Source organism: Monodelphis domestica, chromosome 8 (genome assembly GCF_027887165.1).
Source record: "Monodelphis domestica isolate mMonDom1 chromosome 8, mMonDom1.pri, whole genome shotgun sequence".
NCBI classification, from domain to species: Eukaryota; Metazoa; Chordata; class Mammalia; order Didelphimorphia; family Didelphidae; genus Monodelphis; species Monodelphis domestica.
This window is the reverse complement of record NC_077234.1, coordinates 218,586,899-218,731,077: the sequence shown is the minus strand read 5'-3', so window position 1 is coordinate 218,731,077 and position 144,179 is coordinate 218,586,899.

Sequence of the window (144,179 nt, the reverse complement as noted above, 5' to 3'; positions counted from 1 at the left end):
TAGGACAGCCCAGGTGGGCAGTTAGTTATTTCTGATTTGTCATTGACTAGCACATGCCCGTGTAGTGTGGGTGTGCACAATTTTTGGGTGCTAGACCAAGATGGAGACTTTTTAAAATTCACAGAAGATAATTAATAGGTTGTTCTACAAGTTGAAAAAAGTGGGAAATGTTGTTCAGTCATTTCTAACTCTGTTACACCATTTGGAATTTTCTTAGCAAAGATACTAGTCAAGGGGTTTCATCATTATTGTTCCTATGTGTTAGAATTAAACCATGAAAATTGGTACTCTTACCCTGGCCTACACCACCACTCTGGCCAACTATACAAGTCTTGCTCTATAAATCCCTCCCCATTTACCTATAACTCAATACTTACATATATGTTGTAGTAGCAGTAGTAAAAATAATAACAGTAGCAGTTATGCTATTCTTTAAGGTTTAAAAAGTACTTTTGGTATCATTTTGTTGATCCTCACAATAATCCTGTGATGTAGTAACTAATTGTACCCATTTTACAGGTGAAGAAACTGAGTATGAGAAGTTATGAAATTTACTAATGGTCATAAAGTTAGTTTATGAGGAAAGCTTTATACCCAGAGGTTCCTGAGACTCAATGTTGATAGTGTAGATATACCATACGATGTAGTTGCCTTTTGAACACAGAATTAATTTGTACCTAAAGTCTACCTAAAAATCCCTCAATACAGGGGATTGGAACCAAAAGGCTGGATTAGATGTCTTTCTTCATTCCCACTCAAGCACCAGGATCACCTCTGCGTCTCTCTCTTTTTCTATCTTGCTATCTCTGTTTTTCTCTGTCTATCTCTATCTTTTTCTCTCTGCATCTGATATTTTGATTTTTTTTAAACTGTTACCTTCTGTCTTAGAATTGATATTAAGTATTGCTTCCAAGGCAGAAGAGTGGTAAGGGCTAAGCAATGGGTGTCAAGTGACTTTCCCAGGGTCAAACAGGTATGAAGTGTCTGAGGCCAAATTTGAACCCATAATCTCCCATCTCTGGGCCTGACTCTCAATCAACTGAGCTACCCATCTGCCCCAATCATATTTTGCTTTTTAATAAATATTTTCCTTATTAATTTCCCCCACACTTCCACTGGATAAAATATCTTCTTAATTATCTGTACCTTGCAAAGGATAGTTATTAAAGGTGTTTTTAAGGAACTTGGCTGTCTCTGAAATAAATTTTTAAAAAAAGATAAAATTTTAGAGAGGGATTTTTGATGGAAAGTTTGGGTTAGTATTAACTTCTAAAATAACTTTGTCTTATCTTCAGTTTCTTGACTGTGCCAAGGGATGTGAAAAGGTAGCTCTTAAAGTAAGAGGTAGAGAACTGTGATTTTCTCTCTGCATATTATTTGTTTTTATACAATGGCACATTAATTAACAACAATTTTACACACAATGTTTTATGGTTCATTAAGAGTTGGTAATTGGACTTTCAGTTAAGATGGCAGCTTAGAGAAAGCTGAAGTTCAGATCTCCGGAAAACCCTTCCCGACCGATCTCAAACTATAAGCTCCTAAGGCGCCGAAATTCAAAACGATCAACAGCACAGACCCTGGGAACTCTCCTCCTGGACCTGGACCCGGATCAAAAGGTACGGCCCCACTCAAAAGCCAGAACCCGAGATCACTCGGACCTAAGGGGTAGGAGCGCAGAGTCCAAGGTACCGGGAAGCCGCAGACCCGCATGGCTCAGAGAGCAGGGTCCTCGGAACAACAACCCTCAGGGCCTTCTATCCAAGTCCCAGTGAAAGTCACTGCCCTCGGAGCTCCCTCCCCCCCCCACCCCGCAGACAGCAGGGTCGAAACAACAGCAACCCTCAGGGCTGGCAAGACAGCCTCACGGGCAGGATCCTGCTATCCAAGTCTCAGTGAAAGTCCCTGCCCTCGGAGCTCCAGGAAGCCGCAGCCCATCCCCCCGCAGGCCGACGAAACAGCCTCACGGCCAGCGATTCTGAAGGCAACTTCTGGAAAGCAACCCAACCCAGAGAGCCAGGGGAGAGTGTGGCCTCGTGGTCCGACCCTTCCATTCCATTCCAGTGAGGCATATTCAGTTTAACCCAGGGAAAGCTCATAGAACCGACAATCTGCCCAGGACTAAAGCCTCTGAACAGCAGACAGAGATAAGAAAAGCTAATCCTCCACATTCAGAGATGGCAAACTCCACAGAAGCACAGAAGCCCCAAAATACCAAGAAAAATAAGAAGAAAGGGGCGACTTTGGACACATTCTATGGAGCCAAAATACAAAATACAGAGCAGATAGAAGATGATATACAAGAAAATTCTCCAAAACTTTCCAAAGGAAATGGAAACTCTCCACAAACCTATGAAGAATTTGAATCAGAAATGACCAAAAAGATGGAAGCCTTCTGGGAGGAAAAGTTGGAAATAATGCAAAAGAAATTCACGCATTTACAAAACTGGTATGATGAAACTGAAAAGGAAAACCAGGCTTTAAAGGCCAGAATCAGGCAGCTGGAAGACAACGATCGTGTAAAAGAGCAAGAATTAATAAAGCAAAGCCAAAATACCAAGAAATTAGACGAGAACATAAAATATCTCACCAACAACATGACAGATTTGGAAAATAGAGGGAGAAGAGATAATTTAAGAATAATTGGAATCCCAGAAAAGCCAGAAATAAACACCAAACTCGACACCGTGATACAAGATATAATCAAAGAAAATTGCCCAGAGATTCTAGAACAAGGGGGCAATACAGCCACTGACAGAGCTCACAGAACACCTTCTACACTAAACCCCCAAAAGACAACTCCCAGGAATGTAATTGCCAAATTCCAAAGCTATCAAACAAAAGAAAAAATCCTACAGGAAGCCAGAAAAAGACAATTTAGATATAAAGGAATGCCAATCAGGGTCACACAAGACCTTGCAAGTTCTACTCTGAATGATCGTAAGGCATGGAACATGATCTTCAGAAAGGCAAGAGAGCTGGGTCTCCAACCAAGAATCAGCTACCCAGCAAAACTGACTATATACTTCCAAGGGAAAGTATGGGCATTCAACAAAATAGAAGACTTCCAACTTTTTGCAAAGAAAAGACCAGAGCTCTGTGGAAAGTTTGATACTGAAAATGAAACAGCAAGGAATACCTGGAAAGGTAAATATTAAGGAAAGGGGAAAAATGTTATCTTCTTCTTTTACTCAAACTCTCTTCTATAAGGACTACATTTATATCAATCTATGTATACTAATATGTGGGGAAAATGTAATGTATAAATAGGGGGTAAAGAAAGACCAAATAGAATAATCGTTCTCACACAAAGATTCACATGGGAAGGGGAGGGGAAGAAAACTCCTATAAGAAGGAGAGGAAGAGAGGGTTTTTTTTTTTACTTAAACCTCAATCTCAGGGAAATCAACTCTGAGAGGGAAAAACATCCAGATCCATTGGGATCTTGAAGTCTATCTTACCCAACAAGGGTAGGGAGAAGGGAAAACCAAGGGGGGGAGGGGGAGAGGGAGAACAAAAAGGGAGGGAAAGAGAGGGGGTAGGGGGAAGGAACAAAAAGGGAGGGTCTAAAAAGGGAAACATCAAGGGAGGGGACAAGGGGGACTGATTCAAAGTAAATCACTGGACTAAAAGGTAGAGCAGAAGAAGAAAAGGTTAGAATTAGGGAAGGCTATCAAAATGCCAGGGAGTCCACAAATGACAATCATAACTTTGAACGTGAATGGGATGAACTCACCCATAAAACGTAGACGAATAGCAGAATGGATTAGAATCCAAAACCCTATCATATGTTGTCTCCAAGAAACACACATGACGTGGGTTGATACCCACAAGGTCAGAATTAAAGGATGGAGTAAGACCTTCTGAGCCTCAAATGATAGAAAGAAGGCAGGAGTGGTAATCATGATATCTGATAAAGCCAATGCAAAAATAGACCTGATCAAAAGGGATAGGGAAGGTAATTATATTTTGTTAAAAGGGACTCTAGACAATGAGGAAATATCATTAATCAACATGTATGCACCAAATAATATAGCACCCAAATTTCTAATGGAGAAACTAGGAGAATTGAAGGAAGAAATAGATAGTAAAACCATATTAGTGGGAGACTTAAACCAACCATTATCAAATTTAGATAAATCAAATAAGAAAATAAATAAGAAAGAGGTAAAAGAAGTGAATGAAATCTTAGAAAAATTAGAATTAATAGACATATGGAGAAAAATAGAGATAAAAAGGAATACACCGTCTTCTCAGCACCACATGGCACATTCACAAAAATTGACCATACATTAGGTCACAGAAACATAGCACACAAATGCAGAAAAGCAGAAATAATGAATGCAGCCTTCTCAGATCACAAGGCAATAAAAATAATGATTAGTAATGGTACATGGAAAACCAAATCTAAAACCAATTGGAAATTAAACAATATGATACTCCAAAACCGTTTAAAGAAGAAATCATAGAAACAATTAATAATTTCATTGAGGAAAATGACAATGGCGAAACATCCTTTCAAACCTTTTGGGATGCAGCCAAAGCGGTAATCAGAGGTAAATTCATATCCCTGAATGCTTATATAAACAAACAAGGGAGAGCAGAGATCAATCAATTGGAAATGCAAATGAAAAAACTCGAAAGCGATCAAATTAAAACCCCCCAGCAGAAAAACAAACTAGAAATCCTAAAAATTAAGGGAGAAATTAATAAAATCGAAAGTGATAGAACTATTGATTTAATAAATAAGACAAGAAGCTGGTACTTTGAAAAAACAAACAAAATAGACAAAGTACTGGTCAATCTAATTAAAAAAAGGAAGGAAGAAAAGCAAATTCACAGCATTAAAGATGAAAAGGGGGACAGCACCTCCGATGAAGATGAAATTAAGGCAATCATTAGAAATTACTTTGCCCAATTATATGGCAATAAATACACCAATTTAGGAGAAATGGATGAATATATACAAAAATACAAACTGCCTAGACTAACAGAAGAGGAAATAGAATTCTTAAATAATCCCATATCAGAAATTGAAATCCAACAAGCCATCAAAGAACTTCCTAAGAAATAATCCCCAGGGCCTGATGGATTCACCTGTGAATTCTATCAAACATTCAGAGAACAGTTAATCCCAATACTATACAAACTATTTGACATAATAAGCAAAGAGGGAGTTCTATCAAACTCCTTTTATGACACAAACATGGTACTGATTCCAAAACCAGGCAGGTCAAAAACAGAGAAAGAAAAATATAGGCCAATCTCCCTAATGAATATAGATGCAAAAATCTTAAATAGGATAGTAGCAAAAAGACTCCAGCAAGTGATCATAAGGATCATTCACCATGATCAAGTAGGATTCATACCAGGGATGCAGGGCTGGTTCAACATTAGGAAAACCATCCACATAATTGACCACATCAACAAGCAAACTATCAAGAACCACATGATTATCTCAATAGATGCAGAAAAAGCCTTTGATAAAATACAACACCCATTCCTATTAAAAACACTAGAAAGCATAGGAATAGAAGGGTCATTCCTAAAAATAATAAACAGTATATATCTAAAATCAACAGCTAATATCATCTGCAATGGGGATAAACTAGATGCATTCCCAATAAGATCAGGAGTGAAACAAGGATGCCCATTATCACCTCTACTATTTGACATTGTACTAGAAACACTAGCAGTAGCAATTAGAAAAGATAAAGAAATTGAAGGCATCAAAATAGGCAAGGAGGAGACCAAGTTATCACTCTTTGCGGATGACATGATGGTCTACTTAAAGAATCCTAGAGATTCAACCAAAAAGCTAATCGAAATAATCAACAACTTTAGCAAAGTTGCAGGATACAAAATAAACCCACATAAGTCATCAGCTTTTCTATATATCTCCAACACAGCTCAGCAGCAAGAACTAGAAAGAGAAATCCCATTCAAAATCACCTTAGACAAAATAAAATACCTAGGAATCTACCTCCCAAGACAAACACAGGAACTATATGAACACAACTACAAAACACTCGCCACACAACTAAAACTAGACTTGAGCAAATGGAAAAACATTAACTGCTCATGGATAGGACGAGCCAATATAATAAAAATGACCATCCTACCCAAACTTATTTATCTATTTAGTGCCATACCCATTGAACTCCCAAAATATTTCTTCACTGATTTAGAAAAAAACCATAACAAAGTTCATTTGGAAGAACAAAAGATCAAGGATATCCATGGAAATAATGAAAAAAAAAACACATATGATGGGGGCCTTGCAGTCCCTGACCTAAAACTATATTACAAAGCAGCAGTCATCAAAACAATTTGGTACTGGCTAAAAAACAGAAAGGAAGATCAGTGGAATAGACTGGGGGAAAGCGACCTCAGCAAGACAGTATACGATAAACCCAAAGATCCCAAATTTTGGGACAAAAATCCACTATTCGATAAAAACTGTTGGGAAAATTGGAAGACAGTGTGGGAGAGACTAGGAATAGATCAACACCTCACACCCTACACCAAGATAAATTCAAAATGGGTGAGTGACTTAAACATAAAGAAGGAAACCACAAGTAAATTGGGTAAACACAGAATAGTATACATGTCAGACCTTTGGGAGGGGAAAGGCTTTAAAACCAAGCAAGATATAGAAAGAATCACAAAATGTAAAATAAATAATTTTGACTATATCAAACTAAAAAGCTTTTGTACAAACAAAACCAATGTATCTAAAATCAGAAGGGAAACAACAAATTGGGAAAAAATCTTCATAGAAACCTCTGACAAAGGTTTAATTACTCATATTTATAATGAGCTAAATCAATTGTACAAAACATCAAGCCATTCTCCAATTGATAAATGGGCAAGGGACATGGATAGGCAGTTCTCAGATAAAGAAATCAAAACTATTAACAAGCACATGAAGAAGTGTTCTAAATCTCTTATAATCAGAGAGATGCAAATCAAAACAACTCTGAGGTATCACCTCACACCTAGCAGATTGGCTAACATAACAGCTATGGAAAGTAATGAATGCTGGAGGGGATGTGGCAAAGTAGGGACATTAATTCATTGCTGGTGGAGTTGTGAACTGATCCAACCATTCTGGAGGGCAATTTGGAACTATGCCCAAAGGGCGACAAAAGAATATCTACCCTTTGATCCAGCCATAGCACTGCTGGGTCTGTACCCCAAAGAGATAATGGACAAAAAGACTTGTACAAAAATATTCAGAGCTGCGCTCTTTGTGGTGGCCAAAAACTGGAAAACGAGAGGATGCCCATCAATTGGGGAATGGCTGAGCAAATTGTGGTATATGTTGGTGATGGAATACTATTGTGCTAAAAGGAATAATAAAGTGGAGGAGTTCCATGGAGACTGGAACAACCTCCAGGAAGTGATGCAGAGTGAGAGGAGCAGAACCAGGAGAACATTGTACACAGAGACTAATACACTGTGGTATAATCGAACATAATGGACTTCTCCATTAGTGGCGGTGTAATGTCCCTGAACAACTTGCAGGGATCCAGGAGAAAAAAACACCATTCATAAGCAAAGGATAAACTATGGGAGTGGAAACACCGAGGAAAAGCAACTTCCTGAATACAGAGGTTGAGGGGACATGACAGAGGAGAGACTCTAAATGAACACTCTAATGCAAATACTATCAACAAAGCAATGGGTTCAAATCAAGAAAACATCTAATGTCCAGTGGACTTACGCGTCGGCTATGGGGGGGTGGGGGGGAGGAAAAGAAAATGATCTATGTCTTTAACGAATAATGCTTGGAAATGATCAAATAAAATATATTTTAAAAAAAAAAAGAGTTGGTAATTGTTAGTAATGCAATGCTTTAGCATCTTCCCTGTTGATTTATCTTTCTGTGCTACAGGTTTTTTTTTAATTAATAAATTTTCTTCTACCTGGAATCTTTGGAAACTCCAGCTGATTATATTTCTCTCTCATTCATTTGTTCATTCCTTCCGTTTATAGATGATTGACCTGGAGCCTGAACCTCAAAAGCTGTTTCAGTTTCCTCCAATTAGTAACAATTCACTTTCACCATGCTCAGTATTTGCTCTAAGGGAATTCTGGGGAAACTATTAGCTTCAGACAAATACTAGTCCCTAGTCCTTCAGGCCTATTGCAACCTGGCACCACACCAGCACCCTGTACAATTTTCTCTGTTATTTAAGTTTCTAAGTAATTTATGCTGGAACACTCAGCATCCAAATTGGAACACATTTCTGCTTTCATATGCTTCCATTTTCTTATGATAAAGAGTTGGCAGAATTGATTTCTGTTGCTTGTTGCCATAGAATAGTAGCAGAATTCTGAAAGTTTGTGAGGATTGAATAAAATGTTTTGCCTTACATCTTACAAGGCACATGACATCCCTGATCAGTTAAGAAAAGACTCTTTTCATATCACTCCACAAAGTCAATCATGACTTTTATTATTCATATTTGAAGTTAAATAAACTAAGGTTCTTTTATCCAACTGTAAGACAAGCCTAATATTCTGAAACAAAACATCTGAAACAACTTTCCAGGTAGATACTACGACAGACAAACTTAATATGCTGCATATCAGATTGCATATCATAGCTTGGCAATAGACTTCATGAATTTTTTTTTTTGCTTTCCTTTTTCTTCTTCCTGTACAGATTTCCTGAATAATTTTTTGGGGGGAGCTCTATGGATAAGGTTGAAAAGTTTCAATATTCTTAAGGAACTCAATGAAATCAGCTTCATGTCACGCACAAAAATATCTGGCACATCTTACCATTATCAATCTCTCTCTTTTATAAGCATTTTGCAGATTCCAGCACCAGATAAACAGGGAATTTCAAGGCATAGATATTATCTATGTCAAAGTCCTTATTTTATAAATGAGGAAACTGAAACCAGGGAAGTTATAGTATGTCATGAGCACATTGTAAGTGTCAAAAATTTTCTGTTTGAAATGAAAAATTCCCTTTAAATGCAGACAAACTGCAATTTAAGGCTTTCAGATTTTGAGCCAATTCCTGAGAATCAGATCACATTCTACTTAATACACACTTAATACAATTCCCTGATAGAAAATCTTGTAGGTGAGATGATACACTGAGTTCTTTGTCTTACATCTCACAGCACTCCCTAATATTTTCACACTGTGAAGATTTTTGAGTTTGTCTCTATAAGTGGGAGATTTTTTAAAGCTTCTGTGAAATATGTTGAATTCTTTTTGACTTAGGGGCAAATGAAAAAATAAATAGTATTTCTTGTTCCAAAACATGTCATCTACATTCAAAAAATACTTCAGAAAAAAGTGAAATAAATGGTTCAAAATCTAGCTATCATTTCTAAGCCTGGAAACAAAAAGGCAGATATGTTGTACTTCAAGAAAAAAGAAGTCCATATTGAATTGTGCCCATTATTCTAAAACTTCAAATTTACTTTACCATATGTTATCTGACATATTTCAGATTGATATAATAGTTAATTATTGATACATATAGTATAAAAATATGGTATGCAAAATATTATTTCTCATCTGATTCTCAAAATAATACTAGGAGGGAAATATTGTTATTGTTATCCATTTTACAAAATTGAAGCTGAAAGATAGATAATTTACATGCACAGCTCACACAGTCAAATGAATGCCTTAGGGTACAATTTGGGTCTTCTTGGATCTAGGTCTGAAAATCCAGTCACTATCCCTCCTATATTTCTTTTTTATGATGTTTTATATTTTACGCAACACTTTTTAAAAAATTCCATCTCTGTGAAAGAGATAGTTGAAAAATTCTTAGCCCCATCTGAGAGTAAAGAAAATCAGAGGATCCTAAACTAATTCATCTTAATCTAATGCAATCCAGTAAGCATATTTGAGGAGCCTGCTGTGTGCCAGGTGTTGTGCTAGCTGTTTGGATACAAAGACCAAACCAAAAATATATTACCCTCAATGGGTTTATGATCTAGCCCAGGGCACAACTATTTTCCTAGAGGGGCTTATTACTTAATTGAAGAGACAACAGTAGTTATATAATTTGAGAGTTCTATAAAATAGCATAATGACCAATGTTGAGTGGGCGTACTGTAAACCTCAAAATTTCTCAGACTTATGAATGTTAGGGGTTTCCCCCATTGGGGAATCTTCTACTTAAAAAAATGCCCTAGCAGATGGTGAGAACTCTACTTGAGTGTGGGGGCTCCTAGCTATGGGAGTGTCCCTGCTCCACCCTACTTAAGACTGCTTTAGGACAGAAAGCTGCTTGCTAAACAGTGAAAGTACTTTGATCCATGCTTATGGAAGGGACAGGAATTTCTTTGAGTCATGACTGTTTTAGAATTGATACAATGGGATACTAAGTACCTATAAAGGTGGGGCAACTTGTAAACTACTTAAACCTAAAAGGGTGATAACTTATTCAGAGGTTTTTTCTTAATGAAATTTGTCGACACAGCAGCATTTTTTTCTGACTTACTAAAGAGATTAAAACTACTCAGCTGTGAATTCAGAAGGGAACATCTTCTGGAAAACGTCTACTGTGATTGGTAGATGTAAGGACTTAGGGGAGGTGACATAGGAGATTTTGCCCTTAAAAATAAGAGCTCAGAGAAGAGTTGGATCTGATTTCTGAGGGAGCTCATTTTGAGAAGACTCATTCTGAGGAACTCATTCTGAAGAATCTCATTCTGAAGGAGAGTTCCTTGAGGAGCTCCTCTGAGGGGCTCTGTCCCTCTGGGGTAGGAGCTCTGGAGGCTCTTGAGAGAGGCCCTTTGAAACAATCTCTGGCTGGAAGACTCTTTGAGGAAGGACGCTGGCCTGGTGTCACTAGTATCCTTGTTTAGTCAGACCTTGTGGTGAGTGTTAAAAAACTGACTGATTTCTCTTTTAAGACTCAGGTCTAGGCCATATTGGCTTGAGGCCCTTCATACTTATTCCTTTCTTTCTCTCTTTTTCTTTGATTACTCATTGTATTGTTAATTAAAATCTCTATAAAACCCAATTGACTTGGGTATTTGAATAATTGGGAATATTTCCCTGGCGACCACCTTATATTTGATTTTAAACCCAAGACACTGTAGTGAAACATATTTCTGCAGTCAAATTTACTCACCCTCTCTTATATCTATCACAATTTATATCTTCCACTATTTTAATCACTACAGTTTAAGACCTCAACCATTTTAAATCTCACAGTACACAGTAAAAGTTTGGGAGTTAGGAGTTTGGAGGGAAAGATTGAAGATGAAGACAATCATCAGAAAAGATTTTATGGCAGAAGTGGACTTTAAGCAATTTGGAACTACACCCAAAGGGTGCTAGAAGATTGTCTTCCCTTTGATCCAGCCATAGCGCTGCTGGGTTTGTACCCCCAAAGAGATGATAAGGAAAAAGATTTGTACAAAAATATTTATAGAGGTTCTATTTATGGCAGAAAAAAAAGGAAAATGAGGGGATGCCCTTCAGTTGGTAATTGGCTGAACAAATTGTGGTACATGTTGGTGATAAAATAGTATTGTGCTCAAAGGAATAAGAATTAGAGGAATTCCATGTGAACTGGAACAACCTCCAGGAATTGATGCAGAGTGAAAGGAGCAGAACCAGGAGAACATTGTACACAGAGACTGATAAACTGTGTCACAATTGAATGCAATGGGCTCCTCCATTAGTGGCAATGCATTGATCCTGAACAACTCGGAGGAATTTATGAGAAAGGACACTATCCACATTCAGAGGAAGAACTGTGGGAGTAGAAACAAAGAAGAAAAACAACTGCTTGATCACATGGGTACATGGGGATATGATTGGGGTTATAGACTCTAAATGAACATCCTGGTGCAAACATCAATAATATGGAAATAGGTCTTAATCAATGGCACACATAAAACCCAGTGGAATTGCATGACATCTGGGGAGGGGGTTGGGAGGAGGCAAGGGAAAGAATATGAATCTCATAACCATGGAAAAAATATTATAAATTAACTAATTAAATAACACACACACACACACCCCTGCCAAAAAAAAAAAAAGAAGTAAACTTTAAGTTGTGAGCTGAACTTATAAAACTTAGTGAAGTATAGGGAAACCTTTTTCAGGAAAGATTAAAAAAGATTTCTGAAACAGTATTCATGAAAAATGGTTGGAATGTTCACAAAACCAGACTGGTTTTATTAGAATGAAAGGTGGGTTTGGGTCAGTACATACTTTGTTACTACAAGGATATGAAATTTCATTGATGTGAGTTCTTCCTGAACTGATGCAAATCTTGGCCCTTATATTATTTAGGCAAAGTTCTGTGGCTGAAAAAAACAAAGTCTCCCATGCTCATATCCCCATGAATTTAACAAGGTAAATATACAATTAATTGTTGAATTTTTGCAAAGGCTTTCCACAATTGTAAGGCCTATCTGCCTTTGTGTAGTGTGACATAGCCTTTGGTGATCTAGGCTCATCACCAGGTCATGCTTGAGCATCCGGGGAAGACTGTGGAGGTCCTTGACAGGAATAAGAAATAATAGATTATAATAATCCTGTCACAAATTAATGAGATTTTGGACCAAACTATAGAGATAGTCTCATTTAAATGACAAACATGAACTTGGACAGAACTGCCATAACTGTTGTTTGGAGGGTAAATCAAATCTCATTTCAAGCACAAAGAAAACTCATCTCATTCAGATATCAAGACCTTCCAGAATGGGACATCTTAATTAATCTGCCTTAATATTGCTGGGATACTTGCCAACTCTACCTTCTTTCTACCCCTTTTCAGGATCTAGTACACAAATCAATATTTCCATTTGTCTTGGAAAATATGTGACATATCTACTGTATGACTCCACTCAGAACCCCTCTAGTCCTGAGTGGTAAGTTCCCTAACATCAAAGCTCCTTTCCATAACCATCACCCTCTCTCCCACATAATCATCCATCTCAGCCTTATCCCATTCTGATTCTACTTTCCTGTTCCATTATGTTCTGGGCAATCCTTGATATATTTTTAAAAAACTACTTTTCATATTATATTCACAATCTTTCCATCTTCTTGTAACAGATATTTGGGTATTCTTTGAAGATATTATATCTCTGGCCATCCTTCCCAAATTGATGGTCCTTTTGATAAAATGCCTCCAGGTTCATGGGAACAAGGGGTGTAGTAGAAATATTTCTTGCTCCCTTTACTGTCCCTTTTGACTTCTTAAACTATCACTTCCACTCAGTGACCTCTTTTCCTTGAAAGTTTGCCTCTATTCAGATACATTACTCCTTTGAAATTCTGGTGGATATGTTCCATTGCCCAATAATTTATTCTCTCTTTATGGAATTAAGAATATGGCTCATTTCTCTGCCTGTGCCTGTATTCTTAGAGGTTTCAGGATGTATGCTGACACTTCTTCAAATATTCTTATTTCTCTATTCATTAACATCCTCACTTCCTATGGTATAAACTGTTTTAGTCACATATCCCTGGCTATAACATTTGTTTCATCATTTATCACCAGTATTCCAAATCCATTTTGAAATTAACAAGTTTGAAGTTCCTTTATTTTCTAAACTTTCATCTCTCTTTGTCTTTTACCTCTTACATTTATTTTCAATTCCCATATCAACATCTAATTACTCTAACTCTTTCTATTTTGTGAGACAGAAGAATATAAATTAAGAGCTCAAGGAGAAAAGAGGTTATCTAACCCAATACCTTCATTTTAAGGAAAAGATCCAGAGAGGTTAAGTTATATGATTGAAGTCATACAAATTTTAAGTATCAGTACTAAGCTTTGAATCCAGGACCTTTGATTCCAAATGCTGTTGCACTCTTTTCATTGTATGATTCTTGACTTTTTATCTCATATTAATCTTTACATGTTTATCCTTTGCTCCATTTTCTTATCATTTCTTTTTTTTTCCTTTCCAAGCCCTCTCACAACTTGGGTTACTCTTACCTTCTTCTTTCAATGTTTCTGAATAATTATCAACAAATTCCAGGGGAAGAAGTCATGCAGCTATATTTGGTGAGTCCACTAGAATTAATGTTATCATTATAAACTGTTGCATGACATTTACTTTACACTTTTCTGACTTGTTTTCTATCAAACTCGCCTCAGCAGCTATTCCAAACCTTATCTTCTCTTCTCAAATAGTAGAAATATTAGAAGTAGGAGTTGTATAAGAAGTAAACATTTTCCTGAAAATATTGAGACCATCCATTTATTTCTCCCCTCCCCAATCACACAGATAATTAACATCATCCCCATTTCTCTCCTCTTTTCTTCTAATCTCAGAGAATGAGATAGCCTTTTCCTTTGCCAATCTCCATTTTTGCCTTTCATTCAATCATCTTCCAACTCGTTCCCAATTGATCCCCTTGATTCTCCTCTATTCTTCAGTATTTCCTATATTCTTCTCTTAAAGATAACTTTCCTTCATCCTTAAAATTATCTTACTCATTTATCCCAGGGGAGCTCATCAATTTCCACTGATTTAACTGACCCAGGTCTATATAACCAATATTCATTTCTCCTCTGAACTCCAACTGCAGGTTCCCAAGTATTGCTGAATATCTCCCTCCTGATGACTCAGAAGCATCCTTAATTCACCATGTCTAATAGAGAACTGTATCTTTCCCATAAACTCATACTTCCTCCTAACTTCTATATATTGTTAATCACCACCACTCTTTTAGTAACCAAAAATCACAACCTAGATAAACAGTCTTCAAGTCTTCACTCTCACTCACATGAACTATCCAATCATTTTACAAGCATTTTCATTTAATTATCCTCTACAGCTCTGAAATCCATTCCCTCGTTTCTACTCACACCAGAAGCAATCTAGTCCAAAGCCTCATTAGTCCTACCCTAGATTATTGCTATACCCTCCTAATTGATCTCCCTTCATCTGTTTTCTCCCCAAAACAATCAATCTAACACATATCCTCCAAATTGAAATGTGATATTACTAAAATACAGAGCTGATCATGACACTCTCCTATTTGAGATTTTTTAATAGCCTTCCACTGGATTTGGCTTAAAATTCAAAATGCTTTGCTTAGTATTTAAGGTTGTTACTAAGCAAAGAATTTTGAATTTTAAGCTCCCAAGCTCACTGTATTCTTCTAGGCTGATTACGTATTACTTCTCAGAAATTAGTATGACCTAGCAAAAATGGCTAACTTGCTAATTTCTGGGCAAAGTCCATCTCCTACCCCTGTATCTTTGTCTTGGCTTTCTACCAATATAATTAAAATCTCCCTATTTACCTTTGCCTTTTAGAATCATTAGCATTTTTCAAGGGTCATTTCAAATGCCATTTCATTCAAGTCTCTCCAGCTTCTCTTAATTTTAGTAACTTGATCTCCACCTCCTCATTATTGTATTTTTAATTTGTATATATCCTTTGTTTACTTATTTATGAATGTTTTCTTCTGATAGAATACAAGATTCTTGAGAACAGGTACAATCTCCTTCTGTATTTATAATTCCAAATCCTCATAATATGCATGACCTTATACCTTCAAGAAATGCTTGCTGATTGACAGACTGATTTGTTGATTGACTGGTTTAACTGAGGGCAGAGAATGACCCCCTAATTCATTTTTATCTGTTTTATTTGCACTGAGAATATGTCAGTCCTAGGAAATGTATTGCTTGTCCTCAATTACTTGATTACTATTGATTTTAAAACAGTCAAAAAATTATAAGAACAAACCAATTTTTATAGGGGGTGGATATTGTCAATATAGCAAAACAAATGTTAAGCATTCCTTCCCTTAAGAAATATCTGGCATATAGACAATAGGATTGAATCAAAATAGAATATATATATATCACCATCCCGATATACACATTTTTCCCCTCCCAAGCAAAAATTCATCCTCAAAATCTTTCCTGTCTAACCTTCACACAATCTGAAAAAAAGTACTTGCCTTCACTAAAATGTACCCATTTTGTTCAGGTTCTCTGATCTACTTGTTTTTTGATTTGGAAGTCATCTTTTATATTCTTCTGTCCCTCTCCCTCTCTTCTCCATATTTATGAATGCCCTTCACCAAAAGTCATCCTTTTCTTCTTTTTACATCCTCTCTATTTTTCTACATTTCCACTCTTTCTCTGTCCCTAATCTGAACCCCATTTAAGGAGTAAATTCTTCAAGAGCATGAAGTGCATCTTCTTTTGTTGGTAATTCCCTCCAGCACCAAGCACAGTACCTTGTGCACTATAGGAATTCAGTAAATGTTGACTGACTGCACGTCAGGACCTGGGAGTACACAGAACAATTCTCACAGTGAAAAATGATTGACTCTGTAACTAAGGGAACACAGCCCAGAATCACTAGCCTGTCTATCAAAAGGGCAGTTCTATTGACTTAGACTCCATAAATGCAGCAGAAATAAAAGACTGGGATGACTTTGTCTTCTGCAAGTCTCCCACTAGCACAGAGAGACTAAAAAAAGAATCTTCTGTTCTTAAGGCCTATTTCCATTGCATTTTAATATGAATTATATCATGTTAAACTGATGTATTAGATCAAGAGTGATAGAGATGGGGCACCATAATTTAAAATACAGAAAGGTAGCCCAAATGTTGGACCTTTCATATAATATTTTCATCCAACTCATTCATGTTATCAATGCAACATTGAGAATGTATTTAGGGCTTTGAATCACAATAGCAGATGTTAAATCATCATCATGTTTTTCATAAACCATGGAGATACAGAATTAGCTTGTTCTTAATAAGGAAATAATAGTGGACTTGGAGTAAAGAGGACTCAGCACTGAAATAACAATATCATTTAACTTCACTGGTCTTCAATTTATCAAATTTCTTAAAATGTAAATATAATTCTTACATAATGAATTCAAAAGGTTACCATGAGGGTATTGGAAATCTTGAAATACTATTTAAAAGTGAATTATTGGGCTAATTAAATACTATACTTCCAAGTAGAATACTGAGGTATAAAGCAAGGTATTCTACCTTGTGGAAGGTAATAAGTGAAAACACCTCTGTATTCTACCCACAATATCTTTCCTGGCACATATACCTCAAATCCCATTCTGCCATCCATTAGGAGACCAGCGCTGACATTACCTATAACACCCCTGCCCATTACACCTTCAGCTTTTGTTCTTACTCTGAAATCAACAATCAAAACAATATTACAATTATCACTAGAAAGGGTCTAACAGGTTATTGCTCTGTAGCTCCATTCATAATCCCTGAAATCATCTAAACCAAAGCTCCTTTTCCAGATCACCTCTTTTGCATACAAAGGACAAATCCTTAAGGGCAGGGAGTCTTACTTTTATATTTACATCTCCAAAACCTTCCTATGCTTTTTTATCACCTTTTTATACTGGACCTGTGATTTCAGTGGCATAGAAAGTCCCAGTGAGGATTATCCCTCAACTCATGCAGATCAACATCTATTATGCAAAATATAATCTTAGAGTGTAGCAGTCCAGCCCATAGGTATTATGGAGAGACAAGGATTGTGAGTGAGCACATGGCCATCCTGCGCATGGCAATGGGCTATATTCCCAGCATGGCTGAAGTTAGGGCGCGAAACCTTGCTTCCTCCTGTCTCACTCACCTGAGGATAATAACCCCACCTTCACCTTGTCATAATTTGCAATTATCCAATGGCAATACACTATGTAACTCATCCATATGTATTGAGGCATCATGTAACTGATCAATATGTATTGAGCTCATTTGTATATCAAAGAGAATAAAAGGAACAGGACACAGCCAGCTCGGCCACTTGGAGGAGGTCGACAGGTTTGCAAAGGAGCAACTTCTCCCCTTTCTCTCTCCTCTCTATCTTTCTCCCTGAGGCCTGGCCCTTCAGTCAGGCCTTCCTGTCTCTCTCTTTTCCAATGCTAATACCTAGCGTTATCTATCTCCTTTAGTTTCTAATCTCCTTTCCTACTGAGCTAGCATTATCCTCTGACCAGTGCAGTGTTAAATTGAGATCATTGGATGGAATAGCCTGAATAGTAATGTCCAGTGGTTGGAGCAGGCTGTGGCTCCCAAATATCAATAATTGATTACTGACTCGTTTATTTACATCTCTAAAGCTGGCTCGTTCATGCCCTTCGCGGGATCCAAAACTTCTATCCTGTTTCTATTTTCCTTCCTTAAAACTTCTCACGGGCTGGGAGGTTTTATAGAGATTTGCCTGGAGATGCTGAATTGAAGCTCTCTTTTCATTGTAACTTGTCCCCTCTCTACCCAGTACATAACTCAATAAATGTTTGTTGATTGATTGATTTTTCTCAGCTCATCCCTTACCCAGACTTGAGTTAGGTCTCCTAAGTACATAAACTAAACAAAGCCCTATGGAATATTCCTTTTACCTCAAAGGGCCAAACTAAACATAATAAGTAATTTACTTTCTTCTCTACTATGCTTAAAGAATTATCCTCTGAAAAGATCTCCAATGAGACTTAAAGCACATGTGAGAATTTTCACTTTCTGGACATAAGCAAAATAGCAAGTGTGAAATTCTTGTTCCATATGTCTGAAAATGTATGATAACTTTAAAATTATCATTGTCCATTCTAACTGTTATTGGGCCAGAAACATAGGATACATTAATGAACAATATATAAGTTGGAGTCAATTTTACAGTGTAGTTTTCATAGCAATGTAGCTATAAAATGCATTAATGGAACATCTACAAAACACACATACTGTTTGTAAATAGTAGACATTTAGTTTTTATCAAGTGTTAATGGGCTACTGGTTTTATTAGAAGCTTTTATAAATTTTCTTCTTTAAGGGCACTACTTAATGTGACTACAAATGGGTTTTGCTTTAGGAACAATTCCACAGGAAAGGTGAGAGTTTTGAACAAAGGTAACAGTAATAACAAATGACAAAATAAGAAGTTTGTTGTTTGTTATCTCTTGCCCACTTCACGAATAGCAACTCATAGTAGTCAAAGATTGTTGCTTTATTTTATTTTATCTTTTCTTCTTTCTGTCCTTAAAGTGGATTTTCTAGTGTTACCTAAAGCCGTATCCCTTTGGGATAAAATAAACTCAATATTCTAGCTTGTACTATCAGATAAATTACTGATGAGGCAGAGAAATACAGCTGAGAAGACATTGATTAGAATCTGAGAACCTAGAGATATCAAATCCCACCTCTAATGATTACTTTCTGTTTAATTTTATCACTTAAACTCAGGCCTCAGTTTTCTCATCTATAAAATGGAAGATTTGAGCTAAATAATCCTATGGTCCCTTCCAACTGTACATCTTCAATCCTGACCCTTCTAGAAAAATGCTGGGCTTTTTAATAATATTATTATAATGAAATAGAATCTAGTGTAAGAATGGTTTACACCTTGGTCCTTATTTAGACTTTTTGTTATTAATATATATAATGCAATATAATAAAGCATTAGTAAGCCATTGGTATAAATCTCTGAGGAATTTTTAAAACAATGGTAAAGAATATGATATTTAAATGTTATGGAGTTTATAGTTTGTGCACTACAGGCATTCTGATTGCTCAGTGACCATCTAGGATCAATTGCCTCATTTTTTAGCTGAAGGAACTAAAACTAAAGATTGTAAGATTGGTTCCTAAAGAGGGAAACATATTTACAGAGGAAGACATGTCTTGAATTCTGTGACATTTCACACAGTTTATTGACTTATGTACAGTCTTCATGGTTTTTAATCAATATTATTTTTAGTACCAAATTTTAAAGAAACAACTAGTTATACACACTAGGAAGTAGTAATTTTTAATACTGTTTAGTATCATGAAGTATGTTTGTGACCTTCTCTCCATAGATAAACGGGTGGAAAAGTTGTTATCTTGATCAAGTGCCTGAGTAAAGATTTACTGGTCCCTCCCAGGTTTACTATGCCAGAAGATATTTCTCTTTTAACACCATAACTTGTAGACTCTCATTTTCTAAAAGAGAAGAGCAGCAAGGACTAGGCAGCAAGAGTTAAGTGATTGGCCCAAAGTCATACTTCTAGAAAATGTCTGAGGCTAAATTTGAACCCAGTTTCTTCTGACTCCAGGCCTAGAGCTCTAGCCACTGTGCAACCTAGCTGCCCCTTGTAATTTGTATACTCTTGCAGAAAATAAAGGACAAGTTGAGATAGTTTAAACTAGTCATTTATAGCTCATACCATAATAATTTTGCTTTTGAAATGTATTTTAAGATTTTTTAAGGTATCATACTTAATTGTATGGATATTTGATGATCTTCAAAGTCTAAACTTCTGATCTTCATCCAACTACTAGTGAAGTTCTTGCATATAGTAAGTGGTTAATAAAAAAAATAATAGTTTAATTCAATGAAATAATTTGAAATGTAATAGCTTCCTATGTAAACCTTGAGGCCCATGTACTTGAATTTTCATTATTTTAATAAATTATATGGTTAGTAAATAGAGTGCTGTAACTAAAGCCATGAAGACTTGGTTTCGAGCCTTTTCTGTGACAAACTATTTGTGTGATCCTAAGCAAATCTCAGCCTTTTTGTGCACCCTATGGATCACAATAAATCTAAATGCCACATTAATTGAGTGGATTTTTCTTTTTTTTTTAATTTTGCCAGAAGTTTTTATCAAATAGTGGATTTTTGTCCCAAAAGCTGGGATCTTTGGGCTTGTCATAGACAGTCTTGCTGAGGTCACTTAGCCCAAGTCTATTCCACTGATCCTCCTTTCTTTTTTTTTTTTTAATTTTATAGTATTTTATTTGATCATTTCCATGCATTTTTCATTAAAGACAAAGATCATTTTCTTTTCCTCCCTCCCACCCCCCCGTGGCCAACGTGTGATTCCACTGGTATCATATGTGTTCTTGACTTGAACCCATTGCCATGTTGTTAGTATTTGCATCAGAGTGTTCGCTCCGAGTCTTTCCTCTGTCATGTCCCCTCAGCCATTGTAGTCAGGCAGTTGCTTTTCCTTGGTGTTTCTATTCCCTCAGTTTTTCCTCTGCTTTTGGATAGTGTTTTTTTCTCCTTGATCCCTGCAGATTGTGCAGGGACATTACACCACCAATAATGGAGAAGTCCATTACGTTCGATGATACCACAGTGTGTTTGTCTCTGTGTACAATGTTCTCCTGGTTCTGCTCCTCTCGCTCTGCATCACTTCCTGGAGGTTGTTCCAGTTCACATGGAAATCCTCCACTTTATTATTCCTTTGAGCACAATAGTATTCCATCACCAACATATACCACAATTTGTTCAGCCATTCCCCAATTGATGGGCATCCCCTCATTTTCCAATTTTTGGCCACCACAAAGAGCGCAGCTATGAATATTTTTGTACAAGTCTTTTTGTCCATTATCTCTTTGGGGTACAAACCCAGCAGTGCTATGGCTGGATCAAAGGGTAGACATTCTTTTATCGCCCTTTGGGCAAAGTTCCAAATTGCCCTCCAGAATGGCTGGATCAGTTCACAACTCCACCAGCAATGAATTAATGTCCCTACTTTGCCACATCCCCTCCAGCATTCATTACTTTCCTTTGCTGTAATGTTAGCCAATCTGCTAGGTGTGAGGTGATACCTCAGCGTTGTTTTGATTTGCATCTCTCTGATTATAAGAGATGTGGAGCACTTCTTCATGTGCTTATTAATAGTTTTGATTTCTTTATCTGAAAACTGTCTATCCATGTCCCTTGCCCATTTATCAATTGGGGAATGGCTTGATTTTTTGTACAACTGATTTAGCTCTTTATAAATTTGAGTAATTAAACCTTTGTCAGAGGTTTTTATGAAGATTTTTTCCCAACTTGTTGTTTTCCTTCTGATTTTAGTTACATTGCTTTTGTTTGTACAAAAGCCTTTTAATTTGATGTAGTCGAAATTATTTCTTTTACATTTTGTGATTCTCTCTATGTCTTGCTTGGTTTTAAAGTCTTTCCCTTCCCAAAGGTCTGACATGTATACTATTCTGTGTTTACCCAATTTACTTATGGTTTCCTTCTTTATGTTTAAGTCTTTCACCCATTTTGAATTTATCTTGGTGTAGGGTGTGAGGTGTTGATCAATTCCTAATCTCTCCCACACTGTCTTCCAATTTTCCCAGCAGTTCTTATCAAATAGTGAATTTTTGTCCCAAGACCTGGGATCTTTGGGTTTATCGTATACTATCTGGCTGAGGTCGCTTGCCCCCAGTCTATTCCACTGATCCTATCTTTCTGTCTCTTAGCCAGTACCAAATTGTTTTGATGACTGCTGCTTTGTAATATAGTTTGAGGTCTGGGACTGCTAGGCCCCCCTCATTAGTGTTTTTTTTCATTATTTCCCTGGATATCCTTGATCTTTTGTTATTCCAAATGAACTTTGTTATGCTTTTTTCCAAATCAGTAAAGAAATTTTTTGGGAGTTCCATGGGTATGGCACTAAATAGATAAATAAGTTTGGGCAGGATAGTCATTTTTATTATGTTGGCTCGTCCTACCCATGAGCAGTTAATGTTTTTCCAATTGCTCAAGTCTAGTTTTAGTTGTGTGGATAGTGTTTTGTAGTTGTGTTCATATAGTTCCTGTGTTTGTCTTGGGAGGTAGATTCCTAGGTATTTTATTTTGTCTAAGGTGATTTTGAATGGGATTTCTCTTTCTAGTTTTTGCTGCTGAGCTGTGTTGGAGATATATAGAAAAGCTGATGACTTATGTGGGTTTATTTTGTATCCTGCAACTTTGCTAAAGTTGTTGATTATTTCAATTAGCTTTTTGGTTGAATCTCTAGGATTCTTTAAGTAGACCATCATGTCATCTGCAAAAAGTGATAACTTGGTCTCCTCCTTGCCTATTTTGATGCCTTCAATTTCTTTTTCTTCTCTAATTGCTACTGCTAGTGTTTCTAGTACGATGTCAAATAATAGGGGTGATAATGGGCATCTGATCCTCCTTTCTGTCTCTTAGCCAGTACCAAATTGTTTTGATTACCACTGTTCTGTAGTATAGTGTGAGATCTGGTACTGCAAGGCCCCCTTCCTTCCCATTTATTTTTTATTGTTTCTCTGGATATCCTTGATCTTTTGTTCTTCCAAATGAACTTTGTTATTTTTTTCTAATTCAATTAAAAAGTATTTTGGTAGTTCTATTGGTATGGCACTAAATATGTAAATAAGTTTGGGTAGGATGGTCATTTTTATTATGTTTGCTCATCCTACCCAGGAGCAGTTAATATTTTAATATTAATTAATTAATATTTTAATAACAATTGTTTAGATCTAGTTTTAATTGTGTGGCAAGTGTTTTGTAGATGTGTTCATATGGCTGTGTTCATATAGCTGTGTTCATATAGCTGTGTTTGTCTCTGCAGATAGATTGCCAAGTATTTTAAGTTGTCTAGGGTGATTTTAAATGACTAAATTTAAATTTCTCTTTCTAATTCTTGCTGCTAAGATGTGTTGGAGATATACAGAAATGCTGATAACTTATGCGGGTTTATTTTGTATCCTGCAACTTTGTTAAAGTTGTTGATTATTTCCACTAGCTTTTTGGTTGATTCTCTAGGATTCTTTAAGACCATCATATTATCTGCGAAAAGTGATAGCTTGGTTTCCTCATTGCCAATTTTAATACCTTCAATTTCTTTTTCTTCTCTATTTGCTACAGATAGTGTTTCTATTACAATGTCAAATAATAGAGGTGATAATGGGCATCCTTGTTTCACTCCTGATCTTATTGGGAATGCATCTAGTTTATCCCCATTGCAGATGATGTTGGCTGATGACTTTAGATATATACTGTTTACTATTTTTAGGCATGACCCTTCTATTCCTATGCTTTCTAGTGTTTTCAATAGGAATGGGTATGGATTTTGTCAAAGGCTTTTTCTGTGTCTATTAAGAAAATCATGTGATTTTGTGTTGTTTTGCTTGTTGTTATTGTCAATTATGTGGATGGTTTTCCTGATATTGAACCATCCTTATATTCCTGGTATAAATCCCTCCTGATCATAATGAATAACCCTTCTGATCACTTGCTGGAGTCTTTTTGCTGGTAACCTATTTAAGATTTTTGCATACATGTTCATTAAGGAGATTGGTCTATAGTTTTCTTTTTCTGTTTTTGACCTGCCTGGCTTTGGAATCAGTACCATATTTGTGTCATAAAGGGAATTTGGTAGAACTCCCTCTTTGCTTATAATGTCATATAATTTGTATAGCTATTTTTGAATGTTTCATAGAATTCACTTGTGAATCCATCAGGGCCTGGGGATTTTTTCTTAGGGAATTCTTTGCTGTCTTGTTCAATTTCTTTTTCTGATATGAGATTATTTAAGAATTCTATTTCTTCTTCTGTTAATCTAGGCAATATATATTTTTGTAAATATTCATCTATATCACCTGGATTGGCATATTTATTGCCATATAATTGGGCAAAATAGTTTTTAATGATTGCCTTAATTTCCTCTTAATTGGAGGTGAGCTCTCCCTTTTCAGCTATGATACTGCTAATTTGATTTTCTTCTTTCCTTTTTTTTATTACATTGACCAGGAAGTTGTTTATTTTGTTTGTTTTTTCAAAATACCAACTTCTAGTCTTATTTGTTAATTCAATAGTTGTTTCACTTTTGATTTTATTAATTTTTCCCTTAATTTTTAAGATCTCTAATTTAGTTTTCTTCTGGGGATTTTTAATTTGTTTGCTTTCGAGTTTTTTGATTTGCATGTCCTATTCATTGACCTCTGAGTTTCTTAAAATCATATTCCAAGCCTTGTAGTCCTTTAGTGTGGAAGCGGTCAGATATGTGTCATCCTGATAGGTGCTCCTTGATATCTAAATTGTGTCTTTTTGGCTTCTTGTAACATGTTCTCCTTAGCTTGGAAGATCTTGAATTTGGCAATTACTTTCCTTGGAGTTGTCTTTTGAGGATTTAGTGTAGAGGGTTCTATGAATGCTCTCAATGTCTATTTTGCATCCTTGTTCAAGGACATAAGGGCAGTTCTCTAGGATGATTTCTTGTAGTATGCTTTCAAGATTTGTGTTTATTTCTGGCTTTACAGGTTGACTAATGATTCTCAAATTGTCTCATCGTGATCTGTTTCCCTGATCTGTCATCTTGTCAGTGAAATATTTTATGTTTTCTTCTATTGTGTCAATCTTCTGATGTTGCTTTATTAATTCTTGCTGTTTTGCAAGATTATTGTCTCCAGTTGCCTGATTCTGGTCTTTAAAGACTGATTTTCCGGTTTAATATTTTGATTTTCCTTTTCAGTTTGGTCTACCCTGCTTTTTGTGGCTTCCAGCTGTTTCTCCAATTGGAATATCTTGTCCTTTACACTGTTATTGTCTGTTTGAATTATTTCCCATTTTTCTGGCCAGCAGGCTTATCTTTTTAATAAGCTCAAATTGAAATTCTTCAAGAGCTTGTGGACAATTTTCATTTTTTTGGAAGTTTTTGGATTAATTTGAATTTCGTCCTGTATTTCCTCTGTTTTTCCACAGTAAAATTTTTCCAAGGTCAACCCCTTCTTCCTGTTTTTCTTAGAGGGAGGTTGTTGTGCCTGGGCACAATTCGCCATCACTGTGGAGGTTTTCCCTTCCCTTTTTAGTCAGAAATCTGAGTGAGATGGGCAGGCTCTCTGTGTGTGGAGCTAAGAAGCAAGGATTTTGTCTGAGGCAAGCTCTGGAACCTCCACAGCTTCTACTATTTGCTGCCATTCTCTGTGCTATTTTCCTGAGAGCGCCCACGGTCTGTGCTCTTTCAGTCTGGTGGGGTTTCAGGTGTAGCTGCTCTCAGAGGTAGGTTTTTGGTGGTCTTAGTCAGCTCCCAAGGACCTAGAGGTGCCCATTACTCACTCTAGAGGTTCCCCTCTCTCACTCATTGATTCTGGCATGTGCTGGCTCTGACTCTGGATCTGTAGGTGAGATGGGGGAGGGTAGATTAGCTCATGATTTTGTTGGGAGATTTTTCACCCCCTTATAGTGTGGAAATGCCCAAATCCCATGTACCTTCAATGCTGCACCACACTGTAGAGTCCCTTCATTCTTATGAATTTGGGTTTTTTTGGTGTTTTGAAGTAGTCTATGTTGGTGGGTGCTGAGGAGAGGAAGAGTCTTGCCTCTAGACTGCTGCCATGTTAACCAGCAGCCTCTAGAGTGAATTTTTCTTAACTAGAATTGCCTAAATCAATGAACAAGGGACAAAATCCACAAAAAATCAAAGTAAATTGGTAAAAAAAATAGTAAATGTCTTCTCATCCCACTATGAATACTAAAGAAGCTAATGACACTGTATTTCCTTATCTTTTTCTCTTAATACGTTAAAGTCCTTTTTGAGCATTATCTCATTTATCCTATAAAGCACCTTGTAATTATTGGGAAGCCAATAAAAGATGATTTGGTTGGTAAATGAATTTTTAGTAATTATATGAAAGGGGAAATTATAAGGGTCAATAGATTGCAGGCATTTCTCTTAATTACATTTCCTATCCCACAAGTGTCCCACAATCAGTATATTCATAGAACACCTTGAGAGGTCAACTAATTTGTGTCCCAACTTTACATTAAAACACAACAGACATCTGAGAGCATATCCTATTTATTAAAAACTTGTTTGTATCTAATGCAATAATTTCTTTTTTTTGTTGTTTTAAATTTTTTAGACTATTTTTCCATGGTTACATGATTCATGACCCCCTCCTTCCCTAATGCCTCCCAGAGCTGACAAGCAGTTCAACTGGGTGATACATGTATCATTGTTCAAAACCAATTTCCATGTTATTCATATTTGTAGTAGAGTGATCCTTTAACATTAAAACCCTAATCATATTTCCCTATTAAACTACTTGATGCATCATATGTTTTTATTCTGGTTTCTATTCCCACAGTTCTTTCTTTTGATGTCTATAGCATTCTTTCTCATAAGTTCCTCTGGATTGTCCTGGGTCATTGCATTGCTACTAACAGATAAATCCATTACATTCAATTGTACCATAGTGCATCAATCTCTTGTACAATGTTCTCCTGGTTCTTCTCCTTTCACTCTGCATCAATTCCTGGAGGTCATTCCAGTTCACATAGAATTTCTCCATTTCATTATTCCTTTTAGCACAATAGTATTCCATCACCAACATAAACCACAATTTGTTCAGCCATTCCCCAATCAATGGACATCCCCTCATCTTCCAGTTTTGTGCCACTACAAAGAGCATGACTATGAATATTTTTGTACAAGTCTTTTCCTCATTTTCTCTTTGGGGTACAAACCAGCAGTTCTATGGCTGAATCAAAGGGCAGGCAATCTTTTAAAGCCCTTTGGGCATAAATCCAAATTGCCTTACAGAATGTTTGGATCAATTCACAACTCTACCAGCAATGCATTACTGTCCAAATTTTAATGCAATGATTTCTAGATGAGAGAGGTGATGTTAATTTTGTAAATACCCAACATTTAGAATATGAAATATTTCATTTAAACCATGGGTCCATATACTGTGATAGATCTTTGGTTTTAAAAGTATAGATACAGCCTTCTCCTAGTAATATATGACATATTATCTCAAAAAGTTTTCATCTTATGTAATTTTCAAGTGCCATTATTTAAATCCTATATGGAAAATTTGTTCAATATATTGGTCACCTTATCCTGCTTCCTTTAATGTTTTGAGTATTATCCAGTATTGTTCCATTTTCTATTTAAATGATAACAACACTCTTTTATGGTCATTATTGATTTTAACATTCCTCTTTAAAGTTACTTTTCTTTTTTTCAGGTTTTTAAACATTTAATTGCTAAATAAGATCCTCAGAAATAATGTACAAAGCTGATGGAACAGTTCTATTTTGGAGATGTTTGCCAAATTACATCCTTTGAAAAGTAAGTGAATCCAAGATGACTCCAGTTTTCTTTTCAATGAAGATACACCAAGTGCATTGTGGTGCTCCAATCTTACAAGGTCACAACAGGATTCTCACTCTAGGGCCTGGAACATAAATTCCTGAAGCTTTCACAGATAATGCATGTTTATCTGTGATAACTAATAGTTAACAATTAAACTAAATGTTTGGTTCAATCACATCCATTAGGGAATAGCACTTGATCTAATGTATATCTATGTCACATATGTATATGGATACCTATACTTGCGTGAGTTCTTCATGTACCTAGGATACAGACCCTTATTAAAAATATATGATACAAACTTTTCCCTAATTACATTTATTTCATGCAAAAGGTAACATTCTCTTCTGTAATTACCATCATCCCTTTTTGTTTCAGAACTTTCTTCCTAGTCATAGCTAAGCACCTTATCTCAGTTCTCATCTAAGTTTTTTATAATGATCTATAATATTCAAATCAATATCCATTTTGAACTTATTGGGGTATATTGGTCTAATTCATATTTCCACCAAAGTGTTTTCCCAGCTTTTCCCAGGAGTTCTTTTCAAAAAAAGCAAGTACTCTTCTAGGTAATTTGGGGGTTCTCAAGTTAATTTGTTTCTGATTCTTTCTTATTTTGCTTGGATAATTTTCTTATTGTTTTGATGATTACTGTTTTAAAGAATAATCTGAGTGTTGGAAACACTGCTATTCCCCCTTCATTCCTAATTTCCTCTTAATTTTTTTCTCTTAAGATTTAGACTTTCTGGGACTTCCAGTCAAGATGGCGGCACAGAGAAAGCTAAAGCTCAGATCTCCGGAAACCCTTCCCTACCAAACTCAAACTATATGCTCCTAAGGCACCGAAATTCAAAACAAACAACAGCATAGACCCTGGGAATCCTCCTCCTGGACCTGAACCTGGACCAAAAGGTATGGCCCCCCCAAAAGCCAGAACACGAGATCACTGGGACCTAAGGGGTAGGCAGAAGGAAGGTCCCAGGACCCATCCCCCCAACCCAGAGCGCTGAGTCTGAGGCAGCAGAGGAAACCACAGGCTGGCTATCCTGAAGGCCTCTTCCTGAAAACAACCTGACCCAGTCGAGGGTCACGCAGACAGCAGGGAAACAGAGAGAGAAGGGGAGAGCCTGTAACCCCCTGACCAGATCCTTCCATCTGAGTCTCACCGAGGGTCCTTGCCTCAGGGAATACTCAGTCCGAGGTTAATCCTATCAGGAGCCCTCAGAGCTCCAGGAAGCCATGGCCCCTCCCCCTCAGAGAGCAGGGTCGTCTGAAACAACAGTAACCCTCAGGGCTGTCAAAAGGGCCTTGGAGCTGAAGGCCACATCATGAACACAAACTGACCCAGTGGGGGGGGGGCACCCAGACAACAGGGAAACAGAGAGAGACAGGAGGAGCCTGTAGCCCCCTGACCAGATCCTTCCATCCCAGTCTCACGGAGGGTCCCTGCCTCAGGGAATATTCAGTTCAACCCAGATAAAGTTAATCTTATAAGGAGCCCTCAGAGCTCCTGGAAGCCGTGGCCCATCCCCCCTCAGAGTGCTGGCTCTCCTGCTGGCTAAGGCACATAAAACAAACACCCCGGGGAAAGGGCCAAGCCAGGCTCAAAGCATGGAAGTGAGGCAACGGAGAAGCATCAGGAAGGAACTGAGGAGGGCAGGAACACAGAAACACCAATAATTCCTGGCTTCCCCAGGAAGACAGAACAACAACTGCATAGAACAGACAATCTGCCTGGGGCAAAAACCTCTGAACACCAGAGATAAGAAAAGCTAGTCCTCCCTACTCAGATAGAGATGGCAAACTCCACAGAAGCACAAAAACCTCAACATTCCAAGAAAAACAAGAAGAAAGAGGCAACTTTGGACACATTTTATGGAGCAAAAATACAAAAAAAAAGAGGAGATAGAAGAGGAAACACAAGCAAATGCTCCAAAACCTTCCAAAGGAAATGGAAACTCTCCACAAACCAATGAAGAATTTGAATTGGAAAGGATCAAAAAGATGGAAGCCTTCTGGCAGGGAAAGTGGGAAATAATGCAAAAAAAATTGATGAATCTACAAAACCAGTGTGACCAAACTGAAAAGGAAAACCAGGTTTTAAAGGTCAGAATTAGGCAACTCGAAGACAATGAGCAAGTAAAAGAGCAAGAATCAATTAAGCAAAGCTAAAAGATCAAAAAATTAGAAGAGAACATAAAATTTCTCACTGACAAGGTGACAGACTTGGAAAATAGAGCAAGAAGAGATAATTAAGAATAATTGGACTTCCAGAAAAGCCAGAAATAAACAGCAAAGTCGACATCATAATAAAAGATATAATCAAAGAAAATTGCCCAGAGATTCTAGAACAAGGGGGTAATACAGGCATTGAAAGAGCTCACAGAACACCCTATACACTAAATACCCAAAAGACAACTCCCAGGAATGTAATTGACAAATTCCAAAGCTCTCAAACAAAAGAAAAAATCCTACAAGAAGCCAGAAAAAGACAATTGAGGTATAAAGGAATGCTAATCAGGGTCACACAAGACCTTGCAAGTTCCACTCTAAATGACCATAAGGCATGGAACATGATTTTCAGAAAGGCAAGAGAGCTGGGTCTTCAACCAAGAATCAGCTATCCATTAAAACTGACTATATACTTCCAAGGGAAAGTATGGGCATTCAACAAAATAGAAGATTTCCAACTTTTTGCAAAGAAAAGACCAGAGCTCTGTGGAAAGTTCGATATCAAAAAACAAAGAGCATGGAATACCTGAAAAGGAGAACAATGTTATCTTTTTCTTTTATTCTTTTACTCAAACTCTTCTATAAAGACTACATTTATATCAATCTATGTATACTAACATGCGGGGAAAATGTAATGTGTAAATAGGGGGAAAAGAAAGACCAAATAGAATAATCTTTCTCACACAAAGATCCACATGGGAAGGGGAGGGGAAGAAAACTCTTATAAGAAGGAGAGGAAGAGAGTTTTTACTTAAACCTTACTCTCAGGGAAATCAACACTGAGAGGGAAGAACATCCAGATCCATTGGGATCTTGAATTCTATCTTACCCAACAAGGGAAGGGAGAAGGGAAAACCAAGGGGGGAGAGGGAGGGAACACAAAATAGGGAGGGAAGAAGAGGGGGGAGGGGGAAGGAATAAAAAGGGAGGGACTAGAAAGGGAAACATATCAAGGGAGGGGACAAGGGGGACTGATTTAAAGTAAATCACTGGACTAAAAGGTAGAGCTGAAGAAGAAAGGTTAGAATTAGGGAAGGATATCAAAATGCCACAGAGTCTACAAGTATGAATCATAACTTTGAATGTGAATGGGATGAACTCCCCCATAAAACATAGACAAATAGCAGAATGGATTAGAATTCAAAACCCTGCCATATGTTGTCTTCAAGAAACACACATGACATGGGTAGACACCGACAAGGTCAGAATTAAAGGATGGAGTAATACCTTCTGGGCCTCAACTGACAGAAAGAAGGCAGGAGTGGCAATCATAATATCTGATAAAGCCAAAGCAAAAATAGACCTGATCAAAAGGGATAGGGAAGGTAATTATATTTTGTTAAAAGGGACTTTAGATAATGAGGAAATATCACTAATCAACATGTATGCACCAAATAATATAGCACCCAAATTTCTAATGTAGAAACTGGAAGAATTGAAGGAAGAAATAGACAGTAAAACCATATTAGTGGGAGACTTAAACCAACCATTATCAAATTTAGATAAATCAAATCAAAATATAAATAAGAAAGAGATAAAAGAAGTGAATGAAATCTTAGAAAAAAATAGAATTAATAGGCATATGGAGAAAAATAAATAGGAATAAAAAGGAATACACCTTCTTCTCAGCACCACATGGCACATTCACAAAGATTGACCATACATTAGGTCACAGAAACATGGTACACAAATGCAGAAAAGCAGAAATAATAAATGCAGCCTTTTCAGACCACAAGGCAATAAAAATAACTATCAGTAATGGTACAAGGAAAACCAAATCAAAAACAAATTGGAAATGAAACAATAATATGATACTCCAAAATCATTTAGTTAGAGAAGAAATCATAGAAACAATTAATAATTTCACCGACGAAAATGACAATGGCGAGACATCCTTTCAAACCTTTTGGGATGCAGCCAAAGTGGTAATCAGAGGTAAATTTATATCCTTGAGTGCATATATTAACAAAATAGGGAGAGCAGAGATAAATCAATTGGAAATGCAAATAAAAAAACTCGAAAGCGAACAAATTAAACACCCCCAGCAGAAAACCAAACTAGAGATCCTAAAAATTAAGGGAGAAATTTATAAAATAGAAAGTGATAGAACTATTGATTTAATAAATAAGACAAAAAGCTGGTACTTTGATGAAACAAACAAAATAGACAAAGTACTGGTCAATCTAATTAAAAAAAGGAAGGAAGAAAAGCAAATTAACAGCATTAAACATGAAAAGAGGGACAGCACCTCCGATGAAGAGGAAATTAAGGCAATCATTAAAAATTACTTTGCCCAATTATATGGCAATAAATACACCAATTTAGATGATATGGTTGGATATATACAAAAATACAAATTGCCTAGACTAACAGATTCTTAAATAATCCCATTTCAGAAAATGAAATCCAACAAGTCATCAAAGAACTTCCTAAGAAATAATCCCCAGGGCCTGATGGATTCACCTGTGAATTCTATCAAACATTCAGAGAACAGTTAACCCCAATACTATACAAACTTTTTGACATAATAAGCAAAGAGGGAGTTCTACCAAAACCTTTTTATGACACAAACATGGTACTGATTCCAAAACCAGGCAGGTCAAAAACAGAGAAAGAAAACTATAGGCCAATCTCCCTAATGAATATAGATGCAAAAATCTTAAATAGGATACTAGCAAAAAGACTCCAGCAAGTGATCAGAAGGGTCATCCAACATGATCAAGTAGGATTTATACCGGGGACGCAGGGCTGGTTCAATATTAGGAAAACCATCCACATAATTGACCACATCAACAAGCAAACAAGCAAGAACCACATGATTATCTCAATAGACGCAGAAAAAGCATTTGATAAAATACAACACGCATTCCTATTAAAAACACTAGAAAGCATAGGAATAGAAGGGTTGTTCCTAGAAATAATAAATAGTATATATCTAAAACCATCAGCTAATATCATCTGCAATGGGGACCTTAAACTATATTACAAAGTAGCAGTCATCAAAACAATTTGGTACTGGATAAGAGACAGAAAGGAGGATCAGTGGAATAGACTGGGGGAAAGGGACCTCAGCAAGACAGTATACGATAAACCAAAAGATCCCAGCTTTTGGGATAAAAATCCACTATTCAATAAAAACTACTGGGAAAATTGGAAGACAGTGTGGGAGAGATTAGGAATTGATCAACACCTCACACCCTACACCAAGATAAAATCAAAATGGGTGAATGACTTAAACATAAAGAAGGAAACCTTAAGTAAATTGGGTAAACACAGAATAGTATACATGTCAGACCTTTGGGAGGGGAAAGACTTTTAAACCAAGGAAAACATAGAAAGAGTCACAAAATGTAAAATAAATAATTTTGACTACATCAAATTAAAAAGCTTTTGTACAAACAAAACCAATGTAACTAAAATCAGAAGGGAAACATCAAATTGGGAAAAAATCTTCATAAAAACCTCTGACAAAGGTTTAATTACTCAAATTTATAAAGAGCTAAACCAGTTGTATAAAAAATCAAGCCATTCTCCAATTGAAAAATGGGCAAGGGACATGGATAGGCAGTTTTCAGATAAAGAAATCAAAACTATTAATAAGCACATGAAGAAGTGTTCTAAATCTCTTATAATCAGAGAGATGCAAATCAAAACAACTCTGAGGTATCATCTCATACCTAGCAGATTGGCTAACATGATAGCAAAGGAAAATAATGAATGCTGGAGGGGATGTGGCAAAGTAGGGACATTAATTCATTGATGGTGTGGTTGTGAACTGATCCAACCATTCTGGAGGGCAATTTGGAACTATGCCCAAAGGACGATAAAAGAATGTCTACCCTTTGATCCAGCCATAGCACTGCTGGGTTTGTATCCCAAAGAGATAATGGAGAAAAAGACATGTACAAGAATATTCATAATTTCACTCTTTGTGGTGGCCAAAAATTGGAAAATGAGGGAATGACCTTCAATTGGGGAATGGCTGAACAAATTGTGGTGTAAGCCAGAAAAAGACAATTTAGATATAAAGGAATGCCAATCAGGGTCACACAAGACCTTGCAAGTTCTACTCTGAATGATCATAAGGCATGGAACATGATCTTCAGAAAGGCAAGAAAGCTGGGTCTTCAACCAAGAATCAGCTATCCATCAAAACTGACTATATACTTCCAAGGGAAAGTATGGGCATTCAACAAAATAGAAGATTTCCAACTTTTTGCAAAGAAAAGACCAGAGCTCTGTGGAAAGTTCGATATCAAAAAACAAAGAGCATGGACTACCTGAAAAGGTAAATATGAAGGGAAGGGAAAAGGAGAAAAATGTTATCTTTTCTTTTATTCAAATTCTCTTCTATAAAGACTACATTTATATCAATCTATGTATACTAACACCCTACCCAAACTTATCTATCTATTTAGTGCCATACCCATTGAACTTCCAAAAAATTTTTTTTACTGATTTAGAAAAAAACTATAACAAAGTTCATTTGGAATAACAAAGAATCAAGGATATCCAGAGAAATAATGAAAAAGAGTACAAGAAAGGGGGCCTTGCAGTCCCAGATCTCAAACTATATTACAAAGCAGCAATCATCAAAACAATTTGGTACTGGCTAAGAGACAGAAAGGAGGGTCAGTGGAATAGACTTGGGGCAAGTGACCTCAGCAAGACAGTATATGATAAACCCAAAGATCCCAAATTTTCGGTCAAAAATCCACTATTCGATAAAAACTTCTGGGAAAATTAGAAGACAGTGTTGGAGCGATTAGGTTTGGATCAACACCTCACACCCTACACTAAGATAAATTCAAAATGGGTGGATGACTTGAACATAAAGAAGGAAAGTATAAGTAAATTAGGCAAACACAGAATAGTATACATGTCAGAACTTTGGGAAGAGAAAGACTTTTAAACCAAGCAAAACATAGAAAGAGTCACAAAATGTAAAATAAATAATTTTGACTACATCAAATTAAAAAGGTTTTGTACAAACAAAACCAATATAACTAAAATCAGGAGGGAAGCAACAAATTGGAAAAAAATCTTCATAAAAACCTCTGACAAAGGTTTAATTACTCAATTACAATTATTCAAATTGAGTTAATTACTCAGATTTACAAAGAGCTAAATCAATTGTACAAAAAATCAAGCCATTCTCCAATTGTTAAATGGGCAAGGGACATGGATAGGCAGTTTTCAGATAAAGAAATCAAAACTATTAATAAGCACATGAAGAAGTGTTCTAAATCTCTTATAATCAGAGAGATGCAAATCAAAACAACTCTGAGGTATTACCTCACACCTAGTAGATTGGCTAACATGACAGCAGAGGAAAGTAATGAATGCTGGAGGGGATGTGGCAAAGTAGGGACACTAATTCATTGCTGGTGGGGTTGTGAACCGATCCAACAGTTCTGAAGGGCAATTTGGAACTATCCCAAAAGGGTGATAAAAGACTGCCCTTTGATCCAACCATAGCACTGCTAGGTTTGTACCCCAAAGAGATAATAAGGAAAAAAAAACTTGTACAAGAATATTCATACCTGCACTCTTTGTGGTGGCCAAAAATTGGAAAATGAGGGGATACCCTTCAATTGGGGAATGGCTGAACAAATTGTGCATATATGTTGGTGATGGAATACTATTGTGCTAAAAGGAATAATAAGGTGGAAGAATTCCATGGAGACTGGAACAACCTCCAGGAATTGATGCAGAGGGAAAGGAGCAGAACCAGGAAAACATTGTACACAGAGACTAATACACTGTGGTATAATCGAAGGTAATGGACTTCTCCATTAGGTCAATGCAATGTCCCTGAACAATCTGCAGGGATCTAGAAAACACTATTCACAAGCAGAGGATAAACTGTGGGAGTAAAAACACCAATGAAAAGCAACTGCTTGACTACAGGGGCTGAGGGGAAATGACTGAGGAGAGACTCTAAAGGAACACTCTAGTCCAAATATCAACAACATGGAAATGGGTTCAAATCAAGAACACATGTGATACCCAGTGGAATCGTTTGTTGGCTGTGAGAGATGGGGAAAAGGGGGTCAGGGGGAGGAAAGGAAAATGATCATTGTTTCCAATGAATATTGTTTGTAAATGACCAAATAAAATAATGTTTAAAAAAAAGAATTGTGATTGATTCCAGCAAGAAGTTATATGCTCCTCTTGCATCCTAACTTATGATTAACTCATGGTTGGTTTAGAAAGGGGGTGTGTGTGTGTGTGTGTGTGTGTGTGTGTGTGTGTGTGTGTGTGTGTGCGTGTGTGTAGGATCTTGTCTATGGTCCCAAGGATTATGGGATTGTTTGAGAAGAGATAGAAACTTGAGAAGTTGTAATTGGAGAAGTAAGGAAAACTTTCTCAGCAATTTTAAGAAATGAAAGCAAAAGGAAGCAATAAACAATTAAAATGGGATAGGTAGCCAGTTAATATGGGCATATCTTCCAAAGATGTCTGCCTTTTAAAATGTGGGGACAGTTCCACAATGGCCTTGGAGGGCAAAACAAAGGTCTTTGGGTTAAGTGTATGGTTTTTCCCTTTGGGATTCACCAAAGGAAGGTTAACTCAGATTCTTACAGAGTAGAAAAGTACTTCCAATATACCAAGACCTGACCAAGGGGAGAAAAGTCTTACATTTTAAGAAAATTATATTCATGCATGCATATATTTCATAGCAAATATTCGTTCATTTACATTTCCCAGAATGAAGAATAACAGCCCTTGCAGTCACAGATACTAAAAATTAGCTAATTTGAAATGAATTGTAGCTTTCATACTTCTACAGGCCCTTCAACAGATGATGGCAAAAATTTGTAAGGAATGCTGAAAATTTGGATGGGATGTTCTTAGAATGAAGAGAATTAGTGAAAGGATGGTAGAGCCTTGGTTTGAAAGCATTCATGATAGAAACCGTGAAGTTGGAGGGCCAGTCTGGAATGAAATCCTCCCTCTGACACTTATTACCAGTGAGAATTGGGGCAAATTCCAATGATCTCCTTGGACTTTGTCATTAGACATCATTAGACTCTGCTCCAGTATAAAATAAAGGGGTTGACAGATTCTTAGGACCCTTCTAGTTCAATGGCCCTAAATGATATTAAGAAACAAAATAAGACCTCTATAGCAGAGAATGACAAGAGGGCCCCAGGTGACTTAAATGGTTTTTTCAAGGTAGAAGGAATATGTGAGAAAAAGTTCAAAATAAAGAGCCATTTGTTGATAATAGTTTGTAGTTCCTGATTAAGGTAAAAGGGATAGGGTAGGGAAAAGTAGTGGATATACACTGGTGTGGAGCTATTTCTACTACCCATGCTCTAATACAGGCCCCCAATATCAACAATTTGGATTGTGGCAATAGTTAATTAACTAGCTCTTTTTCCTCCTAGTCCTTTCTCTAGTCCAGCTATCATACTGCTGTTACAAAGTGAGGTTGATTGGTGGCATGGGCACAGATATAATCCAGAAGACCAAACTTGACCCTAGAAACTCACTATGAAACTTTCAGGAAGTCATTGAACTTATTAGTCTCAATTTCCTCATTTGCAAAATGAAGATAGTAATAGCACTTTCAGTGTTGTTATACCAAATGAGGTTAAATATACATACTTACCGGTGTGTTTGTTGTATGTACAAATATAGACACATTTACATAACTTTAAAGGCCTTAAATTGCTACATAAATATTAGCTATTGCCAGATTCATCTGGCTTATGCTTCTGATCCCTTCCTGTACTCAAAACTCTTTAGTGGCTTTCAATTACTTATCAAATAAAGTTCACACTTTTTAGTCTAGGCAATCAGAGCCCTCCCTAAATTGGCACCACCACATCTCTTCATCTCATCCTACCAATAGAATCATCACTGATTTGCTAAAAAAAAAGTATGAAGTGCTTATTAAGTGAAAAGCACTATGCTAGGTGCCAGGCATTAAAAGATGAAAGTAAAATGGCACCTTCATAGAAAGAATGAGAAGGAACTTTGTGCCAAATGTGAGATTTCATTGGTTTGAGGAAAACTTTTGAGTGTGGAAACTCCTTTCACTGATGAAGTTTGGTGAAACAACTGTAATTTTAAGCCTCAGAGTGTTGCCTGAGGGACTTGCTTGTGGTCAAACCGTCAGTATATGTCAGGGATAAGACTTGAACTCAGGTTATCCTAATTCCAAGGCTTGCCTCTTATCAATTAAACTATGTTTTCTCTGAAGGGCTATTAGACATTATCTAATTTTCATTTTACAAATGAGGAATCCCGTACTTAGGTTAATTTACTTGCCCAAAGTCACTTAGTAATAAGTTCCTGACTCCAATTTAGTCCTATCTTCTGCATGCTAATTGTTATTCATATATGCACTCTATCTTCCAGTCAAATTAGATTAAGTCCCCTTTAACTCTCCACTTTACCCTGCCTCCAGGCTGTTGACTATGGTGTTCCCCTAAGCTTATAATGTCCTTCCATTGCCATTTGTGTCTAATAAAATTCTACTTTTTCTTTATAGCACTATATAAAGTCTCTCCTCCATGAAGACTTCCCTGATCTTCATTGCCTTCATTCCTTACCAGATATTATCTTTCCCTCCTTAGAACTCACAAACTTCTTACTATTCATCTCATGTATGTCATATGTGGTTTTATTTCAGTTATTTATGTTATAATTTTCATTTTATGGACATTCTCACCAGAAATATTTATTTGATAATCTGCAAGGTACTCCTCTGAAGGTTTTCCCACACACATTATATTCAAAGGGTTTCTCTCCAGTATGAATTGTCTTATATTCAATAAGGTATACAGGTCATTTGAAAGCTATCCCACATTCATTACACTGAAAGGTTTTCTCTCCAGTATGAATTCTGTTATGTGCTTTAAGGTTTCCCTTCCAGCTAAAGGATTTCCCACATTCATTACATTCAAAAGGTTTATCTCCAGTATAAATTCTTTGATGTTGTATGAGGGATGAGCTTTTCCTGAAGCCTTTCCCACATTCATTACATTGGAAATATTTCTCTCCAGTATGATTTTTTTGATGTTGAATTAGGTATTGATTATTCCTGAAGGCTTTTCCATATCCATTACATTCAAATGGTTTCTCTCTGGTATGAATAATCTTATGTATTTTAAGGTTGCCCTTTCAGCTAAAGGCTTTCCCACATTCTTTACATTTATAGGGTTTCTCTCCAGAATGAATTTTTTGGTTTGCAGTAAGGCATGAGTTAATGTTGGAGGCCTTGCCACATTCAATACATTTACATGCTTTCCCTTGAGTATGTATTCTATGGTAATAAAATTTAAGTGATAGCTGAAGGGCTTTCCACAGTTATTATACTTAGACATTTTCTTCCCCAAGGAGATTCTATTATGTTTAAGTCTGAAAACTGTTTAAAGTTCTTTCCAAGTGTATTATATTTATAGGGACATTTTTCTATAGAAACTCTGTTGTGTATCAAGGACTGACCCTAGACTGAGCTTTCTCCACAAAGTATTACCTTCATGAACACTCAATTCCTTGGAAGTTTTTCTGTGAGTGATTGTTACTTGCCTGGACTGTCTCTTTTGGTTGCCTCTCTGTCTTTCTAAACTGAAATCATAATTCTAAGTTTCTGCCAATTTAGAATTCCAGGGACCATTCTTTGTAAGTCTCTTGCTGGATGACTCTCCCATAGAAACACATTGTTTTGCAGCTGACTGGGTAGTTTCACATCTCATCTTCTGACCAAGGGTACCCAGGTACGTGCTCAGTGAAACTTTCCCTCTGCAATCCCTGATGGTGCTTCTCTTCTCTCCAACTGGGAGATCATGTTGGGTTTTGTAACAGTTAAAATTAGTTTCTCTACTACAAGTATTATATTTTTACTTGGTTTGTTAAAGATTATTAGAATTAAGAAATAAAGAAATACAAAATAAGAAAAACACCTGCAACCTACATCTTGCCTGCCTGGTAGAGAGACGTGTGAGTCTAGAAGCGGAAGCAGAGAGACCAAGTAGGCTGTACCGTCAGTTTAAATACAATTTTTGTTCTCGGCCCAGGTGAGCACTCTCATGATATTATAGGGCATTCTGGGAAGTGCCAAGAACTTCTGGGGATTGAAGTCTAGGGTTCAAATCTCCATTTTACATCCCTCCATTTGATTCTATTGGGAAGAGTTTCCCCAAAAGGATTATGAAAACATAATCAACTTAAAGATCACAATAATTTGAGGATAAGAGGAAAAAAGAACAAACCAATAATTGCTAGATTCATTGACAAACAGCCAGTTAGGGGGCAGTCACCTTTGTCATGAAAGTATTCTCGTGCAGCTTGTGTTCTGGAGGCATCTTCATGGTATCTTCTCCAAACAGTTCAGTTTCTGGATTCAGAGAGGTAGCATGTTTCTTAACCTAAAATTCTTCTCAAAAGGAATTTAAACTTTGCAATTTAAAATAATATTTTTACATTCCCCCGTGAAGCAGGTGATTGAAAAACACCTGATCACTTAGGGATGCATGGCTGAGTTATGAGGTATATGAATCAATTGGCAAGGGAAATTAAAAAGACATCAGAAAAATCCAAATAAAAAAATAATTTCTGGATGAAAATATAGACTATCAAAATCTTATGTGTAAAAATTCTAAGTAAAGGAAAAATGAATCTATAACAGGTCCTTGAATCAGGGACCAATTAAAATGATATAAACAAGTAAGCATTTACCCAGTCAGTAGCCAGGACTACAGAAAGTTTGCCACACTATGAAAGACAGAAAAGGGGCTAGATTATAGGAGCAAGGTTAGAAGCCAAGTTTGGATACTCGTCTGTAAGTATTTTCAGAGTAAGTGTGGATACAAGGAAGGCCTATGTCTTAACGAATGTTAAGCTTTGCAACCTTGAGTCTTCACACTAGGTTCATGTCCTTTGTATTGGCTTAGAAGTACACCAATCCATCCTGAATTGGTTTATCTTTGGTCCTGTGCAATGGCTCTTTTGTATATCTTGTCCTGGAATCAGACAGAATCATTAAGCAGAGTCCCATAATTTTTGTTTAAACAATTAGTGGCATCATTTTTATAGTCTCAAGCTTTTGGGTCATGCATTGATATTATAGCAAATGTATTTTAAACTTATATTACTGCTAAATCAAAAAAGTTAAACCAAGGGAGAGGAAGTTCTCATAGTTTTCCAGCATCACATCCCTGTACATGTCCTTCTGAGCTAGCTCCAACAGCCCCCATTCCTCCTTGGAGAAGTCCACGGCCACACCTGGAATGTAAGCAATACCTGGGACCAGGCCATCAGGAACCTGGAAACTATTCATTCTTCCTCTGAAATTGTATTTTCTTGGAGAAGGTGCAGAGTATTGAGAAGACAGAACTCTCTCCAGAAGACTGAGGTCAGAGTCCTCCATTGAGTTTCTCTCCAGGATGAGTTTTCCCAAGTCACCCTTTTGAGCTAGAATTTCTGAACTACTTGGGGCATCAGGGGCTCCTTCTCATCCGTCTCTGCACAGAAGGTCTGGGGAAAGGTCTTGGGGCAGGTAGACTTCCTCCTAGAATGGATTCTTGCATCCCCAAGCTTGTCCTCTGGCACCTTCAGCTTTCTCCACAGGCAAGGATCAGGGGCTGCTCACCAGGCATGTGGACTCCATCAAGGGCCACCTGCTCACCCTCCCTTTAAAGTTACTTTTCAAGAGGCAGCTGGGTAAATCAATGGTTTAAAAACCTCAGACACTTCCTATCTGTGTGGCCCTGGGAAAGTCCCTTAACTCCCATTGCCTAGCTCTTACCACCCTTCTGTCTTAGAACCAATACATATAAGATGAAAGGGAAGGGTTTGAAAAAATAAAATAAAGTTGCTTTTCAAGAAGCCTGAACATTGAAAATAGATTACAAACTACTTGCTTTTCCATTATTCTTCAGTTTGTTTGGAATTTTCATTTTGATAGTTTGTTGTTCTGTGATGGATTTATAAGACATAGCTAGAAAAATATTGGGGGTGAAAATGAATTGTTATATATATATTTTAAATGGCTTAAAATAAGAGAAAGCACAGTGCAATTTTTTCATGTAATCCAGTCCTCTTATTGTATAGTTTATGTTTAATAACTATTAAAGATATATTGACATATAACATTCAGAAACAAATTGAATATTTGCAAGGCATCTCAAAATTCTTAAATCAAGCATAATATTTTGTAGGAAGAAAATAGGAGACTTCACCATATCATATCTCAAACTTTACTGTAAATTAAAAAATCATCAAAAAGATCTGGTACTAAGAAACAGAGAAATAGATTGGTGGAATAGGTTAAAAACTCAATACTCAGTAGTAAATGACCACAGTAACCAAGTATTTAATAAACTCAAAGATCCAAGCTATTGAGGAAAAAACTCATTATTTGACAAAATCTGATGGGGAAACTAGAAAACATTATGGCTGTAATTAGATATAAACCACTATCTTACACCATACATAAAGATAAGGTCAAAATAAATATTTTATCTAGAAATAATGGATACTACCATAAACAAATTATTGGAATATGGAAAAGTTTACCTGTCAGACTTAAATAAAGGAGTAGAAACTATGACCAAAAAGATAGAGAGAATATTACCAAAAAAAATAATAAAATGCATAGCTTTGATTACATTAAATTAAAAAGTTTCAGATTAGAAGGAAAAAAATCAGGGGAAAAAGTATGTGTTAAATGTCTTTGATAAAAGCTTCATTTCTCAGATATATAAAGATATAAAGTCAAATTTGAAAGAATACAAAGCATTTCAGAATTGGTAAATGGTCAAAGGAATAATCAGGATGTACAGAGATGAAGAAATTAAAACTCTCCACAGCCATGTGAGAAAATTCTCCAAATCATTATTGATCAGAAAAATTTAATTAAAATAATCCTGAGATACTACCTCATATATATCTGAATGACGAAAATGACATAAAATGAAAAATGTTCATGGAGATGTGAGAAAATTGGAACACTAAAGCACTGTTAGTGGAACTGGTAACTGACACAACCATTCTGGAGAGCAATATGGAACCATGTCCAAAAGATCATAAAACACCCTTTTATCCAGCAATACTACTACTGAGAATATATCTCAAAGTGATAAGAGATGGGATCAGGGGGAAGCCCTATTTGTACAAATATATATTTAGTAGCTCATTATGTAATGGCAACAAATTGGAAACTATTGGCTAAACAAGCTGTGGCAAATGATTATATTGGAAAATTAGAAAAATCTGGAAAAACTTATATGAACTTCAACTTCAAGGTGAAATGAGCAGAACCAGGAGAACAGTGTACACAATAACAGAAACATTGTATGATAATCAACTCTGAAGGAATAAAGTACTGTCAGCAAAACAAGGTTCCAAGATAACCCCAAGGGACTCAAGATTTTAAAAAATGTTACCACAGCCAAAGAAGGAACTATAGAATAAAGAATGCCATCCTTTGATTTATTTCCTTCATTAGTTATTTTTTCATTATTTTATGTGTGATATGTGTCTTCACTTACTTCAGTCATGAAATGGGGTATATGGAAATATATATTGCTTGAAATCACTTTTATAACCTTTATCAGACTATTTACAACTTCAGAAAGGGGGAAAAGAGGGAAGGAGAGAATTTGAGTTCCAAAATGTCAGAAAATAATCATCAAAAATGGTTGCTTCATGTAATAGGAAAAATAAAATTTAATAAAAAAAGAAAAAAGTCAATAGGAGACAGGCAGCGGTAGAATTGAGGTCTGTCATTTGCTGCCACAGATAATAGGATGGTAACAAAGGTTTGCATTGATAGAATCTACAGAAGCAAATGAGAAATTTCTGAATGGATCTCAAAGTATAAATGAGTTGGTCAGATTATGATGCCCTGCTAAAAATGGGAGCTAATTTGGGTAAGGAGTTCTGAATATGTTCCTAGTATCTTAGCCCATGAAAACTGTTATAAATACTTTATTTTATCTGCATAATTTTTATTTGGCAGGATTTTTTAAATTTCTAAGAACTGGGAAAATGTCTCATCCACCATATTATTGGTCATATGGCCTAAAGGGCCCCATTTTTGTTTGGTATAAGTTTGCAAAGAGGAGATATACAGAATCTTCTAAATATTTTTATGAATAAAACATTCATGTTATGTAGTAGAATCTTTTTAGTAAAATTCATATCTTTGGTTTTTCTCATTTTTAGATTCTTAATATTATTTTATTGAGACTTTTCATAGTCCTCCATGTGCACTTTTCTATCAAAGTGTCATCTTCATTTGTTTTAGTATAAAAAATGAACACATGTCCAATGAAACTATATTTTTGTTAACTTTGGGCAAATGATGCATTTTCTCAGGACATCTTATAAAATGATCTTCAATTTAACTAAAAGTTATTAATCTTCTGGTTCATTTACAGTAAGAATGTAAGTGTGCTGGTATTTCAGTTTTTCCAGTGAACATATGAACAAGATCACATGATAAAATGACAAACACCTAAAAGGAAGCATTTCTCTCTACCATTAATCATAACTTCAAAAATGTTCTGCTTATAAAATCAGGCAAGCAATTCATCAACATTTATAAAGCATCTGCTATATGCCAAGCACCTTGCTCCTAGGTACTGTGATGAGGTCCCCAGATTTGCTGGATCAGAGCAATTTCCATTAATCTGGAAATGCTAACTTGATCTGTTGCTTAGTAAGTTCTATCCTGAGGTGACACAGAAATTTCTGTTTAGTCCCCCTGAGTTGCTGTTTGCATATGAGATGACTGACCTTTGAATTTTCTTGTGGAAGAACCAAACCTCACTGGAATGTTATGAAAATCTTTATTTCAGGCACATAATTTTTCTCACTTCAAAAGTGTTCAGGACTATTTCTCCTGCTTCCGTTGGTAGTATTTATTGTCATCACAAGGCAGAAAATACACAAAATTCACTATAAGACTTTGAGTCCTCTTTGTCTTAAATACAAAATAGTTGGAGCACTTGGCTTAGATTTAAAAAAAAAAAAAGAAAACCTGAGTTCATATCCAGCCTCAAACACTAGCTATGTATATGACTCTTGGCAAATCACTTACCTTCTGTTTTCCTAAATTTCTTCACCTGTAATATGAGATAATATAGCCTCTACCTCCAAGGGTTGCTGTGACTTACCAATGAGATAATATTTGTAAGAAGCTTGGGCTAGTTCTGGCACATAGTAGGTGCTAAATTTTGTTGTTGTTTTTTAGTCATTTTCATCATTCCCAACTCTTCGCGACTCCAATTGGTGTTTTCTTGGCAAATAATTCTGGAATGGTTTGCCATATCCTTCTCCAACTCATTTTGCAGATGTGTAAATTGAGGCAAACAGGCTTAATTTACTTGCCTGTGGGCATATATGTTTCTGAGGTGGGATCTGAATTCAGTTTTCCCTTGATCTAGGTCAATTGCTCTATCCTCTATGCTATCTAGCTGCCCTAAATATTATATAAAAACCTGGTATTGGGGACAGGGACAAATGTGTTGCCTGTGCTCTCATTTAATTAGGCAAGAGTGTAGTAAAAATTTAGAGTTTCTACTCTCCTCACCTGGAACTATAATTTTCTCTTTCTGGAACTTCCCAGTTGAGGATCATAAAATTCAAGCCCCAGGGCAATCTACCCCAATCACAACAGGAACATCTATGGCTTACAAATAGGAAATAGAGCACCTGTTAGGGCCTAGCTGAGGCTCTTTTCATACTGCTTTTGTTTTTTTCCTTCAATGTAGGAAGGCAGAGTCAGGCCCCATGTCAGGCCTCAAGAAATCTACTACATAGAACAGTCAACAGTCTATCATAACGGAGGTCAGGTCCCATTGATGGCAGCACAGCAGTACTCAGACCCACAGAAACACTGTATTTCAGGCTAGGGGAGAAGTATTCAGGACCTAGCAGGGGTCGTTGTCCTGTCCCAGCATTGGGGGTAACAAATAGCCTTGGCAAAAGCAGTCAGAAGGCAGAGACACAGGCTCCATTTTTGTTTGTTTGATGGGTGGGATGCATAGCAGTGGACAGAGATGCTGATCAGGGGACAAAGGACAGAGAGATTAAACCCAGTGACCCCTAGTAGCAATATGGTAAGTCGTAGCAAAAAGAGGAAACCCTGAAATATACAGTGGCAAAAGACAACTCTGCTTTAAACCATTGTTTGCTGTAATGTAAACCAACTGGCTCCTTCACTGTGCTGCATTCACAATTCACAGTTCCCCCAGGGACCATTATGCAGCCTCTCCTTAGAAGAAGCTTACAGGAGTAAAGTGAGAGATTTGGGGAGCAGATTTACTCTATGGCATTAAAGTGGGCCCCAGGATCAGACTTTTCTGTAGTAGTGAAGTTCTGGGGCTGTGCTTGTGTATATGCATCATTTTTTCCTTGGGAGACCCACTTGGAAATGAGAAGATCCAGTATCATTCATTACATGAACATTATTATTTAGACCCCAGACTCGGCCCTCTCTGAGACTCTACAGGTATGGGCATTCCTTCAGGGAACAGTCACATTATTTCTTTTGTTTTGTTTTTCTAATATTACTGTTTTAATTATTCTCTTCCTCCCTTAATACTGTCTATATCAGACTTATTAAATAGTATAAAAATAAAATTGTTGAGTTATAAAAATTATGTATTTAGATGGAAAAACTGTTCCAATATAGGTTCAAAACTTTTCAAAATTGTTTAACTCACCAATCAGGTTCAAACTGTTTGGACACTTTTGGATACTTTTGATAGAAGTAATCAAAAGAATCCTCAAGGATGAAGTGAAGCTCAAATGTGAACTTCCCTTCAGGGCCAGGAGCAAGGATGCTAAAGAGATTCTTGTTATAAACATAAAATATTTGTTGAAATTTATAAGGATAAAGAAGGATTTGTAATTCTAAGGGATTCTAAATCCACCCAAATAAACCCTCAGGTTCTGCAAAGAACTTCTCCTGTGTTTCACAGGCTACAAGACTCCTCCCTAATCTAACTAACCCAAATTTATACTATCTAAATGTTAAGCTGAATCATCTTGAGATATACTCGGTGTTTATCTTTTGTAAAATATCCTTTACCTTTTAAGGGGAAGTCAATTATTTTTGTTAGCTGTTAAATGACTTGTCTCTTCTTGTGCCAGTATCCAACCTACACTATCAGGGAACTCATCTGAGTTAGGCTTATTTACCAGTAATTTTTCTAGACTTTGGCTTGATCCTCTTAAAAACGAAGGTGACTCATAAGACTCCTTGTTATTCTAACATTCTATGATACGATATATTTTTGAATTGTTTAATTATTTCTATATATTTAGACATTCATATTCTCCTTCTTTATATTCATCTATCTCATTTCTGCAATTAAATTCTAAAGCAATTTTAGAAGGAAAGATCATCAGCTAATTCATTCATATGAATAGCAAATAATTAAATCAATTTAATATTTTCAAAGTATACCATATATTTTCACTTAATACTCACAATAGCTAGATGATGTAGGTACCATAGGAATCCCCATTTTATAGAAGATAAAGCCAAGACTTAGCAAATCTAATCATGGTAACACAATTCAAATCTATGTCTCTCCTGACTACAAGTCTAGCAATTTTTTTCCCCCTGAACTGTAGTTCATTTCTCTATACATTATATTTGGGGCAACAATCATTTCTTTTTTTTATTTTTTAATTTAATTTAAATTTTTTGGTTACAATACTCACTTTATTTCCCTCCCTCCCCTCCACCCACACTTCTCACAGCTTATGCACAATTTCATTAGGTATTACTTGTGTCCTTGATCAGAACCTATTTCAATGATGTTGTTTGCATGCACTAGGATATTCATTTAGAGTCTACATCCCCAAGCATATCCCTTTGATGCATGTATTCAAGCAGTTGTTTTTCTTCAGTGTTTTTACTCCCACAGTGCTTCCTCCAAATGTGGATAATGGTTTTACTCATAGATTCCTCCTAGTTGTTCAGGATCACTGCATTGCCACTAATGGAGAAGTCCATTACATTTGGTTGAACCACAGTGTATCAGTATCGGTGTACAATGTTTTCCTGGTTCTGCTTCTCTCACTCTGCATCAATTTCTGGAGGTTGTTCCAGATCCCAAGGAATTCCTCCACTTTATTATTCTTTTGAGCACAATAGTATTCCATCACCAACATATACCATAATTTGTTCAGCCATTTCCCAATTTAAGTGCATCCCCTCATTTTCTAATTTTTTGCCACCACAAAGAGTGCAGATATGAATATTTTTATATGTCTTTTTCCTTATTATCAGTTTGGGGTACAAATCCAGCAGTGCTATGGCTGGATCAAAGGGCAGACAGTCTTTTAGCACCCTTTGGACATAGTTCCAAATTGCCCTCCAGAATGGTTGGATCAATTCACAACTCCACCACCAATGCATTAATGTTCCAACTTTGCTACATTCTCTCCAGCATTCATTGCTTTCCTTTGCTGTCATATTAGCCAATCTGTTGGTGTGACATGATACCTCAGAGTTGTTTTGATTTGAATTTCTCTGATTATAAGATATTTAGAACACTTTTTCATGTGCTTATTAATAGTTTTGATTTGCTTTGAAATAAGGGTCTAACTAAGCATAAAAGGCTATGCTTTTAACAGCTGAACAGGCTGCTCTTTCAGGCATGTCTCAGAGCAGAGAATGTATTATTCAATGAATAATCTAATTTGCATAGGCAGGATAAATAACCTCATTTAAGAACACCAGTTAAGGAAATAGCCTGCTTTCAAACAGGGGAGATCTTACTAAAAGAAAAAAAGAATCATAGAGTCTTGGAATTAGAAGTAGCCATCTACCCATAGGGAAATTCTCTCTCCACTATTCAGTCCACCTCTTTTGCTCTATTATTATTTTGTGTTGTGGTGGTGATGGTGATGGTCACAATATTTACATTTTTGTTTTCCCAGAGATTATTATCAATTTCAAGCCAAAATACCAACATGTCCTGAGGGAAAGAACAGGGTTCACATATGTCAGGTAGACAAAACTAACATCCAGGGTGAGACATACCAAAGTCTTATTTCCAAAAGCCCAAGGGATAATAGAATTCCCTCATATATTATGCCCTCCTACTCATTATCCTAGGGGAAAAACTACTTTGGATGAGGACCAAACCATCTTGGCCATAACCAAGATTGCTCCCAACAAGCAAGAAAGCCAAAGATCCCAGGGAAGATCACCATCCCTGCTTTCAGCATGTCCCCCCACAGCTCTTTTCCAGAGGAGAGATACTTGTGAAGATAAAACCCTGCAACTGCCTCTACACAGTCCAGGCCTTCTCAATAGTTGAAAATTTCCTACAACAGAGGTCTTAGAACCAAAGCCTTTGGCGTTACCAGCAGGTTCAGCAACTATGATTTTATCAATGGAAATGACACCAAAGATGATGCACTACAACCTGCTTTACTGATTCATCCTATGGACCACTGGGCTTTTCCATCAGACCCTACCACCTAGAATAGTTCATGGTGAGGAGTAGGTATTTAATAAATTCTTGTTGATCTGTGAGGTATAAGTTTTGAGAGGATGTAACAGTGTAGGATGAGAATTTATAAGGTAGATGAAAATGCCAACTCATAAACACTAACAAGCACGTATGAGGGATAAAGAGACAGAAGATCTGGAATAGAATGGGCACGGTGACTTAGCTGAAAGGTAATGTTTGAATGGGCAATCTGAGATTGTGTCAGCTCAGGAAAGAATGAAATTTAAGGCTCCATAACCTCTATTATCTACTCATTAAATTAAGGATAAGGAAGAGATGGAGAATTTATCACGGCAGATTAGGCTTCTCTAATACTTAGGCCTTGACCTAAGGCTGTAGATCTATGGCTGAGTGACAGAGGAAATGCAGTTGCAGTAAAAACCCCAATACATGACTAGATATAAAAGTTAGATGTTGGCATTCTAAATGTTGTATTTCATAAAGTTCCTGTCCCTGGTTACCACATTCTGTCAAAGCTGTGACCCTATTTTAGCATCACCAAAATTGCCTTCTTCACACATTTAAGCCAGTAAGGATGAGGAATAAGGCAGGAAAGATCAAAAGACTAAAAAATTAATAAGTAACTTCCAAAATTAGTCATTCAAAAAGTCATTCATAAATGTGAACAACTTTGGTAATCCAAGAGCAAAATACAGAAACATATCATTATGCTTGTTCAAGCACTGAACATTTTTTACATTTATTTATTTCTCAACCTACTGAATGTATTCATTCCCTAACATGATAGATAGCTGAAGTTTTGCCTCAGTTAATATTCATAGATAGGATTATAGATGTTGGGCTGCAAGAGGCCATCTAGTCTAATCCCTTCAATTTACAGATGATAATACTAAAGCCCAGAGAAGTTAAGTGACTTAGCCAAGGTTATAAAATAGACTATAAGAGAGCCAAGAATAAAGCCCATATGTTCTGATTCCAAAGCTGAAGGTTTTTATTATGCATGATTTTCCATGAAAGTGTTTCCTAGAGACTCCCTGTTATAATAAATTTATGACAATGCTGTTATGCTTTGTAATAATAGAAAAAAATCCACTTGGGGTTTCATGAACAACAAAGGATTGTTTCTATAATATTTCTAGGTATTCTAAATGTTTTCTTGTTTGTCATATTTTCAATTATACATACAGATTGAGGAAAGGGACCATTAAATCTCTACTCCTTTAAGACGTTTTGTTACTTTCAACTTTCTTCCATTGTTATATAATTTTTCTCATCTTTATTAAAGAGCAAAAGTTGAATCTAATCATAAGCAGAGTGTGAATCCAAACAAATATTCAACTGTAAAGAAGAAACTACTAAAAAACTTTTAAAAACAGCCCAAAATAAACAATCTACATGTATTTTGGAGGAGGAATCTGACAAATGTTTCATTTCTTTAAAAACCATTCCTTACCTGATTCTATTCAGGGCATGTACATTTTCAAAAATTTAAGAACAAATCAATTTTCAGGAAAATCCAAATTAAAATATATTTTCTACCTTCAGGAACTAGAATATAAACTCTTCTTATTCCAAATATGCTATTAATGATTACTCTCTTGATCAAAAAAGATTTCAGATGATAACCACCAGAGCTAAAAAGTCCAAACCTAAACTTTTTATTTGTTTGACTATAAATATAATCAACAACTTGGGATTTTGTCTGGAAACATGATAACATACTGAATAATTATCACTGCAGTTTGGATCTTGATACTGGCAGACAACACCATAGCATTATTGAAACCATGATATATGAATATAACAAAATATTATTGCACCATTAAGAAAAGATTAATGTGAAGAATTCAGAGAAAATTAAGAATACTTGTACAGTGAGGGTAGACAGGCAAATAGGAAGCCAATCCTTGAAGAAAAAATTTATTTTATCTGTTTAGTTTCAGTTCAGTACATGAAACTTAAGAGGATCTGGTTTCTGTCCATGCATGAATGAACTTGTACTATATGATGATGAAAAGTCTCCCAATTGGCTTCAGATCCAAAAGAACTGATGACTCAGGGTTGATGAGCCAGAAATGAGAAGTTGTACAAAAAAGGTCAACTCACCTCATCACTATTCTTTTTCATCATTGTTTTGAAGGATGAAGAATTGCTTTGAGCTGGTGGTGAGAGTGAGATAAAGAAAAAAATGTCATCCTTGTTACCTACCGACATAATGACTTTGAATACATAGACTCCTCTATTTCTGTTGGTGCTTTTTAAATTTTAATTAAATGTGTTTTCCAAGATTAAAGTTCCCAGGAGACATCTGGAATTGAGGAAATTCAAAGGTCCCATTAGAAGTCCCATCAGAGCTTCCACCAGGTGGTGGAAGCAGTTGCCATAGGAAGTAGATGGTCACAGAAAAGAGGGTTTCAGGGAAAAGGCCCTCTCATGAAATTATTAGCTATGCATTTGACAGAAGTATGAACCCTTGGAACAGAATAGGTTACCCCACCTAATCGAGGAGCAAGAAGACACACCTAATGGTGAGTTAGTAAGGGCGAAAAGTATTCCCAGAGCCAACAACCACAAAGTACCCATCACCCAACATGTTTGTCTTAGTAATTTTTAAAAAATGTGTTTGTTACATTAAAACAAACAGTTAACCTGAAAAACAGATGGGTTCAGGTGACAAGATTAAATGTGGAAAGAAACATGGAGAAACAAGTCTAATATTATACTGCTAGAGCAGCTGTAAAATGTGTGTGTGTGTGTGTGTTTTAAAACAAGATGAAAATATATATTAAGAGCTGTAAAACTATCTGTGCTCATTGCTCTAGGGATCCCATTACTTGAATTAGGCACTATATAAGGCCATTATTGAGAGTGTAACAAGCTGTGAGTGTATGAAAATATTCATGGAAACAATGTTCATAATAACAAAATAACTGAAAATAACACAAATGCAATGACTGGCAGGAATGGCTGAATAGACTGTGATACCTGAATTTGATTAATTGTATTATGTTATTATAAAAATAAGGGAAATATATGAAGAGATGGAAAGAATAAGAATAATACATTCTATTAATATATTAAAAGTCACAGAATCAAGAAAAATTTATCAAAATAAAGCAAATTCAAATGGAACTCAAAAGCAAAGAACATTTATATTAGCACACATATATTTTAGGTATTTTAAAGAAATTTTAAAGAATATGGAATTTTTAGTTTCGCAGATAATTTTGTGCATTTGTCTATATGAATGTCTTTTGGTAGTAGGGGTTACTCAGTATATAATAAAAAATTGGGGAACAAAAACCACCAAGTTAACTCTCTTCCTCTTTCTCCCTATAAGAAAAGGCATCATTTGATAAGATAATATATTTATATGTAAAACTATGTCTTACTTATTTGTATTTATCAATTCTTTCTCTGGAGATAGACATACACATAATTCTCCACACAATATTTCTTTTGCTGTATAAATTTTTTTAAATTCTGTTCATTTTTTCTGAAATTAGCTGATTCATTATTTCATAGAACAGAGTAGTATTCCATCAAAATCATATGCAACATTTCGTTCAGCCATTGATGGACTTCGCCTCAATTTCGAGTTCTTTGCCATCACAAAGAGCACTGCTATAAATATTTTAGAATATATACCTTCGTTTCCTTTTTCCCTTAAGTCGGATCATTTTCCTCAGAAATCTTGGGGGTAAAGGGGTGAGGGAAACAACTAGAACCAATTGTTCTTTCTATATACTCTTTCTTTTATTTATTTTTTATTTAGTCAATTTAGAACATTATTCCTTAGTTACAAGAATCATATTCTTTCCCTCCCTCCCCTCACCTCACCTTCCCATAGCCAACACGTAATTCCATTGGGTTTTACATGTGTCCTTGACATCGACTTTTACACTTAAATCTTCATGCACACGTGTCTTTGTGCACAAAAACACACAAAGACAATAGTCATCCTTGGTTACCAAGAGACTACTACTACTATCTGACCAGAACCCATTTCCATGTTGTTAATGTTAGCCCTGGATGTTCATTTAGAGTCTACATCCCCATTGACCATTGTAATCATGCAGTTGATTTTCTTATGTGTTCCTACTCCCACATTTTTTCCTCTGAATGCAGATAGCGTTCTTTCTCATAGGTCCCTCCAAGTTGTTCAGGATCACTGCATTGCCACTAAGGTAGAAGTCCATTACATTCAATTGTACCACAGTGTATCAATCTCTGTGTATAATGATTTCCTGGTTATGTTCCTTTCACTCTGCATCAATTCCTGGAGATCATTCCAGTTCCCATGAAATTCCTCCACATAATAAAGTGGAGCACAATAGTATTCCTCACCAATATATACCACAATTTGATCCGTCATTCCCCAAATGAAGGGCATCCCCTCATTTTTCAATTTTTTGCCACCACAAAGAGCACAGCTATGAATATTCTTGTACATGCCTTTTTCCTCATTATGCCTTTGGGGTACAAACCCAGCAGTGCTATGGCTGGATCAAAGAGCAGACAGCCTTTTAGCGCTATTGGGCATAGTTCCAAATTGCCCTCCAGAATGGTTAGATCAATTCACAACTCCACCATTAATGACCCAACTTTACTACATCCCTTCTAGCATTCAACATTTTCCATTGCTGTCATGTTAGCCAAACTAATAGGTATGAAGTGATACCTCAGAGTTGTTTTGATTTTCATCTCTCTAATTATAAGAGATTTAGAACACTTTTTCATGTGCTTATTAATACTTTTGATTTCTTTAACTGAAAATTGCCTATTCATGTCCTTTGCCCATTTATCAATTGGACAATGGCTTTATTTTTTGTACAATTGGTTTAGCTTTTTATAAATTTGAGAAATTAGACCTCTGTCAGAGGTTTTTGTTATGAAGATTGTTCCCCAATTTCCTTCTAATTTGGGTTGCATTGGTTTTTTGTACAAAACCTTTTTAATTTGATGTAATCAAAATTATTGATTTTATATTTTGTGATTTTTTTCTAACTTTTGCATGGTCTTAAAGTCTTTACTTTCCCAAAGACCTAACATGTATATTATTCCCTGTTCACCTAATTTACTTATAGTTTCCTACTTTATTTTCAAGTCATTTACCCATTCTGTGTTTATCATGGTGTAGGATGTGAGATATTGATCCAACCTAATCTCTCCCATACTGTCTTCCACATTTCCCAACACATTTTGTCAATTAGCGGGTTTTTCTCCTTAAAGCTGGGATCTTTGGGCTTATCATGGACTGTCTTGCTGAGGTCTTACACCACATCTGTTCTACTGATCCTCTTTTCTGTCTCTTAGAACCATCTTGTTTTGATGACCACTGCTTTATAGTATAGTTTGAGATCTGATACTGCAAGGCCCCCTTCCTTTGCTTTTTTTTTTCATTATTTCCCTGGATATCCTAGATCTTTTGTTCTTCAAAATGAACTTTGTTGAGTTTTTTTCTAATTCAATGAAAAAGGTTTCTGGTAGTTCAATGGGTATGGCATTAAATAAGTAAATAAGTTTCGGTAGGATGGTCATTTTTATTATGTTAGCTTGTCCTATCCATGAGCAATTAATGTTTTTACAATTGTTTAGAACTAGTTTTAAATGTGTGGAGAGTGTTTTGTAGTTGTGTTCATATAGTTCCTGTGTTTGTCTCGGCAGATAGATTCATAAGTATTTTATATTGTCTAGGGTGATTTTAAATGGAATTTCTCTTTGTAATTCTTGCTGCTGAGATGTGTTGGAGATATATAGAAATGCTGATGACTTATGTGGGTTTATTTTGTATCCTGTAACTTTGCTAAAGTTGTTGATTATTTCCACTAGCTTTTTGGTTGATTCTCTAGGATTCTTTAAGTAAACCATCATATCATCCACAAAGAGTGAAAGCTTGTTCTCCTCAATGACAATTTTAATACCTTCAGTTTTTTTCTCTTCTCTATTTGCTACTTCTAGTGTTTCTAGTACAATGTTAAATAATAGCGGTGATAATGGGCATCCTTGTTTCACTCCTGATCTTATTTTGATCTTATTATAAATCCCACCTGATGATAGTGAATAACCTCCTGATCAATTTCTGTAGTCTTTTTGCTAGTATTCTACTTAAAATTTTTTCATCTATATTCATTAAGCAGATTGGTCTTAAAATAGAAAATATAATCTGTGCGACTATTTCTTGTTGTTTCTAACTAGAATGTATTCTGGCTTGACTAGGGGCTGCTCCTAGTAGGGAAAGCATCTGAAGGTACCTAGTTACAGTGAGAGAGAAATACTACTGAGATAGAGAGATGTTGCCACAGGAGGATATTCTGGTGTTTGCCCACTGATGGCTGATCTATCAATCTACTTCCTAACCTCCTCCTCCTCCCTCTTCCTCCCTCACTCCCTCCCTTAACTACCCACTTCTGGAAGCCTTCCTCCCTCCCCCCTGAGGGGACTGTAAAGATATTCTTTGTCCTCTCTCAGGTAAGGGGTTTATTAGAAACAAAAAGGTTGGGGATTGAGGAAGGAGGGATGAGGATGTCCCTAATCTAAAAATAAGAACTTGAGTGATTGAGAAATCAGTCCAGTCACAAACTGTGACAGAGAGACATTTAGAGAGATGGAGAACAACTGTTTAAAATCTTCCTTTTTCTTCACAAAACCATCAAAGTCTCTCAGCCTAATTTCAGAAGCCCCCCTTAAGGGTCCTTCAGACTATGATAGAAACTAACAAGATCAGTTCAGCTTCTTCACCCTCAACCAGCCACCAAGAAAAAAAAAGGTCTCCTTCAGCCTGGCTTTCCTCCAACTCCTGGTCAGTAAAATCTCAGAGAAAGAGAGACAGAAAACAAATCCCCCTGGCCAGCTTCAACAGAAGTTCCAGTTTCTCCCCTAGTCAGAGCCAAAAAGCCAAGCCTCCTTAGTTCAATAAACCCCCAGAGAGAGAGTGAGCCCCAAGGTGCCAATTCCTCTCCTCTGGTCATTCTCCCCCAACTGCTTCTCCTGGGAATATTCCATTTAGAATCTTCTTCTTGATTGACAGGCAGGTCAAGTCCCTGGCTTGTTTCTTGCATCCTGGCTTGTCCTGCAAAACCTCTCTCTCTTCAAGTCTCTAACACAGTCTATACTTCTCTTTCTCTGTTTTTTTTTTATCTACCTGGCTTTGGAATGAGTACCATATTTGTGTAGTAAAAAAGGAATTTGGTAGAACTACTTCTTTGTTTCTTATGTCAAATAGTTGTATAATATTAGGGTTACTTGTTCTTTGAATATTTGATAGAATTCACTTCTGAATTAATCAGGCCCTGGGGACTTTTTCTTAACGAGTTCTTTGATGGCTTGTTCAATTTTTTTTCTGATATGGGATTATTTCTGATATGGGATATATTAAGAATTATATTTCTTGGGGACTTCCAGGTAAGGATGGTGGCAGTCTAGACAGGGGATGCTTCCTCTCCTCAGACCCACCGATATTGACTACTTCAAAAGACCCAAGTAGGGCACAGCAATGAAGGTACATGGGATTTGGGCATTTCCACATTAAAAGGGGGTGAAAAAACTCCCACCCAAATGTGAGCTGATCTACACCCCCCCACTCCACCTATGGAGAAAGAGTCAAAGCCAGCACCCACCAGAATCAGTGAGTGAGTGAGGGGCACCTCTGGAGTGAATGAGGGGTAGCACTAGGTATTGGGAGCTTAATAAGACCATCAAGGACCTACCCCTGAGAGCAGTTACACACAAAACCCTGGAGGGTTGGAGAGCCCAGACTGTGGGTGCCCCCAGGAAAGTAGTGCAGCTGAAAAGATTTGAGAGCTTACCTCAGGCAAAATCCTTGCTCCTTAACTCCATAGACAGAGAACCTACCCAGCTCACTCAGATTTCTGAAAAAAAAAGAAGGTAAACTTCCTACATGATGGCTAATTGCACAAAGGAACACCAAACTACTTCCAAAAAAAAAAAGGCAGTGAAACCCGAAAATTTTTACAGAGGAAAAACTCAAGTTACAGAGGATATACAGGAGGGAATTCAAACAAACAAAAAATAAAACCTTCTAAAAAATAAAATTGTCCACAAGCACTGGAAGAATTTAAATTGGAGCTTATGAAAAAGATGGAAGCCTTCTGGCAAGATAAGTGGGAAATGGTTCAAAAAGAAAATAAAAAAAAAATTATAGCACAAAACCAAAAATTTATAGCAGAAAACAAAAAAAAATTATGGCTGAAAATCAAAAGGTTAAAGCAGAAAACCAGGCCTTAAGGACCAGAATTGAGCAACTGGAAACCAATGATTTTGCAAAACAACAAGAAATAATACAACAAAGCAAAAGACTGACAAAATAGAAGAAACAGAAAATATCTCACTGACAAGGAATTTCTCTTTCAAATACTCCCTGCTGATATATGTTGGAGATATATAGCAATTATGATGACTGCAGAACAATAATCCAATCAAAAGCCTCCAGAGGACAGTGAAGGGCAAACTCCAACACTCCCCCAGAGACTGCATTGAGAGATCTGACAAAGCTCCAAGAGGGGAGACTGACAGAAAGCCCCAAAACCAAAAAAATGAGAAGAGCAAGAGCACAGACAAATACGGGGAGCAGAGAAGGGGTAAATATGAATAAACAACAGAAAAAGAAGAAAAAAATTACAATTGACAGCTTCTGCACAGGCAATGAACCAAGAACAAACAATACAATGCAAGTAATAAAACAGAAATCCCAGCAAATTGGACAAAGGCTTTGGAAGAACCCAAAATGCCATACAAAACACAATTAAGAGAGGCTGAAGACAATTGGGACAAGAATTTAAAAATTAAGATAAGTCATCTGGAAACAGAAAATAGTGTATTGAAAGCCAAAATCACCCAGCTGGAAAATGAAGCAAAGGAGATGAAAGATGAGGTAAAGAAGATGAAACATGAGGCAAAGGAGATGAGAGATGAGGTAAGGAGAATGAAAGATGACCTCCAAAGAAAATCATACCAGAAGGAGAAGGATGACCAAAAACCCAGGAATGAAATCCAGTCTTTCAGAACCAGAATACAACAACTAGAATCAAATGACCTCACAAGGCAGCAGGACACTGTAAAAAAAAAAAGAATGAAAAAATTGAGGAAAATATGAAGATCCCATTCAAAAAACAGAGAATTTAGAAAATTGTTCGAGGAGAGAAAATTTAAGAATCATTGGTCTACCAGAAGACCATGACGAAAGAAAAAGCCTGGACAGCATACTACAGGAAATTATTCAAGAAAACTTCCCTGATATTCTGGAACAAGAGGGAAAAGTGGAGATTGAAAGAATTCGCAGATTACCTCCAATTCTTAATCCCCCAACTGAAAACACCCAGAAAATTAATAGGCAAACTGAAGAACTATCAGACCAAAGAAAAAATATTATAGCTTCCAAGAAGCAGTCACTCAGATACCATGGAACCACAGTGCGAATAACACAGGATCTGGCTGCAAACACATGTGATACCCAGACGAACTGCGCGTCAGCTAGGGGAAAGGTGTCGGTGGGGTGAGGGGGGAAGAAAATAATCTGTTTCCAATGAATAATGTATGAAAACGACCAAATAAAATGATGTTTTAAAAACAAAAAGAAAAAGAAAATAAACTCCGTCATGAATAGGAAAAAAAATAAATGTTGACTGAGTTTTCAACAAAAAAAAGACTTAGAAAGAGTCACAAAACATAAAATAAATAATTTTGACTACATCAAATTAAAAAGTTTTTGTACAAACAAAACCAATGTAACTAAAATTACAAGGGAAGCAACAAATTGGGAAACAATCTTCATAAAAACCTCTGACAAAGGTTTAATTACTCAAATTTATAAAGAGCTAAATCAATTGTACAAAAAATCAAGACATTCTCCAACTGATAAATGGGCAAGGGGCACGAACAGGCAGTTTTCAGATAAAGAAATCAAAAATATTAATAAGAACATGAAAAAGTGTTCTAAATCTCTGATCATCAGAGAGATGCAAATCAAAACAACTCTGAGGTATCACCTCGCATCTAGCAGATTGGCGAACATGACAGCAAAGTAAAGTAATGAATGCTGAAGGGGATGTGGCAAAGTAGGGACATTAATTCATTGCTGGTGGAGTTGTGACTTGATCTAACCATTCTGGAAGGGCAATTTGGAACTATGCCCAAAGGGCAATAAAAGACTATCTGCCCTTCAATCCAGCCATAGCACTGCTGGGCTTGTACCCCAAAGAGATAATAAGGAAAAAGACTTGTACAAGAATATTCATAACTGCACTCTTTGTGGTGGCCAAAAATTGGAAAATGAGGGGATGCCCTTCAATTGGAGAATGGCTGAGCAAATTGTGGTATATGTTGGTGATGGAATACTATTGTGCTAAAAGGAATAATAAAGTGGAGGAATTCCATGAGGACTGGAACCTCCAGGAAGTGACGCAGAGTGAGAGGAGAAGAACCAGGAAAACATTGTACACAAAAACTGATACACTGTGGTACAATTTAACATAATGGACTTCTCCATTAGTGTCAATGCAATGTCCCTGAACAATCTTCAGGGATCTAGGAGAAAAAAACACTATCCACAAGCTGAGGACAAACTGGGAGTAAAAACACTGAGGAAAAGCAACTGCTTGACTACAGGGAAGGAGGGAATATGACTAAGGAGAGACTCTAAATGAACACTCTAATGCAAATACCAACAACATGGAAACTCATATTGCCTTCTTTTTTTCCTGAATTCTTGAAAAAATAGGTTAGAAAACCTACCTGGCTTGCCAAAAACTTTAATATTTATTGGGAAAGGAAATGGTGAATTGGAAAACAGGGGGATTTTGGGAGGTTTGTATGGGGGTATGGAGGAGAGAGGGGAGAGAGGGAATATTGCAAAGCAGGGACATGCCCCCTGCTGAGAGGAAACAGCAGGGGTCCGATAAAGACTGTTTGTCCTGGAATGATTGAACTGAAGTTCGGCTCCCTCTATGACCAGAAAAGATAGTCCACTTATCTGACTGTGACTTCAAATAATTAAAGTTTAATAATCAGTTGGAGTTGGAGTTCTTTCCTCAGCTTCAGAGTTGATGCCAGGCCCCAAGGCTGGCAGAGGGTTCTCCTAATCCTGTCTACTCTATATAAGTCCTGCTTTGTCTAATTCAGAATCTTAGCAGTAGACAGAAAGCAATCAAAAACAGTTCTGACCTTCAGAAGCCAAGGTCTTCGGGCTAAACCAAGAAGAGGCACACCACACCAGACTGGGCTGACAAGCTCCTTCCTCCTCCAACCCCAGGAAGCAAGTTCCACCAGGCAGGCAGGAAGTGTTAGTCACAAGACTCCTACCACTCCCAGTTGCACCTTCCTCTACCAGCTGTTAGTCTAATTTCCTTTCCACAATTAGAATCAAGAGCACATGTGATACCCAGTGGAATCGTGCATTCGCTATGAGAGAGGTGGAGGGAAGGAGGGGGGGGAAAGAAAATGATCTTTATCTCCAATGAATAATGTTTGGAAATGACCAAATAAAATAATGTTCAAAAAGAAAACCGCTGTGAAAATTGGAAGAGAGTATGGGAGAAATTAGGTTTGGATCAACATCTCACACGCTACACCAAACAAAATCTCAAAATGGGTGAATGACCTGAACATAAAGAAGGAAACTACAAGAAAATTAGGTGAACACAGAATAGTATACATGTCAGACCTTTGGGAAGGGAAAGATTTTAAAACCAAGCAAGACGTAGAAAGCATCAAGAAATATAAAGTAAATAATTGTTACTACTTCAAATTAAAAAAATTTTTGTACAAACAAAGTTAATGTAACCAAAATCAGAATGAAAATAACAAACTGGAAAACAATCTTCATAACAAAAACCTCTGACAAAGGTTTAATTACTCAAGTTTATAAAGAACTAAATCAATTGTACAAAAAAAAATAGGTCATTCTCCAATTGATAAATGGGCATGGGACATGAATAGGCCATTCTTTTTTTTTTACTTTATTTTATTTGGTCATTTTCATACATTGTTCATTGGAAACAGATCATTTTCTTTTTCTCCCCCCCAAACCCCCCCCACCCCTTCCCTAGTCGACGCTCGATTCGTCTGGGTATCACATGTGTCCTTGCTCTGAACCCATTTCCTTGTTGTTGGTATTTGCATTAGGGCGCTCATTTAGAGTCTCTCCTCCATCATGTCCCCTCAACCTCTGTAGTCAAGCAGTTGCTTTTCCTCGGTGTTTTTACTCCCTCAGTTTGTCCTCTGCTTGAGGATAGTTTCATTTTGTTTTTGTTTTTTTTTCCTCGTAGATCGCTGCAGGTTGTTCAGGGACATTGTAAAGCCATTACTGGAGAAGTCCATTATGTTCTCTTGTACCACAATGTGTCAGTCTCTGTGTATAATGTTCTCCTGGTTCTGCTCCTCTCACTCTGCATCACTTCCTGGAGGTTGTTCCAGTCTCCATGCAATTCCTCCACTTTATGATTCCTTTTAGCACAATAGTATTCCATCACCAACATATACCACAATTTGTTCAGCCATTCTCCAATTGAAGGGCATCCCCTCATTTTCCAATTTTTGGCTACCACAAAGAGCGCAGCTATGAATATTCTTGCACAAGTCTTTTTCCTTATTATCTCTTTGGGGTACAAACCCAGCAGTGCTATGGCTGGATCAAAGGGCAGACAGTCTTTTATCGCCCTTTGGGCATAGTTCCAAATTGCCATCCAGAATGGTTGAATCATGAATAGGCCATTCTTAGTCAAAGAAATCAAAACAATTAATAAGCACATGAAAAAAGTGCTCTAAATCTCTTATAATCAGAGAGATGCAAATCAAAACAACTCCAAGGTATCACCTCACACCTAGCAGATTGGCTATCATGACAGCACCAGAAAGTAATGAACGCTGGAGGGGATGTGGCAAAGTGAGGACATTAATTCATTGCTGGTGGAGTTGTGAATTGATCCAACCATTCTGAAGGGCTATTCAAACTATGACCAAAGGGCATTAACTGTCTGCCCTTTGATCCAGTCATATCATTGCTGGGTTTGTACCCCAAAGAGATAATAATGAAAAAGACATGTACAAGAATATTCATAGCTACATTCTTTGTGGTGGTAAAAAATTGGAAAATGAGGGGATACCCTTCAAGTGGGGAATGGCTGGACAAATTGTGGTATATGTTGGTGATGGAGTACTATTGCACTCAAAGGAATAATAAAGTAGAGGAACTCCATGGGAACTGGAAGAATCTCCAGGAAGTGATGCAGAGTGATAGGAGCAGAACCTGGAGAACATTGTACACAGAGACTGATACAATGTGATACAATTGAATGTAATGGACTTCTCCATTAGTGGCAATGCAGTGATCCTGAAAAACTGAGAGGTATGTATGAGAAGGAACACTATCCACATTCCGAGGAAAAACTATGGGAGTACAAAAACAAAAACAAAAAAAACTGCTTGATTACATTATTTGAGGGGGATCCTATTGGAGATGTAAACTCTGAATGAACACCCTAGTGCAAATACCAACCATATGGAAATGGATTTTGATCAAAGACACATGTAATACCCAGTGGAATTGCGCATTGGATAAGGGAGAGGAGGGTTTGGGGGAGGGGAGGGAGGAATAGAAAATTATTTTTGTAACCAGGGAATTAATGTTCAAAATTGACCAAATAAAAATATGTAAATAAATAAAAATAAATAAATAAATAAGATTTATATTTCTTAAATCAACAACTTTAGCAAAGTTGCAGGATAGAAAATAAACCCATATAAGTCATCAGCATTTCTATATATCTCCAACACATCTCAGCAACAAGAATTAGAAAGAGAAATTCCATTTAAAATCATGCTAGACAACATAAAATACTTAGGAATCTATCTGCCAAGACAAAACAGGAACTATATGAACACAACTTCAAAACACTCTCCCCACAATTAAAACTAGATCTAAACAATTGGAGAAACATTGACTACTCATGGGTAGGATGAGCTAACATAATAAAAATGATAATCCTGCCCAAATTAATTTACTTATTTAGTGCCATACCCATTGAACTACCAAAAAATTTTATTACTGAATTTGAAATAAAGATAATAAAGTTCATTTGGAAGAACAAAAGACCAAGGATATCCAATGAAATCGTGAAAAAAAAAATGTGAAGGAAGGAGGCCTTGCAGTCCTAGATCTCAAGCTATACTATAAAGCAGTGGTCATCAAAACAATTTGGTACTGACTACAAAACCGAAAAGAGCATTAGTGGAACAGACTTGGTGTTAGTGAACTCAGCAAGACAGTCTATGATAATCCCAAAGATCCCAGATTTTGGGACAAAAATTCTATATCAATTGTACAAAAAATCAAGCCATTCTCCAATTGATAAATGGGCATGGGACATGAATAGGCAATTTTCTTTTAAAGAAATCAAAACTATTAATAAGCACATGAAAAAGTGTTCTAAATCTCTTATAGTCAGTGCGATGCAAAACAAAATAACTCTGAGATATCACCTCACACTTGGCAGATTGGCTAACATGACAGCAACAGAAAGTAATGAATGCTGGTGGGGATACAGCAAAATTAGGACATTAATGCATTGCTGATGTAGTTTTGAATTGATTTAACCAATCTGGTGGGCAATTTGGAACTATGCCCAAAGGGCACTTAAAGACTGTCTGTCTTTTGATTCAGACATAGCACTGCTTGGTTTGAACCCCATAGGGATAATATGGAAATAGACATGTACAAAAATATTCATACCTATTTGTGTGTGTGTGTGTGTGTGGTGGCAAAAAATTGGAAAATGAATGGATGCCCTTCAATTGGGAAATGGCTGAACAAATTGTGGTATATGTTGGTTATATAATACTATTGTGCTCAAAGGAACAATGAACTGAAGGAATTCCATGGGAACCAGAATGACCTCCTGGAAGTGATGCAGAGAAAAGGATCAGAACCAGGAGAATATTAAACACATAGACTAGTACACTGTGGTTCAATTGGATGTAATGGACTTCTCCATTAGTGGCAATGCAGTGATCCTGAACAACTTGGAAGATTCTACGGGAAAAAAAAAAATTATCCACAATCAGAGGAAAATCTGTAGAAGTAGAAACCCAGAAGAAAAACAACTGCTTGAATACATGAGTCAAAGGGATATGGTTGGGGGCATAGACTCTAAATGAGCATCCTAATGCAAACACCAACAACATGGAAATAGGTTCTGATCAAGGACATATGTAAATCCCAATGAAATTGTGCATCAGCTGTGGGAAGTGTAGGGACTGGAGAGGGAGGGAAATATTGTGATTCTTGTAACCAAGGAATAATGTTCTAAATTGACTAAATTACTTTTTAAAAGTGAATTCTATTTCTTCCTCTGTTAATCTAGGCAATTTATATTTTTTTAAATATTCATCCATATCACCTAGATTGCCCTATTTGTTGCCTTAAAATTGGACAAAGTTGTTTTTAATGATTGCCTTAATTTCCTCTTCATTAGAGGTAAGGTCTCCCTTTTTATCTATGATGCTATTAATTTAGTTTTCTTCTTTCCTTTTTTAATTAGATTGACCAGTACTTTGTCTATTTTCTTTTTTTTATCAAAATAATAACTTCTAGTCTTATTTATTAATTCAATACTTCATTCAGTTTATTAATTTCTCCATTAATTTTTAGGATCTCTAATTTAGTTTTCATCTGGGGTTTTTTAACTTGTTTGCCTTCAAGTTTTTTCTTTGCATGTCCAATTCATTTACCTTTGACCTCCTAATTTTTTAATATATGAACTGAACGATATAAATTTCCCCCTAAGTCCTGCTTTAACTGTATCCCATCAATTTTGAAAGGAAGTCTCATCTTTGTCATTCTCTTCAAAGAGATTATTAATTGTTTCTATGATTTGTTCTTTAACTGATTTTGTAGAATCATATTATTTAATTTCCAATTAATTTTTGAATTCACTCTCCATGTACCCTTACTGATTGTTATTTTTATTGCCTTGTGATCTGAAAAGGTTGTATTTATTATTTCTGCTTTTCTGCATTTGTTTGCCATGTGTTTACACCCTAGAACTTGGTCCATCTTTGTGAATGTACCACATGTTGCTGAAAAGAAGGTATATTCCTTCTTGTCCCTATTTATTTTTCTCCATATATCTATTAACTCTAATTTTTCTAAGAGTTAATTCACATCTCTTACCTCTTCCTTATTTATTTTTGATTTGATTTATCCAGATTTGATAGTGGTAAGTTCAGGTCTCCCACTAGTATAGTTTTACTATCTATTTCCTCCTTTAACTCTACTAATTTCTACTTTAAAATTTGGATGTTATACCATTTGGTGAATAAATGTTGATGACTGATATTTCTTCATTGTGTATACTGTCTTTTATCAGGATGTAGTTATCTTCCCTATCCCTTTTAATCAGATCTATTTTTACTTTGGCTTTGTCAGATATCATGATTGAAACTCATGACTTCTTTCTTTCAGTTGAAGTCCACTAGATTTTGCTCCAACCTTTAATTCTAATCTTGTGAGTGTCTACCTGCCTCATGTGTATTTTTGTAGACAACACATGGTAGGATTTTGGTTTCTAATCTGCTCTGCTATTTGTTTCATTTTATTGGTGAGTTCTTCCCATTCATGTTCAAAGTTATGATTGTCACTTGTGTACTCCCAAGCATTTTGATATCCTCTCCTAGTTCTGTCCTTTCTTCTTTTGTTATATCCTTTTAAACGTGTGATGTGCTTTTAATCAGTCCCCCTAATCCCCACCCTTAATATCCTTCCCTTTCTTCCCCCTCCCTTTTCGTTCCCTTCTTATTTTTTTAGAGTCTGTTAAGTTCCCTCACCCCTCTCTTTCCCTCCCTTTTTGTACTCCCTTCCCCTCCCCACTCCCCCTTTGTTTTCCCTTCTAACTTTCTCTGTAGGGTAAGATAGAAATTGATACCCCAATGGGTCTATATTCTCTTCCCTCTCAGAATTGATTTCACTGAGAGTAAGGTTTAAGTATTACCTACTTTCACTCTCTTCCTTCCCTTCTTATAATATATTCTTCCCCTCTCCTTCCCATATGCCTCTTTGTGTGATATAGATTTTCCTATTTATCTCATTTCTTCAAGTTTCTCTTGTTGCCATCCTCAATTCCCCCCTCCATTTTTCTTTTTTTTTTGCTTATCACCTTATACCACTTATTATCCCAATCTCTTCCTGTGAATTATTCTTCTAATTACTATAATAGTGAATATAATTTTTGAGTTACAAATAACATTTTTCTGATATATTAGTATAAAAATTAATCTTATTGAAGCCCTCAAAGAAGAAAGTTTGAATAAAAATACATTTTCCCCTTTCCCCTCTCTTTCTCATTTACCTTTTCATGTTTCTCTTGATTTTTTTGTTTGGATATCAAACTTTCCACTTAGTTCTGGTCTTTTCTTTACAAATACTTGGAAATCTTCTATTTTATTGAATGTCCATACTTTCCCCTGGAAGTATATAGTCAGTTTTGATGGGTAAGTGATCCTTGGATGAAGACCCAATTCTCTTGCCTTTCTGAATATCATATTCCAATTCTTGTGGTCCTTTAATTTGGAAACTGCCAGATCTTGTGCAATCCTGATTGTTGCTCCTTGATATCTGAATTGTTTCTTTTTGGCTTCTTGTAAAATTTTCTCCTTAGCTTGGTGGCTCTTGAATTGTACAATTACATTCCTGGGAGTTGTCTTTTGAGGATTTTGTGTAGAGGATATTCTATGAACTCTTTCAATGTCTATTTTTCTCCCTTGTTCAAGAATATCAGAGCTGTTTTCTTGGACAATTTCTTGTAGTATGATGTCAAGATTTATGTTTTTTCTGTCTTTCCATGTAGACCAATGATTTTCAAATTGTCTCTTCATGATCAGTTTTCCTGATCCAACATCATTTCAGTGAATTATTTTATGTTTCTTCTATTTTGTCATTCTTTTGACTTTGTTTTATTAATTCTTGCTGTTTTGCAAGATCATTGGTTTCCAATTGCCCAATTCTGGTCTTTAAGGCCAGGTTTTATGCTATAATCTTTTTATTTTCTGCTATAATCTTTTGATTTTCCTTAATGGTTTGGTCTATCCTGCTTTTTGTGGCTTCCAGCTGTTTCTCCATTTGGGAGTTCTTGTCCTTTAAATTGTGATTTTCTTTTTGAACTATTTCCCACTTTTCTTGCCAGGTGCCTTCCATATTTTTGGTAAGCTCCAAATTAAATTCCTCAAGAGCTTGCGGCCAATTTTCATTTTTTGAGGAAGGTTTTGGCACATTTATTTGTATTTCCTCTTCTGCTATCATTTTTTAGTTCAATTTATTTAGTTCAGATAGGGGAAGTTTAAGGTCCTCCACTAGTATGGTTTCCATGCTGAGCCTTTCAGCATCTTGGAGTGGCGGCAGTTATTGTCCGGTTTAGTGGTGAGTTTTCCTTGATACTGTACTGAAGGAAGCCAGTAACCTAGTTCATCTGGGGCTCTTCTCTGAGCTCTCTTGGAGTTTAGGCTGATTTTTCCTTCTTTACCTTCCAAACACTATCCACTTAAAAGTTTCTAATCTTCTTCAGAAACCTTGTGGCAGAGGACTTGTACTCCCCCTGGCACAGGCCAGGTGGGAGAAATCCTATACCATTTCCCTCTCTCTTCTCCTTGATTTCTTCCCTCTATATTGATTAAACCACCATAGATTTCCAAACTGATTTGGGTTTTTTATTTGGGATATCCCCAAAAATATAATCAAAAATTAAATATATATTAGGTCACAACCCTAAATTATCCTTACAGTCAGGACTCAGCAGAAATAGTACTAAAATCAAGACCGTTAATGTTCTAATTGCTGTCTTTGGTTTCTTCTACTTCACAACTTAATGGATATTTCCTAAAACCTATTCTTTCCATGTCCTATCATTCTCATACAAAGATACTCTTCTGTATTTATTTTAATTTTTGTATTATAATTATTTGGATATGTAGATGCAGAGGCAGATAGATGGCTCAGTGGATATAGCACTTGATCTAAAATCAGGAAGACCTGAGTTCAGACCTGGCCTCAGACATTTATTAGTTATATATACCTTGGACAAGTCATTCAATCTCTGTTTGTCTAATAACTAGGTGGCTCAGTGGAGAGAGTGCTGCGCCTGTAGTCAGAAAGACCTAACTTCAAAATCTGGGCTTAGATATTTACTATGTTATCCTGGCCTTTTTAGTTTCTGTTTTCCTTAATCCACTGGAGAAAGAATAAATCATTCTGGTATCCATGCCAACAAAATCCCATAGACAATATAGTGCATGAAATCACAAAGAATTGGACATAATTAAACAACAACATACATAATTTCAGAATGATATATCCATAATGGATTATAAATTCCATGAGTGTAGAGACATTTATTTAATGTTAATGTTTTTCACTCACATTAATTCCTTTCACTCCTTTCCTTCACATTCTGTTTCAGTTCATACTAGCCTGCTATTACTTTTGCATGTCATTCCATCTTGAAATTATTTAATATTTGCATAACTGTGCATATCTTATGCCCTCTCCCCTCATTCTCAAGTTCTCTGAGGGATAGAGCCTATTTTGTACTTTGACTCGTATTCCCAGTATATAGCATAGGTTCTGGTACTTTATGACTATCTAGATCTGTGATTTTATTTCTGTAGAAGAAACTTTCTACTAAAAATGACTGACATGTTATCTATCCATCATTTGAATTGTCTGTTACACTGAGATGCATGGGGAATTCAAATGAATTTAAATTTCAAAAATATTGATTAAGTGCCTATTCTAGGGCCTATGTTATGCTCTGGTATTGAAAGAAGAAAATACAAAAAAAAAGACAAAGAAAAGAAAAAAACAAGAAAAAAGAAATCCTTGCCATCAAGAAGTCTTCATTTTAATACGGAAGACAACACATAAAAGAAAGGCAAAAAAAAAAGTGGAGGGGAACTGGGTATTGTGGACTAGGAAATGTTTTGTGTACTTGATAGAAAATGGAGTTACCTGGAACATTGTTGAGGTGTCTATTAAGGAGAGTTTTGAGTGGAATTTAGTGTTCCCAACAGAGTTGAGAAGACTTAACACCTCAGAAACTGAGACATTCTCCATGATATTAAATTCAGATCAAGTTATCCTAGTGGTGAAGATAGATTGTTCTGTGCAGCTGAAACCAAGCAAACTGCAATTAGACAATGGAGTTGCCCTCAGACTCTGTTAGAACACGGGTAAGATCTGAACCCAGGTCATCCTGGCCTTGTTATATACACCTCACTGACTCTTGCAATGGACATACTTAATAAATATTTGCTTACAGACTTAATAAATGTTTGCACAGTCAAATTTACTTGCTTAGCACAATGCATAGCAACATTTCATAAATATTTATTGGAATTTAGGTTACCATGACATTTCATTGAATTTTAAGAGTATAAAAGGCTTGAGTAGTTTCATGAAACATGACATTTAACCCCAAACAAAACATTTGCAGTGAAGATACATGAAAAGGAAAATGTGAATGACAAGATGATACAGAAAAAATGTGAAATGGGAATCAGGGAACCTATCCTCACTCTGCCACTAACTCAGGCAATATGGGCAAGTTAGGTAACATCTCTGGATCTCCATTTTTTCATCTACAAATTTGAGGAGTTGAGATAAAATTATTTCTAAGGTCCATCATAGTTCTCAATCTTGAGACAATAGAGGAAATGTATAAGGTATAGCTAGCTACATAAAATAGAACAAATTTTTAATAAACATGAATACTTATATCCACAAGAATTTTGTGCTTCAAATAAATAAACTTAGGTGGCTGCACAGGCAGTCCCACAACTTACAGACAGATTATATTCGAATAATATATTTGTAAATCAGCTGGGTGAACAATACAGAAGACATGTTTCTATAGAAACAATCATGTATAAATAGTGGGTTTCTGGTGAGTCTATAAAATTCTGATTAACCTATAATGTTGCTAAACTGTGATATAAATAATGCTAGAGTACTTAATTACAATTATTAATATTGTTTCCAAGGGGTTTGATTGACAATCTGATGTACCAACCACATAAAGTCAAAGAATCTTAGTTTTGGAAGGGTCCTTAGAGACTGACTTTAACTGACAAAATTTTCCTTCAACATTGTCAAAAAGAAGTTGAAATTTTTCAGGGAGAGCCCAGGGAAAAACAGAAAAAGTCTAAATTATTTCTATATGAAATACTAAAATACATTTATCATGTATGCCTTAATTCCTATCTTCTGTAGGCTAAGGATCTTCAATTCTTTAACTGCTTCTTGTTAGAGTCCCTTTACTATCATGATTTCCCTTCTTGGGACCTTTTCCAAATCATCATTTTTTTTTCACACATCTGTGATTTCACTAATGTAGGGAGGACTGAGGGAGAAATTTCCCCTCCTAAAGCAGAATGCTACATTTTCTGGGACTTTTAAGATTTCCTTGAATCACTGGAATTGAATGATTTGTCCCAGGATCACACACCCATATATAAGAAACAGAATTTTAACTAAAGACTTCTAATTTCCAATACAGGTATCTATGCCACAATATTTTCCAACTTAAATGTTTCTCATAAAATATGATTCCCAAGTTTTAATAACTGCAAACTAGATTTGACCTGACCAGAGAACAGCACAGAAGGATGATAATTTACCTTGTTCTGGGCACTGTGTACCCTCATTAAGATATTAACATTTTTGACTGCCAAGTTTTACTGTTGAGTAAGCTTGAGGTTGAAGTCCAATAAGAACCACAGCTAAATTGCATAATAGACAGAAAGAGCTTTCTTTAAATGCTACCTCAGGTATTATTTACTAGCTCTGTGACCCTGGAAAAGTAACAACCACTCTCAATATCAATTCCCTTACCTGTAAAATGGAAGTAGCAATAGCACTAAACTCATAAATTTGTAATAATCAAATGGCGAAAATTTTGTAAAGCATTTTAAAAACCTGAAATCGCGATAAATGTTATTTCTTCTCCTCGTCCTCTTCTCCTCGTCCTATTATCATCACTATTTTTATGCAGGTAAGTAGTTGTTTAACCATGCATCCTCTATCTATCCTTTTAAAATTAAGCTTCTGACCCCACATAGAACAATACTTATGCCCTTTTAAATCCTTTCTCAGCATAAGGCCATAATCTTAATCTATCAAGTTATTTTGGATCTTGACTTTGTCATGCAACTTATTAGCCATTGCTCCCAACATTGTACCATCTGCAAACTGAATTAGAGTTTCATCTATTTATTCATCCAAGGTTGTGATCATCTTTTTTTTTTTTAATCCTTACCTTCTGTCTTGGAGTCAATACTGTGTTCCAAGGCTCCAAGGCAGAAGAGTGGTATAGGCTAGGCAATGGGAGTCAAATGACTTGCTGAGGGTCACACAGCTGGGAAGTGTCTGATGCCAGATTTGAACCTAGGACTTCCCATTTCTAGGCCTGTCTCTCAGTCCACTAAGCTACCCAGCTGCCTCCAAGTTTTGATCATCATGAACAGTGTTATTACTGACTTTCCTCCAAATTGAATCTTTCTGTTAATGCCTACTCTGTCATTGCACAATTCCTTTTAACTCAAAATCTTTAGCTTTAGGGGACAAGGCTCAGGGAAGAACTTTGATTGTCCCTACCATACTCTACCATAAGAATCTGCAATTCTCAAATTAATGACTTACTTTATGCTTAGAAAGTCTTACCACATCTGAATTCTTTGTTTCTGTTCTAGATATTTCTGATACCTAAAAGATATATTTGTCAATGTGGACCCTAGTATTGTTAATATTTTTACAGATCCATTTGTAAGTTTGTAACTCATAATTTAGGAACTTCCCATACGCTGATTGCAGTGGTTATGTTATTTCACAAAGCTCCTCTTTTGAAATTGACTTCAGAGTAATTTTTGATCACAAAAGAAATCACTTGCATTTATAGTCACAACTTTTTACCAAAAAAAGAAAATTATTGTCCTCTTAAGTGAATAAATTGATTAATTGAATAATTGATTGTCTAATAAAAAATAAAATTCACTTTAAATATATGAAAATTTGCAAATTTCAAAAATATTTGAAAGACTACACAGTACTAGATAACTGAAAAAGACTTGATACAAAAATGTTTTGAATAATAGTAGCATTTTTTTGTTTAAGTAGGTAGGTTCCCAGGTGATTTATTAGAATATAACATTAATTTTTTGTTGTGATGACTAAGTTCTAATATCTTTGAAAAAATGTTAGTTACATTTTTCTTACATCTTATATGCTACTGATTTGCCTATATATCAGTTCATAAAATCTCAGGTTTCAAAGATGGAAAGAACCACAGCTACCTATTTCAAAACATACAAAGAATATCATTTATAGTGCAACTGACATGTGATCATCAAATCATTTACATGATGAACTCCAGTAAGAGATTAGCCACCAATTCCTAAGGCAATTTACCCCTTCTGATGATTTCAAATTATTAGCATATTGTTAATTTCTTTGTTTGTTGCATCAATTATTTGTTTTTCCTGACAACTAGTCTTAAAATTGTCCCTGCAGATTCTTCAATGTTCCTAAATTTTCCCTCTGAGGTCAAGCAGAACAAGTATAATATATGCACATATAGTAGAGCAAGTCCAAATATTTCAACACAGCAAAAGTACATACCTCACATTTTCCTACACACACACACACACACACACACACACACACACACACACACACAATCTTCTCTTTTCCAGACTAAATATTCCTAATCCTTTCAAATAATCTTCATATAACATGAACCTGAAAAGAATTGGTTCTCTTGTGGATGGAGATACATGTGGTGAATTACCTTTCTTATTAAAATACTCTAAACCCTCCTTTTACTAAATAGCACTCAATAATGCCAGCTAAATAATATGATGGTATCAAGTAACGATAATGTCCCCAGGTATTGGTAACTAATATTAGAAGATGTTATTTAGCTTTCAACATTTTAAATGTCACTACATTAAAGCTATACCAACTATTACTTTGGGAAAAATAGGACAGAGGTAAGGTCCATTATTTATAAATAACGTAACATGAACATTTGAAAACGATCTATTCACACTGTTCATTGGAGACTTACTTTTAATCTTATAAATTTGAAAACCTTACTTCTATATCTTGGATAAGATAACTGTATTAAAGAAACCTGTTACAGATAGTTCTATCTTACCTATTTCCTTTTTAATTTTAGTTGGAATAGATTCGTTTGTACAGAAACTTTTCAACTTTAACAAAAATTGCCCATTTCATCACCTGAGAACATTTTTATTTTTTGTTTAGTCACAACCTCTCCCTCTATTAATGTAACTAAAAGGTTACTTTGATCTTGAAATTTGTCAAAAATTTCACCTTTTATTTTTTTCAATTATATGAATATGCACACATATATATTCATTTTAATTTAATATCCAGTGCAAGAAGTTAATTTGCATGTTTTTTTTCTAAACAAACCCTTACTAGAGGAACATCTGTCTTTTTGTTTATCAAACACTAACCTATTGGGTTTTTTTATATACTGCACACTAAATCTTGGAATTGGAATTGGAATTGGAATCAATATCAATGTCATTGGAATCAATGACTGATTTATTATTATTATTTTAAGCTAATAATAAATCATTTTAATGTTAAAATTATAGTATTATTTGAGATGTGACACTGATAGACCCTCTACCTTCATATTTTATTTCATTATTACCCTTTAAATTTTTTACTTTCTCCATATAAATTTATTATTTTTCCTAAATCCATAACTTTTTTGGATTTCCTAAATCCATAAATCCATTTTTCAGTAGTTTGATTGTTATGACATTGAATAGGTAAATTAATTTATGTATTACTGTCATCTTTATTACATTGGCTCACCCTAGCTGTAATCCATTGATATTTTTCAAATTACCCAAGTTTACTTCTATTTCTGCAAATAGTTTGGTTTGTATAGTTCCTTGAGGTATATTGTTGGATGTACTACCATATATTTTACATCTATTATAGTTATTTTGAGAGGAAGTTCTCTTTCTGGATTTTTCTGGTGGGTATTGTTGATCATACACAGGAATGCTAATTATGTGCATTTACATTATATCTAGAAACTTTTTGCAATTCATCTCAATTATTTTGATTAACTGTTCAGGTATTAATGAATAATCTGTTATATCATCCACACACAAAAAAATGGAATTCAGTTTTTGTTTCATTTGCCTATGCTTGTTCCCTCTATATCTAACATTATTGCTATAACTAACATTTCTAGGAATAGATAAAATACTAGTGGACATGCTAGGTATTCCTTCCTAACCCCTGATATTTGGAAAGGTCATTATGTATGATATTTCTTCCTAATTTTGTAAAGATATTATTTTTCATATTAAGGAAAGTTCTATTTGTTTACTATGCTTTCCAAACAATTTAAAGGAAAATTTAGATGTCAAAAACTTTTCATCACCTATTGATATATTTTTTCTCATTCTTACTCTAATTTGTTATATATTCTTCCTTTATTGAACCACCAAAATGCTAAAATAAATTCAACCTGCTCTTAGAACTTAATCTTTCTAAATTATTATGCCCATTCCAAGTGCTGAAGAAACGTGATTAAAATGTAATTGCAAAGTGTATAGGAAAATAAACCAAAACATAATGACATAAATAATGCTAATTTGTGACTTTCTAAGTCAAAATGTGGCAAGTGAGGATCCATTTCTATTTGAGTATGATATCATTGGCTATATTTGCTTATACTATTTAAATATGGGATCAAAATTCCTTAAGGATATTTGCATAAAGTTTTCATTTGGTTTTGTCTTTATCATATTTTGATTTCAAGACTCCATTGGTAACAGAAACATAATAAAATCATGACTTTAAATCCCATCATTGGAAACAATTTATGTAATACTTGAATTATTTTTTTGAAAGTTTGATTAAATTAACTAACAAATTCATTTGATTTTGAAAGTTTATGTTTATTTTTCACCTTTGGAAATTCATTTTTGTTTCTTAGATTTCTTATACTCATTATGGTTGATTTAAATAGTTTATTTCTTCTGTTTATCTGGTCATTTTGTATTCTATAATTCATATATTTTCCTTCTGTCAAATTTTAGCATATAATTGGGCAAATATATTTTTAATATTCCACTTTATTTTCACTTCAGTGTATATGACTCCTTTTTTGAAAATATTCAATAGTTTAGTTTTCTTATCTTTTTAAGAAATCATTCTTCAAGTGTTCTTAATTGAATGTAATTTTTTGTTGGTGGGCAGTCAATGGGTTTAGTATTTCTCCTTTTCTGTCTTTTTGATGAGATATTTGAATCCTAGTACATGGTCAATTTTAAAGGCTTTGTGGCTTTTCTATTCCCATTCAGAAGTCAAAGGAAGTTTTTCAATTTCAATTTTTCTAACATTGTAGTCTGTTTCTAAATCTCTGCCTTGTTTAATTTTTAATTACTTAGGTCTATGTCTGAAGAGGACTCAAACTACCAGTTTGGAATAAATAGATATTATTGTCTTTATATCTGTCCAATGAAAAGACTGCTTTTTATATTAGATTCTTGGTAATTTACTTTTTTTTTATTTTAAGACTGATATTCACTTGCTATCTCTTGTGCATTTAGTATAATGTGGTATAATGTGGTTTCACTCCTCATCCCCTTTTTGCTCTCTATTTATTGAAGACTTATTTGAAATCATTATTCTTAACTCTGGGTTTTTTTTTTGTTTAAGTGGTGCATAAAATTCACTGATTCCTAAATTTTATGTCTATGAATCTTCCTATTTGATATGTGTTTCTTACAAATGAGATATTATTGGATTCATTTTCTAATTTATTCTTTTGTCTTGGTGTGTAATATTTCCAATTACATCCATGGTTAAGACTCTTAATTGGGTATTTTCATCTATCCTGTTCTATTTCCCCACTTTTTCCTCTTATCCCCTCTTAATAAATAGTAAGATGGTATAAAGAAAGGGAAGGGAATATAGAGGGCACAATGAATAGAGTATCTGGCCTGGAGTGAGAAAGACCTAAATTCAAATCCAGCTTCAGACACTTAGTAGCTGTGTGACCCTGGGCTAATTGCTTGATCCTGTTTCCATCAGTTTCATTATCTTTTAAATGAGCTGAAGAAGAAAATGGCAAAAATATTTCTAAGTACAAAAAGGGGTCACAAAGAATCATGTGTGATTGAAATGACAAGAAAGAAAGAAAGAAAGAAAGAAAGAAAGAAAGAAAGAAAGAAAGAAAGAAAGAAAGAAAGAAAGAAAGAAAGAAAGAAAGAAAGAAAGAAAGAAAGAAAGAAAGAAAGAAAGAAAGAAAGAAAGAAAGAAAGAAAGAAAGAAAGAAAGAAAGAAAGAAAGGAGTAGATAAGGGAGGTCCCAGGTTCATATCTGGCCTTAGAATCTTTCTATCTGTATGCCCCTGGGCAAGTAATTTGACCCTCCATTATCTGGCTCTTACTGCTCTTCTGCCTTGGAACCATAATATGTATTGTTTCTAAGACAGAAGGTAAGGGTTCAAGAAGAAAAGGGGGAAAAAGTATATTCCTAACATTTGTGTCTATAAATTAAAATGTGTTTCTACTTTTTGTAGCTTTTCTTCCAATTAACCCATCTCTGATTCCAGGTTTTACTCTTTCTTACTCTCTTTTTGATGGCTCATTTATATTTTCTCTCTAGTTTTTGAATATCAGGCACATTAGTATTCTGGACCCTGTCCTATACTCCCTCTTAAATCCTTCATTCTTCCTCCCTTTTCCTTGTGTGAGATTTAAAATGGTTGAGGTCTTAAACTGTAGTGATTAAAATAGTGGAAGATATAAATTGTGATAGATATAAGAGAGGGTGAGTAAATTTGACTGCAGAAATATGTTTCACTACAGTGTCTTGGGTTTAAAATCAAATATAAGGTGGTCGCCAGGGAAATATTCCCAATTATTCAAATACCCAAGTCAATTGGGTTTTATAGAGATTTTTTTTACTATTTTACTTGATCATTTCCAAGCATTATTCATTAAAGACATAGATCATTTTCTTTTCCTCCACCCCCCCCTCCCAATAGCCGACACGTAAATCCACTGGGCATTACATGTTTTCTTGATTTGAACATATTGCTATGTTGATAATATTGGCATTAGAGTGTTCATTTAGAGTCTCTCCTCTGTCATGTCCCCTCAACTGCTGTATTCAGGCAGTTGCTTTTCCTCGGTGTTTCTACTCCCACAGTTTATCCTCTGCTTATTAATGGTGTTTTTTTCTCCGAGATCCCTGCAAATTGTTCAGGGATATTACACTTCCACTAATGGAGAAGTCCATTACGTTCAATTATACCACAGTGTATTAGTCTCTGTGTACAATGTTCTCCTGGTTCTGCCTCTTTTGCTCTGCATCACTTCCTGGAGGTTGTTCCAGTCTCCATGGAATTCCTCCACTTTATTATTCCTTTTAGCACAATAGTATTCCATCACCAACATATACCACAATTTGCTCAGCCATTCCCCAATTGATGGGCATCCCCTCGTTTTCCAGTATTTGGCCACCACAAAGAGCGCAGCTATGAATATTTTTGTACAAGTCTTTTTGTCCATTATCTGTTTGGGGTACAAACCCAGCAATGCTATGGCTGGGTCAAAGGGTAGATATTCTTTTGTCGCCCTTTGGGCATAGTTCCAAATTGCTCTCCAGAATGGTTGGATCAGTTCACAACTCCACCAGCAATGAATTAATGTCCCTACTTTGCCACATACCCTCCAGCATTCATTACTTTCCATAGCTGTTATGTTAGCCAATCTGCTAGGTGTGAGGTGATACCTTGGAGTTGTTTTGATTTGCATCTCTCTGATTATAAGAGATTTAGAACACTTCTTCATGTGCTTATTAATAGTTTTGATTTCTTTCTCTGAGAACTGCCTATCCATATCCCTTGCCCATTTATCAATTGGAGAGTGGCTTGATTTTTTGTACAGTTGATTTAGCTCTTTATAAATTTGAGTAATTAAACCTTTGTCAGAGGTTTCTATGAAGATTTTTTCCCAGTTTGTTGTTTCCCTTCTGATTTTAGTTACATTGGTTTTGTTTGTGCAAAAGCTTTTTAATTTGATGTAGTCAAAATTATTTATTTTACATTTGGTGATTCTTTCTAGGTCTTGCTTGGTTTAAAAGTCTTTCCCCTCCCAAAGGTCTGACATGTATACTATTCTGTGTTTACCCAATTTACTTATGGTTTCCTTCTTTATGTTTAAGTCACTCACCCATTTTGAATTTATCTTGGTGTAGGGTGTGAGGTGTTGATCTAAATCTAATCTTTCCCACACAGTCCTCCAATTTTCCCAGCAGTTTTTATGAAATAGTGGATTTTTATCCCAAAAGCTGGGATCTTTGGGTTTATCGTATAATGTCTTGCTGAGGTCACTTTCCCCCAGTCTATTCCACTGATCTTCCTTTCTGTTTCTTAGCCAGTACCAAATTGTTTTGATGACTGCTGCTTTGTAATATAGTTTTAGGTCAGGGACTGCAAGGCCCCATCATATGTGTTTTTTTTTCATTATTTCCCTGGATATCCTTGATCTTTTGTTGTTCCAAATGAACTTTGTTATGTTTTTTTCTAAATCAGTGAAGAAGTATTTTGGTAGTTCAATGGGTATGGCACTAAATAGATAAATAAGTTTGGGTAGGATGGTCATTTTTATTATATTGGCTTGTCCTATCCATGAGCAGTTAATGTTTTTCCAATTGCTCAAGTCTAGTTTTAGTTGTGTGGAGAGTGTTTTGTAGTTGTGTTCATATAGTTCCTGTGTTTGTCTTGGGAGGTAGATTCCTAGGTATTTTATTTTGTCTAAGGTGATTTTGAATGGGATTTCTCTGTCTAGTTTTTGCTGCTGAGCTGTGTTGGAGATATATAGAAAAGCTGATGACTTATGTGGGTTTATTTTGTATCCTGCAACTTTGCTAAAGTTGTTGATTATTTCGATTAGCTTTTTGGTTGAATCTCTAGGATTCTTTAAGAAGACCATCATGTCATCTGCAAAGAGTGATAACTTGGTCTCCTCCTTACCTATTTTGATGCCTTCAATTTCTTTTTCTTCTCTAATTCCTACTGCTAGTGTTTCTAGTACAATGTCAAATAATAGAGGTGATAATGGGCATCCTTGTTTCACTCCTGATCTTATTGGGAATGTGTCTAGTTTATCCCCATTGCAGATGATATTAGCTGATGGTTTTAGATATATACTGTTTATTATTTTTAGGAATGACCCTTCTATTCCTATGCTTTCTAGTGTTTTTAATAGGAATGGGTGTTGTATTTTATCAAAGGCTTTTTCTGCGTCTATTGAAATAATCATGTGATTCTTGTTGGTTTGCTTGTTGATGTGGATGGTTTTCCTTGAACCAGCCCTGCATCCCTGGTATAAATCCTACTTGATCATGGTGGATGATCCTTCTGATCACTTGCTGAAGTCTTTTTGCTAGTATCCTATTTAAGATTTTTGCATCTATATTCATTAGGGAGATTGGTCTATAGTTTTCTTTCTCTGTTTTTGACCTGCCTGGTTTTGGAATCAGTACCATGTTTGTGTCGTAAAAGGAGTTTGGTAGAACTCCCTCTTTGGTTATTATGTCAAATAGTTTGTATACTATAGGGATTAACTGTTCTCTGAGTGTTTGATAGAATTTACTGGTGAATCCATCAGGAGCTGGGGATTTTTTCTTAGGAAGTTCTTTGATGGCTTGTTGGATTTCATTTTCTGATATGGGATTATTTAAGAATTCTATTTCTTCTTCTGTTAGTCTAGGCAGTTTGTATTTTTGTATATATTCATCCATGTCACATAAATTGGTGTATTTATTGCCATATAATTGGGCAAAGTAATTTTTAATGATTGCCTTAATTTCCTCTTCATTGGAGGTGATGCCCCCCTTTTCATCTTTGATGCTGTGAATTTGCTTTTCTTCCTTCCTTTTTTTAATTAGATTGACCAGTACTTTGTCTATTTTGTTTGTTTTTTCAAAGTACCAGCTTCTTGTCTTATTTATTAAATCAATAGTCCTATCAATTTTGATTTTATTAATTTCTCCCTTAATTTTTAGGATTTCTAGTTTGGTTTTCTGCTGGGGTTTTTTAATTTGATCGCTTTTGAGTTTTTTCATTTGCATTTCCAATTGATTGATCTCTGCTCTCCCTAGTTTGTTAATATAAGCATTCAGGGATATGAATTTACCTCTGATTACCACTTTGGCTGCATCCCAAAAGGTTTGAAAGGATGTCTCGCCATTGTCATTTTCCTCAATGAAATTATTAATTGTTTCTATGATTTCTTCTTTAACTAAACGATTTTTGAGTATCATACTGTTTAATTTCCAATTAGTTTTTGATTTGGTTTTCCATGTACCATTACTAATCATTATTTTTATTGCCTTGTGATCTGAGAAGGCTGCATTCATTATTTCTGCTTTTCTGCATTTGTGTGCTATGTTTCTGTGACCTAATGTATGGTCAATTTTTGTGAATGTGCCATGTGGTGCTGAGAAGAAGGTGTATTCCTTTTTATCCCTATTTATTTTTCTCCCTATGTCTATTAATTCTAATTTTTCTAACCTTTCATTCACTTCTTTTACCTCTTTCTTATTTATTTTCTTATTTGATTTATCTAAATTTGATAATGGTTGGTTTAAGTCTCCCACTAATATGGTTTTACTATCTATTTCTTCCTTCAATTCTCCTAGTTTCTCCATTAGAAATTTGGGTGCTATATTATTTGGTCCATACATGTTGATTAATGATATTTCCTCATTGTCTAAAGTCCCTTTTAACAAAATATAATTACCTTCCCTGTCCCTTTTGATCAGGTCTATTTTTGCTTTGGCTTTATCAGATATCATGATTACCACTCCTGCCTTCTTTCTGTTAGTTGAGGCCCAGAAGGTCTTACTCCATCCTTTAATTCTGACCTTGTGGGTGTCAACCCGCCTCATGTGTGTTTCTTAAAGACAACATATGGTAGGGTTTTGGATTCTAATTCATTCTGCTATTTGTCTACGTTTTATTGGTGAGTTCATCCCATTCACATTCAAAGTTATGATTGTCATTTGTGGACTCCTTGGCATTTTGATAGCCTTCCCTAATTCTAACCTTTTCTTCTTCGGCTCTACCTTTTAGTCCAGTGATTTACTTTGAATCAGTCCCCCTTGTCCCCTCCCTTGATATGTTTCCCTTTTTTAGTCCCTCCCTTTTTGTTCCCTCCCCCTCCCCTCTCTCTTTCCCTCCTTTTTTGTTTTCCCTCTCCTCTTCCCCCCCTTGGTTTTCCCTTCTCCCTACCCTTATTGGGTAAGATAGAATTCAAGATCCCAATGGATCTGGATGTTTTTCCCTCTCAGAGTTGATTTCCCTGAGATTAAAGTTTAAGTAAAAAACCCTCTCTTCCTTTCCTTCTTATAGGTGTTTTCTTCCCCTCCCCTTCCCATGTGAATCTTTGTGTGAGAAAGATTATTCTATTTGGTCTTTCTTTACCCCCTATTTATACATTACATTTTCCCCACATGTTAGTATACATAGATTGATAGAAATGTAGTCCTTAAAGAAGAGAGTTTGAATAAAAGAAGAAGATAACCTTTTTCTCCATTCCCCTTTCCTTCATATTTACCTTTTCAGGTATTCCTTGCTCTTTGTTTTTCGGTATCAAACTTTCCACAGAGCTCTGGTCTTTTCTTTGCAAAAACTTGGAAATCTTCTATTTTGTTGAATGCCCATACTTTCCCTTGGAAGTATATAGTCAGTGTTGCTGGGTAGCTGATTCTTGGTTGAAGACCCAGCTCTCTTGCCTTTCTGAAGATCATGTTCCATGCCTTACGATCATTCAGAGTAGAACTTGCAAGGTCTTGTGTGACCCTGATTGGCATTCCTTTATACCTAAATTGTCTTTTTCTGGCTTCCTGTAGGATTTTTTCTTTTGTTTGAGAGCTTTGGAATTTGGCAATTACATTCCTGGGAGTTGTCTTTTGGGGGTTTAGTGTAGAAGGTGTTCTGTGAGCTCTGTCAGTGGCTGCATTACCCCCTTATTCTAGAATCTCTGGGCAATTTTCTTTGATTATATCTTGTATCACGATGTCGAGTTTGGTGTTTATTTCTGGCTTTTCTGGAAGTCCAATTAGTCTTAAATTATCTCTTCTCCCTCTATTTTCCAGATCTGTCACCTTGTTGGTGAGATATTTTATGTTCTAATTCTTCTAATTTCTTGGTATTTTGGCTTTGCTTTATTAATTCTTGCTCTTTTACTCAATTGTCTTCCAGTTGCCTGATTCTGGCCTTTAAATCCTGGTTTTCCTTTTCAGTTTGGTCACACAGGTTTTGTAGATGCGTGAATTTCTTTTGCATTATTTCCCACTTTTCCTCCCAGAAGGCTTCCATCTTTTTGGTCATTTCTGATTCAAATTTTTCATGGGTTTGTGGAGAGTTTCCATTTCCTTTGGAAGGTTTCAGAGCATTTTCTTGTGTACCGTCTTCTATCTCCTCTGTATTTTGTATTTTGGCTCCATAGAATGTGTCCAAAGTCACCCCTTTCTTCTTATTTTTCTTGGGATTTTGGGGCTTCTGTGCTTTTGTGGAGTTTGCCATCTCTGAATGGGGAGGATTAGCTTTTCTTATTTCTGTCTGGTGTTCAGAGGCTTTAGTCCTGGGCAGATTGTCCGTTCTATGAGCTTTCCCTGAGTTGAACTGAGTATGCCTTCAGGCAGTGACTTTCACTGGAACTGGAATGGAAGGATCTGGCCAGGGGGTTACACTCACCCCTGGCTCTCTCTGTTTCCCTGCTGTTTGGGTGCCCCCTGGACTGGGTCGGGTTGCTTTCCAGAAGTTGCCTTCAGAATAGCTGGCCCTGAGGCTGTCTTGCCGGCCCTGAGGGTTGCTGTTGTTTCAGATGACCCTGCTCTCTGAGGGGGAGGGGCCGCAGCTTCCCGGAGTTCCAAGGGCAGTGACTTTCACTGAGACTCGGATGGAAGGCCTTGAGGGTTACTGTTGTTTCAGATGACCCTGCTCTCTGAGTGGGGAGGAGCCACGGCTTCCCGGAGCCTTAGACTCTGAGCTCCTACCCCTTAGGTCCGAGTGATCTCGGGTTCTGGCTTTTGAGGGGGGCCGTACCTTTTGATCCAGGTCCAGGTCCAGGAGGAGGATTCCCAGGGTATGCTGTTGATTGTTTTGAATTTCGGCAGCCTAGGAGCCTATAGTTTGAAATTGGTAGGGAAGGGTTTCCGGAGATCTGAACTTTAGCTTTCTCTAAGCCGCCATCTTGACCGGAAGTCTAGAGATTTTAATTAATAATACAATGAGTAATCAAAGAAAGAGAGAGTAAAAAAGCAATAAGTATGAAGGACCTCAAGCCAATATGGCCTAGACCTGAGTCTTAAAAGAGAAATCAGTCAGTTTTTTATAACTCACCATAAGATCTGTCTAAATAAGGATTTCTAATGACACCAGGCCAGCAGCATCTCAGCTGCTTTCACCAGCTCCCTCCTCCATCTGAATGTTTCAGAATCAGTCTCCTCAGAATGAGTCTCTCCAATCTGAATGTTTCAGAATGACTTTTCAGCTCTTCCCTGAGCTCTTATTTTTAAGAGCAAAATCTCCTCTGTCACCTCCCCTAAGTCCTTACATCTACCAATCACTGTAGATGTTTCTAAAGGACCTCCCATTCTTAGTCAACACCTAAGAAGGTGTGGATTTTTGAGTAATTCACACCAGGAAAGCTCTGAGTAAGTTTTCCAGTTCTTTGTTCCTTGTAAATTCACAAGTTGCTTGACCCTTATAGGTACTTAGCTTAAGAAAAGTATATGGGTTTAAGTACTTTTCATTATTCAGAAAAGAGTTTACAACTTTATCTTCCCCTAGGGCAGATCCAAGTAGGTATATATGAGATCTATGACTACAATCCTATCATCATCGTATGGTCCCATATTGTCTGATTGTTTGTATCCAACCTCTGTCTCTTTTTCTTTCTCTGTCTATATCTGTCTCTCTGTCTATCTCTCTGTCAGTCTCTCTATCTCTCTCCTGTGGTATGTGTTACAAGTTGTGGTGTCTTATTACTTCAATGGGGTGATAAAACCCTATTTTATCCTGACCTAATTTCTTCCTCTTATAATCAATGCTTTGTAAACTTCATTGTTCTTGGTCAGAGTTATGTCATTATTCTTGACCTTAACTTTCATTCATGCTTGCATCCACACCCCTGAATGCTTCTAATTGTTTATTTTAGTTTGTGCTGGCACATATTAGGCATACTTTCCTCACAGGAAAACACTCTCACTTATACCTCCTGGCTTTTTGTGAGGTCTTGGGGAAACAGGAACATACTTGCTAATATTTTGGTATAGATTTCTTTGATATTATTCAATATGGGACTTTTTTAGATCATTGATTCTTTTTTTACTTTCCATGACACCATTTTAACTAGAACTTCATATAACTAAGTGTTAAAAATATGTGGAGGCTTTTTATTTTTGTTTGTTTTATAACAAAATGTAACTAAAAATCAAGCACTTGAGATAGATTATCCACATCTTGAGTTATTCACAGTGGATGGCATAATAAATATTTAATGCTGCTAATGGCTGGGTGAACTTATGACAAAACTATAAATTAATACAAAATTCAACATGCTCAGTTATAATTTTTAAATTAGATTAAATCAAGACTGATTTTAAAGATAACTGAATTATGTTGAAATTAATTCCATTAGGAAGTTCTGAGGACTATGCAATTACTTGAACTTTCTTCTTATATTCTTGTTTATAATGTCACTTCTTTATAGAATCATGAAAACAAAATGTAATTTTTGTTTTCATTCATCTTAAATCTTGCATGTAAATCAGTTACATGTATATAATTTATCACAATTATTTCTACAGAATATGGGCTATATAAGTAGCATAGTATAATTAGCCTCTTGCCAGTTTTTTTTTTGTTGCTATATGAGCATTTCAATCTTAAATTGGTTAAAAAATCACAACACCCTCACTCTATTAGCCTTCTAAAAATATAATGTTGTGGATACTAGTTTGGATTTTCAAAATAGGTTCTATATTTGGAAGAATTACAAGATAAAATAACAAAGACATAAAAAATAATGCAGCATTTTGTAAAATCTGGCAGGTTAAAATTATTTAATTTTTCTCTATTAAGCTTCACAGATTTATTTTTAAAATTGGTTACATAAAGCTATTTGGCAATGATATTACAGGAGATCAGGGAAGTGACATAAGACTTGGGATTCTATGTCTCCACTACCATAATAACCTAATGAATTTTAAAATAATACTTAATATAAACTATTTCTATATCTAGGCTGAGGTATTTAAGAAAAATTTATTTCTGAGTATTTAACATTTTTCAAGCACTGTGGGTCTTGTTTCTAGTGAAGTTTTTCCTTCAAATCTTCTAATACCACTTTTTGTGGATGCCTTCTTCACTTTTTTCACATTCTACTTTCTAAAATATTTATAAACATTCAAAATACTCCATAAATACTCTCCTCTGCCATTAGCTCTGGGCTCCTTTTTAGGCAGTAGCTATGTTTTTTATATCTTTGTATTCCTATCACCTTTCTTATAATAAGTATTTGATAAATGTTGCTAAAATTAAGTTAATTGGCAGAATGGAAATAGCATTGAATTTGAAGTTAAAGGAATACCAGCTTTGCTATCTAATAACTATATCTTTGTGTGTATATATAAGAATTGCATTAACATAGATACTTTTTATGAGTAATATGTGATTAATGATTCCCTCCTGATTAGATTCAATATTGTCCTATATAATTAAAAAAATTTGTGTGACATTTTCTTTGAATTCAAAAATTTTATAATGGATGTCAAAGATATTTGATAAAAATGCTACTAATAATACCCCCCCAAATATACATGAATAAGTAATGGGGTTTCAAAATTTGCACTGGCTTCTACATCATAACCATTGCTACTAGTCCAGTTCACAGGACAGGGACTTAAGTAGGAGAAAGCTAGGGAGACAAATTTTCTATTGATTTACACTAGAAAGAGGTAGTCTTTCCTTGACATGCATTTATTTCACTAAAAGGTGATTCTTTTGGGAACATCTCAAATTAGATCATAGTTATCTCAAACCCAACTTGTCCAGAATATAACTCATTATTTCTTACCTTTTCCATAAAAAAATTAACACATACTCTAAAATTCCATATTAGTAACTAGTACAATATGAAACTCATGAGTCACTTAGGCTCATAACCCTGATGTGATCCTTAACTCTTTACTCTGAACATGCATGCCAAATTCAATGTCAAATCTTATCCTTACTACAATCACATCTCTAATGCGTGTAACCTTCTGACCTCTCACACAACAATCACCTAGATTCCAGACTTCACATCTCACCTGAATTATTTTAATAATATTCAAATGATTCTCCCTGTCTCATATTTCTCCAACTCCTATCCATCTTCCATTCAGCTGTATGAAAAATAAAAACTAGCTTGTACCTTTTTCATTGGCAACCTAAGATTAACTCTGAATTTTAAAGAGAATATTAATATTGTTTGAAATATTCCATTCTCTGATGTAATTAAGTTACTACTTTCCCCACCCTATGAGTGAATCAATATAGTGGATAGAAGAAAGGCAGTGGGGGAAGAGAGAAGTCAGAAAGCTTACTCTGAAGCCAAACTAAAGATCTTGTGACTCATGAAGTCTGAAAGACCCTTGTCTCTTGCTTCTCATGACTCCCTGTAATGTAGAAGATATACCCCTTGCCCATAGTGAGATCTGAGTCCTCCAATCATAGGGGCTTTGGAAAGAACTTGGTAAGAGCATAACTTTGTTTCCCTAGATTTTAGGGAATAAGAGGAATCTTTCTTGCTGGAAATCAAGAGCATGAAGATGTGCCTGGGCCTAGCTCCTAGGTTCTTAAAGGATGCTTTCTAAGGGAACTCCCAGCTACAGGTCATTAGATGAAGGAAGGCTTCAGTTCAAATGCTGCTTTAAACATTTACCAGTTATGTGACTCTGAAGTAGCCACTTCACCTCTCTCTGCCTTAATTTCCTCAAATGTAAAATGTTGATAATAACATCACCTACCTCTCAGAGTTGTTATTAATATTAAATCAAATAATAAATATAAGGTGCTTAACATGTCCTATTACAGTGTATTAATTATTAAAAAGTTAGTAAAAAAAGATAGAATTAGCTATTATGATTATATTGCCATATGCATCATATACGTTTATGAGGAGCCAGGACCAGTGCTTAGGATACTAGACTGGCCAGTTATTTCCACTGAACAAATCTCTTTATCAGGACCACTAGAGAATGATCTTTATTTTCATTAATAGAAGGCTAAACCAATAAATGTGACAGAGATGGGATATTACATTGTCCTTCTGAACAACTAGTATTATGAATGTCTTAATTCTAGGAAAGACGTTTACATTTATAAGGAATGCAAAATAAATACCTTCTACTTTATAGCAAATCCAAAGCATGGGACACATTAACTGACTCCCTAAGAATCACAAATTTATCTGTGTTCTTAAATTATTATTAATCAGATTGAAGTGGTTTCAATACCTTAGTAAAAACCACATACCAAGATTCTAAAGGAACTTTTGGAACCTTTATTGATCCACTGTTGTTATCTTTTTAATATATATTTTTCTATTTTTTAATATCAATTACTTCACTTCCTACTTTTTTATGACTCTCTTGCTACAGGTCAGGGTTTTTTTTTTCTGTTTGAATTCTCCAGATATTCTTTCTTCTCATCCCTCATACAGAAATTTAAAATGTCAATTTTTTCTTAAAAATAGAGTATTTGCCTAAACCCTTTCAAAGTATCTTTAATGTAAGACAAAACTATTTTAAATATAGAGAGGAGTTATGTGACCCTTGAAGAAGTATAAATATCAGTCTTTCTTCCTCTTTCCTCCATTCTTGCATGTAATGTGGTACTCAGTCCTTGTTTTTCAAAATGCTATTTGATGATTATGTCATGCTATTAACCTCTTCTCATAATCAGAATAACTTTCTACCACACCTTAACAATCTGACAGCTACACAAACTTCTTTTCTTTTCTTTCTTGTTGACTCTTTTCTTATATAATTTCTATGCCAATGATCTTCTTCTCCTTAATTATTTTTCCTCTTCTTCAATTTTTTCTCCTTCCTTCATTATCCCTTCACAATGAGTTATCTTTATGATTGAGGCCTTGGACTTCTTCTTAGATCAAGACCTTCTCCTTCAAATTTTTCAGAAGTTCTCCCCAGTATCTCTACCCCAAAGTCAATCTCTGGATTGCTCCACAATTCCAAAGCCTTCTATATTAGCACAATTAATCAATTTCTGATCCACTGTCAGAAGTCCTTTGTATAAATAATAATGTGCTATAGAAGCCAAGAAAATCAAATGTGATCATAGTTTCCATTCAGAAAATCAAAATTCCCTTATCAAAATATGTGGCTTTTCCATTACACTTTGTGCTAGCATATATGGAGTGTTATGGTCAGTAGGTGTGAAGGACATTGATGAACTAAAGATCATAAAAATGGTGAATACTGTGGTTAAAAGCCTTGAGATCATGAAAGCATAAAGGACAATTGAAGAAACTGGAGCTATTTGACACATAGAAGATAAAATATGAATGGAAAGAAGATAAGGACATTCTAGCAGTCTTATAGTTTTTGAAAGACTGTTACATATGAAAATTATTATATTTGGTCTGCTTAGAAGGAAAGCAAAACTGGGAGCAATGAGAAGTTATGAGACAGAATACAGCTTTATAAATAGTGAAAAACTTAATAATTATATCTATACTAATATTGAATGATCTGCATTAGGAGCCAGTGGTATTCTTCCTCATTGGAGGACTTCAAGGAAAGGCTGGATGAAAATTTACCTCATTTTTCACAAAATGTATTCTTTTTCAATTATAGATTGGGCTAGAAAGTTTGAAAACCTTTGTGCCTCTGAAATTCTGTGATTTTTATAAAGGATTTGAAGAAACAGTAAAGTATTATATAAAGCTGAAATGACATCAAAGTGTACCTATACTCTGAAAAATTTCTCCACAAAAGCATATTGTATGTTAAAAATTTGATAACATGATAAATATGAAAATATGTATTACATGATACTAAAGGTGTAACGTATAAAATTGCTTACTATCTTATGAAGTGTAGAAAGGAAACTAGACTGACAGTTTGTGGGGGAAGGGGCCAACTGGGAGTGGCAGTGGGGTTTTGTGACTAGCACTTCCTTCCTGCCAGGAGTGGCAGTTGGGTCTTGTGACTAGCACTTCCTTCCTGCCGGGTTGGGACTTATTTCCAGGTGTTGGAGGAGAGAGGAGCTTGTTCAGCCCAGTCTGGAGTGCCATGCTCTTTCTTGGTTCAGCCTGAAGATTTAAGGCCAATCTCTTCAGAAGGTTAGACCTGTTCTTGTTTGCTTTCTGTCTACTGCTAAGATTCTAAAAAAGACAAAACTGGACTGATATAGAGTGGACGGGAGTGGGAGAACCCTCCGCCAGCCTCTGGGGCCTGGCCTCAGGTCTGAAGCTGAAAAAAAAAACTCCAATCCCAACTAGTTATTAAACTTTATATCATTTGAATATGCATTCAGATATGTGGACTATCATTTCTGATCATAGAGGGAGCTGAACTTCAGTTTCAGTAATTCAAAGACAAACAGACCTCATTGGACCCCTGCTGTTTCCTCTCAGCAGGGGGCATCTCCCTCCCTTGCTTCACCAAGCAATATTCCATCTCTCCCCTCTCTCCTCCATACCCTGCTACAAACCTCCCATTATTCCCCATTTTTCCTATCCAATTTCCTTTCCCAATAAATATTACAGAAGGATGAAGGGAAGGGAAGGAAGAATTTGGAATTCAGAAAATGAGAAAGTGAACATTAAAATTTTCTACTATATGTAATTGGGGGAAAATAAAATATTACTGGAAAAATAAAATAATTATAACCTTTCCTTTTATATCACCTTCATTTCCTAATATAATTTTCTATTCCTACCCCATCAGGACTATTCCTTATGACAAGAAAATAATGGAAAAAAAACAGTTGAAGAAAACTAGCCAGCTCAGCAAAATGTCTAATCATTACATTATCTATAGTGTACACATATTCCCTATACATACTTCTGCAAAACAATATGAGGAAAGGCATTCTCATATGTGTTCTTCATTATATAACTTTATCACAGCATCCAGTTTCCATTTTAATTGTTATTCGTTTTTCCATTAATATCACCATTGTGCAAAATATTTCTTGTTTCTGTTTATTTTACTTTCCATCATCTGATATGTCTTTCCATGGTTATTCCACACCTCCTTACATCTACTGTTCTGTCCAGTTTCAACTCCATGGAACAAGATGTCCCTATGCCAGGTAACCACTGGTGTCCTGTAATGCCTTTTCCTGTGCTGTGTGTGTACATGTATGTGTGTGTGTGTGTGTGTGTATTGTCTTCACGTTTTGATTATAAGCTTGTTGAAGGGAGGGATTGTCTTTCTTTTTATTGTGTCCCCAGAACTTAGCTCAGTGCCTGGCAAATTGCAGGTGCTTAATATCTAACATCTATGTTTATTGGATTGGATTTATATTCTTCATATCTATTATTTCTTACATTGCATTATTTTTAGCTATCTTCAAACAAGACACACTATTTTCTGACTCCAGGAACTTTCACTTTTCTCCCTTCCTGGAATGTTGTTTTTTCTCATCTTTACCTTCTAGCTTCCCTGCATGCCTTCAAAAGTCCTACCTAAAATTCTACTTTCCTCATGAGGCCTTCCCTGATACCCCTTAATTTTAGTATCTAATCTTTTTTGATTATTTTGAATTTATTTTACTTATATGATGTTTCCATGCTGTTGCTTCCTTTAGATTGTGACATCCTTGAAAGCAAAAACTATCTTTCTTTGGCTTATGTCCCTAGTACTTAATAAAATTACAGGTACATTTCAATTACTTAATGAAGTTTTTTCACCAACTGCCTAATATATTTGGCCAGTCCTAATAAACATTCTCCTTTTTTGCTTCTACTCCTTTACCACTACAAAAAATACAACAAAATATATTGTCTTAAATGTGACTTTTCCTTTCATCACTGAACTCCTTTAGATATATTCTGAGTAGTGAAATTTCTGAGTCAAGATACCACCTCATACCTTTTAGAAATGGCAAATTTTGGAAGGAATGAGGGAAAATATTAGATTAATGAACTGGGGGTAGAGTTATGAACTGATCTAGCCATTCTATAGTACTACTTGAAAGTACACCCAGTCTACAAAACTGGGCATACCCTTTACCCAGCAATAACACTACTACATATGTCCAAAGAGATCAAAGGGAAAAAGATCAAGACATATGAAAATGTTTATATCATCTCTTTTTGGGGTAGCAAACAATTAGAAATTGAGGGGATGCTCATCAGTTGCAAAAAGGATAAAAACATAGTATCATGTGATTGAGGAGTGAAATTATGCTAAAAGAAATTGTGAAGAGTTCAGAAAAAACTCAGAAGACATATATGAACTGATGCAAAGTGAAGTAAGTAGAATAAGATCTTTGCTCAAATAAAAATCAATTGTGAAAAATTAAGCTACTTTGATTAATCCAATGTTTAAGGCAATTCTAAAAGACCCATGATGTAATAATTCCCATGTCCAGAGAGAGAATTGATGAACTGAGTGGAAATTGAAGTATTATTTTCTCACTTTATTTTTTCTTGTGGGTTATTTTTGGTGTGATATGGCCAATATAAAATATATTTGGATGATTTCAAAAGTATAATTAATTGACATCATTTTACTTGCCTTCTCATGAGAAAAGTGAGGTTTGAGAGGGAGAGAAAGAATTTAGAACTCAGGTATTTAGGATATCAAAATTTTTAGGTTATTTCATAGCCATTTGCCAAATGTGAAAACTTGGCTTCAGAATTTCTCTTTTTCTACATGAGAATTTGTATAAATGTACCAACTTTTAATCAATTGCCTAAAATTAATATTAGAATGCCATTATTTCATTATAATGAAAGGGGGGGAAATTCTTCACTCCTAAAAATAGAATTAATACTAAGTAATTGAATCAGTGCTATGATGGAATGAAAAGAATTCTGTGTGTAGAGTTAGAGGACTTGGGTTTGAAAGAAAACATGCCCTATCGCTTTCCTTATGAATGAAATGGACAAATTATTAAATGTCTCTGAGCCTCAGTTTTCCTTAGCTGTAAATTGAGGAATTTTGAATAGATGGCCTCAAGCTCTAAATTAGCTGGTAGTTCTAAATCAAGGATCCCAAGACTCACTTTATTTTAAAATTTAATAGATTCCTTAAGCTTTGGCTTCATTAACAATTCTTTTTAATTCCAGTATTTGTAAAAATCACTATTTAGCTTAGATCTCACAACATAAAAATAACTAACTGAATATATTCTGGATCTTCTTCAAAGTTAACCCCATATAGGCTTATCTATGATGTATGCATGTTCATATTTGATAAATGTAGTTTAAACTACAAAAAATGTAGACTGCAAGAAATTGCTACTTTTGTGACACAGAGGAGAAAGACTATAAAGGCAGTTTTCACATCCTTATCTGTAAAAGGAAAGAGATGATTGCCTTAACCTTTGTTATCTCTATGAGACCTGCTTTAATGCCCATAAAGCTCAAATAGACTTAGAAAGTGTTGAAAGGCAGGGTGAAATAGCCTGAAAATTTCCAACTTGATGTAGACAAGAGCACTAAGGCTTCAGGAACTAAATGCATATTTATAGTGAAACAGTGCCTCTCACAGGTCAAATTTCCTGTGGATTTCTTTCCCCCTACACAATAGCTTTAAGGTCAGGCTTAACATGTTTTCCCAAAGTTACCTATAAATGAGTTATCTGACAAAAAAGACTCTTTTTTTTCATTTTTATAGGACATGAATCTCATTGTCTAATTCCTTTGAAATTATCGTGTTATTTCAAAATGAATCAGTTGCAAGCAAATGATTTGGTATAGTTATGCCACGAAATTCTGTAAAAACCAGAATGCTTCCTCCCACCAAAGAATAAAGGGTAGAAACTCTGATATGTAAGGTATCTCATTATCCATGCGTAAAAAGGGAAAGATATTTTGCTAAATCTATGGCAAGGATTATCCCATATCCTTAATGATAGGAAATTTACTGTTGTAATACAACTCATTCCATTTTGGGATGACTAATTAGTCAGTCAGTTTTGTTTTTCGTTTTGGTTTTGGTTTTGGTTTTGTTTTTTTCTCATGTGGAGCCCAAGTCGGCCTCTCCACAACTTTTACCCTTCTGATTGTAGTTCTCCTCTCTGGGATCAGTGAAAACAATCTGATCCTTCTTCCAAAGGGCAGCAAATCATTTCTTTTTTTACCTAATAAAGAAAATATATTTCAAAGCAAACCAATGAGTGGATTAACAGTGGTTCAAACAATTTAAATAGAACCATGTTAGAAAATGTTTAAGTGTATCAGTTTAACCTCTTACAAATCCTATTTTGACTACGACTGTATTAGCATGAAGGTATTATATTCATGTTTGACATTCACTTTAACAGAGTAATGTTCATTAGCTTATATAAGATGCCAAAGACATATAGTTAAAACAACACCAAAAAAAAAAAACCAACAACAGCAAATGTAGAAGGGAGTCAAGCAAAACAAAGGGAACATTATGATATTCTTTAATGTCCTTTTTGATTCTAAAATTAGATAACAGTTTCTACTATAAGTAGTACTATAAATAGGGGAAAGCAATTAGCACTGTAATTTCACTGAAATAAGAAACTTCCAGGTGGGAAAAAAATATCCTACCAATGCTGGTAAACAGCTTCTCTGCAATTTAAACTCTTAGAAAATTGCCTAGGGCAGTGATAGTTTAATTTACTTTCCCAGGGGCAGATTTCTAGTTAATGTAAAAGTGGGTCTTGAATACAGCTCTTTCTGGCTTCAAAGAAACTATTCTATGCTGTGCTACCTCTGTTAACATGATTCTGACACTTCATTGGCAACTAGGTGGTACAGTGGATAAAGTATCTAGCCTGTAGTCAGGAAAATTTAAGCTTAAACCAGCCTCAGACACCTTCTACTAAGTGCCTTGGGCAAGCCACTGAATGTCTGTTTGCCTCAGTTCCCTTAACTGGAAAATAGGAATAATAAGAATATCTATTTGCCAAGGTTGTTATGAGAATTAAATGGGATATTTTCAAGTTCCTAAATGCTAGTTATCATTAATATTAGTTGATATGGGGAAATAAAGGACTATATATAATAAATACATATGTTTTACATGACTTTTAAAGTTTCTATCAGAGTATGATTATGGCTTCATCAGAACAGCCCCAGTGTTATTGCTTCCAAGTCTTATGTTGTTGTGGGGTTTTTTTGTACTTTTCCTTTAGAAGCATTTGGATCTCAGGTAATCCAGATGTGTGCTTAAACATGAGAGTGCATGTTAATACTTTTTAAAATATATTTTGGTGTGGGAATTGAGAGAAGCAAGATGAGAGAATATAGGCAGCAACATAGCTGAACTCTCCCACATTTCCTTCCCACCAACTTAAAAATTAGTCTTCAAATCAAATTTTAGAGTGGCAGGGCCAACAAATACTAGTGGTGGGCCTTGGAAGTATTAAAAGCATTAACAGTAGGATCAAAACAGTAGCAATTTCAGGAGCTCTCAGGGCATTGATAATAAGTGAGCTGGACACATAACAGTCAGAAATAACAAGGGACCCATTGCTGACACTAGGTATACCTGGTGCTTATTGGCACCTCTGTGGTCCATATTCAATTTGAAATCACTGTTCCAAGGTAGAGAAGAGTACTTGTTGTCTGTAGCAAAAGCCCTCATCTCAGCTATAAGCCAAGTAGAGCATGAATACTAATGGCTACAGGAGATCAGGATCCCTGGTTGTGGTTCCAGAACAAAGAAGAGTACTAACACTTGTAGCTGCAGGTGACCAAGGTCCCTTCATAGTAAGAAACCAGAGTGCAGAGCAGGAGAGAAGTGATGATACTTTGCCATACATCTTATCACCTTGGAAACCCCCTTCCCCAAATTTTGCAGACTCCCAGTACTAGATCAGAAAATAATAACAGGAAAAATATGGAAGCCTGGGGAAGCCAAGGAGAGCAGAGCCCATCGATATCATAAAGTTCAAGGTTAATAAATATGTTAGAACTTGAGTACACAATAACAAAAGAAAGACAATCAAAAGCTAATACAGTGGCAGGGAAGACCAAAACACAAACTCAGAAGACAAATAATAAAGTCAAAGCTGATACAAGCAAAACCTCAAAGTAAAATATTAATCAGACCTAGAGCAAAAAATGAATTTCAGGAAAAATTAAAGAAATGATTGGTAGTGTGAAAAGAAATGAGAGTGATACAAAAAAAGTATCAAAAGATAGTCAACATCTTGGTAAAAGAAACAAATAACACATTAAAAATAGACTTTGGAAAATGGAAAAAGAGGTACAAAAATTCACTGAAGAAAACATTTATTTAAATTTTGAATTTAGGAAGCGGAAATTAATAAATTCATGAGATATCAGAAACAATAAAAGTCCAGCCTGGAGGCAGAATCAAGATGGTGGCTTAGAAGCAGCAGAAGTTCAGACCTCTGAAAACCCTTCCTTACCGATCACAAACTGAATGCTCCTGGGGGACTGAAAAACTAACAAAAGGACAGAGCCAAGGATCCCTCCTGCTGGACTCAATCCAAAAGTTATCCCCCCCCCAAAAGCTGGAATCCAAGAACACTCGGGTTTAAGGGGAAGGCAGAAGTAACATCCTTAGACTCCTCCCCACACACCTAGAGTGATAAGCCTCCAGCAGCAAAGGGAAACTCTGGGCGGGCAAAGGCACTGGTCTGCAGGGAGTACCTTGCGGGCAGAGCTGTGCCAGACTCAGAGTATAGAACACAGATGGAAGGGAAAGAGCTGGAGAGGGAGAGAAGAGCAGGGAGCCTGGTAACAGAGGCTGAGACCATCCATATTGCTCCAGCATTCCTGGAGATTTTGGCCTCAGGGCATATCCAGCCCAACTCAGCAAAACTTAATCCCATCAAAAGTCTTCAGAGGTCAGGGAAGTCCAAATTCCAACACCCCTCCCTCACAAACTGCTAGACTTTAATTTAATCCAATCAAAAGCCTCCAGAGGACAGGGAAGCTTAAACTCCAACACCCCTCTCCCACAGACTGCAGGGGGAGATCTTCTGTCAAACTTCCAAGAGTGGAGACTGGCAGAAACTTCCAAAACCAAAAAATTGAGAGGAGCAAGATCACAGACAAATTCGGGGATCAAAGATGGGGTAAATATGAGCAAACAACAACAAAAAAAAAGAAATTAAAATACACAGCTTCTGTACAGGCAACAAGCAAAAAGCAAATGGAACAGACAGGGAGGGATCAGCAAACGATAAATCAGAAATACCAGCGAATTGGATACAGGCTTTGTAAAAACTCAAAATGCAATTCAAAACACAGTTAAGAGAGGCTGAAGACAATGAGGAAAAGAACTTTAAAACTAAGATAAGTCATCTGGAAACAGAAAATAGTGTTTTGAAAGCCAAAATCAACCAGATTGAAAATGAGGCAAAGGAGGTGAACAATGAGGCAAAGAAGATGGAAGATGAGGCAGAGGGGATGAAAGATGAGGCAAAGAGGACAAAAGATGACCTCCAAAGAAAATCAGACCAAAAGGAGAAGGACGACCAAAAAGCCAGGGATGAAATCCAGTTTTTAGGAACACAATACAACAACTAGAATTAAGTGACCTCACTAGGCAGCAGCACACTATAAAACAAAACCAAAAAAAAAAAGAAAAAATTGAGGAAAATATGAAGCATCTCATTCACAAAACAGAGGATTTAGAAAATCATTTGAGGAGAGACAATTTAAGAATCATTGGTCTACCAGAAGACCATGACAAAAGAAAAATCCTGAACACAATACTACAGGAAATTATTCAAGAAAACTGCCCCAATATTCTAGAACAAGAGGGAAAAGAGGAGATTGAAAGAATCCACAGATCACCTCCTGTACTTAATCCCCAACTGACAAGACCCAGTAATGGTATAGCTAAATTCAAGAACTATCAGACCAAAGAAAAGATATGACAAGGTGCCAAGAAGAAGTCATTCAGACACCATGGAACAACAGTGAGGATAACACAGGGTCTGGCTGCACCTACACTGAAGGACCTAAAGGCATGGAATATGATTTTCTGGAAAGCAAAGGAAAGTATGGTCATTCAATAAAATAGAAGAATTCCAAGAATTTGTAAAGAAAAGACCAGACCTAAACAGAAAATTTGATGTCCAAACGCAGAACTCAAGAGAATCATCAAAAGGTAATTTAAAAAGAGGGAAAAAAGAATAATAAAACAAAACAACAACAAAAAAAAACCCTTTTTTAAGAGACACAATAAGTGACAATGATATGTATCCCTTTAAGAAAAGAGGTCATTGGTAACTCTTAAAAATTGTTGTTGTCACCTGGGCAGCCAGAAGAATTACACTTAGAGGGAACAGTGACAAATGGTATAGGATGAAATAACAAGACATAAAAAGGTATATAGATATATGTATGCATAAATACATATATGTAGATATATACAAACAGAGCTTTAAAAAGAGATTAACAGTAAAAGAAGTGGGGAAAGAAATGAAATTTTATATAACATGAAGAAGCTCATGATGGAAGGGAGGAGAACATTAATACACTGGAAGGGTAAAGAGTTTGGAGACAGGAAATACTCAACTCTTACATGCATTGAAATTGCCTCAAGGAGGAAGAATAATCCAATCCATTGGGGCAGAGAATTCATGCCCTATAGCGAAGTAGAAGGGTAACAAATGGACTGGTGCAGAGGGAACCAGTATAAGGGAGGGACAGGTTTGTGGGGTAGTTTTAAAAAGACTGCAAAGAAAATAAGAGGGGAAATAAGAATGGGGTGGTAGAAAGGGAAGTAAAATAAGGGTGGGAACTAGGGGTACTGATTAAAAATGAACATTGGTGTAGAAGGAAATACTGAAAAAGTAAAAGCAGGACTAGAAGTAGAAGTCAAAATGTTTGGAAATACACAGCTATAGTAATCATAACTCTGAATGTGAATGGAATGAATTCACCCATAAAATGCAAGCGAATAGCAGAGTGGATTAAAATCCAAAACCCTACCATATGCTGTCTACAGGAAACACACATGAGGGCTGTGGATACACATAGGGTGAAAGTAAGAGGGTGGAGCCAAATCTATTAGTCATCAACTGATAAAAAGAAGGCAGGAGTCATAATCATGGTATCTGACAAAGCCAAAGTAAAAATAAATCTAGTTAAAAGAGATAGGGAAGGTAGTTATATCCTGATAAAAGGCAGTATAGACAATGAGGAAATATCAATATTCAACATGTAGGCACCAAATGGCATAGCATCCAGATTTCTAAAGGAGAAACTAGTGGAGCTTAAGGATTAAATAGATAGAAAAACTATACTAGTGGGAGACCTGAACCTTCCTCTATCTGAACTAGATAAATCAAACCAAAATATAAATAAGAAAGAGGTGAGAGAAGTGAATTAAATCTCAGAAAAATTAGAGTTAGTAGACATGTGGAGAAAAATAGGGACAAAAAAGGAAAATACCTTCTTCTCAGCAGCACATGGTACATTCCCAAAAATTGACCATGTATTAGGGCATAAAATCATTGCAAACAGGTGCAAAAGAGCAGAAATAATTAATGCAAACTTCTCAGATCACAAATAAATGAAAATAATAAGTAAGGGTACACAAAGAGGTAAATCAAAAATTAATTGTAAATTAAACAATACAATATCCCAAAATTGGTTAGTCAAAGAACAAATCATAGAAACAATAAATAATTTCATTGAAGAAAATGACAATGATGAGACATCCATTCAAAACCTATGGGATGCAGCCAAAGTAGTATCAGGGGAAAATTTATATCCTTGAGTTCATATATTAACAAATTAGGAAGAACAGAGGTAAAAAAAATTGGGCATGCAAATTAAAAAACTAGAAAGTAAACAAATTAAAAATCCTCAGATGAAGACTAAATTAGAGATCCTAAAAATCAAGGGAGGAATTAATAAAATTGAATGACAAAGGACTACTGATTTAATAAATAAGATTAGAAGCTGGTACTTAAAAAAAACAAAACAGCATCATTTGCCCACATCTGTAAAATGACTGATGTCTTTGAAGGCAGCATCATCCGCTGTATGAGGCGCCTGGAAGAGCTGCTTCGGCAGATGTGTCAAGCGGCCAAAGCCATTGGGAACACCGAGCTGGAGAACAAGTTTGCAGAAGGAATCACCAAAATCAAGAGACACATTGTGTTTGCTGCAAGCCTTTACCTGTAAAGAAGAGGCAGCCTCTCCCTGATGGCCGCCATCATGTCCCAGTTCAACACTACAGAGACAAGTTCTCTATGAATGGACGAAGTTCTCTATGGATGGACGCCAGGATCACACGGCCAGTAACAATCTGAGGCTGGATTTGAACTCAAGTTCTCCTCATTCCAGGGCCAACACTATCCTTTGCTCCACCTAATTTCCCCTGTGTAGAGATTAGTGACCCCTATTTCTTTCTGAATTTGATACTGTTGGTCAACATAACTCAAGATCTCTAGAACCCAGAATGACACAGAAGCAGAGAATTTCAGAATTGAGAGGGACCTCAGCAGTCATCTAGTACAAAGTAAAATAAATCTCTACTAAGTGTTATTTAACCTTTACTTGAAAATATCCAATGAAGAGGAGTCACAACCAGAGGAGGTTTATTCCTCCTTTCCACTTTAGAACAACTCTAATTGTTGTGTAAATGAAGCTTATTTTCCCTCTGAAATGAATTCCAAATTTTATATTTGTCTGTTTACAATTTATAGCACTGCTTTTGCTTCTGCCCTCCAGGATCTAAAAGAACAAATTCAATTCCTCTTTCACATGACAACTTTTCGAGTACCAGAAGACAACTATCATATTTCTCCTTCCCCACACTCACAAGCCTTCTTTTCTTTAGGCTAAAGATCAAGGGTTCCTTTAACTAGTTTTCATGTGGAATGAACTTAAGACATTTCATTATCCCAGATAATATTCTTTAGGAAACTGTCAAGAAAGGAAAGAAAGAAAGAAAGAAAGAAAGAAAGAAAGAAAGAAAGAAAGAAAGAAAGAAAGAAAGAAAGAAAGAAAGAAAGAAAGAAAGAAAGAAAGAAAGAAAGAAAGAAAGAAAGAAAGAAAGAAAGAAAGAAAGAAAGAAAGAAAGAAAGAAAGAAAGAAAGAAAGAAAGAAAGAAAGAAAGAAAGAAAGAAAGAAAGAAAGAAAGAAAGAAAGAAAGAAAGAAAGAAAGAAAGAAAGAAAGAAAGAAAGAAAGAAAGAAAGAAAGAAGGGAGGGAGGGAGGGAGGGAGGGAGGGAGGGAGGGAGGGAGGGGAGGAAGGAAGGAAGGAAGGAAGGAAGGAAGGAAGAACGGAGGGAGGGAGGGAGCGAGTGAGGGAGGGAGGGAGGGAAGGAAGGAAGGAAGGAAGGAAGGAAGGAAGGAAGGAAAGAAGGAAGGAAGGAAGGAAGGAAGGAAGGAAAGGAGAGAAAGAAAGGAGAGAGGGAGGGAGGGAAGAAGATTTGGGAGGGTAGGAGGAAATAAAGTAAGAAAGAAATGAAAGTGAGTAAATAAAGGAGAAAGAATCCAACTATTGATTGCTATTATGGATACATAGAAGATCTCTGCTCAAAATCAGAGGATAGTGAAGTATAAACACTTCAAAAATAGCAAAGCTATATAATTTTGGAAGGACTTTTAAAAGATCCAAACAACCAAATGATAGAGAAAGAGGAAAAAATGGAAAAAAAATAAGAGCAATGATTTGAAAGATCACTAAAATGAAAAAAAGAGATCCAGAAACTTAGAGAATATAATAATTTGTTAAGAACTGGAATTAGCTAAGGAAAAGCTAATGATTTCCTAAGAGCAAGAAATAATAAAGCATTATCAAAAGAATGAAATAATAGGAGAGACTGTAAAACATCTTATCACAAAAACAACTAGCCTAAAAAATCGATCAATGAGAGACCATATATACTTGAACTCAGGAAAGTTATTATCAAAAAGAATTTAGACATCATATTCCAAAAAAAATCAAGGAAAACTGTCCAGAAATTTTGGTAATAGACAGAGGGTAATATATGAATTTAAATAATCCACCAGTTACAACCTCAGACAGACCCAAAGATGATGCTCAGAAACATTATTGCTAAGTTCTTTAGTCCCCAGGTTAAGGAAAGAATACTATAAATAACAAGGGGGAAAAAACTGAAATACCCTGGAGTTACAGTTAGATAACTGTAGATCAAAGGCAGTCTTAGGCCCCAAACAACGCAACCACCAGGACTGGTTCCACGAGAACAACACTGCTATTGAAGACCTATTGAGCAAAAGGAACAAAGCCTTTATGGAGTGGCAAAATAACCCAAACTCTGCTCCTAAAAAGGACAGATTCAAGTCTCTCCAAGCCACGGCGCAGCGTGAGATCAGGAAGATGCAAGACCGATGGTGGGAAAAAAAGGCAGAAGAAATCCAGCGATTTGCTGATACGAAAAACGACAAGCAATTTTTCAGTGCCCTCAAGACTGTCTATGGGCCATTAAAACCCACCACCACCTCCTTGCTATCCTCTGAAGGTGACACTCTCATAAAAGATAAAAAAGGCAACAGCGACAGGTGGAAAGAACACTTCAGTCAGCTTCTCAATTGACCCTCTTCAGTCGACCAAAACGCCCTAGACCAGATACCCCAAAACCACACCATTGAACAACTTGACATCCCTCCTTCAATAGAGGAAGTTCAAAAAACCATTAAACAAATGAATGCAGGCAAGGCACCCGGTAAAGACGGGATCCCAACCGAGGTGTACAAGGCCTTAAATGGAAAGGCTCTCCAGGCATTCCAATTGGTGCTGACCAGCATATGGGAAGAGGAAGACATGCCCCCAGAACTCAGAGATGCCTCCATCGTAGCCCTATACAAGAACAAAGGCTCACAAGCAGCCTGTGACAACTACAGAGGCATCTCACTACTCTCCACTGCTGGAAAGATCCTCGCCCATGTTATACTCAACAGACTCCTGTCATCTGTTTCAGAGCAGAACCTGCCTGAATCACAACGTGGCTTCCGACCAGATCGCAGCACCATTGACATGGTCTTCACAGTGAGGCAAATGCAGGAAAAATGCCTTGAGCAGAACCTGAGTCTCTACATTGTCTTCATAGACCTGACAAAGGCATTTGACACAGTGAACAGGGAAGCATTGTGGGTGATCCTCAGCAAGCTCGGTTGCCCAGCAAAATTTGTCAAACTGATCCAGCTCTTTCATGTCGACATGACAGGGGAAGTCCGACTGGATGGCTCACTATTTGACCTTCGCCGCCTGACTGCAAAAACAAAGACAACAGAGAGACTCATCCTGGAAGCTCTCTTTGCAGATGACTGTGCTCTCATGGCCCACCAAGAAAATCATCTTCAAACCATTGTGGACAGGTTCTCCACCGCAACAAAACTGTTTGACCTGACTATCAGCCTCAGCAAAACAGAGGTGCTGTTCCAACCTGCACCAGGGAGGCCAACGAACCAGCCATGCATTATAATTGACAGCACGCAGCTTTCTAACATCAACACTTTCAAGTACCTGGGCAGCACTATTGCCAACAACGGGTTCCTAGACCACGAGATTAATTTCAGGATTCAAAAGGCCAGCCAGGCACTCAGGCGGCTGCGCTCCAAAGTCCTCCAACACAGAGGTGTAAGCACTGCGACCAAGTTCAAAGTGTATAACGCAGTGGTCCTCAGCTCACTCCTGTACATGGACAGCAAGACATGGACACTGTACCGGAAGCACATGAAACAGCTGGAGCAATTCCACCAACTCTATATCCAGTCAATCATGAGGATCCGATGGCAGAACCGAATCACTAATCAGGAAGTCCTCGACAGAGCCAACTCCACCAGCATTGAAGTCCTGGTCCTCAAAGCCCAGCCACGATGGTCTGGACACGTCATCCGCATGGACCCACAGCGAATACCAAGACAGGTATTCTATGGTGAACTGTCAGCTGGACTCAGGAAACAAGGCCGACCAAAGAAAAGATTCAAGGATCAGCTAAAGTCAAACTTGAAGTGGGCTGGCATTACACCAAAGCAACTAGAACTCGCTGCCTCTGACAGAAGCAGCTGGCGAACCCACATTCACCATGCCGCCCCACCTTTGAAGATGAGTGACGTCAACTTCTTGCCGCTGCGCGTGAACGCCGACACCAGGCCACAACCGCACCTCCCGTAACAACTGGAGTTCCATGCCCCATGTGCCTCAAACTTTTCGCCTCAGCCTTTGGACTCCAAAGCCACATGAGGGTACACCGTAGATGAAACTGCACAAAGACAATAGCCATTCTCAATCACTCAGAGACTACCACTAGACTATAAATAAGAAGGGGAAAAAACCTGAAATACCCTGGAGCTACAGTTAGATAACACAAGACTTAGTAGCACAGGCCTAATATTAAATTTCTAGAACAGCTGTGATATTTTTTTAAATAACATGGCATTATAATTTAAAAGGAAGCTGTTCATGCTCATTGACCTATTACTCCCTCTGAGGAGACTCTGTCCCTCTGGGGTCTCTCTCTCTTTCGGGAAAGTCAGCTAGGAAAGCTGAATTGGAGGAAGCTGAACTGGTGTCTCTCTGAACACTAGAATCCTTGCTTGGACAAATCTTGTGGATAAAAGACTGACTGATTTTTCTCTTAGGGCTTGGGCCTGGGCTGGTAATTTCTCTAACAATAAACACAACTTTCTTTAGAATACCTTCAAATGCCTCATTCTCATGAGAAAAAAAACATAACAAATTAGGGAGAAAAACACAGGACACCAACCACAACATACAAGAAAAAAAAAACATATGCAAGCTATGTGGGTACATATACATACAATGTGATAGAAAAAGGACTGCTTAGGAGTTAGGAGATCTATAATTTAGTCTCAATTCTACAACTATCACTTTGTTTGAGCTTTTTGTTTGTTTTTTCTTTAAACCCTTACCTTCCTTCTTGGAATCAATCCTGGATATTGGTTCCAAGACATAGGAGTGATAAGGGCTAGGCAATGTGGGTTAAGTGACTTGTCCAGGGTCACACAGCTGGGAAGTATCTGAGGTCAGATTTGAACCCAGAACCTCCCATCTCTGGGCCTGGCTGTCAATCCATTGAGCTACCCAGCTGCCCCCTGTTTGTTTTATTTAAAACCCTTATTTTCTGTCTTAGCAACAACTCTAGGACAGATGTAATGATTAAAATTTATGGGAGATGGGGAGACTGAGGCAGGTAGAAATTAGTTTCTTTCTGCAAGGAGTATTATATTTTTAGAGGTTTATTAAAGGTTAAAGATTAAAGAATATACAAGTAAGAAACATGTGCCTACGCCAGAGGCCTAGACAAAATAACCTCACATCACGCAAGAGACACGCCTGCTCCAAAACGGAAGTCCAAAAAGAGCCAAGAGAGCTAGCAAAAGCCTTTGAATCAGCTTAAATACCTTCTCGATCTTGGCCCAGGTGAGATTACAAGGCATTCTGGGGAAGTGGAGCAAAGGCTCGTGGGGATTGTAGTCCTGTATTCGAGTCTATTTTTTACACAGAAGCACAAAAGCTCAGCAAGTGGAGCCAAGTGAATTGCCCAAAAAAGCAGCTAGCAAGTGTCTGAGGACAGATTTGAATCCAGGTCCTCCTGACTCCATCCTTGCATTCTATCCACTGTGCCACATCGTTGTGCCAATAACCATTAATTTGTGACATCAGACAAGTCACTGAAGTATCAGGAATTCAACTATAAAGCAAGTGATGAACTTAGTGATCTTTAAGAATCCTTGCCATTTCTATCAAAGTTCTCTTCTCCCAATGAACCAGTCTTGTTTGGCCTGGGCTACCTCAGCACATTGAATAGTTCTGACTTGTCTCAGCCCTGATCTTGTCACTGAGCAGCAATAAAATCAATGTGAATTAGATAATAATGTGTGAAAACAGAATGCAAGAGGAAGTCCTAAGGAACACTCAAATGGGAAGTATTCAGACAGAAATGTAAAAGATAAGTCAGAGAAGGTAACATCCAAGAATAAGACAGTATTACAATGTTGATTTAGGAAAGGTGAGATACTGAAAGCACAACACAGCCATAAATGTATAGCTATATGCTAATTTTATTATCTTTTCTAGGAAGAGTTGAACAAAACAAACATTTTGATCACCAACTAGACTCATAACACAGTCCAATATTTTGGAGAATATGTCTTATATGTTTCTTACACTGTTTATATTCAAAATGAAATGGGAGCTATTTGATTGCCCTGGAAAATGTCATTCAGGAGGAAGCTTTTTGGTGTGTAGATTGATGCTGTGGCTTTAGATTAGAAGCAGAATTGAACTGTACTGAGATCTTAGTCTTCTTCAGCCACAGAATCATTAATATGGAATAGGAGACATAATTACTGATATATTATGTCCCAGGGGATCTTTGCGTCCACCAAATAAGAGCAGCTGCTCAGATGGTAAGGTAAGTTTCTATTAGCCACAGCAGAAAGGGGAGTAGTTATTAGTACCAGAACTAGGATCAGAAAGGCCTTGCATACCCTGGTCTGGAAATTACCATATAAGTAATGAAGTTTTCCTGCTGAATTCTTAATGTGCAAAGGAGCAGTCACTATGACTTGCCACATAGTTGGTGTCCCCAAGGAGCTAAATGTCTATTAACAGAACTCTAGAGGAAAGTATCCCCTAAGTATGTCATTTATCATCAGATCAATTTATTTTATGTCCCTTGTCTTTACTAGCCTAAATCCCCAAGTGCAAAACTATTTCTCCAAGTATACATGTGTGTGTCTACACACACATCCACACATTAATTGAAGCATGTGCTAAATAGATTAGAAGATCACTGGATTTAGAGAAAGAAGGAAGGTCAGGGATCCAATCCTTTTATGTTGGAAAGATCAAAAAAAGAGAGACAACAGAGAATAGTAGATAGGGTATGGAATATGAAGTCAAGAAATGGTTTCAAATTCTACCTTTCACATTAGGCAAGTCACTTAACTTCTCTGCATGTCCTCATTTGAAAAATGACTGGGTTGAATTCGATGGCCTCCAAGATCCTTTCCAGTGCTAAACCTTGATCTTTGTCAAAGATGAAGAAACTAAAATACAAAAAGATTCAATGACCTGTGAAAGAACTTGTATAACTCCTCATTAACTCCTCAAAAAATTCAGTAGTTATGACATTTATTATATGGCAGGCATTAAGTACCAGGAATACATAGACCAAAATAGTTCCTACCTTCAATAACTTACATCCCAGAGGGGGGTGCAGTGTATAAATTAAAAATATATGTATTTAATGTCCATTCAGAGTAGATGAAAGTTCGTCTTAATATCCAGAAGGAAGTGAGCAAAGTTTCCAGCAAAAGGTCACATTTGAAGTGAATCTGCACGGAAGCCATGGAATTTTAAGAAGTTGATGAGAGTAGAGAGAAGAGTCCAGGCAAGACAAACAACCAGGGCAAATACCCAGAGATGGGAGATGGAGTTTCAACTGCAAGGGGAAGCAAGTAGGTTAATATAAGTGTTTTGTAGAAGGGAGAAAGTAAAATGATCAAATAGATGAGAAGGGAATTAGTAGTGAAGATTTTTAAATGCCAAACAATAGAGTTTATATTTTATCCTGGAGGTAATAGGAAGTTTATAGATTTTATTTAATAGGGAGATGACAAGTCAAGACCGTTGCTGACTGGAGATCTTATGATTAAGGACCATATAGAGGAATATAGGTCATAGCCTGGATCACAGGGATTATAGCAGAGGACTGGATGGCTCCCCCAAAAAAGACAGCCCCTTTCAATGACATCTTTTAGTCCTCAGATTTGTCTAATAATCTCATACATACAGAGATAAATTATATCTTCCCTAAAAAATGTTTAAATTCTAGAGGAACTTTATCTTAAAACTTCTCTGAGGAGGATAATTAAACTAAACTCATGACTGAATTTAGTTTGACATGACTGAGAGGTTATTGGATTTTCTGGGGCCAGGGGGCTATTTTTCCCTTGTGTTGCTGTTGTTCTTGTTGATATTGTTTTGAGTTTTTATTTTTTTAATTTTCCTTATTATTCATTTTTGTACTGGGTAAATGTCTTCTTGTTGAATGGACTGTTAAAATGTTACATATCCTATATATTATTTTTGCCTTTGCTAACATGGGGAGAGAAGGGAGGCAAGGATATATCTGGGGATTTTAACATAACCAACACACAAACTAATTAAGTTGATAAAAAATTTTAAACTAAATAAAATGGTAAGAAAAAGACTGCCTACCTAGAATTGAATTAAGCTCAGAAGTTGCTAGTTTCCCAAATAAAAGTGGTAAGGGCAAGTTAAAGATGAATGGGTTATTTTTTAAAACACCCACAGTTTTGTATCTAAGAGAGAGAGGGAACAGATAAAAAGAAGCACTACTTCCTCTCTTTGGTAAAGCTACACAAGGGAAAGGGAGAGATTTGATCAAGGTCCAGAGCTAAGAGGTAAGGAGGAAATCCCCTTCAGTCTCTGGTTTCTGGCTTCTTCCCTTGATAGACATTATTCTGATCCCCTTGGTATATTAGATGAATAAGATATTCAGTCCCTTCTAAGTAACAAGATCTGTTTATTCTTTAGAGTATTTAGGAATGGTAAGGTTTAGGGTAGAGAGAGAATTAGGAATCCCTAATTACTATTTTAACCTAAATTCCCCCCAGAGGTTGAGGGCTCAGGTCTGAGGAACTGAGTCCCTGGTGAAATTGTGGAGTCAGGATGTTGGATTTTCCTGATATAGAGGAATGAACTGTTATTGAAGAGGTCAACTAAAAATCTTCTTGGGTGGATAGTCTCTTCTGTTCCCCACAGTGAAAAAGTCTCTTTCCACTACTAAGGCCTGAATGGCTAAATCTGATTTTCTTTATATATATGAGCTCAGCAAGATGCTCCTCTCCAAGTTCAAAAGAGAGAAGAAATCCCCTCTCCAACTGCTGAACTGCTTTTCTTGGCTAGAGGTTCTAGCCCCATCCCCCATTGACAACAGAATTCCATCCTCTTTCTTCCTGGTGTTTTTACAAATCAAGCCCTTGCAATGCAGTCCATAATCCTCTCATCCACATTTGAATCCAAGAGCAAGAACCTATGAAGCTGATTATAATGTGGGCTACATTTTTAACCTGATGGATTTAATAAATTTATAAATTAACCTGAGGATTTAATAAATCCTCTATGAATTGAAATGACTATTTACTATGGATTTCAGTTCCCCTACCAAGTCTCATCATCCTTTTAATGTCTACTAAAAAAAACAGTCACTTCTTGCTCAGAAATAGGCTAGAACTTTATTAAAAGAACTCAGAGAAATCAGTAACACACATGTGTCCACAGGAAAATTCCTTAAAGTAAACAATCTCCAATGCCTGGCTCCCATGAGCATTAGATGTTCAGGCGAACTAATATGTTTCAGTCTCAAGGCAGAACCTACCATCATGATCTCTCTCTCTCTCTCTCTCTCTCTCTCTCTCTCTCTCTCTCTCTCTCTCTCTCTCTCTGCCTACACACATGACTCACTTCTAAATAAAACTTTCTATCCCTTGTCACTTGTCCTGGAGTCCAATTTCACTGATGACTTCTTACTCTTGCATGAACCAGACATATCTTCATTTAGAAAAGTAATAGTTATTTTGACTTCTCTCATACTCTTCTTTTCCCCCTTCTTTTCTTTCCAGTGAGATCAATAAATTTTGATTATAAATTTTAAAAAAATGTGAGTTTAAATCATAAAATTTAAGTAGGAAGGATTGAGGTTATATTTTTAGTTCCTTCACATAACAATGGAGACCTGAGCGAGCAACACAGCCAGACAGAACAGGTTTAAAGTGCAGATGAACTTTTATCCTCTTTGTCTTCTGCTTTTCTACTTCTCCTTTCTTCCATTCCTCCGAATCTAGATACCCATAGTCTCCCTACTGAAAATGCTGCACACTATCCTCTCTCAATCATTAACAAACATTTAGGTGCCTCCTTTTACTAGTACTATTGTAAGTTATGAGAATGAAAATTAACCTAAATTAGCAGCTGCTTTCTCTTCCTCTCCTTTAACCTGACCTAATCTCTATACCCTCCAAAAATGAATTATATAAATTACAATTAAAAATCACTTACTTGTCTCTTTTCTAAGGGTTCAGTAAATTGGGTTCACTTTTGTAAAGTTATATAGCATCTGCTCTAATAATCTGACAAGTCTAGGTAAAAAGACTCCCTAACAAAGGCATCAGCACCAGTTTAACATATGTCTAACCTCAGAGAGCTTTGATTTAAAGTGTTCTTTCAAGTCAAGGTACCTTGATCTACTAACTTAACCTGAAGCCAATACATTACTTGTGATGGATTGACACTGAGGTATATTAAAACCTAACCTGTGAACTAGCTGTATGTGTGATCCTGCTTCATTTACATTCTTTCTCAGTAACAGACTAAAATGAATCTCTAGTCAAGAAGCAGAATGGTTTCCAAATGTTTGATTGCTTTATAATCTATGACATTCCTATGTTCACCCCATTTTTAAAGGAATATGATCATTTATTTTTACAAGCAAGTTGTTCATTTTTCAAAAAAAAATTGTCATATTGTTTATCTTTTTTTTTTCACAACACATGACCTACATTTACTGGAAGAAGTGGTTTACAAATATTATGAGAAGTTGAATCAGAGAAACTTTTAAATTAAAATATGTCACAATATATTTAAAATAAGGTTATTCTTTGGAAATATATGTATACTAATCAATTTAAAAGCAAAGTAACTTAATTTGTAAGGAAAACTACATAAAAAAGTACTTTGGGTAATAGGACCAAGTTTTTTTTCCACATAAACACATGTTATTACTAGTAACATATTTTAAAATGCATTATTAAAAACCAGTATAATATAGTGACTTGAGTATTGTTCTTAAAGCCACAACCACCTGGATTCACATTGTGCCTCTGACATATACTGTCTGTATATGTCACACACACATTTATATTTCAGATCATACACATTTCAATAAAATTTCTTAAATTTTGTTTTCTCATATTTTATAATCAGTGTTTTCTCTTACTCGTGTACAGCCCCATTTCCTAAGAAATCAGGTAACACTGTATATATATATATATATTTTCATATAATACATATTTCCAAGTTCTTTCTATTGTGGAAGAAGACACATATTGCTTATACTAGAGAAAAAATGCATTTAGACTTCATCAGTTTCCTTGAGGCTGTCCTGAATCCTTGCATTCATGGTAATATTAAGTTGCTCACAGGTGATCTTCATATATAGCATTGTCATTATTGTGCACAATGTTTTCTTGGTTATACTGACTGCACTTTCCACCATTTCATATGAGTCTTGCCAGGTTTGGGGTTTTTTTTTGTGATCATCTTGTTCATTATTTCTAATGGCACAGGAGTATTCATTACTATCACATATCACAACTGCTTCATTCATTCCCCAGTTAATGGACATTCCTTCGGTTTCCAGTTTTTTGCCACTGTAAGGATAATCTAAATTAATTTTGGTCACCAGGGAATATCCCAAATAAAATACCCATGTCAGTTAGTAAATTTATGGTAGTTTAATTAATATAGAGGAAAAGAATTAAGGAGACGGGAGGGGAAAAGAGTGTAGGATTTCTCCTGCCTGTGCCAGGGGAAGTTCAAAGTCCTCCACCATGAGGTCTCTGAAGATTAGTGGCTTTCTAAGAGGGTAGTGTTTGGAAGGTAAAGAAGAAAGAATCAGCCTAAACTCCATTAGAGCTCAGTAACAATGCCTCACCTGAACTAGGCTACTCAGCTTCTCCCAGTATAGTACCAAAGAAAACTCACCACCAAACCAGACAATAGCTTCCCCCATGCCAAAAAGCCAGCATGTTTATCACACTCAGCGAGCTGCCGCCAGCCACCCCTCAGACACAAAAGAAGCTGGAGAGAGGAAATGACCTGAAATATATAGAGGGTTTTACACCAATTTCCTGCATCACACTTTTACCAATTGTACCTTAAGCTTGAATTAGGACAGCCCAGGGGTTTATCAGCTATTTCTGATTTGTCCTTTGCTAGCATATGTCTATCATAGGCCATCCTCCTAGATACTTAATACTTAAGTATGGGTGTAGACATTCCTGATTTTGTTGGACTAAGTAGGGTGGAGTAATCTAAAGTTCACACCACCACATAAAAGCCTACTATGAATATTTTTATATAGGTAGGTTCTTTTCTCCTATCTTAATTCTCTTTGGGATACATCTCAATAACGTTCTAATATATAGTCTCTTAATATGAGACATGTGAACTTTTAAAACTGTTGAATAACTATTTCAATATAATTGATTTCCTTTGTAATCCTTTGTATTATTTTATGCATTTAAAACATCTGAAAAGAGTGTTTATAGACTTCACAATGCCAAAGTGGCCCATCTCACACATACACACATGCACATACAGAGAGAGATAGACAGGCAGATAGAGGGAAGGAGAAAAACAGAGACAGAGATCATAGACAGATACAAAGAGAGACAGAGAGACAGAGAGTGAGAAATTACCTTATATTGATATGTTTGTGGGAGCACTAGTCTAATCTCTATTCTTATAATGATGATAATATTAATATATTCTTCAATAGTGAATCTGAAGTTGTCCCCTTAAATTTTGTAGTGTTTTTTTAAAGAGTAGAGGCACAATAAAATACTTTAAATGTTATAGAAAATAAAAACCCAAGTTTCTTCATACTAAGAAATATATGAGAAAAAAATGTATAATAATATCTCTTCTTAAAGTCAGAGAATCAAAATGAACTGATAATTATTGAAGCCTTAATTTGTGTAACTAGAAAGAGAAAAAGAACTTCAATATACAATCACAAATTCTCCCTTTGTCTCTTCCCATACAGTGATCCTTTCAATTATAGCAAACACTAAAAATCCACTTATCTTTATTTGGAGTCAACACCCATTGTGAAAGTGCAAACCATAAATAATGAAGGTTTTGTAAGGGCAAGAAACACCTCAATACAAGTATTCCAGTTCATCTGGCAATGGTGAGACATAGGAGGTAGAGGTAAGGGAGAGGGAACAAACATCCTAATATATCAGTAAATTATATATAGACAGAGCATTCCTTAAGCCAATCAGTGATCCAGACAAGACTCCCAAATTCACATGATTACATTTAGTGTAAGGCAGCAGAGCCCTTTCCTTGAAATCAGGTAGACACAGGCTTGCATGCATCCATACTGAAAATCCAAAGTATCTAGGCTTTCCCCATTTCTTTTGCATTCTACCTACCATGATCCGTGCTTTTTCTTCAATCTGGGATAGAAGTTACACCTTGACAATAAGAAACTAATACTATTTAAGATGATAGAATTAGAATGGAAAGACCCATATTCATCAGCTACTATAGAAACCCTTGGATTAACATGAAGAAAATGAGACTCAAAGAGGAGAAATAAATGGAAGTGAAAAACCAAGGTTATATGGGGAGTGAGTCGTGAATACCACTTTCAAACTCAAATCCTCTTAGTCTAAATCTTCAGTTTTCCTCTATTGTATAGAGTGGAAAAGCACAGCAAGGAAAATGGACAATCTATACCTGCTATTTAGAGATGTTAACTAAGGACATATGTTATGATGACCAGAAACTCAGTTAGTTCCTAAGAATGATATAAAATTTTCTTATAATTGTGCATCTGAAGTAATCGATGTGTTTTATCTGAAAAATGGTCCCAAACTGATCAATCAGTTATTGCCTCCATATCCCTTTGATTGCTTACAGTTACTTAGAGAGGACTAAGATTCCCCTTTTCCTGAATTCGGGGAATTGCACCTGTTCATTATCCCAGTCCCAACTTGGAAAGTCCTTAATCTTTCATTCAATTAGAAATCAGGTTTCATAATGTTGTATTGTTTCCTTTAAATTCATTGATCATATTTTTTTAACATATAAAAAGTGTGTCTCCATAGCTTCTGGGTAAGCATGGCGGCCAACTAAATGTGGCCTACTCACTCTCCCCGACACACACCAATAAGGATCACCCCAAAAGACCTTAAGAATCTATATCAGAGGAGTAGAGGAGCTGTAGAGTTCGGACCAGTAGTGAAGGTGTGTGGGATCAAGGCTTCACCAGCCTATAAGAGGGGGAAAGGGCTTCCAACCAAACGCAAACGCAAGCAGATCCAGCCTGCCCCACTGCCACATATAGGGCCAGAGCCGGGGCCAGGGCACTCTGAGATGACAAATGAGCAGGGGCTCTGAAGCAAGGAGAGGGCACTTCTGCATCATTGTGAGTTGACTAGGACAGCAGGGGGATCCCCTCCCTTGAAGGCAGCTAGGCAGAAAAACTCAAGATGTGAGAGAGAACAGACTTCAGGTACCCAGAGCCAGCTCGCCCGCCAGAGTCAGGGAGTAAAACAAGAATCCCTCTGGAAAGAACAGGGAGCATTTTTAGGGTCCTTGGGAATGAACCAGGTCTGCTGGGGACCCACCCCCAAAAGTAACTGAACCAGAAAAACAGGCAGGCAAGAGAGAGCAAACACTGAGTACCCCCTGGAGGAAGGCACCAAGAAAAGCTGCAAAGGACTGAGGAAAACCAAGACCCTGCTCCTTAACTCCATACACACACACACACACACACACACACACACACACACACACACACACCCAAAACCCTGCTCAGCAGACTCTGATTTCTAACTAAAAAGGAAACTAAAAACATCCAGGAAAAAAATGGCTAATTGTGCACAGGAGCCTCAAAATCCCAGCATGAAATAAAAAAAGAAGACTGCCACCTTCGAAACTTTCTATGGAGGAAAAATCCAAGCTACAGAGGAACTAATGGACAAAAGTCAAACAAAGGCAAAACCGAAAAAAAAAATGAAAATTGTCCACAAGCCCTAGAAGAGTCTCAAATGGAGCTTATCATCAGAAAGGTGGAATCCCTCTGGAAAGAGAAGTGGAAATCATTCAAAAAGAAAACCAACAAATTATATTAGAGAACCAAAAAATTACAGATGACTGCCAAAAGATCAAAGCAGAAAAATCAAGCCTTAAAAACCAGAATTGAGCAAATGGAAACCAATGATCTTGGAAAACAGCAAGAATTAATAAAGCAAAGTCAAAAAATTAAGGAAAGAGAAGAAAACATAAAATATCTCACTGACAAGGTGACAGGCAGGGAAAACAGAGGAAGAAGAGACAATCTGAGAATCATTGGTCTACCAGAAAAGCCAGAAATAAACAGTAATCTTGATATCATAATACAAGATATCATCAAAGAAAACTGCCTGGAGATTCTAGAACAAGAGGGCAATATAGGCATTGAAAGAGTTCACAGAACACCCTCTACACTAAACCCCCAAAAGACAACTCCCAGGAATGTAATTGGCAAATTCCAAAGCTTTCAAGCAAAAGAAAAAATCTTACAAGAACTCAGAAAAAGACAATTTAGATATAAAGGAATGCCACTCAGGGTTACACAAGACCTTGAAATTTCCACACTGAACAACCATAAGGCATGGAACATGATATTCAGAAAGGCAAGAGAGCTGGGTCTCCAACCAAGAATCAGCTATCAATCAAAACTGAATATATACTTCCAGGGGAAAGTATGGGCATTCATCAAAATAGAAGATTTCCAAGTATTTATAAAGAAAAGACCAGAGCTCTGTGGAAAGTTTGACATAGAAACACCAAGAGCAAGAGAAACATGAAAAGGTAAATATGAAGGAAAGGGAAAAGGCAAAAAATGTTATCTTTTTCTTTTATTCCAACACTTCTATAAGGAATACATTTATATAAAATTATATATATATATATATTAATATGTGGGGGAAATGTAATGTGTAACTCTCAAAAATTGTATGCATCATTAGAATAGTTAGAAGAATCACACATAGGGCATCAAGACAATATGGAGAAAAAGGGGGGAAAAAGAAAAAAGGAGGGGGGTATTGTTGATGGTACTAAGATATACCTCAAGAAATAGAAAAAAACTAAATAAAATAATCTTTGTCACACAAAGACACACATGGGAAGGGGAGGGGAAGAATTCTTTTTTTTTATTGTAGATGCTATTTATTTTTTTATTTTAAACATTATTTTATTTGGTCATTTCCAAACATTATTCACAGGGAACAAAGATCGTTTTCTTTTCCTCCCTTCCCCCTCCCACAACCTTTCCCTCTCCCATAGCTGACGCACAATGCTACTGGTTATCACATGTGTTCTTGACTCGAACCCATTTTCCTGTTGTTGGTATTTGCATTAGAGTGTTCATTTAGAGTCTCTCCTCAGTCATATCCCCTCCACCCCTGTAGTCAAGCCGTTGCTTTTCATCAGTGTTTTTAGTCCCACAGTTTATCCTCTGCTTGTGGATAGTATTTTTAGATCCCTGCAGATTGTTCAGTGACATTGCATTGCCACTAATGGAGAAGTCCATCACCTTCGATTGTACCACAAAGTATCAGTCTCTGTGTACAATGTTTTCTTGGTTCTGCTCCTTTCGTTCTACATTACTTTTTGGAGGTTGTTCCAGTCTCCATGGAATTCCTCCACTTTATTATTCCTTTGAGCACAATAGTATTCCATCACCAACATATACCACAATTTGTTCAGCCATTCCCCAATTGATGGGCATCCCCTCGTTTTCCAATATTTGGCCACCACAAACAGTGCAGCTATGAATATTCTTGTACAAGTCTTTTTCCTTATTATCTCTTTGGGGTAGAATCCCAGCAGTGCTATGGCTGGATCAAAGGGCAGACAGTCTTTTATCACCCTTTGGGCATAGTTCCAAATTGCCCTCCAGAATGGCTGGATCAAGTCACAACTCCACCAGCAATGAATTAGTGTCCCCACTTTGCCACATCCCCTCCAGCATTCATTAATTCCATAGCTGTCATCTTAGCCAATCTGCTAGGTGTGAGGTGATACCTCAGAGTTGTTTTGATTTGCATCTCTCTGATTATAAGAGATATAGAGCACTTTTTCATGTGCTTATTAATAGTTTTGATTTCATTGGCTGAGAACTGCCTGTTCACGTCCCTTGCCCATTTGTCAATTGGAGAATGGGTTGATTTTTTGTACAATTGATTTAGTTCTTTGTAAATTTGAGTAATTAAACCTTTGTCAGAGGTTTTTATGAAGATTGTTTCCCAATTTGTTGCTACCCTTCTGATTTTGGTTACATTAGTTTTATTTGTACAAAAACTTTTTCATTTGATATAATAAAAATTATTGATTTTACATTTTGTGATTTTTTCTAGCTCTTGCTTGGTTTTAAACTCTTTCCTTTCCCAAAGATCGGACAAGTATACTATTCTGTGTTAGCCTAATTTGCTTATAATTTCCTTCTTTATATTCAAGTCGTTCACCCATTCTGAGTTTATCTTGATGTAGGGTGTGAGATGTTGATCTAAACCTAATCACTCCCATACTGTCTTCCAATTATACCAGCAGTTTTTATCAAAAAGTGGGTTTTGGTCCCCAAAACTGGGATCTTTGGGTTTATCATCAATTGTCTTGCTGAGGTCATTTACCCGAAGTCTATTCCTCTGATCCTCTTTTCCATCTCTTAGACAGTACCAAATTGTTTTGATAACTACTGCAAGTCCTCCTTTTTTTGCATTTTTTTTTCATGATTTCCCTGGATACCATTGATCTTTTGTTCTTCCAAATGAACTTTGCTATAGTTATTTTTCTAATTCAGCAAAAAAAAAATTTGGTAGTTCAGTGGGTATGGTACTAAATAAGTAGATTAATTTGAATAGGATTGTCATTTTTATTATGTTAGCTCATCCCACCCATGTGCAATCAATGTTTTTCCAATTGTTTAGATCTAGTTTTAATTGTATGGAGAGTGTTTTGTACTTGTGCTCGTATAATTCCTGTGTTTGTCTCGGCACATAGATTCCTAAGTATTTTATTTTGCCTAGGGTGATTTTAAATGGAATTTCTCTTTCTAATTCTTGCAGCAGAAATGGGTTGGAGATATATAGAAATGCTGATGACTCATGAAGGTTTATTTTGTATCCTGCGACTTTGCTAAAATTGTTGATTGTTTTGACTAGTTTTTTGGTTGATTCTCTAGGATTCTTTATGTAAACCATCATATCATTTGCAAAGAGTGATAGCTTGGTCTCCTCATTGCCAATTCTAATACCTTCAATTTCTTTTTCTTCTCTAATTGCTACTGCTAGTGTTTCTGGTACATTGTTAAATAGTAGAGGTGATAATGGGCATCCTTGTTTCACTCCTGATCTTATTGGGAAGGTTTCCAGTATATCCCCATTGCAGATGATGTTTGCTGATGGTTTTAGATATATACTGTTTATTATTTTTAGGAAAGGCCCTTCTTTTCCTATACTTTCTATTGTTTTCAATAGGAATAGGTGTCGTATTTTGTCAAAGGGTTTTTTTGCATCTATTGAGATAATTGTGTGATTTTTGCTGGTTTGCTTGTTGATATGGTCAATTATGTGAATGATTTTCCACATATTGAACCATCCTTGCATTCTTGGTATAAATCCCTCTTCATCATAGTGGATAATTCTCATGATCACTTGCTGAAATATTTCTGCTAGTATTCTATTTAAGATTTTTGCATCTATGTTCATCATGGATATTGGTCTATAGTTTTCTTTTTCTGTTTTCAGTCGACCAGGCTTTGGAATCAGTGCCATATTTGTGTCAAAAAAGGAATATGGTAGAACTCCTTCTTTGCTTATTATGTCAAATAGTTTGTATAATATTAGGATTAATCGTTCTTTGAATGTTTGATAGAGTTCACTTTTGAATCCATCAGACCCTGGGGATTCTTTCTTAGGGAGTTCTTTGATGGCTTCTTCAATTTCTTTTACTGATATGAGATTATTTTAGTGTTCTATTTCTTCATCTGTTAATCTATACAATTTATATTTTTGTAAATATTCTGTAATATTATCTAGATTTCCACATTTTTGCCATATAATAGGGCAAAGTAGTTTTTAATGATTGCCTTAATTTGTTCTTCATTAGAGGTGAGGTCTCCCTTTTCATCTTGGATACTGTCAATTAGGTTTTCTTCTTTCCTATTTTTAATTAGATTGACCAGTCCTTTTTCTACTTTATTTGATTTTTTTCAAAATACCAGCTTTAGTTTTATTTATTAATTCAATTTTCTTTCACTTTTGATTTTATTAATTTCTCCTTTGATTTTTTGTATCTCTAATTTGGTCTTCATCTGAGAATTTTTAATTTTTCTGCTTTCTAATTTTTTTCAATTTTCATGCCCAATTCATTGACCTCTGCCCTTCTTAATTTGTTAATATATGAAATCAAGGATATAAATTTCCCCCAAGTATTAATTATCTGAGAAGCATTTGCATCCAAACAAGAAGTACTTAATGTAGAATTAACAACAAATACCATTGAATGACTTTACGGATGTCCCCCTCCATATCATACATACATACAAAACAACCAGTATTTATCAAATCTTAATTTAAGAAAGGGAGGAATTGAACCCCCTTAGATTAATTTCAAGGCAACCCTATAACCTTTATGACTTTCTCATAAGACATTAGTAAAATAATTACATAACTTTGCCATAGTTAAATCACAAGTTTAATCCTTGTATGTCTTAAATGCCATATCTAATACAAATAGGTTTTCAAGATGCCTCATCTCCAATCATAGAATAACTCATATATTTCCATGACCATACATTAATAATCATATTCTTAATTAGTTCCTTAGTACTATATATTATCATCTTAATATTAACCACTAAACTAACCCACACAAACACTATAAATGCTCAAGTAGTAGAAACTATTTGAACTATTATACCAGCTGTTATTTTAGTTTTAATTGCCCTTCCATCATTATGAATTCTTTGCATAATAGATGAAATTTACAATCCATATCTTACAGTAAAAGCAATAGGCCACCAATGATACTGAAGTTATGAGTATACCGACTATGAAGATTTAACATTTGACTTTTATATAATTCCAACTCAAGATCTTATACCAGGACAACTCCTATTATTCGAAGTAGATAATCAAGTTGTACTACCAATAGAATTGCCAATCTGTATACTAATCTCTTCAGAAGATGTTTTACCCGCATGAGCAGTTCCATCTTTAGGAAAAGCTGACGCTATTCCAGGACGATTAAATCAAGTTACCTTAACTTCATCTCGCCCCGGGGTGTTTTATGGTCAATGTTCAGAAATTTGTGGGTCAAATCATAGCTTTATACCCATTGTTCTAGAAATAACCTCACTAAAATATTTTGAAAAATGATCCTCTATAATGCAATCATTTTAAGTAATTAACTTTATACTTGTAGTATACATGAGATATAATAATCTCCTCAAATAAAATGCCACAGCTTGATACTTCAACATGAGCCTCAACAATTCTATTAATAATCATTTAATTATTTTGTATTTATCAACTTAACTAATAAATCAAATAATTATTCAAATTACACACTCAAATGAAAAGAAAAAAATCACAAAAACTATTTTACCTTGACAGATAAAATGAACGAAAATTTATTTGCCCCAATCATCACACCAACAATTATAGGGATTACAACCCTGCCACTTATCATTATATTCCCATGTATTATTTTTTCAGGGGTGTATGGGGTGCTCAGGGAGGAGTAGTATCTCTGGTATGGAGGGCTTGTCGTGCCCTCCTAGGGCAGCTCTCCAACCTCTGACACTCACCGGACACCCAGCTCTCACTTGTGGCTCCTAGTAGCTGCTTAGCATGCAGCAGCGGCCACACCCCGGGCAATGGCTTCAACAGGCTGGCTAAAACTTGTGAGGGTAGCCATCAGGTCATAGACCCCTGGTGAACCAGGGCTTTGCTCACCCAGCATGTGAAGACTGCTTCGGCCGAACAGACGGAAGAAACCAATAAGAAGGTTCAACAGCTGAGAGGGCAACGCAGCAAAGCACTGTGGAGTGCTTAGGGCGTGTTAGAGCACAAAAGACAACACGGCCATCCAATGCAGCTGAAGAAGTCTCCAGGTGTAACGATTTTTCGTGCCACTGGACCCAGGCTTCCAACGCTGAGAGAGTGGGACTGTCTCTGTGCATCGACTTTTCCACTTAAATCTCCTTCATGCACAAGTATTTTTGTGCACACTCATCTACATCACAGATGAAAGCTCACAAAGACAATCATCATCCTCCATTACCGAGAGACTACTACTAATTATTTTATCATCCCCTAAATGATGATTACCAAATCAAATTCAAATCTTACAAATTTGACTAATTCACTTAATTACTAAACAAATAATGACAATACATAATAAACAAGGATGAACCTGAACCCTAATACTTATATCTTTGATCTTATTTATTTCCTCTACCAGTCTTCTAGGATTATTTCCATATTCATTTACTCCTACAACTCAATTATCAATAAATATTGGAATAGCCATCCCACTATGAGCTGGAACAGTTATTATGGGATTCCAAAATAAACCTAAAATATCTCTAGCTCATTTCCTACCACAAGGCACTCCAACACCCCTAATCCCCATACTAATTATTATTGAAACAATTAGCTTATTTATTCAACCTTTAGCTTTAGCCGTGCGATTAACAGCTAATATTACTGCAGGACATCTTCTAATTCACCTAATTGGATCAACAACTTTATCCCTATCCTCAATCAATATAACTGCATCAACTATCACATTCTCAATTTTATTTCTTTTAACTATTCTTGAATTAGCTGTAGCTATAATTCAAGCTTACATATTTACAATACTAGTTAGTCTTTATTTACATGATAACTCATAATGACCCACCAAACCCATGCATATCACATAGTAAACCCAAGCCCATGACCATTAACAGGAGCTCTTTCAGCTTTACTTTTAACTTCAGGAATAATTATATGATTTCATTATAACTCAATAATACTTTTAATAATCAGATTAATTTCAATACTTTTAACAATATATCAATGATGACCAGATATTGTCTGTGAAGGAACATTTCAAGGACATCATACCCCTGTAGTACAAAAAGGATTATGGTATGGTATAATTTTATTTATCTTATCAGAAGTTTTCTTTTTTATAGGATTTTTCTGAGCATTTTATCACTCAAGTCTGGCTCCAACTCATGAATTAGGAGGCTGCTGTCCTCCAACTAGAATTCATCCTCTTAAACCACTTGAAGTTCCATTACTCAACACATCCATTCACTTGAAGTTCCATTACTCAACATATCCATTCTATTAACCTCAGGAGTATCAATTACATGAGCTCATCATAGTTTAATAGAAGGTAACCGAAAACAAATAATTCAAGCACTAACTATTACCATTTTATTAGGTCTTTATTTTACTACTCATTAAGCTATAGAATACTATGAAGCCTCCTTTACAATTTCTGATGGAATCTATGAATCCACTTTTTTGTAGTCACAGGATTTCATGGCTTGCATGTAATCATTGAATCTACATTTCTGATTGTTTGTCTACTTCGACAACTCTACTTCCACTTGAGGCAGCAGCTTGATACTGACATTTTGTAGACGTTGTATGATTATTCCTCTACATATCCATCTATTGATGAGGTTCCTATTTTTCTAGTATAATTAATACTACTGATTTCCAATCATTAAGTTCTGAGTAATACCAGAGAAAAATAATTAATCTTATTATCACTTTATTAGTTAACTCTCTTTTAACAACTGTTGTAATTATTATTGCTTTCTGACTTCCTCAATTATATTTATACCTAGAAAAATCAAGTCCATATGAATGTGGCTTTGATCCACTAGGTTCGGCACGTCTTCCATTTTCCACAAAATTTTTTCTAGTAGCAATCACATTCCTTCTTTTTTATTTAGAAATTGCCCTTTTATTACCTCTACCATGAGACATTCAACTACCAAACCCATTCATTATACTAGTACCATCTTACTGCTTAATCATTTTACTCACAGCCGGTCTAGCTTATGAGTACAAAAAGGTCTAGAATGGGCCGAATAGGTATTTAATCTAATTAAGATATTTGATTTCGACTCAACTAATCATGGTTTCAATCCATGACTACCTTATAGAACAAATTCATTTAAATATAATTATTGCCTTTATTATTGCACTCATAGGAGTTTTAATCTACTGATCACATTTAATATCTACCCTACTATGTTTAGAAGGAATAATATTATCAGTACTTATTCTCATAGTCCTATTAACTTCCCACTATCACATATTCTCCACCTCAATAATACCATTAGTTTTACTAGTATTTTCTGCTTACAAAGCAGGAATTGGTTTAGCCTTACTAGTAATCATTTCATATACTTACGGTAATGATTTTGTCCAAAATCTTATTCTCCTACAGTGCTAAAAAATTTATTATCAACTATAATATTAATTCCATTAACCTGGTACTCAAAAAAATCTTGATTATGAATTAATACAACCTCATATAGCCTAATTATCACCATTATTAGGCTATCAATATTATATCACAATATGAATATAGGCTACAATTTTAATAATTCATTTTCTATAGATACTCTATCAGGCCCTCTACTAATTCTATCCTGCTGATTACTTCCACTAATAATTATAGCAAATCAAAATCATTTAAATAAAGAATCATTATTATGAAAAAAATATATATTACTATACTAATTATTCTTCAATTATCAGTAATTATAGCTTTCACCTCATCAGAACTAATCATATTTTATATCCTATTTGAAACACCTCTAATTCCCACTCTAATTATTATTACTCAATGAGGCAATCAAAATGAACAACTAAATGCAGGACTTTATTTTTTATTTTATACATTAGCGGGATCACTTCCACTTTTAGTAGCCTTATTGAATATAAATAACAACCTAGGATCTATACACATATTAATAAATTCAATTTTAATTAATTCACTAGCACATTCAACTTCCAACTGTAAACCTTAAAATTTCTTAGACTTATGAATGTTGGAAATTTCCCCATTGGGAAATTTCATACTTGAAAAATTTCCTACTGATAGTAAGAACTCTATTGGAATAAGAAACTCCTTAGAATGGGAGGATCCTTCTCCTCCCTACTTAAGACTACTTTAGGACAGAAACCTTTTGCTAAACAATGGAAAGGGCTTTGACCTATGCTTAAGCATAGAACAGGAAGTTCTTTGAGTCATGATTGATTTTAGAATTGATACAATAGAGATACTTGGAATGACAGAACCAGGTTTTAGAACTTCCAATCTCCACCCTACTCAGAGTAACAGGATTTAGGAAGGGCTGCAGCAAAGATCAAGATTTAATTATTTGAGAATATGACCTTCAACAGACATGTGCAAAGGAAACAGACCTCTGGGCGGTCCTGGGTTAAGCTAGAGCCCCCATTGGCACAGGGGAGACATCGACAGTGATTGGTAGATGTGAGAACTGAGGGGAGGGGACTTAGATAGTTTCCTTAAAGATAGAGGGGCTCTGAGAGGTGGTGGTCGGGGAGGTTTTGCTCTGAGAGGTTTTGCTCTGGAGGAGGCTGAGAGGAGAGAGGTCCTGGAGGGAGAGCTCCTGGAGAGATCTGAGAGGAGGGCTTGCTCTGAAGGAGGCTGGAGGTGGAGGCCCCTGAGACTGTTTCTCCATTTTGGTCATGTGAGTGATAGGGACTGATCTCTTTTCTTTGCCTCAGCTATCTAAGGGCTTGGGCCTTTGGCCCAGCCTAAGCAGAGGGGATATTAAGCCCTATTCCCTTCTCTCCCCTCTCTCTCTCTCTCTCTCTCTCCTTCTCTCTCTCTATCTCTAATACCTTTCTTCCTCCTGTTTGTAATTAAAAACTCCAAAAAAGGTTGACTGCTGACTTGAGTTTTCATTTAGGAATTACATAGCTGAATTCCTTGGCGACCTTAAATTAATATATATATCAGTCTTTTAAAGTGATTACCATATCACACAATACATTAATATGGTATGCCTGTATAATTACTTTTATAGTTAAAATACCATTATATGGTCTACACTTATGACTTTCTAAAGCACATGTAGTAGCCCCTATTGCAGGATTAATAGTTCTAGCAGCGATTCTACTAAAATTAGGAGGTTACGGTTTTATACGAATTACAACATTTATTGACACAATTACTACCCATTCATCTTATCCATTTATTATATTATCTCTATGAGGAATAATCATAGCAAGTTCAATTTGCCTATGCCAAACAGACTAAAGTCATTAACTGCATACTCATCAGTAAGCCATATAGGATTAGTTATTATTGCAGCTTTAAGACAATCAACACTTAGTTTTATAGGCGCTACTGTATTAATAATTGCCCATGGTCTAACATCTTCAATACTATTCTGCTTAGTTAATACCAATTATGAATGCATCCACAGTTGCACAATAATTCTTGCACGAGGATTACAAATAATTTTACCACTAATATGTACATGATGATTATTAGCTAGCCTAGCCAATCTAGCCTTACCACCATCAATTAATCTTCTAGGAGAACTGATAGTTATTATATCATCATTCTCATGATCAAATTGATCTATTTTGCTATTAGGGCTAAACACAGTAATTACAGCCTTATACACCTTATATATACTAATTACCTCAAAATGAGGTAAATTTACACATCATTTAACTCCTCTTAACCCACAATAACACGTGAGCACATATTAATAATTCTTCACATTTATTTTACCACTACTACTTATATGATTAAACCCAAAATATATTTTAGGCATTATATTTTGCAAATATAGTTTAACAAAAACATTAGATTGTGAATCTAAACATAGAAGTTTAAATTTTCTTATATGCCGAGAAAGACTCAAGAGCTGCTAATTCTTGTATTCTATATTTAAGAGTATAGCTTTCTTACTTTTAAAGGATAAGAGCTATCCATTGGTCTGTAAACCTCAAAATTCCTTAGACTTATAAATGTTGGAAATTTCACCATTGGGATATTTCATACTTGGAAAATTTCTTACTGATAGTCTATTGGAATGGGAACCCCATTGGCATGGGAGGTTCCTTCTCTTCCCTTCTTAAGATTACTTTAGGACAGAAACCCTTTGCTGAACAATGGAAAGGGCTTTGACCTATGCTTAAGCATAGAGCAGGAATTTCTTTGAGTCATGATTAATTTTAGAATTGATACAATGGAGATACTTGGAATCAATCTCCACCCTATTCAGTCCTAACAGGATTGAGTAAGGGCTGCAGCCTAGATCAAAATTTAATTATTCCAATCTCTACCCTACTCAGGTTAACAGGATTTAGAAAGGGCTGTAGCAAAGGAGCAAAGATTTAATCATTTGAAAATATGACCTTCAACAGACATGTGCAAAAGCCAGAAACCTCTGGGCGGTCCTGGGTTAAGCTAGAGCCTCCATTGGCACAGGGAAATTGATGAACAGTGATTGGTAGATGTGAGGACTGAGGGGAGGCAACTTGGAGGGTTTCCTTAAAGATAGGGGGTCTGAAGACTCCAAGGGGGGGTGGAGTAGTTGGTCGGTGTGGTTCGTGGGGGCTCTGAGAAGCTTGCGCTGAAGGAAGCTGAAGGTGGAGGCCTCTGAGACTGTTTCTCCATTTTGGTCATGTGAGTAATAGGGACTGATCTCTTTTCTTTGCCCCAGCTATCTAAGGGCTTGGGCCTTTTGGCCCAGCCTAAACAGAAGGGGTATTTAAGCCCTATTTCCTTCTCTCCCTTTTCTCTCTCTCTATCTCTAATTACTTCCTCCTATTGTAATTAAACTCCATAAAAGATTGATGGCTGACTTGAGTTTTCATTTAGGAATTACATTGCTGATTCCTTGGCGACCTTAAATTAATATATATCAGTCTTTTAAAGTGATTCCCTTGTAACAGGTCTTAGGAACCAAAAGCTTTGGTGCAACTCCAAATAAAAGTAATTAATTATACTTTAAACTCAATAATTTTATTATCAATGATTATATTAATTTCACCACTAATATATAACATATTACCCCATAAAACAATATACTTCCAAATTATTGTAAAAATACAATTATAATAGCTTTAATTACAAGTCTACCACCACTATTCATATTTGTACACTATGGACAAGAATCAATTATTACAAATTGACATTGATTCTCAATTAACACCTTTAACATCTCAATAAGCTTTAAATTAGATTTTTTTTCTCAATTTCCTTTATCCTGATTGCTCTATTCATAACTTTATCAATTCTAGAGTTCTCATTATGATATATACACTCTGACTTATTCATTCACCAATTCTTCAAATACTTATCAACCTTCCTTTTAACAATAATTATTCTAGTATCAGCCAACAATTTATTCCAACTATTTATTGGATGAGAAGGCATTGGAATCATATCATTTCTATTAATTGGGTGATGATATGAATGCACAGATGCCAATACCGCAGCCCTACAAGCTATTTAATTGCATTGGAGATATTGGATTTATACTCACAATAACATGCCTCATATTAAATATTAACTTCTGAGATCTACAAAACATTTATTCGACCAATATAGACTCTATTGCATTACTAGGCCTAATTATTGACGCAACTGGAAAATCAGCTCAGTTTGGTCTTCATCCATGACTTCCTTCAGCAATAGAAGGTCCAACCCCTGTATCAGCCCTACTTCACTCAAGCACTATAGTAGTAGCAGGTATTTTCCTATTAATCCGTTTTCACCCAATAATAGAGAATAACCAAATAATTCTAACTATTATCCTATGTTTAGGGGCAATAACAACACTATTTACAGCAATCTGTGCAATTATACAAAATGACAATAAAAAATTGTAGCATTCTCAACTTCCAGTCAATTAGGTTTAATAATAGTTACTGTAGGCCTAAACCAACCCCACCTAGCTTTCCTACACATTTGCACACACACATTCTTCAAAGCCATGTTATTTCTATGCTGAGAATCATAGCTTAAATGATGAACAAGACATTCAAAAAATAGGTGGACTATTTAACATCTTAGCTATTTCATCATCTGCATTAATAACAGGCAGCCTAGCCTTAATAGATACTCCATTTTTAGCTGGATTCTACTCAAAAGACTCAATTATTGAAGCCATAAATACATCATATACAAACTCATGGGCCTTAATAATAACACTAGTTGCCACTTCTCTTACTGCTATTTACAGCCTACAAATTGTTTATTATGTTTTATTAGGAAACCCACGTTTATATCTATCTCACCAATTAATGAAAACAATCCAAACCTAATTAATCCTATTATTCAACTAGCTATAGAAAGCCTCTTTGCAGGGTTTCTACTAACAATTAACATACCACCAATATCATCCATTACTATAACTATACCAACTATAATTAAACTATCAGCCCAATTAAACTAGTTACCTTAATAGGTTTAACAATTGGCATAGAACTTAATTCTTTTACTAATAAACTTATAAACTCAATAAACCATACTACTAACTTCTCAAATATATTAGGGTATTTTACTTATTTTACTCATCGAATATATCCCCTAATAAATTTATTTACAAGCCAACGTATTGCTATCATACTAATCAATTTAAACTGATATGAAAAAAACAGGACCTAAAGGACAAACTAATATCCACTCTTCAATATCATCATTAATTACTTCTACTCGAAAAGGTCTCATTAAAATATATTTTATATCCTTTTTTATTTCAATTATATTTATTCTAGCATTTACTTCATCTATATCCACGAACAACTTCTCATACAACGTAAATAGTAATAAATAAAATTCATCCTAACAAGGCTAAAGCTCATCCTCCACATCAATACAAATAATGAGACACCGCTAAAATCTTGTCCAATACAACTTATTACAGCAAAATCAATTAATTCAATATTAGTGTCTACATATACATTACCAGATATAAAATATCACATTAACTCTATAAATGAAACAAATAATAATATACTAAAAGCTACAATATTTCCAATTCAAGTTTCTGGGTACTCTTCCATAGCTATAGCAGCAGTGTAACCAAAAATTACTAATAAATAAATAAATAAATAAAATGTTAATGCCCAATGGATTTGGCTCCATTCTCTTACTTTCACCCTATGCGTATCTACCTTCCTCATGTGTGTTTCTTGTAGACTGAGTATGATAGGGCTTTGGATTCTAATCCACTTTGCTATTCATTTGTGTTTTATGGGTGAGTTCATTCCATTCACAATCAGAGTTATGATTTCTAGCTGTTTATTTCCCAGCATTTTGATTTCTACTCCTGATCCTGCCTTTTCTTCTTTCACTATTTCCTTCTACATCAATATTTGTTTTTAATCAGTCCCCCTAGGTCTCACCCTTATTTTACTTCCCTTTCTATCCTCCTACCTTCTTATCCTCCCATTATTTTCCCTGTAGTCTTTCTAAAATTACACCTCCACCCTCTCCTTCCCTTGTATTACTTCCCTCCCCACCAGTCTGTTTATTACCCTTCTACTCCCCTATAGGGCCCAAATCCATTCTCTGCCCCAATGGATTGGATTGTTCTTCCCACTTTGGTCCAATTTCAAAGCACATAAGAGTTGAGTATTTCCTGTCTCCAACCTCTTTACCCTTACAGTGTATTGATGTTCTCCCCCCTCCCACCATGAGCTTCTTTGTGACATATGAATTGATCCCTATTTTTTTTCTTTTCCCATTTCTCTTAGTATTAACCTCTCTTTTTTAGCTCTAGTTGTATATATATGTATATATATACACACATATATGTATTTATGCATGCATATATCTATAAACCTATTTATTTCTTGTCCTTTCATCCTATACAATTTGTCACTGTTCCCTCTAAGTGTAATTCTTCTAGTTACCCAGGTGATGACAACAGTTTTCACGAGTTACTAATTACCTCTATAAACCTTAAAATTTCTTAGACTTATGAATGTTGGAAATTTCTCCATTGGGAAATTTCATACTTGAAAAAATTTCCTACTGATAGTAAGAACTCTATTGGAATAAGAAACTCCTTGGAATGGGAGGATCCTTCTCCTCCCTACTTAAGACTACTTTAGGATAGAAACCTTTTGCTAAACAATGGAAAGGGCTTTGACCTATGCTTAAGCATAGAACAAGAAGTTCTTTGAGTCATGATTGATTTTAGAATTGATACAATAGAGATACTTGGAATGACAGAACCAGGTCTTGGAAACTACAATCTCCACCCTACTCAGAGTAACAGGATTTAGGAAGGGCTGCAGCAAAGATCAAGATTTAATTATTTGAGAATATGACCTTCAACAGACATGTGCAAAGGAGACAGACCTCTGGGCAGTCTTGGGTTAAGCTAGAGCCCCCATTGGCACAGGGGAGACATCGACAGTGATTGGTAGATGTGAGAACTGAGGGGAGGGAACTTAGATTGTTTGAAAAAATATAGCAGGGTCTGAGGACTGAGAGAGGTTGATGCTCTGAAGAAGTGGATGCTCTGGAGGAGGTCTGAGAGGAGAGAGGTCCTGGAGGGAGAGCTCCTGGAGAGGTCTTGAAGGAGGCTGTGGAAGGAGAACTCAGGAGGAGTCAGGAGGAGGATTCTCTGGAAACATTTCTTGAAAGGAGGCTCTCTTGAAGGTGGAGCCTGAGGTTCGCATGAGAAGCCTTACCTAGAGAGATCTTGGGTGAGTGATAAAACCAACTGACTGATTTATCTCTTAGGACTGAGGTCTAGGCCTTATTGGATTGAGGCCCTTCATTCTTATTCCTTTCTTACTTTCTCTCTTTTTCTATTGATTAATCAGTATATTATAAATTAAATTTCTCTATAAAACCCAGTTGGCTTGGGCATATTCATAAATTGGGAATATATTCCCTGGTGACCATATTATATTTATACAAAACCAAGACACAGTAGAAAACATATTTCAAAGGTCATAATTGTTATATATTTCCCTTGCTCCCAAACATTTTAATTATCACATTTTATGGCTCCCACTCTCTTATCTACAACTATTTAACGCTCAAAACTATTTTAAATCTCACACCTCTTTTCTTAAAGGGATACATATAATTTTAAATTATTGAGTCTCAGAATTTTTTTTGTTTTCTTTTGCTTTGTTTTTCTTTTGTCCTTCTTTTTTAATTACCTATTTATGATTCTCTTGAGTTCTGTGTTCTGTAAACCTCAAAATTCCTTAGACTTATAAATGTTGGAAATTTCACCATTGGGATATTTCATACTTGGAAAATTTCTTACTGATAGTCTATTGGAATGGGAACCCCATTGGCATGGGAGGTTCCTTCTCTTCCCTTCTTAAGATTACTTTAGGACAGAAACCCTTTGCTGAACAATGGAAAGGACTTTGACCTATGCTTAAGCATAGAACAGGAATTTCTTTGAGTCATGATTGATTTTAGAATTGATACAATGGAGACACTTGGAATAAATCTCCACCCTATTCAGTCCTAACAGGATTGAGTAAGGGCTGCAGCCTAGATCAAAATTTAATTATTCCAATCTCCACCCTATTCAGTCCTCACAGGATTGAGTAAGGGCTTGGGCCTTTTGGCCCAGCCTAAACAGAAGGGGTATTTAAGCCCTATTTCCTTCTCTCCCTTTTCTCTCTCTCTATCTCTAATTACTTCCTCTTATTGTAATTAAACTCCATAAAAGATTGACTGCTGGCTTGAGTTTTCATTTAGGAATTACATAGCTGAATTCCTTGGCGACCTTAAATTAATATATATCAGTCTTTTAAAGTGATTCCCTTGTAACAGTTCAGACATCAGATTTTATGTTCAGGTCTTGTCTTTTCTTTGCAAATTCTTGGAATTCTTCTATTTTGTTCAATGACCATGCTTTCTCTTCTAATAATATAGTCAGTTTTGCTGGGTAGTTGATTCTTGGTTGTAGATCTAGTTCCCTTGCTTTCTGGAATATCATATTCCATGCCTTTCAGTCCTTCAATGTAGATGCAGCCAGATCCTGCCTGATCCTCATTGTGGTTCCATGGTATCTAAATGACTTCTTCTTGGCACCTTGTAATATCTTTTCCTTGGTCTGATAGTTCTTGAATTTGACTATAATATTCCTGGGTCTTGTCAGTTGGGGATTAAGTACAGGAGGTGATCTGTGGATTCTTTCAATCTCCACTTTTCCCTCTTGTTCTAGAATATTGGGACAGTTTTCTTGAATAATTTCCTGTAGTATTGTGTTCAGGCTTTTTCTTTTGTCATGGTCTTCTGGTAGACCAATGATTCTTAAATTGTCTCTCCCCAAACAATTTTCTAAATCATCTGTTTTGTGAATGAGATGCTTCATATTTTCCTCAATTTGTTTCATTCTTTTGTTGGTTTTATTTTATAGTGTCCTGCTGCCTTGTGAGGTCACTTAATTCTAGTTGTTGTATTCTGGTTCTTAAAAACTGGATTGCATCCCTGGGTTTTTGGTCATCCTTTTTTTTCTGGTCTGATTTTCTATGTAGGTCATCTTTCATCCTCTTTACCTCATATTTCATCCTCTTTACCTTATCTTTAATCTCCTTTCCCTCATCTTTCATCTCCTTTGCCTCATTTTCCAGCTGATTAATTTTGGCTTTCAAAACACTGTTTTCGGTTTCCAGATGACTTATCTTGCTGTTAAAGTTGTCTTAAACCTCTCTTAATTGTGTTTTGAATTGCATTTTGAGTTCTTCCAAAGTTTGTATCCAATTAGCTGGGATTTCTGATTCATCATTTGCTGATCCCTCCCCCTTTGTCCAGTTCAGTGTATAGAAGCTATCTATTGTAATTTCTTTCTTCTTTTTCTGTTTCTTGCTCAAATTTACCCTCTTCTTTGCTCCCTGTATTTGTCTGCGCTCTTGCTCCTCTCATTTTTTTGGTTTTGGGGGCCTCTGTCGGTCTCCCCTCTTGGAACTTTGACAGAAGATCTCTAGGTGCAGTCTCTGGGGGAGGGTTGTTGGGGATTTGAGCTTCCCTTTCTTCTGGAGGCTTTTGATTGGATTAAAGTTCAACAGTCAATGAGGGAGGGGTGTGGAGCCTGGACTTACTGGAGTTCTGAAGACTTTTGATGTGATTAAGTTCAGATTGTTTGGGCTGGGTGTGCTCTGAGACCAACACCTCCTTTAAGGCTGCAGTAAATATGGAGGATTTCCACAGCTCTGACCAGGCTGCCAGGTCTATGCTCCCTCTCTAGCTCCTTCCCTGCCCTCTATGTTCGATGCTCTGAGCTTGGCACAGACCTGCCCACAAGGTACATTCTCCAGACCAGCACCTTTGCCTGCCCAAAAGTTTCCACTGCCTCTGGAGTCTCAGAGCTCTCACTTGGTGGGGGTAGGGGTCCTGGGAACTTCCTTCTGCCTTCCCTTTAAACTCAAGTGTTCTTGGATTCTGGCTTTTGGGGGTGGGGTGCATACCTTTTGAATTGCGTGCAGCAGGAGGGTTCCTTGGCTCTGTCTTGTTGTTAGGGTTGATTTTTAGTCCCCTAGGAGCATTCAGTTTGTGATCAGTATGGAAGAGCATTCAGAGGTCTGAACTTCTGCTCCTTCTAGGCCGCCACCTTGACTCCCCCATCAGTGAGTTTTTTAATGTTTCTTTCTATTTTGCCAGGCTTTTGACTTTGCTTCATTAATTCTTGCTGTTTTGTGAGAGCTTTGGTTTCTAATTGCCCAATTCTGATCTTTAAAGACTGGTTTTCTACAATAATCTTTTGATTTTCTACTTTAATCTTTTGATTTTCCTTTTTGGTTTGGTGTATCCTGCTTTTCATGGCTTCTAGCTTTTTAATTTTGTTCTCCAATTGGGAGTTCCTGTCTTTTAATCTTCTATTTTCTTTTTAAACTATTTCCCACTGTCTTTCTCATAAGCGCCAATTTAAATTCTTCAGAAGAGTGTGGCCAATTTCCATTTTGGGGTGGAAAGGTTTGAATGTATTTATTTGTTTGTCAACTTCTGCTATTTCTTCTATAGTCTGGATTTTTCATCCATAAAAATTATCCAGTGTCAATGCCTTCTTCTTGTTTCTCTTGTTGAGAGGTTGGTTTTTTCATGGGCATTGTTTACCATCACTATGCTAGTTATTCCTTCCCTTTCCTGCCAGAGGTCTGAGTGAGGAGGGCAGGATCTCTGTGTATGGAGCTATGGAACATGGTTTTTGCCTGAGGCTACATCTCAAGTCTCCACAGCTGTCCTTGCCTGCACTATCTCCGTGCCCAAGTTCTGTGCTCTTCAACTTGCTGGGGTCTCAAGTCTAGCCGCTCTCAGGGGTAGGTCCTTGGTGGTCTCAGTCAGCTGTCGACGACCTAGAGGTGCTCCTTGCTCACTTCAGAGGTGCCCCTTGCTTGATCCCTAATTTCAATACACTAGCTCTGACTCTAACACTCTGTGTGTGGAGTGGAGGAGGGCTGATCAACTTGTACTTTGATGTAAGCTATTTCATCCCCATGTACTGTGAAAATGCCCAAATCCCATGTACCTTCAATGCTGTGCCCTGTGGAATCTCTTTGTTTATATGATTTTTTTTGCCTTTTGAGTTAGTATTTATCAGTAGGTGATGAGGAAAGGAAGAGTCCTACATCTACACTGCTGTCATGTTTACCTGGAAGTCCAAGGAAAGATGTTTCAAAAATATTCAGGTTAGCTGAAGACAGCACTTTAACAAAATTATCCTTCTGAAATTATGTTATTTTTAGAAGTTGATAGGAATAATTTAATTAGATCTTTCAATTGTCCTTAAACAATTGTCCTTAAAACAATAATGTTTTAGTCATATTTTGATCAACTATAAAAATGAAAATTTCCACTAATTTTCAAAAGAAGATCAATAGGGTATTCCATGGTATATAATTTCAAATGGCAAAAAGGATCAAGACCAACAAAATCCCAAATATCCTAGAAGTGGCACCACAGTTTGGCTGAGTGTTGACCATTTGAATGATGGGAGTCCTGAATACCCACTTCACTTTAAGCTCATCTGTTATTCACTCACAGTGAGGGAGAAAAGACTGGACTGTTGTAATAAAATTCAGATGCTATCTTGAATTGTTAATTACCTTTAAGTTCATATGCCCTGTCCCCTCATCTATATTATAGACCAAAGAAAGCATAGTGGGAGTATCTGTATTCCTCTTTGTAGTTTCTGCACCTAGCCCAGTGAATGTAGAAGGGGCTTTGTGAATGATGAGGTGTGGATGATATATTTTCCACTAAGAAACTGACATTCATTCAAAGAAAGAATGCCTCTGCTTTACCTGCCCAAATTCTATTAAATTTAACAGCTAAGTTTAATAGAAATTTCAAGGAAGCTAGTTTGCCTTTTGGATAGAACATCAAGCCTAGAGTATAGACGATGACTTGAAATCTGGCATTAGATACTTATGAGTTGCGTAACCTAGGGCAAATGATATGCCATCTGTGTGTGCTTCAGTTTCCTGAGGTGGGTATAATAATAGAACTCGACTCTCAAAGGTGTCATGAGGATTAAATCAGATATTTCTTAAGAGCTTAGCACAATGTCTACCACATCATTAGAGTTTAATAAATGTCTATTTTGTTCCTTTCTGTGTCCTCTTCTTCCTCTTCCCTTAACTTTAGAAGACTCGAGGCTTGGATTTCAGTCTTGACATGTGCATATGACCTCAGTTAATAATTTAAAACTATCTCATATCCTCATTTTCTTCTATTAAATGTGTATAATATATGCTTAAATAGTTTTGTCTTGAAGACCAAATGGAATACCCTATCTTAAAGAACACTCAGAATTTAAAAAGGTATGTGGATTTGTGTCTGGATGCAAATTATTTCAATATAAATACCCTACTTGTGGTAAATTTCAAATGGATAATTATTTAGGGCTACCTAAACAAAATTCATCAAAAATTCATCATTTTTCCTTACACCACTGAAAATGGCTATTTCTTCCTCTCTTTCCATTTCTATTAATAGAACTATGCTCTCAGACATAGAGGTTCAAAGTTTCAGTGATATGTTCAATTCTTTCCCAATCTTCAGCACCCAGATCTAGTCAATTGGCAAGTCTTTTTAAACATCTCTAAAGGAGGTGGAGTCAAGATGGTGGCTTAGGAGCAGCAATAGTTCATACCTCTGAAAACCCTTCCTTACTGATAATAAACTAAATGCTCCTAGGGGGCTGAAAATCAAACCTAATGACAAGACAGAGCTGGGGAACCCTCCTGCTAGACTCAATTCAAAAGGTATGCCCCCCAAAAGCCTGAATCCGAGAACACTCGAGCTTAGGGGTAAGTCAGAGGGAAGGTCCCAGGACTCCTCCTCCCCACCTAGAGTGTTAAGCCTCCAGAGGCAGCGGGAACCTCTGGGAAGGCAAAGGTTTGGGTCTGGAGAGTGTACCTTGTGGGCAGGGAAGCTCAGAGCATCAAACACAGGCAGTGGGGAAGGAGCGGGATAGGGAGCGAAGAGCTGGCAGCCTGGACAGGATAACTGAAACCCTTCATATTGCTCCAGCCTTCCAGGAGGTTTTGGTCTTGGAGCACATGCAGCCCACCCCAGCTGAATGTAATCCCATAAAAAGTCTTCAGAGGTCAGGGAAGCCACCAGTGACCACCAGGGTCAGGGACGGCTACCCCCCCCACCCAGAGTGCTAAGCCTCCAGTGGCAGCAGGAACTTCTGGCTGGATAAAGGCGCTGATCTACAGGGTGTACCTTGTGGGCAGGGCTGTGCCAGGCTTAGAGCCTTGTACACAGGCAGCAGGGAATCAGCTGGAGAGGGAGCAAAGAGCTGGAAGCTGGGTCAGAACTGCTGACACCCTCCATATTGCTCCAGCCTTCCAGGATGTTTTGGCCTTAGGGCATATACAGCCCAATCCATTTGAACTTAATCCCATCAAAAGTCTTCAGAACTCAGGGAAGCCCAAGTTCTAACACCCCTCCCTCACTGACTGCTGGACTTTAATCCAATCAAAAATCTCCAGAGGACAGGGAAGCTCAAACTCCAACACTCCTCCCCCAGAGACTGCACTGAGAGACCTGACAAAGCTCCAAGAGGGGGAGACTGACAGAAAGCCCCAAAACAAAAAAAAATGAGAGGGGCAAGAGCATACACAACTGCAGGGAACAAATAAGGGGATAAATATGAGCAAACAACAGAAAAAGAAGAAAGAAATTACAATTGACAGTGTCTGTACAGGCAATGAACCAAGAACAAACAATACAGAGGAGTAGACAAATAATAAAACAGAAATCCCAGCAAATTGGATACAGGCTTTGGAAGAACTCAAAATGCAACTCAAACCACAATTAAAAGAGGCTGAAGACAATTGGGAAAAGCATTTAAAAACTAAGAATAATCATCTGGAAACAGAAAATAGTGCCTTGAAAGCCAAAATCAACCAGCTTGAAAATGAGGCAAAGAAGATGAAAGATGAGACAAAGGAGATGAGACATGAGGTAAAGAGAATGAAAGATGAACTCCAAAGAAAATGAGACCAGAAGGAGAAGAATGACCAAAAAGCCATGGATGAAATCCAGTCTTTAAGAACCAGAATATAACAACTAGAATCAATTGGCCTCACAAGGCAGCAGGACACTGTAAAAAAAAAAACAACAACAACCAAAAGAATGGAAAAAAATTGAGGAAAATATGAAGCAACTCATTCACAAAATAGACCATTTAGAAAATCATTCGAGGAGAGACAATTTAAGAATCATTGGTCTACCAGAAGACCATGACAAAAGAAAAATCCTGGACACAATACTACAGGAAATTATTCAAGAAAACTGCCCCAATATTCTAGAACAAGAGGGAAAAGTGGAGATTGAAAGAATCCACAGATCACCTCCTGTACTTAATCCCCAACTGACAAGACCCAGGAATGTTATAGCCAAATTCAAGAACTATCAGACCAAGGAAAAGATATTACAAGGTGCCAAGAAGAAGTCATTCATATACCACAGAACCAAAGTGAGGATAACGCAGGATCTAGCTGCATCCACACTGAAGGACCGAAAGGCATGGAATATGATATTCCAGGAAGCAAGGGAACTAAGTCTACAACCAAGAATCAACTACCCAGCAAAAATGACTATATTCTTACAGGGTAAAGTATGGTCCTTGAGCAAAATAGAAAAATTTCAAGAATTTGCAAAGAAAAGACCAGACCCGAACAGAAAATTTGAAGTCCAAGCACAGAACTCGAGAGAATCATCAAAAGGTAATTAAAAAGAGGGAAAAAAGAGAAAAAACAAAACAAAACAAACAAACAAAAAAACACCACTTTTTTAAAGAGTCTCAATCAGTTAAAATAATATGTATCCCTATAAGAAAAGAGGTCATTGGTAACTCTTAAAAAACTGTTGCTATTACCTGGTCAGCTAGAAGAATTACACTGAGAGGGAACAGTGACAAACTGTATAGGATGAAATGACAAGACATAAATAGGTATATAGATATATGTATGCATAAATACATATACATATATGTATATATATACAACTAGAGCTAAAAAAAGAGGTTAATACTAAAAAAAATGGGAAAAGAAACAAATGGGGATGGATTCATATGTCACAAAGAAGCTCAAGGAAGCTATTTTCAGTCTTTCTCTCTATTACTGGGATTCCCCCTAGCTGAGTCTCTTTTACTCTTTTTCAATTAATCCTTTATGCAATTGCCCCCAAATTCTACCAAATAGGAAAATCTAATTATGTCTTTCTTGTCAGTGTGTCTTTTTTATTTTATTATTTTTAACTCTAGCATAAAATACATATTGCTAAAACTATTGGGAAAGTCCTCCATAATCTGGTCCCCACTTACCTTTCCATATTTATTTGTTATTTACCTTCAAGCACTCTACACCACAACCAATCGAACATGCTAGTTTTTCAACAAAACTCAAGCATGCCATCTCCTGTCTCTGTGATTTTGTGAAAGTTATTTTTATCCTCAGAATTTATATGTTCTTTTCATTTATCTCTTACAGTTACTGTATTCCTTCACGACTTAGCTTAGTTACTGCATCCTTTGGATGATTTGTCCTGATTTCCCCTGACTGTTAGGGTTTTCTACCTCATTAAATCACATTGAATTTAATGTGTGAAATACATATTGTGAAAAAGGTGTTCATCTTGCATGTATATCTTTTGTTCTAAAACAATATTTTCTGGCAAGACCCTCTTTCTATTTCCCACCATCCAGCCAATGATAGCATGTAAGCATCATTTTCCCATAGTGGTACTTTTATTTTTGTAATTTTATTTTTAGAGCCTTAAAAATAGTTAAGAAATTGATGTTGAATTGAATGGATATCTTACTTCTCAATGAAAGCAGTTATTTAACCTCAAGGAAGAAGATATTATTAAATAGTTTATATGTTATCTGGAAATATAGTTTTTCATGTGTGCTATTATCAGACACTGAGCAAAGTACTGTTAGGGCATGGGCAAGAAAAATCTTACATTTTAGTAGAGTGTGAAATATGTAGAGATAACTATTAATATTAAAAAGAGAATATGTAATTAGGGTCCTAAACGAGTTGTAAGGTGCTACAGGAATTGAAAGGACTGATTAGGCATTTCTAACTAATATGATCTTGAAAGGTGAGGAAGAGTTTAAGAAATGGAAATGATAGAAGGATCTTCCAGAGTGAAAGAATGACGAGAACAAAGAAACAAAGTGGGGAAGCATAATAATGTGTTATTGAATAATCAAGATGTCAAAATTGTCTAGAGCATAAATATCTAATTATATTAATTGGTGAATTTATTATTTTATTCACAAAGATGGTTTGACTGATGACATTTCTTTCCACATAATTGTTAGACCATATCAACATATGGTATAAAAACATAAACTGTGTTTTTTTTACTTAGTCAAGGAAATATGAACATGAGAAAAAAAAAGAAAAATCATATTAAGTTACATGTATATGGTAAAAGTGAAGAAGCAAATGAAAAGAATTTAATGAAAATCATATAGTAAAGATTACCTGACCTTTCAAAATATATCAAGATTTAATAAAAGATATAATAAATATAATTTAATCTCACAGAATATTATTATTTCAAATTATCTACCCCCAATAAAACTGAAGAGTTGAAATTATGAATTCTTTTATCTAGGCACTACTCCATCCTAGAAGGTACTAAGTAGAAAAGGAAAACAAATCGAGGAAGTGATTATTTTAAAATGGGACATAGAAACGTGAATTTTCTGGTAGGAAAAGACTAGGAAAAAGATTGTTCACAGGCTCACAATCTGTTACCTAATTATTATGGCATCTCACTCCAGGTTAAACTGAAGACCACAGTAATTGCCTATTTTAGTATGAATACTCAGTATTCCTAAAATAATATTGAAGATGTATGAGAAATAACAGATTTCTAGAAGCTACATATGAATAAAGATTAAAACTTCAATTCCATAAGTCAAGAATTCACTAATTTCAGCAAAATATAAAGTTAATTCAATTTAGTGAGCACTTACTAAATATATATTATTTGTAAAATGTTCTAAACACAATCTAAAAGAAAAATAAAATCCTTATCCTCAAGGACCATATGTTCTAATAAGGGAAGCTGAACCTATATACAGATAAGGAAATATAAGGTAATTAGAGCAAGGGAAATCACTGACGATGAAGTTAAGGTGAAGATCACAAAAGGCTTCTTAGACAAGGTGACACCTAATCTCTTTCTGGAATAAAGATAGGATTTAGAGAGTCAGAAATGAGAAGGGAATATAATATGATTACATATGATGCCTTGTGCAAATAAAATATCAAATCCAGAGAATAGCAAGTACATTTGACCTGGAATGTAGGGTGTAGGATGGAAATTAACACACAATAAGCCTAAAAAAAAATTTGAGACCTGCAGTACATTTCCTTAAATGACTGATTGAGTAGACTGTATTTTATTCTTATAAAGATCAAGTATATGGAACTCTAGTTATAGTTACTAATAAGAATATGTTAGACATATCTACAAAAAAGAATGTAGGGTTTTTATAAAAGCTCAGGTTTCTTTGTTTATTGACTTAACAACTAATATGTTGGAACTGAATAATGATCCTGCATCTGAGTCCATTGTTTTAAAGAATTTCTCAATGAAGAGGTGAGGACGCTTCCTCTGCCAAAGCAGATCAACAACATCTGGGGGACTTATAGTCTTATAAACTTTTCTGTAGATGTAAGAAATTAGATGGCCAAAATATCATCCATCTATTTTAATATTTTCCAAAGATAAGATTTGGCCAAAGGTCTTTCTGACTTTAAAAAATAGCTCTCCATACATTTTTCATACTGCCTTTACCATTAAGACATATGCTAATTAATCCCTCCAAATAAAAATTCAGTTACTAATAAATAATATTATTATCCATATAGTTAATCATTGTTAATGTTTGTTTTCAATTTCCTATTGAAATATTTTCCTTATAGTTTTACATTGAAACACAGTAATAATTTGAAAAGTAATGCCTTTAAAGATATAAATAAGTGCCAAAGTTTAAAAGTGTAAGCTTACTGTCCTTAATTGTGTCCTTTACAAATATTTTAGGAGACTGAGAATACACTAGAATATCCTGGATTCTTTGAAACTGTCTCATTATATTTGACATCAGGCAGGTCACACATGCAGGCACACATGCACACATATGTAATTATCATTTTTATAAGCACTGCCCTCTCAAAAAAAAACTTTAAAATTTTATATGACAGATGTTTGTACTTAAATAATATAACCCTTTTTAAATTGTTTATTTCAATTAAAACATTTTTTAATCCTTCCCACATTCCTCATATCCTCTGGAAAAAGGGAAGAGGGGGAAAAACATCTTTTCAATTGACAATAGATAGCTTGGATTTCTTCTTTTGAGATATATCTGTTTATATCCTTTGACTATATATAAATTAGGAAATTATATTTCTTTTTAATATTATTTTGTACATGGCTGTGGGAAAAAATTATTCAAGGAATCAACAAGCATTTCTTTAACATTTTTATATACCAATAACTGTGACAAATGTTGGGGATACAAAGAAAGTGAGATAAAATAGGCACATACATCAAGAAATTTTTATTTTAGCTAGAGAAATATCATAAATATAATTGATACAAATAAAATAAAAATGCAATCATTAACTTTAAGGGAAAGCAATCAAAAGCTGAGGGATTGAGAAAAGTCTCTTGCAAATGGCATCTGACCTCAATTTTAAAGGAAGCCAAAGATTCCAGAAGGCAAAGATGAGGAAGGAGGAAATGCATGGGTGGAGACCAGTACAAAAATATAGAAATGGAAAATTGGATGTAATACATGAGGAAAAACAAGTAGGCCAGAATGATAAAACCATATAGTGTGTGAAGAAGAGAAATATATATATATATATATATATATATATATATAATTGAGAAACATAAGAAGTGATGGAGTTGAGAAGAATGTTGAATGTCAAGCAGAGTTCATATTTTATTCTACAGATAATAGTGATCCACTAGAATTTATTCAGTAGGAGGTTGATATGAACAGGTGTATATTTTAAGAAAATAATGTTTGCTATATGTGGAAGAACTGAAGTAAGAAAGTCTTAAAGTTGTGAGAATAATTAGGAAACTATTGATATAGTATAAGTGAAAGATGATGGAGGGTAGATCAGGTATGACTTGGTAAGCAAACAGAGGGAGATGTGTGAGTCTGTGTGTATGTGTGTGTGTCTGTGTGTGTGTGTGTGTGTGTGTGTATGAATGAGTGAGAGAGAGAGATGTGAAGATAGAAATGACAAGATTTGGTAACAGATTGGATATATGAGGTGAGTGAGAGTGAAGGATTGAAGACGACAAGTGATTGTGGAAAGATGTTGGTACCTCGGGAAGTTGTAGGGAAATCTAGACAATAAGTGGATTTGGAGCAAAACATTCATGAGATATTTTGGACATGCTTAGTTGAAGATGATTACAAAGCATCAGAATACAATGAATTACAATGAAAAGTTGAGTCACATGGAAATGAGGTGACAAAATCTGTTTTCAGTTCCAATTTGAATTATGAATGGCAAAAATTTACTGCTGACTTTGTTCAAAGTCACTAGATTATTATGGTGATAATTATCATAAGCACCATTTGTTGCCTCAATGGATATTTTAATAAATAGATAAAATTGTCAATTAGTTTGTTTTTATAAGAATGCCTATTAAAACACTAAACAATCTGCAGGAGGATAACAGAATGGTTTAAAAACAAAACTTAATGGCATAGTATATCTATTGAGGGAAATGGAAATGTTAAACCAAGAGAAGGGAAGACTTGAGGTAGCTATCTTAGTTCTCTTCAAATAACTAAGGAGCTGATAAATACTTTGACCATAGACTGTAGAATTAGAAGCAATGAATTGAAATTTCAGGGGGACAGATTTAGGTTCTACATAAAAAGTTCTTAATAGCACAAAATAGAGGTTTGTAAAAGCGAAATGGAGCTTCTTGAAAAGCCACATAACAGTTTTCAGAGATATTATATAGAGACTTTTTAGACAGGTAAGGATTGAGGTAGTGGCTTTTACGATTCCTTAGAAAGCCTAAATATTGTCATCCAGAGGACAGCTGTTCAAATGCCAAAACATGAACATCAAATGCTCTAGGGTCCCAGAAAGGAATGAGATCTTTGTGGACTGCTTTGGTGCATAAAGATCTCCAAGAAAGTCTGCTTTAATTGGATTTGGATGAATGTAGAGGAGTGTCCATTATCTCTTTGGGGTACAAGCCCAGCAGTGGTATGGCTGGATCAAAGGGCAGACATTCTTTTATCGCCCTTTGGGCATAGTTCCAAATTGCCCTCCAGAATTGTTGGATCAGTTCACAACTCCACCAGCAATGAATTAATGTCCCTACTTTGCCACATCCCCTCCAGCATTCATTAGTTTCCATAGCTGTTATGTTAGCCAATCTGCTAGGTTTGAGGTGATACCTCAGAGTTGTTTTGATTTGCATCTCTCTGATTATAAGAGATGTAGAGCACTTTTTCATGTGCTTATTAATAGTTTTGATTTCTTTGGCTGAGAACTGCCTGTTCATGTCCCTTGCCCATTTGTCAATTGGAGAATGGCTTGATTTTTTGTACAATTGATTTAGTTCTTTATAAATTTGAGTAATTAAACCTTTGTCAGAGGTTTTTATGAAGATTGTTTCCCAATTTGTTGCTACCCTTCTGATTTTGGTTACATTGGTTTTGTTTGTACAAAAACTTTTTAATTTGATGTAATCCAGATTATTTATTTTGCATTTTGTAACTCTTTCTAAGTCTTGCTTGGTTTTGAAGTATTTCCCTTCCCAAAGGTCTGACATGTATACTATTCTGTTTGCCTAATTTTCTTATAGTTTCCTTCTTTATGTTCAAGTCATTCATCCATTTTGAATTTATCTTGATGTAGGGTGTGAGGAGTTGATCTAAGCCTTATCTTTCCCACACTGTCCTCCAATTTTCCCAGCAGTTTTTATGAAATA